The sequence below is a fragment of the Rhinoraja longicauda genome, chromosome 8 (genome assembly GCF_053455715.1).
Source record: "Rhinoraja longicauda isolate Sanriku21f chromosome 8, sRhiLon1.1, whole genome shotgun sequence".
Classification (NCBI taxonomy): Eukaryota; Metazoa; Chordata; class Chondrichthyes; order Rajiformes; family Arhynchobatidae; genus Rhinoraja; species Rhinoraja longicauda.
Window position 1 is genome coordinate 27,813,876 of NC_135960.1, and position 112,725 is coordinate 27,926,600.

General features: G+C 41.6%; 1 protein-coding gene across 1 annotated transcript; it reads left to right on the forward strand.

Moving 5' to 3' along the window:
* Nucleotides 1-1,739: 1,739 nt before the first annotated feature.
* On the forward strand, nt 1,740-105,921 carry LOC144596218 (extended synaptotagmin-3-like). Its single transcript, XM_078404429.1, has 23 exons — nt 1,740-2,166; nt 36,140-36,181; nt 43,762-43,896; nt 49,990-50,066; nt 56,454-56,523; nt 59,618-59,707; nt 61,762-61,817; nt 71,971-72,091; nt 73,341-73,517; nt 73,679-73,761; nt 78,735-78,783; nt 79,304-79,393; nt 81,078-81,158; nt 83,292-83,360; nt 84,270-84,344; nt 85,865-85,951; nt 90,425-90,574; nt 94,476-94,825; nt 95,984-96,082; nt 97,078-97,209; nt 100,932-101,037; nt 104,149-104,198; nt 104,957-105,921. Exons 1-23 carry the CDS (start codon nt 1,801-1,803, stop codon nt 105,003-105,005), a joined length of 2,604 nt encoding a protein of 867 aa, XP_078260555.1. The 5' UTR covers nt 1,740-1,800; the 3' UTR covers nt 105,006-105,921.
* Nucleotides 105,922-112,725: the final 6,804 nt, after the last annotated feature.

Genomic DNA, 112,725 nt, shown 5'->3' on the forward strand with positions numbered 1-112,725 from the left:
CTTCTAATTCCTTCATCCGAATCATTAATATATATGGTAAATAGTTGCGGCCCCATCACCGAGCCTTGCAGCACTCCACTCACCACAGCCTGCCATTCTGAAAAGGACCCGTTTACTCCTACTCTTTGCTTCCTGCCTGCCAACCAATTCTCTATCCATGTCAACACCCTACCCCCAATACCATGTGCTCTAAATTTGCTCACCAATCTCCCATGTGGGACCTTATCAAAGGCTTTCCGAAAGTCTAGATACACTGCATCCACTGGCTCCCCTTCATCCATTTTACTTGTCACATCCTCAAAAAATTCCAGAAGATCAGTCAAGCACGATTTCCCTTTCATAAATCCATGCTGACTTGGACTTATCCTTTTACTGCTATCCAAATGCACCGTTATTACCTCTTTAATAATTAACTCCAGCATCTTCCCCACCACCGATGTCAAGCTAACTGGTCTGTAATGCCCCGTTTTCTCTCTCGCTCCTTTCTTGAAAAGTGGGATAACATTAGCTATCCTCCAATCCACAGGAACTGATCCTGAATCTATTGAACATTGGAAAATGATCACCAATGCTTCCACTATTTCTAGAGCCACCTCCCTGAGTACCCTGGGATGCAAACCATCAGGCCCTGGGGATTTATCAACCTTCAGTCCCATCAGTCTACCCAATACTATTTCTCGCCTAATGCAAATTTCTTTCAGTTCCGCTATCCCCCTAGTTCCTCTGTCCTCCAGTACATCTGGGAGATTGTTTAGGCAACCTTATTTGTAGATACATACAATGGAATTGGAATAGGGCCAGAATACTCAGATTGCTATCCACCTGCTGCAAACCGCCAGCCCTCCATTAAATAATGCATTAAAAATCAGATATTGACAGCCAACTGCATTATTTCACTTTCCATGTTTCAAAGTGGAATATTAAACAATAAGTAGGAACCAAAACAATTATTCTCCTTAAACAGACCACAAGCATTTGAATCAGGATTAGTGCAAACGTCACAACCGAATTAAAAATGGCTGTTTAATTTCTGAACTAAATTCACCCTCACCTGCCAATTTGTAAACTTCGGTCTCACTTGCACTTGTTGTTGATCTGCTGAATCAGGGGACTGGTTTGCTTGTGCAAACGATCATTAGTAGCGAAGGCAGTGTAATAACTTGCTGCAAAGTGAAGGGCAATTTTAATGGCTTTTCGTTACATGCGATTGAGTGGGAATCAAAGATAAGGAAATAGACAGGAGCTTTGGGTTTTGCACAGACAATGTTCAATGGAGAAGTTACCGAACCAGTCATCAGGGACCGCCCCTTGTTAGCACAGCCGGAGGCGGAGATTTGCGCTTGGCTCGGCGATGAACGGGTGAAGGGAGACAAGAGAGTGTTTACAACGCGATTCCAACCAGGAATGTTTGGCGGAGCAGGAAGAAGCGGAGATTTGAGAGGAGAGGAGGCGAGGCGAGAAAGTCCTAAACGCCGAGGACCGGCTGGAAATGCGGAGGTGCTTATTGGCTAGGAGAAGTTTGATTTCAAGGAGTGGAAGGTGCGCCCGGGACTGTCTGCCTGCAAGTCGGGACTGTCCGCCTGCAAGCCGGGACTGCCCGCCTGCAAGCCGGGACTGCCCGCCTGCAAGCCGGGACTGCCCGTCTGCAAGCCGGGACTGCCAGCCTGCAAGCCGGGACTGCCAGCCTGCAAGCCGGGACTGCCCGTCTGCAAGCCGGGACTGCCCGTCTGCAAGCCGGGACTGCCAGCCTGCAAGCCGGGACTGCCAGCCTGCAAGCCGGCCAGGGCCAGGGGCAGGGGCATGAGAGGCGCCGCGGGACAGAGGGGGTCCCGGGCCCGGGCAGGTGCCTGGTCCCCGGAGCGGCGAGCTTCAGCCTCCTCAGAGCTGTTTGGTGACGGGACGGGGGACAACTCTGACAGCTCCCAGCTCCCGGGCTTCATGGACCTGCTGACTAACTTCGCCAAGGCGTTCATCTACCTTTTCCCCATCTACCTGACCGGCTACTTCGGACTGAGCCTGACCTGGATCGTGTTCGTGCTCTTCTTCTGGATTTGGTGGAAGAGGAACAGAGGCTGGAAATTTGCTCGTCTGCAAGCAGCGTTTCAGTTGCTGGACGACGAGAAATTCGTGATCACTAATGAGATCAAGCAAGATCTTCCTCCGTGGGTACGTATAATAAAAAATACATTGAAATTAGATACATTTAAAACGAGTTGGGGGCATATTTAATGAGCCTCTAATTGTCAGTTTTAGGAACCTACATTACCAATGGCCATTTTCCTGAGTATTGTCCACTTCGGGTTTGTTGTTTGCTCAGTAGTTAACAAACAACACAACACTCTTCGCCGTATCCGGGAATTCTCCAGCAAGTCATTTGAAACTTTTAAAGGATTGCGAAATAGACTCTGCCTCTATCTATTCAACTAGATTTAATTGATGCAATGACAGAGGTCGCTGCAACCACTCGGGTAGGTTAAGCAGTATTTGTGTGTGAGAGAGGAAAAAAAAAACACAGTCGACGTTTCAGGTGAATGTGCAAGGTCGGTTGTAAAGGCGAGGAGACGAGTGCGTTTGAAGTTTGGGGGACGAGGGTTGTAGGTGATGGGGAACGTTCCCACGTTGTCAATGTAACAAACACTTTAAAAAAACCCAACTGAACAGCAACTGGGGTGGGAGGGGAAGATAATTACCGAGAAAAAATGTCGCGTGTAAAATTGAGTCCCACGCAAAGGGCGCGATGCAGCCTTGATCTTGCATTTGGACATTGGGAAGATGGAAGAGGCTGAAAGTGGATTCGAATGGAAGTGGGGCAGAGACTTAATGACGGGAGACTGAAAGTTCGGCTTCGACCTTTCAGACTGCGCAGCAATATTCTGGTCACCAAAATCCAACAAGTATCATTTTTGAAATATTGATAACTCTAATTCTGGAGATGTGTTGAAACAGCATCTTATGGGAGATGCAGAACCAGATACCTCCAGTTTGACCAAGTGTCTCTTGATTTAACCCCTCTTGCTCAAACATTAAGCTGGCATGTAAATTAGAGACCTGTATGGCCGTTAATCTTATCCTTAATGTAACAGTAACTCGGAAGCAACCACAAGTTGAGGAATGGGAGCATGTCACTTTCAGAGAGTCGGAGGTAAATACCATGTTCCAGAAGTGTTCCTGTGGGAACTGTTTGCTGTCTAGCAGGTGCAAGCAAAAGCCTCGTAGAAAGGGATAGAGAGCAAAATCATTGGGATTTGATGACTGTAATTGTGGGCTGCATCAGTGAGGGGAAAGGAAGCTGAATACAGAGGTGTAGTCAACGACTTTGAGTGGTGTGGGCTGAATCACCTGCAGCTCAACACCGCCAAGACTAAGGAGTTAATGGTGGACTTTGGGAGGAGAGGAACACCCCTGTCTCCATCAATGATGTGGATGTGCAGTTTACCAAGGAGTACAAACACCTTGGTGTTTACCTGGACAGTAAATTGGACTGGTCCAGGTAGGTTGAGGCCCTGTACAAGAAGGGACAGAGCTGGCTGTACTTTTTGAGAAGGCTCTGCTCCTTCAACGTTTGCAGTAAGATGCTGCAGATGTTCTACAGTCAGTGGTAACCAATGCCATCTTCTTCGCTGTTGTGCGCTGGGGCAGCAGGACGAAGGCCACAGATGCCAATAGGATTAACAACTTCATCAGGAAGGCTGGCTCTATCCTGGGAGCGGAGTTGGATTCATGAGAGGTGGTCTTGGAGGGGAAGATGCTTCCCCCCTCCCCCCCCCCCCCCCCCCCCCCCAATCTTTGCACATCCCCAATCCTTTCCACTCACCACTTTAATTTCATGTTTCATGTCCCTTGTGTTTTATGACTGTTGGCAGAACTATTTCCCTCCTGGGATAAATAAAGTTCTATCGTATCAAATTAGGGGTGTAATTGGAGTCCTTGGCAGCATGAATCAAAGCCCCATGGATATATTGCATCCACAGGAATGGGGGTGGAGTTTGCGACCTGGTTGGTCCGGCAGGTGGGTGCTGCCTGACCTGCTGAGATACTCCAGTACTTTGTGTTTTGCTGCCATTTTGAATTACTTGCACACTCTAACCCCAGGGCCCTCTGCTCCCTTACGGCATCCTTTATTGCCTCTCGTCATTCTCTCTACCAACTTTATCTCACGAAAAAGACTTCCCATTCTATCAGCGTGTTTGTATCTTTTACAATACATCAATGTCATCTTTGCAGCTCATAATACTTTGTGTTATTTGCAAGCTTAGAAATTATGGTATGCACTTTCTGGGTCATTAATATAGATTTTTAAAATGGCAAAGGCCATAACATCTAAACCTGCAAACACCATAATCCAACTTCTGCCAATCCAAGAAACATCGTTTATCATTATGCCTGTTACTTAGCCATCTTTATATCCTTGCTATTAATAATCCATCTGCCATTTTATGCTAAAATAGATGGACACTGATGCCATCTCACTCTCACCACACTCTCATCAACTCCCAGATTCCACCCCTTACCCACACACACTGGGGGGCAATTTACAGTGGCTGATTAACCCACCGACCCCTTGCGTCTTTGCGATGTGGGAGGAAATCAATGAACCCAGGGGAAATACGTGGTAACAGTGATTGTGCAAACTCCACACAGACAGTACCCGAGTTCAGGATCGAAACTGAGCATCTGGCGCTGAAAGGCAGCGGCTCTACCTGCTGCGCCACAGGCAGATGCAATGTTGGGAAGGCAGAAAATGGTAGGAACATTCAGCATCTGTTGAAAGAAAACTAGTTAATATTTATATTCATGGAGTCGTACATCACGGAAACAGGTCCTTTGGCCCAACTTGCCCATCACCAACTCCGTGCCGAACAGCGATCACCCTGTACACTAGCACTATCCTACACACTAGGGACAATTTACAATTATACTCAAGCCAATGAACCTATAAACCTATATGTCTTTTGAGTGTGGGAGGAAACCAGAGCACCCGGTGAAAACCCATGCAGTCACAGGAAGCATATAAACTCTGAACTGATGGCACCCATCAGGATTGAACCCGGGTCTCTGCCGCTGTAAGACATCACCTCTAGCTCTGCGCCACCGTGGCGGCCCTTTTGTGATGTTTTGTGACTTCACACTGTCTTTGTCTTTTTTTGTAAAGCAGTATCTGCAGTTTCTTGTGTTCATAAACGCGTGGGCGTTGCGTTTAAACTGTAAGAAGCAGGAATTGATAACAGATGGAGAAATGTGTGCTGTTCTGGTCACCCTGCCACAGCAAGGATGTGACAGTGTTGGAGAGGGAGCAGAGGAGATCAAAGATGATGGTGTCATGGCTTGAGATTTCTATCTATGGGGAGAGCCTACACCTGTGTACCTGCCCCAACTCTCTCCTCAGGCAGCTCGTTCCATATTCCCACCAACCTCTGATTGAAAATGTGGCCCCTCAGGTTCCTATTCAGGCAGCATCTCGAGCTGAGACCCTTCTTCAGATTGAAGGTCAGTTTCAACCCGAAACCTCGCCCATTCATTCTCTCCAGAGATGCTATCTGTCTGGCTGAGTTACTCCAGCTTTTTGTGTCTATTTTGGGTGTAAACCAGCATCTTTCTTACACATTTTGTCTGCTCCTCGGGATTGTGTGCTCAGTCCATGACTGTGGCCAAGTACAGTGCAGCTTAATGTTCAGGTTTGCTGTTGATACAACTCTTGTTGGCCAAATCTACAAAGCTAGTGAGATGAAGTGCAGGAAAGAGATGGAGAATCTAGTGTCATGGTGTCAGAATAATGACCTAGCCCTTGAAGCCAGCAAGCCAAACAGGTTGATTATTGACCTGAGGAAGTGAGAAGTGTCCACATCAACAGAGCTGCTGTAGTTAACAACTTTAAGTTCCTTGGCATCCATATCATCGCTTCAGCATATCATCCTTGTCCTTTGACGGTGATGCAGTAAGCAAAAAAGTGTGTTAACGTATGTATGTACTTGGGCATCTTAGAGAGTTTTCTGACAGGAAGCATCTCGGCATGGCGTGTCAATTTCTCTACTCTTGACAGCCTGAACCTGCAGAGAGTGGTGAACACAACCCAGTCCATCACAGGCTCATCACTTCCTACCATCCGGTCCATCTTTATGGTGATTTGCATCAGGAAGGCGGCGATTATTGTCATGACTGCCTGCCACCCTTGCCATTCCCTTTCTCCCTCTCCTGCCTTCTGGGAGAAGATGCAAGATCTTGAAAGCTGCAATGTCCAGATTTAAAAACAGCTTCCACCCCAGTGCTATCAGACTCCTTAACCAATCGCCTTTTTCACACCCCCTTCGTGGAGGTGCTGCCATGTAATTTTACTCTTAACTCTACCTCATTCAGTTATTCTGTTGTTGCATAATGCAAAATATTTGCATAGTGCAAAAAATCTTTGCACTACGATCTTGCACCTTTCTGAAGAAGCGCCCCGATCTGAAACATTGCGTATCCATATCTTCCAGAGATGTTGCTTGACCTGCTGAGTTACTCCAGCACTGTTTTAATTTTGTAAACTAGCATCTTCAGTTGTTTATGTCTAACATTCTACTGTTTTCCACTTGTATTTATCATGATCAGAATCACCTTTATTGTTATCCAAAAAAAACCCGTCCTTTGGACGAGATTTCGTCACCCACAGTCCAACAATAGCAAGAGCAATAAAAAAAAGCAATTACACACACAACCACAAACCAACACAAAACAAAAAAAGAAACATCCATCACAGTGAGTCACCTCCTCACTGTGATGGAAGGCCAGAATGTCTTTCCTCTTCCCCTGCCGTCTTCTCCCGCAGTCAGGCTGTTGAAGTTGCCACGTTCCAGGCCGCGCCGGACGGTGAAAGGTCAGCAGCGGGTCGACCCAGATGGTAAGTCCGGTCCGCGGGCTCTGCGAACCAGAGCCCCAGTTGGTCCCAGCTGGAGACCGCCAGCTCAAAGTGTTTGGTCAATGGTAGGCCGCAGCGGGAACAGAGACACGGCCCAGAAAACAAAGGTCGGGTCTCCGATCGAAAGAGACAATTTTACAGTCCCCCCCCCCCCCCCCCCCCCCCCCATACACATAGTACACAACCACAAAAAACACTACATCACATCTAAACACTACAATTAAGACAAAAAACAACAACAAAAACCCACAAAGACAAACGGACCGCAGGTAAGCCGCAGCTGCTAGGGCAGCGCCGCCATTTTGAAGTCTGCATGCTTCAGTCTGCATTATTGTCTGCATGCTGTCAGTGTACTTCATGTGAACAAGGAATTTCAATGCACCTTGGTGTATATGACAATAATCTAATCTTTGTCTCCTAATTTGAAACACTGACATCTCCACGGGAATTGCTGTGGTCTCTGACCCTGTGCCGAGTTTGAGCTGGTGCTCCACCAAGAGGTGTTTGTTTTCCATTTTGCCTTCCTCCCCTGCCCCCTCCCCTCTTGCACCTTGCCCCTTTCCTCACCCTTGCACTGATTATCAGCCTCTGATCGCAAGATAAATTTCTGATTTCAAAACAATTGAGGGGATTACAAGGCTTGTGTAATGATTGGCAGGAAAATTATGGCTTCACAAGTTAACCAGTTGCTTTAAGATTTAATATATTCTGCATACCCTCTAAGTGCAAAGTGGGACTATGTGATGTCACTTCTATAATCTTTTCTGCCAGGAACAAATCTGACCATACAAAACTACTAAGATCGTTATCTTTGTTTTATTTATACATTCTTTTGTGCTGAAGTGAAACATTGATAAAATGATGAAAGTCAAATAAATAATCATTTCTAGTTAAAATCCAATGAAATCAGCAACTTTCTTGCATGATTGCAGTACAGGTAGTTCTGTTGTAACATGACTGTTGTATTCCTAAGAAACCTTGTGTTAAGAGAAAATTGCATTATTTAAAGGCAATTGTGTCAAAGGGGAATAGGAGGGTTAGGAGCTGGAGAATTTCAGGCTTGCCAACGCAAAGGATTTTCAATAGCCGCAAGTTTAGTTTTGTTAGTGTCGGGTAAAAATATAGGAATGTGATTGCACAATTGTCAATAGAAGTAATCCGTGTCATTTTCACTGGCCATATGTGGTGAACTTCCACTGCAGCAGCCATCCACTTGTGTCCTATGTGTAGGCGTGCCTTCCGGGCTCGGATTGGCCTCACCAGTCACTTCCGGACCCACAGTCACCAATCCTCCAACTGAAAGTGAAGTCATTTATTCATAAAATGCTGGAGTAACTCAGCAGGTCTGGCAGCATCTCAGGAGAGAAAGAATGAGTGACGTTTCAGGTCGAGACCCTTCTTCAGACTGATGTCAGGGGGCGGGACAAAGAAAGGATATAGGTGGAGACAGGAAAGTGAAGTCATGGTCATCTTCGAAGGACGAACAACAACATGTGGTGAACTGTAGTCTTCATAGACAATAGTGTCTGATTACTGCAGAAAGGTTACGTAGAAATAGTTTCTTATCCCAGGACTTTTTTTTTCCCAAGACAGCTTTTATTCTACTTGGCATTTTCCAAAGCAACTCTTAAGTGGTATCTAGTTCTCAAAACAAATTGAGTAATTGCTAATTTGGCCTGCACAATACAAATGGCGTTCCGTAATTGATCAATTGCATTGGGTCCAATTCATGTCAAAAAATGTGTTACGGCAGAAGTCAATGTTCATGCGAAATTTTCACTCGGGCAGCTTACAGCCCAGTGGTATGAACATTGACTTCTCTAACTTTAGATAGTTCCTCTGTCCCTCTCGTCCCCTCCCCTTCCCAGTTCTCCCACTGTCTTCCTGTCTCCACCTATATCCTTTCTTTGCCCCGCCCCCCTGACATCAGTCTGAAGAAGGGTCTCGACCCGAAACGTCACCCATTCCCTCTCTTCTAGATGCTGCCTGACCTGCTGAGTTACTCCAGCATTTTGTGATACCTTCGATTTGTACCAGCATCTGCAGTTATTTTCCTATGCCAGCATTTTGAGTCCTACTTGTATGTGTTTCATGGCAGTATAAAACGTAACCTGCAAGACTATAATCAATGGTATCTTAAAGGCATGGTCAGTTGTGAAACCAAGACTCAATGACAGATTAGTTTGTGCAATGTTGGAAGTGCATAATACATCTTCAACTATGGGAATGTGAGCAGGATATTGTCTGGATAAGATTCTACATTTGATCCATTTGTTATGCAATAATTTTCTAGCCATCTGGTGATTATGTATTTTTGGTATCCTGGATTTTGAAAGCATCCAGTTCCCAATTGTTAAGTCATAATACACACTTCAATATTGGCTGAGATTTCAGTAATGGTTTACGTTGAAATTTATAATGAAACTAGGGGAATCCAGACAAGGAAAGACTTCAAAATGTACCCAAGCCTCTGCATTACCACTTTGTTCAATCTTGTACTTTGAAATTCCTTTTGTTAATGGAGCAAACTGTCCCAGAGCACTTCATAATATGTGTTGGAATAACCCCAGCAGATATGAGCAAACTGTTGTCAAGGGTTTGTATGGGCATTTGAACCTATTGAGACAATGACAAGCAGTTTTGGAAGACTTTCCAGATCAGTGAAGGTTTGCAACATTCTGAAACAATGCCCAACAACCTCCTCTCTATCCCCGTGTTACTTTGTGATTCTTCTTCACTAGAGTTTCACTGGACATATATGAAAGAATGCATAAAGGAAATTGGTTCAAATTATATTAAAGTGTCTGCAGCAGCATTTGGCAAAGCTGTCCATATCCTTGCTGGTTTCCTCCTTGCACAGTGAATATGTCAACATGGTCAAATTGAGTGACATTTGTCCAAGGAACTGAGAGCAGAGCAAATATTAAAAAACCCCAAAGTATCTGGGTGAGATTTAGACAAATGATGCCCTTTCTCCCTGTACTGTATCCATAAGCTCCACGCACTCCCATCAGGAAAGTGGGCTTGAGACATCTCAACAATGTTTGCAAGCCTCTACAAACTTTGCATGCCGTCTTTCAAAATGTTTACCGTTTCCCTGGATGCAGTTGGGAGTGATAGAGAAGTTGTGAAGAATTCAATTCAAGAGCCAGTACCAAACAAAATTACATTAGCACATTATACTGGAAATAAATTATTTTTTATTGTTAACCATTTTTTGTATCTAATTCCTCTCACTCGAACTAATGCTTTCTTTTAAATCTAACTGGTTAGTTGATGTGAACTACTAAATCAAAGCATTTAATTGGTTAAACCAGTGGAATGCTTTTTGAGCTTTGATGGCCAGGATTAAATTCCAGCTTTAAAGTAAATTTCCAGTTGCATACACCAAACGTTTTCATTAACTGTCTTTAATTTATAGTAAAGCATTGTGATTTATTTATTGATCTGAGACACTACTTCACGATTACTTGATATTTTCTATTCACTTCCTTCTGAACTGAAATCTATTCTCTTCTATGCTTAACTTTGCTAGTGTGTACTTTAATGAAATTGGCAGATTAGTTATGATCTGGCTGAATGATGGGACAACCTGAAGGAATTGAATGGCCTAGTTATTGCTCTGTATGCAGTGCAGAAGTTGAATCAGCATTTGCATAATTAACCTTATGCTACACCAGCAACCTCCTCATTTCCCATGTAGAAACAAGAAACTGTAGATGCTGGTTAATACACATAATGTGCAGGTCAGGCAGCATCTCTGGAGAACATGGAGACATTTCGATTAAGACCCTTCTTTAGACTGATTCTAGCGTTGGAGCCAAAAGCTAGCAGAGGGGAGTGGCAGGACAAAGTGTTCTCCAAGCTATCAGCCTTTTCATCGACAAAAATAAATAATAGGAATGTGATCAACTAGCATGAAGATAACTTCAACTAAGCGGTCATTTAATTGTCTATGGTTGTTTAATTGATGTAATCCTATAGGTGTAGAATAAATATGTTCCATGTTATAGTGTAAATTTATTAAAAATCTGCAGGCATTCAACCTCTGGAGATTAATAAATATATTGTTTGCACTTTTTCCTTTTTAATAAAAGTATGATAGCCACGTGTGTGTGAAATAAACATGTAATTCAAACAGGCACAAGTAAAGCAAACAATTGCAGATATTGAATATCTGAAACCAGAAGCAAGAAACACATCAGCTTGCATGCAACCATTGAATAGATGAGATTGTCATTTCTTTCAAAGAACTTTCTTTACTATCATGATCAATTAATGTTATACATCCTAGTTTCTGCCAAACAGTTGTGTTGGCATCAAATATCAATTGAATGCTAGTATTGAATTGAATACATTTTATTGGCCAAGTATGCATACATACAAGGAATTTGCCTTGGTGCTTTGCTCGCAAGTAACAACATGATTTATAATCTATATACTAAAACTCGTTTGTTTGTTTATTTGTGAGTTTATTTGTGATCGAACTACAGCCAAAACGGTGCTCGATAGCGTGACAATTTTAGGCCCACCTTACTCACCGTTGTCGCTTTAATGGTAAAGCAAGTAGTTTTATTGAAATCGGTGTTATATTTTTTAAGTTATTCACATTTTAAAGTTTAAATCTATCTCGGAGGGAGGGAGGTTGGGGGGAGGAAGGTGGATAAGGGGGGTTGAGGGGGAAGTGGGGAGGGGGGGGAGGGGAGGGGGGGGAGGGGAGGGGGGGGGGGTAGGAGAGGGTGCTGCACCAATGCAGGAGAGGTTTGGGCCCAACGGGTCCACTTGGTCTAGTCAACAATTAAAAATAAAACATAATTTAAACATGTGAAGAATAACTTAAAATACTAGAGCAAAAGGAGGCTACAGACTATTGGCTGTTGAGTAGAGCTACTGCTTTACTCAGAGCTACTGAGTAGAGCTACTGCTTTACATTAAAAAAACTGTTTTTATGTCTGGCTGTGGCAGCTTTGAGTTAACAATTAACTGTCAATGGGCTGGATGAATGAAAAGTGGATTTCCAACAATAAATTGTGTTTACACTAAGGTAGCATTGCAATTGACGTTGATGCTTAAATAAATCTCAATAGGCTTTAATATTCAATGGATTTGGATTAACGCTTCTCTGCCAAAGCCAGCATTTAGTATGCATTTCAATTAACCTTGAAGGTGGTGTTGGTGAAGCTGCCATCTTGACGTGTTGAAAGCTATTTTGTAAATTGCTTCCAACAATAGGCAGGTAGGGATTTCCAGGATTCTGACTCGTGGTGTTGATGGACAAGTGATATTGGTCCAAGTTAGGATGATGTCATTTTTTCACGGTGCTCCCATGTCAATCTTGTCCTTCCAGTGGGGCAGGTTGTGAAACTGGGCAGTGCTTCTGAAGAACTCTCAGCAAGTTACTACTTGTAGCCATTGCATACCTCTAGCAAGATTTGCCAGTGTGAGTGAATGTTTAAGACGATGGTTTAACAAGTACAACTGATAAACATTATGTGATGTTGGCATGGTTTTGCTAGCATAGGGTCCAGTGCGGGTTCAAAGTGGTAAGTGGAGTGCTGTTCATGTTTTGTCCAAGGTGGTAAGTTGCTTGTGTTTTTTTGGATCTGCACCCATCCAGGCTTGATTCCAACATAATCATGACATGCAGTTGGTGGAAAAGTCACTCTCAGGATATGTGGTGAGGATGCCCAGTGTCTGACCCACTCTTCCAGCTACAGTATTTATCTGGCTAGTTAAGTTTCTCATCAGGATCAACAGCTCACTGGTGGCTCCCTATGGCATTACTGTGTGCAGTAGGATAGCCGAATGACCCTGCAGCAGGACGGCCAGTGTTAGGGAAAAGGGTTTGCTTTTGCTTTGCTTTTTCCTCTTCACTATCCTCTTTAGTCCCTAAACCTGTTCTTTCCCTTTTCTTTTCCTTTGCTCTTAACCACAACTATCAATTGCTGGTTACTCGGCCATGTTGGCAATCGTAGATGTGGCCTTTCCTCATCAGCGGGTCAGACCAGTGTGTAAGGCTGCTGATGATAAGTAACTTGGTGCTGTGCAAGCAGCAGCTGAAGAGAGGAGAATGGGGGTCATTCGCTAAACATCTGCAAAACAACGATCTTTCACTGACCCAACTCCCCACTTCACTATAAATGTACAACATCACCCTGGGAAATGTGAACCATTCCTCATATCTAGGGAACTGCGTCTCGGTCTACGCTGTTGAGTAACAGTAGTCATTTGGCCCCTCGTGCCTGCTCTGCAGTTCACCTTATTGAGGCTGATCTTCTTGCTCAACAACATTTTCCTGCCTATTCCCACATCCATTGAGTCCTCCAAGCTCTAGATATTTATCAATCTGTTTTGAAAGAATCAATGACATGTTCCCACAGGGGTAAGAATTTCAGTTTACCTCTGACTTCGAGTCCACGACTTTCTGACCAATAGACCACAACCAACAACCCCCACGATAATTCTCAACACCAGCGCTCTATGTGACTGTGTTCTTGGCTTCTTGCTATACTCCCTGTGACTCTGTAACAAAATTCTACTCTAACCCCATCTAGACGTTTGTAAAAGACACCACTGTAGTGCGTCAGATCATGAAAAATGATGAGATGGAGTAGGAGAGTTTAGTAATGCACATGGTGTCATGAAAATGACCTCGCCCTCAAAGTCAACAAAATAAAGAAGCTAGTTATTGATTTCAGGAAGTGAGGTGGAATACACGTTCCGATCAGCATCAATAATGCCAAATTCAAGATTGCCAAGAGCTTCAAGTTCGAAGGTGTGGATTCATCAACAATTTGGCCTGGACCAACCACGTTAAGCCTGGGGCCATGAAAGCCCACCAATGCCTCTACTTTCTTGGAAGACTAAGGAAGTTTGGCCTGTCTCCAATGACTGTTATGAACCTCTACAAGAACATGGTAGAAAACAACTAGCTTGGTTTGGCAACAGCTCTTGCCAAGACTGCAAGGAATTGCAGAGAATTGTGGATATAGCCCAGTGGATATATCTGGGTTGTGGATATAGCCCAGTACATCACATGGAGTCCAGGCCCTGATAACATCCCTGATAACATCCCTCCAGAGGTGTCGAAAAACTGTGAGCTCGACGACATCATGCTCAAGATCTGCAATACACATGGACCAGATGTCTGTTACACCTATCACGCTGGTGACACTAACCGGAATGGTCAACACCTAGCCAGCTTTCTCCAGGAGTATAGTCTCCCAGCTGTCAACACCATGTTCAAGATGTGATGAGGAAAGCTGTGGACACATCAGGACCGGTGCACAGAAGAAAAGCACCAGCTAGATTACATCATGGTGCGATGCAAATGGTGCAACAGTGTCATGGACGCTGAAGTGTGCAGCACTTTTGAGACCGTGAGCTCGGATCACCGAGTGGTAACAATGCGAGTGATGCTTAGCCTGAGGCAGCCTAAATCTACAGGCCCCAAGGAAAAAGTGAACTGCTGCCAGATGCTGGAGGAAGAGAAACAAGGAGAGGGGAGGGTCTGAGACGAGGGAAAATGCTGAGGCTCGTTGCGAACGATTCATAGAGGCCAAATCTGAAGCAATGAAGAGTCTACCCAAAGAGATGCGTGTGAAGAGAAGTCGCAACTCTAAGCACCTGGAAGTTGTTGCAGCACGGAAAGTAGTTGTTGAATGCGAAGAGGCCTATACTAGGAGCAGGAATGAGCAGCTCAAGGAGGACCTAAAGGCAGCCAAATCCCAACTCTTTGTGGTGTACGACAAACTGAAGGAGGAGGAGGAGGTTGCGAGAATGATAGAGGGATTAGAGGCTGCTAATGATGGCAAGCGGTATAGCGAGGCATGGAGGGTTTTGAATGAGATCAGTAGCAGGAGGAAGGTCAAGTTAACGGGAAATCTCCAGAGGACCGAATCCAGAGGAGGTTCACCCACTTGAAGAACCTACTTGGATCACCTCCAACTGTCACTAAGGAAGATGAGGAGATTGAAACTGTCCTCATGGATGTACAGATTCAAGACGGCTCCTTTACCTTGGAGGAGCTGTGAAAAGTGAAGACCTCGCTGAAGCAAACTACGAGTCCAGGCCCTGATAACATCCCTCCAGAGGTGTCGAAAAACTGTGAGCTCGACGACATCAGGCTCAAGATCTGCAATACAGCGCGAATGACAAGCCAACACAATGGCCACAAATCAACATCATCCCCATCCGCAAATCTGGGAGCCTGAACAAGACTGACAACTATCGTGGCATCAGCCTGATGTGTGTCTTGGCCAAGACCTACAACTGCTTCATTCTCAACCAGATTAGGGCTGCTATCGACCCGAAGCTACGTTACAATCAGAACGGCTTCAGGGAGAAGAGTAACACGGTCACATAGATCCTTGTCCTCCGAAGAATCATTGAGGTGAAGAATAACAACCTGCTGGCTGTCCCAACCTTCATTGATTTCAAGAAGGCATTTGACTCTATTCATCGATGCAAAATGATGAGGATTTTGAAAGTTTATGGTATCCCTCCTCGTCTCCTGGAGCCATTGAGGATATGCACTTGGGCACCATGGCCAAGGTTGTCACCCCGGATGGCGAGAGCAAAGTGTTCAAAATCCTCGCGGGGGTCCAACAGGGAGACATGCTGGCACCCTTTCTCTTTGTCATTGTCCTTGATTATGCAATGAGGCAGGCACTCAAGGAACACTAGGACCTTGGCTTCACAATCACCCCATGGCATTCGAGAACAATCGGGTCAGTCAACTTGTCAGACCTCAACTTCGCTGATGACATCATCCTGCTGTCAGACCAAATTGTGAGGCACAAGAGCTGCTTGGCAGGGTCGAGATGGAGTGCGAGAAAGTGGGCCTCCACCTCAATGCTAAGAAGACATTGAGGTGGATGTACAGATTCATGATGGCCCCTTTACCTTGGAGGAGCTGCGAAAAGTGAAGACCTCGCTAAAGTAAGGGAAGAGTCCAGGCGTACATGGCATTCAATGGTGGTGACCATGAACCTCTTAAGACCAGTGGCGGTGCATCTCTCAAGAAAGTGGAGGACTTCAAGTACCTGGGAGCGAGGATGCAGAGCTTGGAGAATGACATCAAGGTCCGGAAAGTGTTTGCATAGAATGCCCTCAATAACAAGAGGAAAATCTGGACGTCTCGGATGTCTAAGGGTCTCAAACTGAGATTCTTCCAGGCAACTGCAGAGACAGTATTATTGTACGGGTGTGAGGCATGGACTCTCACTCGAGCACTGTCCAAGTCCCTCGATGGTATCTGCACCCGAATGCTCAGAAAAGTTCAAAACGTCAGTTGGAGGGACCACATCACCAACGCCCATCTCTATGGGGAGATTCCACCTCTGACCGAGAAGATCTGGTCGAGAAGGATGAGACTCGCTGGTCATTCCCACCGCTATCCAGAAATATCAGTATACAAGGTTGTGCTGTGGGAACCCACCCATGGAAGACGGAACCCGGGAAGACCAAACAAGACGATGCTGAAGACCTTGATGGAAGACGCATATGTAGAGACAAAAGGAGCTTGCCAGTATATGGAGGACAGATGTGTGGTGCGTCCGTCACCGTGCCCGTCTGAAACCAGCACCACTGCGTCGCTAATGTTTTCAACGATTTAATGAATTAATGTAACTAGTAACGTGAATGAGTTACGCTTGGAGTTGGTTGTATGTGCCATCTTGAATCCCGTCATGGTCTTTTTTGTTTCTAAATGCAGAATTACTTCTTGGATTGAGCTAAATTTTAACATGATTATCTATAATCTATAATATTGATTTGCATGTCTAACTTGAAGTTGGAGAAGAATAAAAATGAAATTTCCAACCAAAAATGTGGAAAATGGTTTTTAACGAGTTGAAAAGGAGGGAAGAAATAATTCCTGACTTTTGTTAAACTGAGAGACTAAAGCAAGTGGAAAAAGTCATTGCTTCTGCATCTAAGTTCAAATAAAGTAATCCGGGATTGTCTCTAGAAAAGTTTTGTCCAGACCATATTAGAATTCTCTTCCAGATGTGCTTTGTAAAATGTTATGAAATTCCATTTTTTTGTGGTAACCGTTTTTTTTTGTTTTTTTTAATTGTCCTGTTGAAGTGTGCTGACTGTAAGATCACAATCTGAGAAGCCATGATAGCCAAGCCTTGTTTAGTGTTTGCATGAAATGCTTTTACTCGTTCCTTTATCTTGTATCAGCCAAGCTCTTGCAATTTTCAGATAATGATATCTCTTGTCAAAATGCTGAAGCAGCACAGTGGCGCATCATTAGAGTTGCTCCCTTACAGCACCAGAGTCCTAGGTTTCATGCTGTCTTTGGTTACTGTCCAGATGGAGTTTGTATGTTCTCCCTGTGATTGCGTGGGTTTTCTCTGGGTGCTCCGGTTACCTCACACTTTCCAAAGATGTGCAGATTTGTAGGTTAATTGGCTTCTGTAAATTGTCCCCAGTGTGTGCAGGATAGAACTAACGTTCAGGTGATCGTTGGTTGACGCAGATTTTGTGGGCCAAACGGCCTGTTTTCTCACTGTATCTCGCAACTAAACTACTTTTGCAACCATGGGGTTCTTCTCATAGATATGATTGTTGTAATGTTTATCATTTCTCCTTCTGCTTCCAATTTGTCTGTCAAGGGTTGTAAGTTGCTGTTTAAGATTGTTTCATCACAGCAGGAGACCAGTATGCCAGTAATTCATTATTTTTTTAAAAGTTCAACTCATCTAGCTTAGGAGCCTAGGGATATGTGTAGAGTCGAGTGTTTTATTGTCCGATGTCCCAGATAGTACAATGAAATTCTATGAAATTTAAAGTGTTTTAGTCACTTTTACTGATGAAGTTTGAAAAACAAAAGATACACTTTGCTAAGCATTTAAAACTGGTTATTCCAGCAAAACCTAAGTGGTGTTCCTGGTTGTGAGCTTTGAATTGTAGACCTTAAATTAGTAAGTTTTAATTAAAAAATGTAAAGTCGTTATCTCAATCCTTGCATTTGTAAACTGTTAGAAGTTTTCCAGCCAGAAAGGAGCCAATTAACCAGAGACTCAACAAACCCACATTTGTTAATTACTAAGTTTTAATCAAAACCTTGAACAAAATATCCATACTTACTACACTAAACTTTTTAATATATGACATCCATAAATAGGGACTAATTTTGAAAATAATTGCTGTTAAGGAAAAACGCTTCAATCTGCGATGTCAGTGGGGCTTGAGCACATAAATCTACATATTTGTATTTCTTGTCGACCTTAATCCTTTTGTGCTGGGCATTTGCTTATTGTGGCAATTGTAGAGCTGACAACATAAACATTCGGGTCTGAAGAAGGGTCTCGACCTGAAACGTCATCTATTCCTTTTATCCAGAGATGCTGTTTGACCCGCTGAGTTACTCCAGCTTTTTGTGTCTATCTTTGGTGTAAACTAGCACCCTGCAGTTCCTTCCTCCACATAAGCATTAGTACATGGTTAGGCATGCATGTTCAGTGTAGTAAAATATCAGAGTTATTTTGAATATTATATTTGTTATGTTATTCCAAGGTGAATACATTTGTAAGTAAATATTTGTGGTTGTATACTTTTTGGAAAGAGATAGCAATCATAATAAAACAGCAAAGTTTCATATAAATACTGCTGTGATTTGGCCACAGAATCCACACCTTGGTGACTTAAAAGATATTGCCTGTTTAATTTTCAAAGCCAATGGTTTTGAAGGAAATGTTCGGAGGGAATACATTTGTTCAATATGATGAATTGGAACATCTCTAGATACACGATATCTTTCCAAGGGATAGCAATGAATAGGCTACTTTTTTCCAGAAGAATTTTTTGATTGTGTAGTAACTGGAGGGCAGTTGCTTTTGGGGATATTCCTCGCTTTGCTTTTGTTGATAGTTGTTGATAAAACAACTTTAAAATTCTGAATGTTTTTGGATTGAATGCAGTTACTTTGGAGTGAAATTTGTAAATGTTATTCCTTTTTTAAAAGAATTTGAAAATTGTCAAATGACATTTTTTAGACAATGTAACCTTTAAATAGTAATTTAATTTAACGATCAGTGTGATTTGTTTATGTTTTAATAGGCTGCTTTCTATTGGTATCTGACAGTATCTGTCTGCTAAATAATCACTTCATTTATTGATCATTTGATTTTTATATTTGACTTGTATTTGCTTTCACCAAGTTTTGTTGAGGATTTCTACTTGCCTGTTATGTAAATTAATGTCTTATTGTTATGGACAGCTGAGTGCAGTTGCTATTAAACATCAAGTGAAATACAGCTTTGTTTCAAAACAGTAACTTTGACTGCAGTTATTGTTCCATATAGGTTGGTATTATTTCAATTTATCATTGCACTTGTGTTCAATAAGCACTTTCGGTATATTTCCTCCATACAGGGAAATATAGGTATTTGTAATGCCATTTTAGGAACTCGTCACCACTTGTCATAAAGATAAAGAAAGAATAAATAACTCGGCACTTGCAACATCATAAAATAGTTACACGTGAGGCTGGGTGATTGACCCCTTTGTTTCGTTATGCTTGCCACGAATCTTCCAGGGCAGCAAGTATTTTTTATGAGATGTATATGGTTAAGCAATGACAAAAATAGCAAACGTTGTAATGTTCAAAACTCAACATAAAATTGGTTATTTAATAATCATTCTTTTTTTGGGGGGATATGTTACCATGTTTGAAAATGATCCTTTCAAGCCATAAGCTCTCTGTCTCTGTCTCTGTCTCTGTCTCTGTCTCTGTCTCTGTCTCTGTCTCTGTCTCTGTCTCTGTCTCTGTCTCTGTCTCTGTCTCTGTCTCTGTCTCTGTCTCTGTCTCTGTCTCTGTCTCTGTCTCTGTCTCTGTCTCTGTCTCTGTCTCTGTCTCTGTCTCTGTCTCTGTCTCTGTCTCTGTCTCTGTCTCTGTCTCTGTCTCTGTCTCTGTCTCTGTCTCTGTCTCTGTCTCTGTCTCTGTCTCTGTCTCTGTCTCTGTCTCTGTCTCTGTCTCTGTCTCTGTCTCTGTCTCTGTCTCTGTCTCTGTCTCTGTCTCTGTCTCTGTCTCTGTCTCTGTCTCTGTCTCTGTCTCTGTCTCTGTCTCTGTCTCTGTCTCTGTCTCTGTCTCTGTCTCTGTCTCTGCCCATAGCGCCACAATTTTTCCTCACCATTATCCTCAGCATAATCTCTAATAACTATCATTCAAATTGAAGCTACATTTTTGAAGCTACAGACATTTTAAAGTTTAAAAATTCAATTTCTAACCCATTTCCTGAAACTCTTCAGCCTATGACGTCACAATGCTCCATGTTCAACTTCATTTGCTCCTCACTCGCCAAAACAAGATGGCCACTGGCAGCGCCGCCGCCCGCCCGGCCTCCGTCGGGACAAGTGGGGGTGGGGTAGGGGGGATGGAGTAGGTGGAGGAGGGGGGGATAAGGGGGATTGGGTGGGGGGGGGGGGGGGTTGAGGGTGCTACACCAATACAGGAGTGGCTTTGAGTCCAGGGCTCACTCAGTGACGACACCCTCTCCCCTTCCCTGTTCCTCCTCTACGAGGAATGGGCCCAATGGGTCCACTTGGTCTAGTAAACCAATAAATTCGGCAACACACAACTAAAAACTGAATGATATAGGTGTGTATTTCTGTTACACTCTCCATGGTTTCAGTTCTTTCACACATGTTCCTGGAAAACTTGGCAATTGTTTTAATTTTTGGCAACATGCAAGACAATCAAACATTATCCTGCAATATTCTATGTTCATTTATACATTCAAACCCAGATTAGTGTCAGTGCTGAAATTATGTTGATCAATATTGACCTCTCAAAGCAGCCCGCCAAAGATACGATGTCTACAGAAAGATAGAACCATAGAAAAATGGGGCAGGAGTAGGCCATTTGGCCCTTCGAGCCAGAACAGCCATTCAATATGATCATGGCTGATCATCTAATATCAGTAACCCAATCCTGCATTTTCCCCATACCCCTTGATTCCTTTAGCCCTAAGATCTTGATCTAACTCTCTTGAAAACGTCCAGTGAATTGGCCTCCAATGCCTTCTGTGGCAGTGAATTCCACAGATTCACAACTCTCTAGGTGAAGAGGTTTTTCCTCATCTCAGTCCTAAATGGCCTACCCCTTATTCTTAAACGGTGACCCCTGGTTCTGAACTCCCCCAACATTGGCAGAGACAGAGAGCTTATGGCTTGAAAGGATCATTTTCAAACATGGTAACATATGGTAACTTTAAGAATTGTATATGTTCCTTTAAGATCCCCACTCATCCTTTTAAATTCCAGTGAATGCAAGCCCAGTCGACCCATTCTTTCATCATATGTCAGTCCTGCCATCCCGGGAAGTAACCTGGTGTACCAATGCTGCACTCCATCAATAGCAATAATGTCCTTCCTCAAATTAGGAGACCAAAATTGCGCACAATACTCCAGGTGCAGTCTCACCAGGGCCCTGTACAACTGCAGTAGGACCTCTTTGCTCCTAAGCTCAAATCCTTTCGCAATGAAGGCCAACATGCCACTAGCTTTCTTCACTGCCTGCTGTACCTGCATGCTTACTTTCAGTGACTGATGTACAAGCACACCCAGGTCTTTTTGCACCTCCCCTTTTCCTAATCTGACACATTTCAGATAATAATCTGCCTTCCTGTTCTTGCCACCAAAGTGGATAACCTCACATTTATCCACTGCCATGGATGTGGATGGCTTATCTGCCATGCATCTTCCCACTCACCCAACCTATCCAAGCCATCCTGCAGACTCAAAGCATCCCCATCACAGCTCACACTGCCACCCAGCTTTGTGTCATCTGCAAACTTGGAGATGTCACATTTAATTCCTTGTCTAAATCGTTAATATATATTGTAAATAACTGGGGTCACCCCACTAGTCACTGCCTGCCTGCCATCCCACTAGTGACTGTCTGCTTTGCGTCACCACACGAGTCATTGCCTGCTATTCTGAAAAGGACCTGTTAATGCCTACTTTGGTTCCTGTCTGCCAACCAGTTCTCTATCTGTGTCAATACTCTACCCCCAATACCATGTGCTCTAATTTTGCACACTAATCTCTTGGGTGAGACCTTGTCAAAGGTTTTTTGAAAGTCCAGATACACTACATCCACTGGCTCTCCCTTATCCATTCTACTTGTTACATCCTCAAAAAAATTCCAGAAGATTAGTCAAGCATGATTTCCCCTTCATAAATCCATGCTGACTTTAACCGATCCTGTCACTGCTAACCAAATGTGCTGCTATAACGTCTTTAACAAATGACTCGAGCATCAACCCCACCACCCATGTAAGGCCAACTGGTCTATAATTCCCCGTTTCCTCGCTCCCTCCTTTCTTAAAAGGTAGGGTTAAACTGGCTACCCTCCAGTCCACAGGAATTGACTTTGGTTTGCCCAATCTATATGTAGTTTAAAGTTACCCATGATAACTGCTGTACCTTTGCCACATGCATCCCTAATTTCCTGCTTGATGCTAACCCCAACCTCCCCACTGCTGTTTGCTGGTCTGTATCGAACTCCAGCAAGTGTTTTCTGCCCATGGCTATTTCGCAGTTCTACCCATACCGATTCTACAGCATCCAAGCTAATGTCTCCTCTTGCTATTGCATTAATCTCCTCTTTAACCAGCAATGCCACCCCACCTCCTCTTCCTTTCTGTCTATCCTTCCTGAATATCAAATACCCCTGCATGTTTAGCTCCCAGCCTTGATCACCCTGGAGCCATGTCCCCGTAATTCCAACTATATCGTATTCCTTAACTACTAACTGCACATTCAATTCATCCACCTTATTACAAATGTTTCTTGCATTAAGGCACAACGCTTTCAGGTTTATTTTTATTATCTCCCTTTTGCTTCTGTGCTCCTTTTATGTCCTTCTGTCTCCTTGCATTGGTTCCCATCCCCCTGCCCAGTTTGTTTAGATGTGACCTTTCCTACAATCTCCTGTTAACTGCACGCATACGCCTCCATGTTGCTAACTCCACCCCCCCCCCACCCCCTCACTGTTTAGTTTAAACCCACCCGTGTAGCACTAGCAAACCTACCTGCCAGAATGTCGGTCCCCCTCCAATTAAGGTGCAAGCTGTCCCTTTTGTACAGGTCACCCCTGCCCCAGAAGACATCCCAGTGATCGGGAAATCTAAATCCCTGCCCCCTGCACCAACTCCTTTGCCACACATTCAGATCCCCTATCTCCCTGTTCCTACCCTCACCAGCACAAGGTACTGGTACTATGACATGGATCTTTGTTTTGGATGCCGGTTACTGACAGATGTCATTTCTAGAGGAATGTGGACTGCTCTGTGAGAGATGTTAATGGAGAGAGATTTGATTATAACACACAGGAGGGCACTGGATAAATGCTTAACACAAAAGAAATTACAGGACAGTGAGGGGAAGCTGGAGCAGTGGGATAAGCTGGATTGCTCTAACTTGGCCTAAATGCTTGTTCCTGTGCTGTAACTATTGTGACATATTGATAGTTTAGCATACCGTCAAGGTGTGGCACCATTAACGAAATAACATTGTAATCCCCATTTGACTCAATTATTTATCCAATTAAAGACATTCATTAAACACAACTCAACCAAAATCAGAGAGATGGAGGCAAAAGGAACTGCAGATGCTGGAATATCAAGTAACACAAAGTGCTGGAGTAACTTGGTGGGTCAGGCAGTATCTGTGGTGGAAATAAATGGAGAAATGACGATTCTGGTCGGGACTCTTCAATCTTGAAGCAGCTTGTAAATAAACTAGCAGTTCCTTTGTACCTTCTGTTATTGCAGCATTCCAGGCTCGTAGACCTAAGCAACACACAAAAATGTTACTTTATAGATAAATTACACAAATTCTGAAAGACATTAAACAAAGATTGTGCAAAATGCAATTAGCAAACAATTCCATTGTAGTGCATGAGGTTGTCTGTAAGATTACTTTGCTGAAGTAGGATTGAGCTATGCAGGTTGGTTTAAGAACCTGATGCAGGAAAGCAGCCGTTCCTGAAATTTGTGGTGTGAGATTTTGGGCTCCTGTACCTCCTGCCCATGGTAGCAGTGAGAAGAGGGTATGGCTTGAATAGTGGGGATCCTTGATGATAGATGCTGCTGCCTTGAGTTAGCAACTCGTACATGGTTTTGGTGGTGGGGAGGGCTGTGCCTGCGATGGATTGAGTTGAGTCCACCACTCTCAGTAGCCTCTTGTATTCGTATGCATTGGAGTTAGACACTAGACACTAGACAATAGGTGCAGGAGTAGGCCATTCGGCCCTTCGAGCCAGCACCACCATTCAATGTGATCATGGCTGATCATTCACAATCAGTACCCCGTTCCTGCCTTCTCCCCATACCCCCTGACTCTGCTATCTTTAAGAGCTCTATCTAGCTCTCTCTTGAAAGCATCCAGAGAATTTTCCTCCACTGCCTTCTGAGGCAAAGAATTCCACAGATTTTCAACTCTCTGACTGAAAAAGTTTTTCCTCATCTCCGTTCTAAATGGCCTACCCCTTATTCTTAAACTGTGCCACACCACGCCATGATACAACCAATCAGGATATTTTTTACTGAAGAAGGGTCTCGACCCGAAATGTCACCCATTCCCTCTCTCCTAGATGCTGCCTGACCTGCTGAGTTACTCCAGCATTTTGTGATGCATTCGAGGATATTTTTTACAGTGCATCTGCCTAAATTTGTTAGAGATAGACACAAAATGCTGGATATTTTCAGTCTGAAGAAGGGTCTCGACCCGAAATGTCACCCATTCCTTCTCTCCAGAGATGCTGTCTGTCCCGCTGAGTTACTAGCATTTTGTGTCTATCTTCTATTTAAGCCAGCATCTGCAGTTCCTTCATAGACAAATTTGTAAGAGTATTGGGTGACATGCCAAATCTTTTTGTTCTTCTTGGGAAATAGAAGCACTGGAGCATCTTTTTAAAATTGCGTCTATATGCCGGGCCCAGGAGAGATCATGTAACTCTTAAGTGTGTAGGATGGAACTGCAGATGCTGGGTTATACATAAGATAGACACAAACTGCTGGAGTAAATGAGTTACTCCAGCATTTTTGTGTCCATCCAAGATGTTAACGCCCAGGATTTTGATGCTACTAATTTTCGCTACCATCAACCTACCAATGGGAACTGACGCATGGTCTCCTGACTTCCCCTTTCTGAAGTCAGCAGTAAGTTTATTTTGCTCAAGTTGAGAAAAGCTGTTGTGGCACCACTCAAACAGGTGTTCTATCTCACACCCATAAACTGACTCGTCACCACTCGTAATTCCTTTCACAATAAGTCATGTTGTTGATGAAATTGTAGATGACATTGAAGCTGTGCCTAGCCGCACAGTCATGGATGTAAAGAGAGTAGAGCAGCAACTAACCACGTAGCCTTGAGGTACACCTGTGTTGATGGTCAGTCAGGAGAAGGTGTTACCGATCTGTACTGATTGAAGTCTGCGGATGAGAAAGTCAATGATCCTATTGCAAAAGGAAGCACAGAGGCCCAGGTCTTGGAGCTTGGTGATGATTTTGGAGAGGATGATTGTGTTGAATGCCAAGCTGTATGTGATGAACAGCATGTGTAACCAAATGGTACAGGTGTGCAACTAGAATATAGAGCCAGTGAGATAGTATCTGCTGTTGACATATTGTGGTGAGAGGCAAATGCAGTGGGTCTAAATCACTTCTGAGTCAGGAGTTACTGTAATTTGCACATATCCAACTTCTTAAGCACTTCATTACGGTGGATGTCATTGAGGCAGGCCGCCATGCTCCTCTTGGGCACCAGTAGGATAGATGCCATTTTAAAGCAGGTGGGAACCTCGGACTGCAGAATGGAGAGATTTAATACATTTTTTAATACTCCATCCTGTTAGTCTGCAAAGGTTCTTTAGCACTCTGCAGGTACGTCGGCTGCGCTAAACACTTTGCGTGGATTTGCCCTCTTGAAGGATGCTCTACAAAAGCCTCAGTGACTCCTATTATGGCTGTGGGAGCCCATGTAGGTGAGTAATTTTTTTCCCTTTCAAAGCGTGCATAAAGGCATTGAGCGCATCTGGAAATGATGCACCATTGCACTTGTGTTGCCTTGTTGAAGGTGATGTCGTGCAAGCCCTGCCACAGTGTCAAGAGTCTGCCTGTGCCTCAATCTTAGTCTGAATGTCGAGTGAAGAGAGTCGTGTTTTATTGTCATATGCCCCAGGTAGAACAATGAAATTCTTGCTGCAGCACAACAGAATATGTAAACATAATACACTGTAAACAATATGATAAACCAGAGAGAAACACAGTTCAGTGTTTACAATGGGTTTATCAGAACGTAACCCCATTGTAAGTTGAGGAGCACCTGTATACATATATACACACACACACACACACACACACACACACACACACACACACACACACACACACACACACACACACACACACACACACATATATGTATGTATATGTGTATACATATGTATGTATATGTGTATACATATGTATGTATATGTGTATACATATGTATGTATATGTGTATACATATATATATATATATATATATATATATACATATGTATGTGTGTGTATATATACACATACATACTCAAAAAACAAACAAATGGCAAACCGGGATGGGAAAAACACCATTTTTATTTCTTTAAACAATGTTAGAGAGTTCTAAATAAAGTTTAAAGTGTGGAACGCACAAACAAATTAGAAGTAAAAATGTCATGAAGTTTTACATATGCATTTCAAATCAATTAAAACATTAAGAGGACAGAATACTGCACCAATCTATATTGTTTTTGGCCAGACTGTGTGCAAAGTTTGAATTGTAGTTTAGAACATTGGCTTTGATCATTTACATGGATTTTTTGCAAACCAGGTGCTTTAAGTTCTTAAGTCATAGGAACAGAAGTAGGCCATTTGGACCATGTTGAGAATAGCTGGTAAATATTTTTAGTTTGCGTCAATTTAACTTTTGCTAATTTTTGCAAAGGCTGCAAAACAATACTGCCTGTGGGAAGCCAATTTGCTGAAAGCAACTAATCGTATTTTTTCCATTGTACATCTGGAAACTGACGTTGCTGTCAAAATATGGACTAATACTACGACTGAGGCAATACTAGCTTGCAGAATTTGTTATTTTTCAAATTGGAGGAAGATGTTTTAATTCGAAACACTCAGAGGCAAACTACTAGGACAGGTGGCAAGTGGTCTAGGTAGAGGAATATGAGGTACTGTTTCTATTCGCACAAAAAGAAAGGTGATCTCTGCAATAAAATGGGTCAATAGGTGGGGCACTAAGGAGTGCCGCAGGTAGTTATGTGAGAACACATTTCCATACCGCGAATCAGATATAATGCAATTGATGAATTAAAAAACACTATTTGCATCACAGGGCTGAATTGGTTATCGCACGAGTTTGATCCAGAACTAGACACCACTTAAAGAATATGGAAATTGCTGAGCAGAAAAATATTGTCTTGCATAAAATCTGTTCACATGTAACCTCCCACAGTAATTGGACACCAATGTTTCTTAAGAATTCATTCCATGCTAGTTTTATCACAGGTTGCCATCAAAATTGTCAAGCACTCAATTTTAGTGATATCTGTACAATGATGAGCATTTAAACTATGTAACATGCAGCTTTTAGTATTTGTAGCGTGCAGTAACAAAAAATAGACTTGTAGCTATCAAAAATACATTTATCTTTTAAAATCCTGCAGAGGAATAAAACTTTGTTCTTGCGAGTCTGAAATTCATCAGCCCCTAACGCTCTTGTTTTTCTCATGCGTTACATGCATTCTCATGCATTACAGCAAATCCACCTGTACTGTTTCTCCTGATTTAACCAAAATAACTTGCCATACTGGAGATAGACACACAGTCCCGGAGCAACTCAGCGGGTCAGGCAGCATTTCTGAAGAAAAGGAACAGGTGACATTTCAGGTCGGAACCCTTCAGTCTGGCAGTTGCCATATTGTGGATCTCCTTACCAGCACACAGTTGCTTCATGATTTTGTTGGAGAAATCACAAATTAAAAATTACATCACATCTTTATAATTTTATTTAAATAATTAATTATTAAATGTGATTGTTATCACACATGGAAAATTTGTTGTGGATCTTCCATATCACTTAATCTGTTGCAACATTCTTTTGTTCCCATGAGGACCAGTGGATACTCTTTCTCTTTTTAGAAAGTAAATTTCTTTACTAAAAGTGTTATTTGTTAATATTTAAAGTGAGGGGACTGATTTAATAGGAACCTGAGGGCAACTGTTTTATGTGAGTGATTGTAGGTATATGGAATGAAATGCCAGAGGAAGTGGTTAAGGCATTTGAGCACGTGCTTGGATAAGAAAGGTTAGAGGAATACGGGTCAAACGCAAGCAAATGGACTAACTTAAATGCGCATCTTGGTTAGCATGGATGAATTAGGCAGTCTCTTGCATTCTTGTGCATTGGAATTGCCATGCCAGGCGGGCCATGATGCAACCAGTCAGGATACTTTCTACAGTGTATCAGTAGAAGAACTGTTGCAGTATTTGGTCATGGGACTGGCCATCCAAGATATTAACACCCAGGAATTTTGAACTGCTAACTCTCTCCAGGGAGGAACCACCAATGAAATCTGACACCTGAGCTCTCAACCTTCCCTTTCAAAAATCAACAGTTAGTTGCTTCCTTTTGTTGTTGGTGATTGCGAGGTTATTGTTGTTGTGCCACCATTCATCCAGGTGTTCTATTTCTCTCCTGTAAGCTGACTCATCACCACTGGTGGTTGGCTAACCACAGTGGTGAGTTTTTATAGATGTTTTGGAGCTGTGTTTAGCCACCCAATTATGGGTGTAGGATGAGTAGATAAGCGGGAATAAGCAAACAGCCTCGAGGTTGATGGTAAGTGATGGTACCAATCTGCACTGAGGTCAGACAGTGAGGAAGTCGAGGATCTGAGGAACACTGGAGCAACTAGGCTTGTATACACTGGAATTTAGAAGGATGAGAGGAGATCTTATCGAAACATATAAGATTATTAAGGGGTTGGACACGTTAGAGGCAGGAAACATGTTCCCAATGTTGGGGGAGTCCAGAACAAGGGGCCACAGTTTAAGAATAAGGGGTAGGCCATTTAGAACGGAGATGAGGAAAAACCTTTTCAGTCAGAGAGTTGTGAATCTGTGGAATTCTCTGCCTCAGAAGGCAGTGGAGGCCAATTCCCTGAATGCATTCAAGAGAGAGCTAGATAGAGCTCTTAAGGATAGCGGAGTCAGGGGGTATGGGGAGAAGGCAGGAACGGGATACTGATTGAGAATGATCAGCCATGATCACATTGAATGGTGGTGCTGGCTCGAAGGGCTGAATGGCCTCCTACTGCATCTATTGTCTATTGATCTAGTTGCAATGGGAGGTAATGAGTTTGGAGCGGATGATAGCGATGTCACCGAGCTATAGTCGATAATAGCAGACTAATAAATATGTTCATATTATCCTTGTGGTCCAGGGCACAGTGGAGAGCAAATGAGACATTGTGGCAATAGGTAAACTGAAGCAGTTCCAGGCCATTTCTGAGGCAGGAGATTGATCCATGCCATAGCTAGCTTCTTGAAGCAGGTGAATAATACAAAAGGACAGCAGTTATTGAGGCCAGTTACCATGCCATTCTTGGGCACCAGTACTATAGATGCCTTTTTGAACTTCGGACCACGGCGCGCGGTGGTAGAGTTGCTGCCTTACGGAGCTTACAGCACCAGAGATCTGAGTTTGATCCTGGCTATGGGTGCTTGTTTGCGCTGGGTTTGTACATTCTCCCCGTGACTTGCATGGGTTTTCTCCGATTCCCACACTCCAAAGACATACAGGTTTGCAGGTTACTTGGCTTGGTATAAATGTAAAAATTGTCCCTGGTGTAGGATGGTGTTAATATGCAGGGATCGCTGGTCGGTGCGGACTCGGTGGGCTGACGGGCCTGTTTCCGTGCTGTATCTCTAAAACTAAAGACATGAAAGGTTGAAAGTGTCCTTGAATACCTCAGCCAGTTGGTCTGTACAAGTCTCTACCACTCAGCCACTTATACTGTCTGAGCTGTTCACTTTGTGTAGATTCGCCCTCTTGACGAATGCTCTGACGTCTGCCTCCGAGACTGACATCACAGGATCATGTAATTGTGTCATTATTCAGGGCGACCCACTCTTTACCGGGCATGTTCGAGCCGGGTGGGGCTGTGGTGTTCGGTGCGACAGTGAATTGAGGTCGCGATGTCAGTTCCCAGCTGGTTCTCCATGCTCCTAGTATGTTGAAACTGGAGCCACAGAGGGTCGCTGCATGACGGGAGAAAGGGTGACGGGATGACAGGTGTTGAGGTCCCAGTTGCTGTGAATCCTGGGCGAGTTGGTGCAAAGGACGTTTGGTGTTCGATGGGGCCTTGCACACCAGCCTATGAGTGAAGAACTCTCTGCGAAGCTTGGCGGGTGCGATACATGCGAGCACCGGCAGGAGATCCGTCGGAGTAGGGCGTAGGCAGCCAGTGATGATCCACATAGTGTCGTTGAGGGTGGCGTCTAGCTTGCTGATATGAGCGCTGCGGCATCATGTTGGGGCGGCGTACTCAGCGGCGCTGTACACGAGTGCAAGAGCACTGGTTCAAAGAGTAGATGTCCTGGCGCCCCATGTCGATCCGGCCAAGCATCGCAGGAGGTTGCCAAGTCTTTAGCACGGAGAGCTTGGATCTAGTTTTACTCGTGCATCCAAATATTTGTCTTGACCAATTTATGTTCTGTCAGTTTGAGGAAAGGTCCTGACCTGAAATGTCACCTTTCCATTCCTTCCGCAGATACTGTCCAATCTGTTGCATTTCTCCAACACTTTTTGTATTTTGCTCAAGATTTCAGCATCTGCAATTTCTTCTCTATAATATAACACTGTTATGAGTCGTATCGCTGAATATTTATTTCTGTATACTTATGTGCAAGCAGTGAGTATTTGTACCAACCTTTAATGTTTTTGGAGCCATTTTCATTGTATAGTTCTGATTGTGTTTTACCATTTGAATATGGCAGGTAACATTTTGGAAGTGTTTTCAAGGCATTTCAAAGAATATCAATATTTTAAGTTTCTCACTTAATATTTCTTGGAATTTTAATACCCAACCTGAAAGTCATTCTGCTGGTGTTCCAGTTAGACAATAACTGCATGTTTGTACCCCAAAGCCTTAAAATTGAGAAAGCAAGAGTAAGTATAGTAAACATGCCTCCGTGATAAACATTGAAGCAATTATTGTTTGTGTAACATGGAAAGGCCTACTTGATACAGAAAAAGATCATCCAGCACCAACCTCGCTAATCTGAAAATTGCATGCCCCATGCTTCCAGTCTGAAGTCTTTACTGTGCTCCTGTTATTGAATTTACTCGCATTCCTTGTTGAAAGTTTTAAAAAAGCACTGAATAGCTTGGCTTTTTATTCTTAATCCAATTTAATGAAAGCTTCCACATTCAAATTATAACAGTGCTTCTCACAAGAAATGTGTGGTTATTGTCTGGTAACTAATTGGTTTAACAAACTGCAATAATTAACTTTATTGGATAAATCTGAGCTTTTCTTACAGCTCAGTAGAGCTTTTTTTACAGCTCAGTAAACCATGTTCAATTGCCCAAGATGTAGAGAATTTTGACATTTTTGTTCCTTTGGGATTTCTTTTCTTAATTTCTCATTTGGAAACAGGTTTTTACTTAAAATAACTGCTTTTGTAGCACATCTACACCACTTGCCACTATCGTGTGACAAAACAGGGAAGAAGGAGGGAGATTTATTTGGCTTCGAATGAAAGCTAATCATTTGAGCTTAGAGTTAGTGAGAGAAGGCAGTGCTTATTTTGCTTGGGGTGAATGGGATTCTACAGTAAGTCATAACCATGGAAACAGGCCCTTCCTCGCCCATGCAAACCAAGATGCCCATCCAGGCTAGTCTCATTTTCGAGCATTTGGCCCCTATCACTGAACCTTTCGAATCCATGTACAATCCAAATGTCTTTTAAATGTTATTGTACCTGTATCAATCACTTTCTGTGCAGCTCATGCCATATACCCACCACCCTCAGTGTGAAAAAGTGTATCTTCAGTTCCAATTAAATCTTTCCCCCCTCCCCTTAAACCAATGCTGTCTAGTTTTCAATTCTCCAACCCTGGGAAAAGGACTATGTGCATTCACCCTATCTGTTTTTACTGATGATTTTATTCACCTCCAATGTCACTCTTCTGTTTCTTACATTCATGGAGTTGTACAGTCATACAGCATGGAACCTGGCCCTTCAGCCCAACCTGTCCATGTCAACCAAGATACCCCATCTAAGCTAGTATTATTTGCCCATATTTGGTCCATATCACTAAAGTTTTCCTATCCATGTACCTGTCCAGTGTCTTTTAAATGTTGTTGTTGTACCTGCCTCAACTACCTTCTCTGCCGGCTCATTGCATAAACCTACCACCTCTGTGTGAAAATGTGTGAAAAAGTTACCCCTTGGGGACCTATTAAATCTTTCCCCACTCGCCTTGGATTGCCTGGATTAGAGGGTTTCGGCTACAGGGAGAGGTTGCATAGACTTGGATTGTATTCTCTGGAATGTTGGAGGTTGAGGGGAGACTTGATAGAAGGGTATAAAATTATGAGGGGCATACATAGGATAGATAGTCAATGTCATTTTCCCAGGGTGAAAATGTCCAAGACTAGAGCATAGCTATAAGGTGAGTGGGGGAAAGTTTAATGGAGATGTGTGGAGAGGCAGACACAATAGTGGCATTTAAGAGCTTTCAGATAGGCACATGGAAGTGCAGAGAAGAGAAGGATATGGGTCATTGCAGATAGATAAGATCAGTTCAGCCAAGCATCATTTTTGACTCAAACATTGTGGGCTGAAGGGCCAGTTCCTGTGCTGCTCTGTTCTACGTTTAAACCTATATTCTCTGGTTATTGCTTCCCCTACCTTGGTAAAAGACTGTGCATTTACTCTATCAATTCCCCTCATGTTTTTATATACCTCTCCAAGAAATAAAGTCTCGGCCTGCTCAACCTTTCCCAATATCTGAGTCCCTAGAGTCCTGACAATATCCACAATTAATTTCTCTTTCCAGTTTAATGGCATCATATAATTTATTCTTTAAGAATGTCAGCACTACCTTTACTGATACCAAGTCTCTTTGAGAAGATGGGTAATTGTGATTGATCAGCTTCAATGCTACTACCATCGAAGATGCTGTTAAGGAATTCCATAGTCTTGATCGAGTCATGAATGAATGCAATGAACAAAACTAATCCTTGGAGTGTATTTTCATGTTTTTCAAATGATCTTGTAATTTAGTAAAGGAGATGTTCTGATCATGTATCTATCATTTAGTTAATTTTAACATTCTATAAATTTCTCTGTATCCTTCAGCACCATTATTGTAGCTTGTTAGATTCTTGTGTCCATTTGTTTTCAACCAATGTTTTTGAGAACAAAATGTCTCCAATTTTGATATTAACATATTTAGTTATAGGAAATATGTTTTATTCATACCATGTATAAACCAGTGGCTCAGAACAATATCTTCATTCACTGCTTCACTGCCATTGAAGGTGCATTTAAGGAATTCCAAGGTTTTGATCTAATGATGAAAGAATGCAATAAATTAATGCCTGGTCTGCATTTTTAAAAATTCCATGTATGCAAAAGACGTTGCAATTCACTAAGAGGAGGGCATTTTTGGCAATAGTTGTACACTTATTTATTTCCGAACAGTAGCAAACTTGTCGTGAAAAGTAGATGGGGACTAAGGCACCCAGCTGAAATTAAGAATTTTATATACTTTTTCTAATTGTGATACAAAAGTCCATTGCATTAAACCTTTAAATATGTAACTAATGCTCAAAAGCTCCAAAGATCAAAAATGGCAGTTGAATTCTTGTAGCCTTCTTAAATACTGGTGATAGAATCATAGTCATACAGCACTGAAGTAGCCCTTTGTCCCATTGAAGCTGCGCTGACCAAAAAACACCAATTTGCAGTCATCTTTCGACGCCTCCCACTTCCTCCAAATCAAAGTTGTAGCCATGGGCCCCAGCTATGACTGCCTCTTGGTAGGTAGGGTACATCGAATAATCCCTATTCCAGGCGTACACTATGCCTATCCCTGAACTCTGTCTCCGTTACATTGACGACTGCATCGGTGCTACTTCCTGCACCCAGGCAGAACTCGTAGACTTCATTAACTTCACTACCAATTTCAATCTTGCACTCAAATTCACTTGGATCATTCCGACACCTCCCTCCCCTTTCTTGATCTCACCCTCTCCATCACAGAAGATAGACTATCGACTGACGTCCATTACAAACCCACTGACTCCCACAGCTATCTAGACACTTCTTACCATCCTGCAGACTCTATCCCCCACTCCCAATTCTTCCATCTCCACTGCATTTGCGCCCAAGATGAGGTTCCGTACTAGGACATCCGAGATGTCCTCATTCTTTAGCGAATGGGGGTTTCAGCTCTTCTATCATTGATGAGGCTCTCACATGTGTTTCCTCGGTATCCCGCAGCACTGCTCTTGCTCCTCCACCCCCAGAGGTAACAGGGACAGAGTCCCCTGGATCTCACCTTTCACCCCATCAGCCGTCACATACAGCACATAATCCTCTGACATTTTCGTCGTCACCAACGGGATCCCACCACTAGCCACATCTTCTCATCTCCACCCCTTTCTGCTTTCCGCTCCATCCGCAATTCCCTGGTTTATTTATCCCTTCCTGCCCAAACCACCCCCTCCCCAGGTACTTTCCCCAGCAAGCACAGGAGCTGCAACACCTGTCTCTATGCCTCCCCCCTCGACTCCATCAGGGGACTCCCAACAGTCTTTTCAGGTGAGGCAAGAGGTTCACTTGCACCTCTTCCAACCTTATCTACCATATCCGGTGTTCTTAATGTGGACTAATATATCGGCGAGTCCAAGCGCAGACCATTTTGCTGAACACCTATGCTTAGTCCACCTTCGCCTATGCGATCTCCAAGTTGCTAAACATTTTAACTCCCCTTCCCACTCCCATACTGAATTTTCTGTCCAGGGCCTACTCCATTGACAGAGCAGCACCTCCTATTTTGCTGTGCACCATTGTGAACTACACTCTTCCTGAATTGTCGATGCAGGCTCTGCTTAGTTCTGCATCTTCTCGTACCTTTAGTTTCCCTCTCCCTGACTCTCAGTCTGATGAAGGGTCTCAAACCAAAAAGTCACCTATTCCCTTTTTCCAAAGACGCTGTCTGACCCGCTGAGTTGCTCCAGCATTTCGTGTCTATCGTCAGTAAAAACCAGTATCTACAGTTCCTTCCCACACTTATTCTCTGACATTCCTGTCAGCTTATTCATAGAGTTATACAGCATGGAAACAGGCCCATCGACCCAACTTGCCCACACCGGCCAACATGTCCCGGCTACACTAGTCCCACCTGCCTGCGTTTGGCCCATATCCCGCTAAACCTGTCCTATCCATGTACCTGTCCAACTGTTTCTTAAGCATTGTGATAGTCCCTCTCTCAACTACCTCCTCTGGCAGCTTGTTCCATATATCCACCACCCTTTGTGTGAGAATGTCACCCCTCAGATTCCTATTAAATATTTTTCCCTTCACCTTAAACCTATGTCCTCTGGTCCTCGATTCACCTACTCTGGGCAAGAGACTCTGTGCATCTACCTGAAAATCATTCTTCTCATGATTTTATACAACTCAATAAGGTCTTCTCCCAGATTCTACCATTCACCTAAACATTAGGCCCGTTAACCTATCTAACAAACATCTCTGGAAGAGGAATGAAATTAGAGTACCTAGAAGAACCCCACACGGTGATGGGAAAATGTGCAAACTCCACACAGACAGCATTGGGTGTCAGGATTAAAGCCAGCTGCTGGAACTGTAGGCAGCTGCTCTACTAGCTGTGCCTCCCACAGGTGGATGTAGCATGAGGAAACTATGAATGGTGATCAATTCTCTTGTGAGGAGTTAGTGTTCTATGTTTGCTCACATCTATAGACTTGTGAAGTAGCGTGCAAACTTCTGCAATTTTGAATTGTTTGCTTGGAGGTATTTGTACTCGTTCTGTCGTCTTGTGCACTGATAATGGGAATTGCTCTGGAAAAAAGGGAAAATTTGCAGTAATTCCAAATTGAGTTGTACAGTGCCCGCAAATATCATTATCTCTGAAATTATTATTTTCTTTTTTCAGGTTCATTTTCCAGATGTAGAAAGAGTCGAATGGTTGAACAAGGTAAGGTGAAAGCATATCTCCAAACTAAACCTAAAATATGAATCGGGGCTTTGTTTGAATATTAAGGCTTAAATGTCAGAAAATTATGTTGCAATACAGTGGACTTTGTTCTCAATATTTGTCTGATCCACAATGTGAAAGCTGCAGTAACATTTCACTCCTAAATTTGCCCTTCAATTTCAAAGCTTTCCTTTTGTGTTCAAGCATTTAAGGAAATAGTTTTTCATCACGGCAGACTGTGATCAGTCATTGTCTCATTCAATGTGGCCCTGGCTTCTGCCAAGGGCCACAGTGAGACCTCACTTGGTGCAAGGGGCCTACAGAGTGGAAACAGGCCCTTTGGCCCACTGAGTCCGCGCCAACCACTATCACCCCATACATTAACACTATACTACACACAAGGGACAATTTACAATTTTATCAAAGCCAATTAATCTACAAACCTGTATGGATTTTGAGTGTGGGAGGAAACCCCACACCGTCACAAGGAGAACATACAAACTCCATACAGGCAGCACCCATGGTCAGGATTGAACCCGGGTCTCTGGCGCTGTGAGACAGCAGCACTACTGAAAGGAAGCATGCAGGTACAGCAGGCAGTGAAGAAAGCAAATGGAATGTTGGCCTTCATAACAAGAGGAGTTGAGTATAGGAGCAAAGATGTCCTTCTACAGTTGTACCGGGCCCTGGTGAGACCGTACCTGGAGTACTGTGTGCAGTTTTGGTCTCCAAATTTGAGGAAGGATATTCTTGCTATTGAGGGCGTGCAGCGTAGGTTCACTAGGTTAATTCCCGGAATGGCGGGACTGTCGTATGTTGAAAGGCTGGAGCAATTAGGCTTATATACACTGGAATTTAGAAGGATGAGGGGGGATCTTATTGAAACATATAAGATAATTAGGGGATTGGACACATTAGAGGCAGGAAACATGTTCCCAATGTTGGGGGAGTCCAGAACAAGAGGCCACAGTTTAAGAATAAGGGGTAGGCCGTTTAGAACGGAGATGAGGAAAAACTTTTTCAGTCAGAGAGTGGTGAAGGTGTGGAATTCTCTGCCTCAGAAGGCAGTGGAGGCCAGTTCGTTGGATGCTTTCAAGAGAGAGCTGGATAGAGCTCTTAAGGATAGTGGAGTGAGGAGGTATGGGGAGAAGGCAGGAACGGGGTACTGATTGAGAGTGATCAGCCATGATCGCATTGAATGGCGGTGCTGGCTCGAAGGGCTGAATGGCCTACTCCTGCACCTATTGTCTATTGTCTATTGTCTACTGCTATGCCACTATGCTGCCCTCATGACCCATTTTTCTACCCTTATTTCTGTCCTGGCTCTAGCCATCACTTCAACCGTTTTAGTTGTATGTTTCTGAATGTTTGATTTTTTCAAAATTACTTTGGGCTAATTTTTCCAAGAAGAAAAATAACATTTTATATACAAAATTTAATTTATAAAACAAGAAGATATTTTTATTGGGAATTTCCCCAAGAGCAAAGATTTTATTCCACTTCCAGTTTTTTAATCTCCTCTGCTGCCTCTGGACCCACAATGTAGAAGCTGTAGACTTCCAACAGATAAGGGTGGTGATGCCTCATGGGGAAAGCAATAGGGTGGTTTGTGAGCAGGGAATTGGCTGAGGAACTTGATGACCAGGCAGCAACTGTGGAGAGAAACAGACAATGTTTCCGTTGGTGGCAATTCTTCAAACTGATGGAGTAGAGAGGAGGTAGCTGGTAAATAAACATGAGTAGGGGGGGGGGGGGGCAGTGGAGCAACAATTGGCAAGGGATGGGTGGATCCAGGTTATGATGGGGTGATTGGCAGATTAGTCGGGAGTGGTGGGGACAAGTGTAACCCAGGCTTTAGTTGGAGAAGACACAAAGATGAAAATGGTGGAATCTAAAGAAGGAAGCTGGTGAGTGAAATGTAGAACTGGGCGGGGAGAGAAAATGGGGAACCCAGGCTAAGGAGAAGTCGCATCCCATGATAAGACTTCCCTAAACCCTAATAGAGCTCGAATTAGGTCTAAATGTGGGTGGCTGGTGTTGGAAATGCAAATAAGTTGACCTGCCCAACATAGAGTGTAATGTAAAGGATTTGGCAGAGACTGTATTGGTACTTTTCCAGTGCCCCGAGATATCTGTTGTAGGTCATTTGTGTCTTGGAAGTATTTAGGGCACGGATCACTGCTATCTGGTAGACCATGAGTTTTGTGCCAGTTCTGAGAACCTAAATATTCAAATATCCTTCTCAATCAGCCAAAGATGTGTTGGCACCTTAAGGCAGTGATGAATTTCATCATCAATATATGGCCTCTGCCAAGAAATGGCTCTGCACTTATGGAGAGGGAGGTTTCAGCATAAGCCTTTACAGTTGGAGATCCATGTGGTGCTGCAGGGTCAGATTGGTAGAGAACTTTTTTGTTTCAAGGATATTGAGTGAAAGGCTCACATATATTTGTGTGAACAAATTGACAAATGAATGTAAACATGAATGTCATCTGCATGCATCGATTAACTACTGAGGTTCCAGTAACATTGAAAATGGAGTGTACTGGCTATATTTTGAACAGTTGACCATCATTTTTGAAGATTAACTCCACACCCACAGAAAGTTTGCAGGAAGTGAGATACAATGTTGAGAACAAGTCATCCACCTGCTGATCACCCTTCATTGCCAGGGGTTAGATCATGGTTAGAAGAGGGAAAACATGTTTCCATGTGCATGCAAGAACACGCGTATGCAAGCTTTTAAACCAACTTAATGGAATTAAATCAAAAGCTTCACTCATCTTTCTGCTAATACCTAATTTCTCCCATTTGTCTGATTGGCTTTCTATTCTAGTCAGTTAATCTGCTGCAGGTTTAGCGACTGAATTTTGAAGCATAGGTACTGGGGAATGTGCGAAGGTTCACCTGCTCTATTAGATTCCCTCATTGGGAATTGGCACTTTGTAGATGTATTCATGGTGAGAAATTTGTGGATCTCAACATGGTGTTTACACCATTATATAATTAACGAAATTGCTCTGTCATTTTTTAAGATGCTTGGGACTATCCCCCAATCTAATGAATTGAAAAATTACATTTATGCAACCTTGTGTTGATTATTCATCTTCTCACATGCTGATGAGTCCATGGTTGTGCTTGTGCTCGTGTCTATTTCAAGAGAATAGCAAACTGAACTTAGGAATGAGAAAAAAATGGAAGGAATTTATCCATGTTTTCTATAAAATAGAATCCCCATCCCAAGAATCTGAATTACTAAATTAATTTTCAGTGAAGCGGTAAATCTGTTTAGATTTTTATTTATTATACCTTTATTATGGGTATGGGAATATTCCTTTCAAGGTAAAAAGGCAATCTCATTTGCCATAGGTTAGTCTGAATTTAAAGGGAAATTTAGCAGATTGAAAACATCAAGACATGATAAAAATCGGAAGACGGAAAATTTGAATTAACTTGAATATCATTTGAAATTCAAAGGCCAACTGTTGCCAGTATTCAAACTGCACCGTACATTGAGTCATTTCCAGAATCTGGCTGCAGTGTCAACACATTTCCATTCTCACAAGGGAAAACTTTCTATGATGCTTTGATCATAGAAACATAGAAAAATGGGTGCAGGAGGAGGACATTCGTCTATTGAGCCAGCACCACCATTCAATATGATCATGGCTGACCATCTAAAATCAGTACCCCGTTCCTGCTTTTTCCCCCATTACCCTTGATTCCTTTAGCCCTAAGAGCTAAATCTAACTCTCTCTTGAAAACATCCAGTGAATTGGCCTCCACTGCCTTCTGTGGCACAGAATTCCACAGATTCACAACTCTCTAGGTGCAGAAGTTTTTCCTCATCTCAATGGCCTACTTAAACTGTGACCCCTGGTTTTGGACTTCCCCAACATCAGGGACATTTTTCCTGCATTTAGTCTGTCCAATCCTTTAAGAATTTTATATGTTTCTATAAGATCCCCTCTCATCCTTCTAAATTCCATGAATATAATTCCTGTCAACCCATTCTTTCATCATATGTCAGTCCCGCTATCCCGGGAATTAACCTGGTGAACCTACGCTGCACTCTCTCAATAGCAATAATGTCCTTCCTCAAATTAGGAGACCAAAATTGCACGCACTACTCCATGTGCAGTCTCACCAGGGCCCAGTACAACTGCAGTCGGACCTCCTTGCTCCTAAACTCAAATCCTCTTGCAATGAAGGCCAACATGCCATTAGTGTTCTTCACTGCCTGCTGTACTTGCATGCTTACTTTCAGTGACCAACGTACAAGCACACCCAGGTCTCTTTGCACCTCCCCTTTTCCTAATCTGACACCATTCAGATAATCTGCCTTCCTGTTCTTGCCACCAAAGTGGATAACCTCACATTTATCCACATTATACTGCATCTGCCCACTCACCCAGCCTACCCAAGTCACCCTGCAGCCACATAGCATCCTCCTTACAGCTCTCACTGCCACCCAGCTTTGTGTCATCCACAAACTTGGTGATGCGACATTTAATTCCTTTGTCTAAATCATTAATATATATTGTAAACAACTGGGGTCTCAGCACCGAGCCCTGCGGCACTCCACTATAGTATAACACTCCACTAGTCACTGCCTGCCATTCTGAAAATGACCCATTAATTCCTACTCTTTGCTTCCTGTCTGCCAACCAGTTCTCTATCCGTGTCAATACTCTACCCCCAATACCAAGTGCTCTAATTTTGCACACTAATCTCTTGGGTGGGACCTTGCCAAAGGCTTTTTGAAAGTCCAGATACACCACATCCACTGGCTCTCCCTTATCCATTCTACTTGTTACATCCTCAAAAAATTCCAGAAGATTAGTCAAGCATGAATTCCCCTTCATAAATCCATGCTGACTTTGACCAATCCTGTCACTGTTTTCCAAATGCGCTGCTATAATTTCTTTAATAATCGACTCCAGCATCTTCCCCACTACCGATTTAAGGCTAACGGGTCTATAATTCCCCGTTTTCTCTCTCCCTCCTTTCTTAAAAAGTGGAGTTACATTGGCTAACCACCAATCCATCGGAACTGATCCAGAATCGAGAGAACATTGGAAAATGATCTTTGTAGTTGTACTACAAAGATCAAAGCTATTAATATATATTTAATAGCCACGATTTATATTTAAAATCCATGATTTCTAGGGCCACATCCTTGAGTACTCTGGGATGCAGACCATCAAGTCCTGGGGATTTATCTGCCTTCAGTCCCAACAGTTTACCTAACACCATTCCCTGACTAATATGGATTTCCTTCAGTTCCTACCACTAGATCCTTGGTCCCCGGTATTGACATAGCAATGAATGATGAGTGCACTACAGTGTCAGAAGCCCTTCTCATAATGCAAGCAGATCACAACTCTCTCTCTCCAGTGCAACCCTGAACACTTGAAAGCCTTGTCATATTTTTGTTTTTTACTTTTTGTACCAATGAATAAACAACATATGCCTTGTGAGTTCTGGAGCTAGATATCTCCTGTTGTTTTGCATTCTTCCACCTTTTGTTGCTAAATGGATTCAATAAATTAAATCTTTCTTGTAACTAAGTCAGGCTAATAAGAATAAGAATTTAATTTGCCAAATGATAAGTTTGATGTTGGGTAAAAAAATATATGTACATTATAATTTGTGCCAGAAACATTGGTGTAACATTATTTTTGCTTTTTTTTGTGGGAGCACCATGTTAACAGTAGGATCCAGGCCAACTTCTATCACTTGACTGAGCAATATCTCCATTGCTTTCATGATGCCTACGACTTGATTCAGTTAAGGGTATTGCGGGGATCTTGGCCTACTTTGATCTGCAAGTGTCAATTGTTGGGTAATTCTTGGGACAATGCAATGTTGACTCCCTGTGTGCTGACTGAAAGGATACAAGTTGGACAAAATGTTTATCTAAATCCTTGGCATGCTCTGCAATAAAACTTCCCACAACCTCCTGTTGTCTAGCATTCCCTCCACCCAGCTCATCTCCAAAATGATGTTCCTGGAAAGCATGCAAACATTTTTTTTTCCTTCCACTAAATTTGGTTATACGTATTTCCAATACCAATCTCCTGGTTTCCAATACCACTTCCATTTTCTCCACGCCGCCAATTTCTCAATGAAGCTGTGAATGAACTGTGGTAGGCATAAAAACAGAAAACGCTAGAAACACCCAACAGAACAGGCAGCATCTGCATGAACTGTGTTGGACTTTTGGGTTGAAGAACCAAGTCGGGTCAGTAGATGTATAATGTAAGGTGACAACATTCCTGCTCCATCAGTACGGGATCGTATTAAATTAGTTCACATCGCTTTGGGATGCTCAAAAAGGTTCAAAATGACAGGGTGTCCATGCACATTTTTAGCTGGAAGGATAGTGACTGCCAAATTGGATGAGGTCAGACAAAAGACATTCTTCCATTTGTCTGAAGCTACGTTTTGCATATCCGCTTGTAATGGCCTTGGGCTGTGAGAAAACCCACTGCAACTCTATAGATAGACACAAAATGCTGGAGTAACTCAGCGGGTCAGGCAGCATCTCTGGAGAAAAGGAAGTGGTGATGTTTTAGGTTGAGACCCTCCTTCAGACAAAGAAATGTCCCGACCCAAAACGTCACCTATTCCTTTTCTCCAGAGATGCTGCCTGACCCACTGAGTTACTCCAGCATTTTGTGCCTATTCTCTGTGTAAACCAACATCTGCAGTAACATTCTGTACCACTTCAGTTCTGGTTTGCACAGTGGCAGACCGCTCCATTGCAATCATATGCTGAAAGACCAAGCTTGCTGGCCCAATGTTAAAAGATCCTGTAGCTGTCACTCCAGCTGGGATATCTACTGGAAGCTTCTCCTTGCCACACGCATTTCTTGTTAATACCCAGGGCCCAATACCTGGACTGTTTTTACCTCTTTATTCCGGTGCCAGCAATGTTAAAGTTAAACACTCACCCATTCAAGGTGTGATGAAAAATCAATCTGTCTCACTCATTGATGTATCCCTTGAGTTGTAGACCATTGAGAAAGAAGCTCCTGCAGCCATTTTGTGGTAAGTGTTGAAAATTTGTTTTCCATGCAAATAAGGATATAAAAATACCACTTTACTGGTTTTGTTTGGATAGGTTCATCCAAACACTCCTTGTTTTAATGTTAGAAATCTTCAATGGATTAAACCAGAATGTTCAGATTTTCATCTTATGTAGACCACATCAGTGTGTGTATGTAAAAAAAAAAAGACACAAAGTGCTGAAGTAACTTGGTGGGTCAGACAGCATCCCTGGAGAACGTGGATGGGTGATGTTTCAGGTCAAGCCCCTTCTTTAGAATCTCGGCTGGAGTGAGAGCCACAGGTTCTTTTACTGTGGGATCAGCAAGCCTGATTTTTACAATGGAGCAACCTGACACTGCAAACCAGGGTTGAAGTGGGTACTTCTCACAGCCCAAGGCTATTACAAGTGGATATGCAAAGCCCAGCTTTAGAACCAGCGAAGGATGTTCATTTGTTTGATTTCATCAAATTTGGCAGTTATTCTGTATATGTGTCCTCTGACCTTTTTTTAAATTTTTCTGAACTAGATTTTAAAACAAGCATGGCCATATTTTGGGATGTACCTGGAAAGAATATTTAAAGATGTCATTGAGCCTTCAATATGTGGATCAAATGTTTGCTTGAAAACCTTTACGTTTGCAAAACTTAATTTTGGTGAAAAGGTAAGGATGTTGTTACTTACTCTTTACTATTGATTTGATTTGCTTCAATGTGATTGATCATAAAATGAAACATTTTCAGATTTTCTTTGAGTAGCCATATTTACAGTGACTTGACCAAGTTTGCAATTTAATTTGCTTTACCAGATTGATGAGATGTAGATGTGGAAAATCTTAAAATGTCTTGATATTCTCTGATCATCAATTACTAGACCAGGATTTGTACATTTTTAAAACATATTTACATCCAAATTATTTTCTTGTAATTTTCCTTAAATAAAATAGCAGATCCCATGACATTGGTGGGGCTATTCCAGATTATACAATAATATAACTATATGAAGCTGGAATAAATTTGTAAATTCTCTCTCTTTATTATGTACTTAATGTTGACCCTCTAATCGTCCTTGTAAAGAAATGTCAATTCAGCATTTTCCGACAATCAAGAATCTTCTCGCTTTTCTGAACTCCAGCAGATCGAGCCTACCCATTCCAAAACAATTGCCCATTCCAAATATATTCTAATAAACTGCTAAACCCTCCTTAAATATAGAAACCAATGCTGTACACAGTGCTATTCAGATGTGCTCTTACCAATGCCTTCTATTTTTGAATCTCTTAACTTCTGTCTTCATTCCTTCCAGCAATAAATAAGACCATTTTACCTTGCATGCACAAATCATGGTTTAGACTAGAGATCTGGACCAAATGCAGGCAAATGAGGCTAGTGTAGATGGGGCATCTTGATCTGTGTGAGCAAGTTAGGCCAAAGATCCTGTTTCTATGCTATGTGACTCTATGAACACCAAGGTTCATCTTCATCTCAGAAGTTTACAGTCTCTAAACATGTAAATGATCTACATTTTTATTTATGCCATAATGGACAATTTTACAATTTTACACATATTTCATTTGTCACATCTTTACCCACTTGATTAACCAAAATACATTCCTTTTGGGGGGCTCTTATTTCTTCTTTAACTTTATTTCCTTATCTTTGTACTATTGGAATATTTGCTGATCATACCTTACTCAAAGTCATTTAAATAATTTGTAACAAGTTTGGCATTTTTACCACTCCCTGGGAACACTCATCTATATCTTGCTTAACAGTCAAGGACATTTTATACCCGTACCGTTTCTGTTAGTTAGCCAGTCAACCTTTCCAGCCAATATATTACTTCCTACGTGATATTATTCTCCTCCATCTGTGTGAGATCTCATCAATTAGCTTTGGAAATCTGAGTTGGATACAACTGTCAGTTTTCTTTTCGCCATAGCATTACTTTAAAGAATTCTAATAATTTGGTAAAACGTGATTTTTCCTTTAACAAAATCATGTTGACTTTGCTTGATCGCCTCAATTCTTCCAAGTGTCCTCTCATACACATCTTTAATAATAGCCTCTACATTTTTCCAATGACAGATGCTAAGTTCACTGAAATATGTATGGATGTTGGGAGATCCATGTGTGTGAATGATTAGTCTTCAACCATCTAATCCATTCTTTGTTTTACTACTTTTTAATCCATGCTTCTAATTAATGTTGCCACACTGTGACCTATCTAGCAAATGGCAATAAACCTTTGCCATCAATGGCTCAGACTGTTTAAAATGAGTATTAATTCAATTTCCTCTTCTTGGTCTTTTAGTCATCCTTTATTGAATCTTTAAACTGATATATAGGTAGTTGCCTCACTGAAGCTTCTGCAAGTGAGAACAGAACAATTTGGCAAATTGATGAATGTATCATTTGAAGAACATTGGGTCTGCTTTGATGATTTACTTTGCGTCTGTATTTTCATTATACTTTTAATTTAACTGGGGAGACTAAGTGGCTTCAAAATTAAAAATGAGCTTTGAAAATGTCATGCCCTTTGTGATAGTTAATATTTTGAACCCTTTTGATCGTCCAAGGCACCCATTTCTGATTTGAAGGCCAAAATGTAAATAAAATGTGATAGCTATTGTGGTAAATAGGCCAAGTGTTATCAAATTGAAGAAGTGCAGAATTAACAAAACAATAGATTAATAATGATCAAAGATACCAAATGCTACTGACTATTGCAAAGAAGACACTATTTTGCCTTCTGCTTAAGGATGAAACAAACCATTGATCCAACAGCAATCCACTTGGAGGATAGGATGCTCTCCCTTCCACTTCCTTATGTATTTGCTTCCAAAACAAGTTAAAGTTTTTCATCTTCTTTGCTCTGTACAGAAATCCAGTACAAGTTTTACATTGCTGTTTGTTTGCATAGGTTTTTAAAAAGCTCCTTGATAATCAAACTTAATATTATTGTTTAAAATTTTCCGCCAAACTAACTGTTTTAATGTTAAGCTGTATTATATACATTCATGTAAACATCTTCCATGTAAGTTTGAATGTTTGAATTTCTTCTAAGATGTTTGTGCGGACTACTTGTAACTCCTAATATGGAGGATGAGCTTTTTGTTACAACAGTTGAACCTCTGTCCCCCTGACCAGAATAGGCCACTGTTCCCAAGCTCTAGCTAACAAGATTTTGCTAAAATGAGATTAGAAATTCTTATGATATGCTTTCTATTTTTATGTTAATTATTGGAATAGGAGCACAATGTTTGCTAAAACATGGTCTTTTACATGTTTGCTAAATTTAATGACTTTTTCTTGGCGAAGTTGTTGCCCACTCTGGTACAGTGGCATAGTAAAGTTACTGTGAAGGAACTGCAGATGCTGGTTTAAATCGAAGATAGACACAAAAAGGTGGAGTAACTCAACGGGACAGGCAGCATCTCTGGAGAGAAGTGATGTTTCAGGTCGAGACCCTTCTTCAGACGTTGTCTGGACTGGTTACTGGACTGGTATTCAGAAGTGTGGAGCATTGATATGGAGGTATCACAAAATGCTGGAGTAACTCAGCAGGTCAGGTAGCATCTAGGAGAGAGGTGACGTTTCGGGTCGAGACCCTTCTTCAGTCTGCTTAGTCTTTTTCTTCTATTTTATGTTTGGAATTACTTCTGTTGTGGAACAATTCGTCAGTCCTAATTTGAGAGGGTGTTGCAGTTGAATGTTGCGGCTGCACTTTGCTGCTGCTCGGCTTCACCCATCTTCGCCCAACAGCGCGTCTATGGCTCCCTCCTGGCACTCCGAGTGTCCTGACACCTCTCCTGTTCCTGCGCTCCTTGCTCCTCCAAGCTTGGTGTCCCTGCTCTGCGCCTCGTTTCCTGCCATTCTTCAGCCCCTTGCTGCTCCTGCTGGCCCTCCAGCCCTTCTCCCCGCTCGCCCTCTCCGTCAGCCGGGCTCCATTTCCACTAGACCGGCGCTCAACACCTCATGGCTGGGGCCGCCGAGCAGAGCCGTGACTTGGTCCTCCGGCTCCCAGCGCCCAGCCCATCTCTCGCTGCTGCTCAGCCTCCGCTGCCGATCGGCCTTTCCCCGGTCCTCTTCCTCCTCCTCTTCGGGCTCGACACTCCGCTCCTCCTCCTCTTCCACCGCCTCCTCCAAGGCCGTCGAGCATGGCCTGGGCCCTTCGCCCTCAGGCGGGTCGTCGACCTCCAGCGCTCGCTGCTTCTGTCCCTACAGACCTCCAAGCTCCTCGGCTCGGGTTCTTCCCGCTGCTCCTCTCCCAGCTGACTCAATCCCATCCTTTCCTCCTCCTCCTCCTCTTCTTCTCCCCCTGCCGGCCTGTCGGCACCCCCCTGCTTCTCGGCCGTGCTCTCCTGCCACCCTTCCCGGCTGCGTTTTTCCCTTCTCCCGCCGGCTGGCCGTCGTCTTCCCAGCTGCTTCTTGCGTCCGCGGGCTTTGCAGCCCTTCCCCCGGTTCCTCTTCCACCGCCGGATCCTCCAGCTTCTTCCCCATTTTTTACAGTACAAAAATTGACCATTATGGCAGTTATTTCAAGGTAAGAATGTACGTGTTGCTAGTGTCTGCCGGAAGCTTCCATGTCCTCCGGATAGCTTGAACGACTCCGTGCATCACGCCCTTTGACCTTACGACCTTGCGTGCAATCCCTCTTTAGGAAGGAACTGCAGATGCTGGTTTAAATCGAAGATAGACACAAAATGCTGTGAGTAACTCAACGAGTCAGGCAGCATCTCTGGAGAGAAGGAATGGGTGACGTTTTGGGTTGAAGAAGAGTCTCGACCCAATGTTAGTCTGACAACTTAGCTTGGGCAGTACATTTGGGTATCCCACTTCTCTGTGACCCATCCTTCCAATTTTCCATTTTCCTATCCATACCCTGGATTATTAGCATCTGCTTAACATTTAGTTGGACTGTGGCGGCTCAAACATCAACTGCATTTGCATGCATTTTCACAATCTTTGTACCCGAAATAAAATTTAAATGGTTGTTCATGCAAGATCTTTCCTATTTAATGTTGTTTATTAAAATGATTTGCTGCTGGCTGTATGTGTATTCTTGATTGCTTCCATTCTTAACACAGAAATGCATGCATTTAAATGTTGTAAAATAGGTTTGTGTAATCTATTTTTTATTATGAGGAACACTGTGATGAATTGCAAGTTATTCTGTAATAATTCTTGATATGCTTAATTGCCTTTATGTGACTTATTTTTAGTCAAAATTGTCAATAACTGAGATATTTCATTTTTATAAAAATTGAACCATAAAGGTATCCAACAATAATAGACTGCATAATGATGCTCAATCTAGCTTCAAATACTTTAAAAAGCATTAGAACAGTGAAATTTACACTGTGGTCAAGACAGTGTAAGAAAATAACTGTAGATGCTGGTACACATTGAAGATATTTATTCACAAAATGCTGGAGTAACTCAGCAGGTCAGGCAGCATCTCAGGAGAGAAGGAATGGGTGACATTTCGGGTCGTGACCCTTCATACTGTGGTCAAGACATATCATAGTAGGATCCATTTAAGGTGTTGCTCCCCCTCCTGGTAAGAAGCCACATTGCAACTAAACATTGTCATTTTAGCTTGTTTATTGCTTTTGCTTTATTCACTGTTGTATTTTAACTTTAGGGTACCTAAATACAATGCAAAAGTAGCTCAAGGGATTTTATTGTTCCATTCTCAAAATATATTCCTCAGTAAATTTGTTTCAATGAATTAGATTTATTTGATAAATTGCAAATTGAAAATACTCTTGGAGGGTTAAGTGAGCAGCTCCTGTCCTCAACACAATTATTTTTACAATTGTGCTGTTACTGATTTATCTGTTTTAAATTCCTTTTTGACTTCTAAGTATTGGAATGTGAAGATGTAAACTTGCTGTTGTAGTCTATTTTCAGCTTTGGCAATATCTCGCCTTAATAGTTCCAAAGCACATGTACCCAGAAGATGTTTGTTGATCAAGATTGTTCAATAGCGCTTGGGTTTATAGGGACAGTAGAGAATTGTACTTAATGTATACTTATAATTTTTTTAAAGACATCAGTCAGTGGCTTGTTATTTGGCTCCTCTTAAAATTGTGTTCCAATGAATGAGCTAAAGGTTTTCTTCACAGATGAACAATTCTGAGAAAAGCATAGAACAATGACTTGCTCTAAAACACAAAAATGAAGATTGAGCCTTGCTTCAAAGCAGATGAGACCAAGATGTCCCAACTAGTGATCGATGTAGAGGGAATCTGATAGTAGCCTGTCTTCACCTCAGTGTTTTGGACGTGCAGCTCTGATGAATGGTCATTGAAGCATTAACTCTGTTTCTCTGTTTCTCCATGGAATGCAGCCTGACCTATTGAGTTTTTCCAGCACTCCTTTCTTGAACCCCCCCCCCCACAAAAGAGCCATAACCCCCCCCCCCCCCCCCTATTTTTTGGCTTTTGTTTCTGATAGACACAAACACCCACAGTGCAAGCAGCCATTACATCAAGGCCCATAACTCCACAAAAGTGCATAAATTTTACTCTATGAAGCAAATTTTAAACTTTTACCATGAATATATCAAAACTTAACTTCTCCGTGTTTTCCAAAAATGTTAAAAGGACTTAAATAAAAAACACAGGGTTACTTGTGCTTCCAATGAACCAAAGTGCAGATTGGTGTTTCAAGCTTATTTTTAAAGAAGTGTCTTGTAGCAATGAACTTTGTATGTGGAACAGTTATTAATAAATGTCCCTTTCTATTTCCAGTCACCTAAAATCACTGGTGTTAAGGTGTACACTGAGGAGGTGGACAGACGGCAGGTGATCATTGATTTGCAAATTAGGTAACTTCTATTTTATTAAAGATTGCATTTAATAATCTGTTGCATTGTTTATTTAGTAAAGATCCATGTATATCAAATTTCTTTACCCTTTTATGATCATAATTATATTTCCAATCTATTGTTCATGATGGTAAACCTATGTCAACAATCACTATTGTTTCAGAATAAGGGGAAGGCCATTTAGAACGGAGATGAGGAAAAACCTTTTCAGTCAGAGTTGTAAATCTGTGGAATTCTTTGCCTCAGAAGGCAGTGTAGGCCAATTCTCTGAATGCTTTCAAGAGAGAGCTAGCTAGAGCTCTTAAGGATAGCAGAGTCAGGGGGTATGGAGAGAAGTCAGGAACGGGGTACTGATGACTTGGCCCTACTGCACTCGGACAAGAGCTGGTCAAATGTTGAGGATGTGCTCTTGGCGGATATGGAACTTGTCGCGGGCTACCTTAAGACCTGGAGACTAAAGCTGAATATGGCAAAAACCACCACAATGGCCTTTCACCTGAACAGCAAGGACGTTCAACGCCAGCTAACCGTCACCCTCAATGGGTCACCCCTACCCTACAACCCATTTCCTACATACCTCTGGGTGAAACTAGATCGGCAGCTGACCTACAAGCAACACCTTGAAGCTCTCCGTGCTAAAGTCTCGGCACGGAACAACCTCCTGCGATGCTTGGCCGGATCGTCATGGGGCGCCAAGACATCTACTCTCCGAACCAGTGCTCTTGCACTCGTGTTCAGCGCCGCTGAGTACGCCGCCCCAGCATGGTGCCACAGCGCTCATACCAACAAGCTAGACGCCACCCTCAACGACACCATGTGGATCATCACTGGCTGCCTATACCCTATTCCGACGTATCTCCTGCCAGTGATCGCAGGTATCGCACCCGCCAAGCTTCGCAGAGAGATCTCACTCATAGGCTGGTGTGCAAGGCCCCATCGGACGCCAAACATCCTTTGCAGCACCTCATCCAGGATTCACAGCAACTGGGACCTCAACACCTGTCATCTCGTCACCCTTTCTCCCGTCATGCAGCGACCCTCTGTGACTCCGGTTTCAAAATACTAGGAGCATGGAGAACCAGCTGGGAACAGACATCGCGACCTCCTCAATTCACTGTCGCACCGAACACCACAGCCCCACCCGGCTCGGACATGCCCTGCAAAGAGTGGGTCGCCCTGAACCGGCTCCACACAGCGGTCGGCCGGTTCAATGCCAACATGCATCATTGGGGGGTTGCGTCCATCAGCAGCCTGCGTGTGTGGAGCAGACCAGCAAACAGCGCAGCACGTCATTTTCAACTGCACTGTCCTCCGTCCCCTTGGTGGAGGGGTAGACCTCACGGCCCTTGACAACAGCACATTGCACTGGCTACAGCGCCTGGAGGGCGTTACATAATTTCTGCTGCCTCAAACGCAAGAAGAAGAAGAATCACATTGAATGGTGGTGCTGGCTCGAAGGGCCGAATGGCCTTCTGCACCTATTGTCTATTGCCTATTGTTACCCTCTTGGGAAAATTGCAGACCTAGGGATTATACAGCTGAAATGAAAACCCCATCGAATGGACGTGAATTGATGCTAATCTAATTTATACATAGGTTTTGTTTAAATGTCTCAACCTAATATCTGTAGGCAATCATTTGGGTTTTCTTTCTGTTAAGCAAAACTGAACTTGCAGGATAACTTTGAAAGCTGATATGTAAGTTTCAACATAATTTATGAATGAACATGTATCAACCTTGTAGAAAAGTGGATATTTTCAAAATTTTGAGTTCTAATTTTTTTGTGCAGTAGTGGAATTAATATCATCATGACTTGCACGGAGATTATTTTTGGAGATGAATACAATTTCCATTTCCACCCGACAGTAGATAACGTACCACTGAAAATGTATTTGTTTGTTTGTATTTAGACTGGTTTTCTGGTAACTTTTTAACTCTTTTTCCAGCTAAAAATATATATACATATTGCTAGAAACTTTAAAGCTCCTATTTCATTAATAAAATAATAATGTCTTTAGGATTCTTGGAACAGGTCCATTTGCTTCTGACTATCTTTCCACAATAAAAGCTGAGGGAAGTATACAAGTACATTAAAACGCAGATTACAGGAGAAATTGCTATGAGCTGAGCGTCACAACTACAATATAGGCCAGGAAAACCAGAGGAAAAGCTGTGGCAAATTGTAAACTATGATTAATCATCAGCAGCAAATAGTGATAGAACCAGTTCGTTCACATTTCTCCACCTGTGTGGAATACATAGGAAATTCATAATGTAATAAAGTAGTCAAATAAGTGGTTCAAATAGTGTGCACGCCTTGCTGACGACATACAGAAAATCAATTATGAAGGATACATGTGTTCAGCTACATACACATCTAAGTACTGCACTGAATTTTTAGAAAGGATTTTTGGTTAAATTACATTGAATCAGATGTTTGTTTTGTGTACATTTCTGCCCAAACCCTAGTTTCATATACAAGGTTAGTTTTAAGTTCTGAGAGGGGATTAAGAGGCTGTTCCATGAAATATAATGAAGAGGAATAAGTCGGTGGAAAAATGCACTGGATGAAGGAAAAATGCTAATTAGGGTGGCACAGTGGGAAGGCAGTAGAGCTGCCGCCTGACAGCACATGGGACCAAGATTTGATCATGACTATGGGTGCTGTCGATAGGGAGTTTATAAATTCTCCCTGTGACGTGTGGGTTTTCTCCAGATGCTCTGGTTTCCCCCCACATTCCAAAGACATGCAGGTTTGTAGATTAATTGGCTTCTGCAAATTGTCTCTAGTGTGTAGGATAAAACTAGTGATTGTTGATCGGCGTAGACTCGGTGGGCCGAAAGGCCTATTTCCACCCTGTATGCCTACACTAAACTTAACATTACAGTATGACACTCTCAACAAGGTGCTTTGGGTTCACAGAGCTGTACTTGTTTCACAGATTGTAACTGGATATTCAGGGACATTAGTTGTTATTATTAGTTTTATGGCTTCTCAGAAGCTTTGTTTCTAAATCAGTTAGGTGAATCAATGGAGCATTTTTGTTTAAATTTTAGCTGTCTTCATATTATGGCACTTTATGATTGCCTGTAAGCCATGATTTTAACTAATTGGTCCATAACAGACCCAGTCGCAGTGCAGATGATGTCATGTGAGACTACACATCTCCACAGTTCTTGAGTTGATCTTTCTTGCCATCTTGCTGCTTTTCACCTCCCACTGGCGTGAAAGCTAATCAAAGACAAATAGGAAACTGTCAAGCCTAAATAAGCGAGTTTGGTATCTCGACCGCACATGCGCAGTTCACTTGTGCTAAACATTCTCGCCGGCTGAGCTGCTGCGTGTATACCTGCGTTGTAGATTTTATTGCTTTATGCTTCGGTGAGTGAGCGAGATCGTGATGATTCTCTTTTGCACCGTAACCTGTACCGGAGCTGCTCCTCACTCAGTACTATGTTGCACTTCCCAAACCATGTTATTCTTGGTTTTCTCAATTGTTCTTGGATTGTCGGCGATACAAAAAAGAAAACCAAACGTTTGAGTGAATGAATTGCTTTGTGCGGGTGGAGGCTACAGTCCGGAATGTCAATGGAATACCACTGTAAACTTGAAGCTGCTGTTCGTGCAGCGATTAGACAACTGCAGAGGTCAGCATGACAGGAAGTGTCTCGACCTCAAACGTCAGCCATTCCTTCTCCCCAGAGACGCTGCCTGTCCCGGTGAGTTACTCCAGCATTTTGTGTTTACTGGAGTGATGTTTTTCTGGGTGATATTATAGAGAGGGTTTGATCAGACAAACCGCTCCGCTGAATGCTGACCTCTGCAGCTGTCTAATTGCTGCACGAACAGCAGCTTCAAGTTTACAGTGGTCATCCATTGACATTCCGGACTGTAGCCACCGCCCGCACAAAGCAGCAATTCATTGTTGGGGGAGTCCAGAACAAGCGGCCACAGTTTAAGAATAAGGGGTAGGCCATTTAGAACTGAGATGAGGAAAAACTCTTTCAGTCAGAGAGTTGTGAATCTGTGGAATTCTCTGCCTCGGAAGGCAGTGGAGGCCAATTCTCTGAATGCATTCAAGAGATAGCTAGATAGAGCTCTTAAGGACAGCGGAGTCAGGGGGTATGGGGAGAGGGCAGGAACAGGGTACTGATTGAGAATGATCAGCCATGATCACATTGAATGGCGATGCTGGCTCGATGGGCCGAATGGCCTCCTCCTGCACCTATTGTCATTCATTCAAACGGTTGTTTTTCTTTTGCATCACCGACAGTCCAAGAACGATTGAGAAAACCAAGAATAACTCATGGTTTGGGAAGTGCGACATCTTCCCACTTGATCAGCTCTGGTACAGGTTACAATGCAAAAGAGAATCATCACGATCTCGCTCACTCACCGAAGCATAAAGCAATAAAACCTACAAAATCATTGTAGTTTTGGACAAATTAACCATAAATACATCTAATTAATTGTTTTGAAAGCAGTATTTTCTTACCTCAAAGAAGCAAAACTGAAAAGTACGGATGAAATGCAGGTCTGTATACATGCAGCAGCTCAGCCAGCGAGAATGTTTAGCACAAGTGACCCGCGCATGCGCTGTCGGATACCAAACTCGCTTATTACCTCCATGCTAGAAGCAATCTCGCCCTATTCAGTTATCAAACTGCAATACACAGGCAACACTTGCACATTCTGAGACTTAGCTCTACATCATCATCAAAACATTTACAGAAGCACGAGAGAAGGGGTCTTGCACTTAATGGCCACAAAATGAAGATCCTCTGAGGAGAATAACCTCCATAACGCCATCCTCCTGCGATGATGACCGGTGATAATACTGTGCACAATGAGGACTGGTTCCAATAGCCAGCCTCTTTGGGAGCCATCATTCAATGGTGACAGACATAAGTGATTTATTATTTTCCATTGCTGCTTTTTGGCTGGCTGATGAAAAGAGTATTTGAAGATCAAGACCTCAAACTGCACAGTCGTCGAGGCAGCAGTAATTGTCCTGTAGGTTTCAGACAGGCAGGGTGCAGAATCTTAACATATGAGAATGATATTACTCCAGATCTACTGGCAAGTAAGAGTGTTGTCAGTCCTTCCTGAGGCCAATGTATCCAGCTTTGAGGCTTTAGTTGACTTAATTGTCTCTGACAGGCAGGCGATGACAATCGCATACCTGATACCAGACTCCTGAACTAAACGCTCGACTCTGAGCTCTGTCACAGAAGAAAATCAAGTGGGCAGAGGAAAAGATGCAAGCTTGTTCTCAAAGACATCTTAAAAAGTAAAGCATCCTCACAGACTGAAAGGAATCACTGTCCCATCAACACTAAAATAGAGGAGGAGCATTTGGCATGCTCCCATTAATCAGCACACAAGCCTCGTATAAATGACAGAAAGACTATATTGATATCCAAACTGCGTCCATCTTTCCCGTCAGGCAACTTCTGCTATGACTAAGGCCAGGTTTATCACATCAACCACCTTGGATCCCAATGAACTGCAGTGGAAGCATGTTAGTGTTAGCATTAAGAGACTGTCTAAAAGGAAATCCCATTTGTTTACATTTATATTGAATATAATTGTTTTAATAATAGGCGTATGTTCAAGTGTCTATATGATTTAAATTCAATGCCAAAGTCTTTACCACCGACCAATGAATAATAAGATCAGGAATAAATTCCGAAGGCTTTCATTCTTAACACAACAAAATATAAACTGATAATTTATCTTTGGAATGCAATATGCTTACTCTGGTTACTAGTTAATATCTTTCACTTGTGCTTTCCCAACCATTGGTTTCTCTATGAACATCAGTCAAGATCATAGTTTAGTTCAGAGATACAGCGCAAAAACAAGCCCTTCAGCCTACTGAGTCCGTGCTGCCCAGCGATCCCATCCCGCCAGCACTATCTTGCACTCTAGGGACAATTTACAATGTTACTAAAGCGAATTAGCCTACAAACCTGTATGCCTTTGGAATGTGGGAGGAAACGGGTGCACCCAGAGAAAACCCACAATTTCATGGGGAGAGCGTACAAACTTCATGCTGACAGCACCTATAGACAGGATCGGACCCGGGTCCTTGGTGCTATAAGGCAGCAACTCTACCACTGCACCACCCTGCCACCTCTCATATAGCCCCAATTATTTTTGTAAATGGAAATGAATAGAAATTGCAGCTTGTAAAACAGTTTTGTAGAAATGTGTAGGAACTGCGATTTTCTTGGGAAATCATATTAAGGACTTTGTAAATCTCGGCATTATTATCTGCAAATTACAAAAGTAAATTGGTTTCACTAGTTTGAGGCAATGTTATATGCTTCTCGGCATTGATTTGACAAACGTGCAGTTCATTTGAACTATTGTTTCTGTTCTAGCTACATCAGTGACTGTGAAATCAATGTAGAGGTGAAGAAAGTGTGTAAAGCTGGCTTAAAGGGAATTCGGGTAGGTGAGAAATGTTAAAATCTGGTTCCAGGTATAAATTATGCTATAAATTATGCTATAATTTATGTATGTGTCTAAAATTTCCTTTAGAGTTCCTTTATCTGTATCTCCACCCCACCTCTCATTCCATATAGGATTTAATCAATCTATTTTACTCTTCAAATGGTTGCTAGGTATAATGTATTGAAGAAGGTTCCTCATTATCCATAGCTTGAAACTTTGGAAAGATAGATTTTCATTCTTTCCCTGTCAAGTATAGATTGATAGCCAGTATAATGAGAAGGAGAATAACACAAGACACAAGAAAATAGGAGCAGGAGTAGGCCAACCGGCCCCTCGAGCCCGCTCCGCCATTCAATACGATCATGGCTGATCCTACCCCAACCCCCTTCCCACTATCGCCCTTCTTCCCACCCAAAAGAGGCGAAAAACTGGATAAAAACCCAGGCCAATTTGGGAAAAAATCCGGGAAATTCCTCTCCGACGCCAAGCTAGGCGATCGAAACTTGGCCAGGAGATTACTCAGGTCTTACTATACTAACCATAGCTCATGTCCACTTCCCTGCCTGCTCCCCGTAACCCCTAATTCCCTTGTCTATTAAAAAATAATCTATTTCTGTTTTAAATTTATTTAACATTCCCGCATCCACAGCTCCCTGAGGCAGCGAATTCCACAGACTAACCACCCTCTGAGTGAAAAAAATTCTCCTCAACTCAGTTTTAAAAAGAGCCCCCTCTTATTCTAAGACTATGCCCCCCTAGTTCTGGTCTCCCCGATCATCGGAAACATCATTAGAGCATCCACCCAATCAAGGCCCCTCACGATCATATACGTTTCAATAAGATCGCCTCTCATTCTTCTGAACTCCAATGAGAAAAGTCCCAACCTACTTAACCTTTCCTCATATGTCAACCCCCTCATCCCTGGAATTAACCGTGTAAATCTTCTCTGCACTGCCTCCAGAGCAAGTACATCCTTACTTAAATATGGACACCAAAACTGCACACACTATTCCAAATGCGGTCTTACCAATACTGTATACAGCTGCAGCAACACCTCCCTACTTTTATACTCTATCCCCCTGGCAATAAAGGCTAAGACTCCATTGGCCTTCCTAATCACTTGCTGCACGTGCATACTAACTTTTTGTGATTCCTGTACTAGTACCCCCAGGTCCCTTTGTGTTGTATTACCACGCAGCTCCTCCCCATTTAGAAAATAACTTTCTTTATGATTTTTTTTTCCAAAATGCATAACTTCACATTTATCAGTATTAAAGTTAATCTGCCAAGTTGCTGCCCACTCTCCTAGCTTATCTATATCCTTTTGCAGGCTTTTTCTATCCTGCTCACTCCCTGCTTTACCTCCCATTTTTGTGTCATCTGCGAACTTGGATATATTACACTTGGTCCCATCCTCTAAGTCATTTATATAAATTGTAAACAGCTGGGGTCCCAGCACAGACCCCTGCGGAACCCCACTAGTCACCGATTGCCATCCCCGAGTATGATCCATTTATCCCAACTCTCTGCTTTCTGTTTATAAGCCAATCTTCTACCCATGCTAATATATTACCCCCAATCCCATGATTTTTTATCTTAAGTAATAGTCTTTTATGTGGCAACTTATCAAAAGCCTTTTGGAAGTCCAAGTATACCACATCCACCGGTTCCCCTTTATCCACCCGAGATGTTACTTCCTCAAAGAATTCAAGCAAGTTAGTCAAACATGACTTCCCCTTCGTAAAACCATGCTGACTCTGTCCAATTAAGTTATGTTTATCCAAATACCCCGTCAGTATTTCTTTAATAATGGTCTCCAACATTTTACCCACCACAGATGTTAGACTAACCAAAACTGCCACTGCTAGGGGGGCTATAATTACCAGCCTTCTGTCTACTTCCCTTTTAAAATATAGGTGTTACATTAGCCATTTTCCAATCCACCGGGACCCTTCCTGACTCCAGGGAGCTTTGGAAAATTATCACCAATGCATCCACGATCCCCACTGCTATTTCTCTCAAGACCCTAGGATGTAATCCATCAGGCCCAGGGGATTTATCCGCCTTAAGCCCCATTAATTTACCTAATACCATCTCCTTAGTGATCTTAATAGTGCTTAACTCCTCCATTCCTATAGCCCCCTGTTTATCCAGCGTTGGAATATTTTTAATGTCTTCTATAGTAAAGACTGATACAAAATATTCATTTAATGCTTTTGCCATTTCCATGTTCCCCACCAACAAATTCCCCATCTTATCCTCCAATGGACCAACATTTACCTTAGCCACCCTTTTTCTTTTTATATAACTATAAAAACTCTTGCTATCAGTTTTTATATTTTTCGCTAATTTACTTACCAGACCAGACCATTGGTGGTTGGTAGACTAAGGAGGGGATGAAGGATGATGGGCAGATTGGGCCAGGTAGGGGAGGGGGAGGAAGTGGGAGTTGGGAGATGGAGGCAGGTAGGTGAATGTGGCTGGAGAACATTAGAAACCACAGAAGGGGAGTATTCAGAGAGGGTCTTGCAAAATTTCTGTTGAAGAGAGTTGGAAAGCCTCTTCAAAGAGTGGCGATTTACTAACAAGTGGAACTCTATATAGTTCCTTTCAAAATCTGGGTCACTGTTTCCACTCTGCCAAGCACTCTGCCAAGCATTGTGCCAAGAGATGAGAGGCAGCCAACGTGTCTCTACTTCTGCTGTCTGTCATTTCACGTATTGCTGTATTTTTATAATTTGCAGTATCTTGTTTGTTTTGCAAAAGATTATTACTGTGGTATATATTTAAAAATTACTACTTAAATGTCATCACATTATGATTTTTCGAGAACAGAAGTTAGCTGCCTCTCTGTATAAACACATTTATTATACCTTAATGCCCAATTACTCCATCTGTATAATCTTGAGAGAGATTTGAACAAGCAGAGTAGCAAATTACAATTTGTATTACATGCAGTGAAGTTTATCGAATGCAGTGCTCAACTTCTATCATCATTAATTGCTTTGTTTAGCATGCATTATATCACCAATTAGTAAGTAATGTTTCTTAAAGCTGTATTTGTAAATGCATGTGTTTGTTTGTTTTACAGCTACACGGCACACTCCGAGTGATCCTGGAGCCCCTCTCCAGTCAAATGCCCCTGGTTGAAGCCGTGACTTTGTTCTTCCTTCGCCGACCAGTATGATGCCTTTCCTATTCATTTGGTTTCATTTTATTAATATTCTACCACAAGTCAAGTTTTCATAAGGAATTAATTGTGATTTCAGAAGTGATTATCACTTACTTCATCCCAAAATGAAGTTGAAGAGACCCCTTTGATCTTTCCCCAAAATTGGCATTTGTTTATTACTGTCATGTTCACTGAGATACAATGAAAACATTTTGTTTTGCATGCTATACAGTTAAGACACACACACATGAATGCAAAGAAACCATGAAGAATATAATGTTACAGCTCAAAAGATGAGGTACTTGATAGAAAGCCTTATTTATCAAATGCATTATTATATTCCAATATGAAGTGATATTATCTAATCAGAAGGTTGTTTATAATAGTTTATTGTTCATTTGCTATATCTAAAATGACATATCGGGTTATGCCCTTTTGTATGTGGTTTCATGTGTAGTCTTCCGCAGACTGGACAGCATGCCACAAACAAAAGATTTTCACTGTACCTTGGTACACATGACAATAATAAACTACGCTAAAGTAAAAAAGTGTGCTTTCTATCTGTGTCATTTTGATTGTCCATGTGGACTACATCTGATGAGATCCACCATCAGTCATGAACCATGAGTGCACTTGTAAAATGTTACAAAATAAATTCTGCCTTAGCCTTGCCACATCTCGGAATTACAGGGTGTTGCACTGTATGTCCTGACCTTCATTAGAAAATTTCCCAATTTTTGAAAATATGTTTGTCAGGTGTGATAACATTGCTTCCAGCTAAAATGTATTATTTATTCTTTCCCTATCGTGAGCGCTGTGAGGCGAGCAGAGCTCCACCTTTCTTTTAAAAGAAAACAGAAGTGGCTTGATTGTAAACTTGGTTATTCTGTTTTGAGTCATTTCTCATCGGCTCTTAAGTTGCGTGGCAATATACCTTTTATGTGCATTTTATGTGTATTTGCTCTAAAACTTCTTTTTTTAAAGCACTAAAGTCACTGCACAGATGCAGGCTATTGTGGCTGAATATGTATTTTAATTATTTATTAGCCTAGATTTTGTGGCCATAGGAAAACGACAGCATTTGCTTTTGCAAAGAAAAGAACTCTGAAAGAACTCAACATGTCGTGCAGCATCTGTGGAGATCTCTCAGGTCAAGTCCCTACATTGGAACTGAGAGCGAAGAGTAAAGATTACGAGTATACAGTAGCACAGTGGTCAGGGAAAAGGGGGGGCGGGAGGGATAGAGGCTGATGGGTGGAACCAGATGGGATTAAGGGCAATTAGAACCAGGTGTGGGAGGGAGAAAAGAAAAAGGCTGTTGGGTGAAAGGTGGAACTGGATGAGGCACGGAGGGTAAAGGGTATGGCAGATGTGCACAAAGAAAGGAGAAAACAAACTGATAGGTGAATGTATGTGGGAGGGGAACATTTGCCGGTGTGGGTTAAGTAAAATTGGAGATTTCAGGGTTTATACCATTTGGCTGCAAACTACCCAAGTGGAATATGAGATGTTGTTCTTCCACTTCGTGTTTAGCCTCCATTGCAATGCAGAAAGCTGAGGACATACAGTCAGTGCGAATGTGGGTGTGTGAAGGAGAGTTTAAATGAAATGCAACCAGAAGCTCAAGTTGGCCATTGTGGACAGAGTGCAGCTGCTCTACAAATATCGGCAAGTCTACACTTGGTTTTACCAGTAAAGAGAAGGCCACCATACATAGCCTAGGCAACCACTTTGTGCAACAGCTGCATTCTGTTTTTATCTGCTAATATTTTTCTGTTTGCGGATTAAAAGAGAAATTTAAGAAATAACAACTAACTTGAAATGGGAGTGAGGGGAAATCTGATGAATAACTGAAAAATTAACCTGATTTTATGACAGGGTGAGAAGTGATGTCCTGATTCAGTTAAAAATATCTTTCTATCAACTTGTCATTTATGGCAGCGATAAGGTATTTCTCGTATATGGCCAATATAACTTTAAAAAGATCCCAGCAGACAAAAATGATGTGAGAATACAATTTGGATATAATATGTTGCAGAAACAAATGTTCTATTTCACATCAGGTGCTGGAAATCAACTGGACAGGACTAACCAATTTACTGGATATTCCTGGACTCAAGTAAGTACAATTGCACTTGTAATTTTGAGAGAGAGAATTGATTTTGACATGGGCTTTACCATGAATTGAAAGATCAATGTCTCGTTGGGTAACTCTGCATATAGTTCTCTTTATATACACAAGCCTGCAGTCTGATATGTACAACCATATTTGTAGATCATGCATTATTCTTGCATTGCGCAAAAGTTCATTGTTAAACAAGATTCATGGTGTGAATGTCCTGTTACAAGATTCCTCTTGGTAACACAGAGAACAGTACAGCAAATGAACATGCTCTTCGACCCACCATGTCTGCGCTGACTATGATGTCAATCTAATTATTGCCATCTGCCCACACTGATCTATATTCCTCCATTCTCTGTCGAAATATAACCTGAATGTTTCTATCTAATTTTTAAAAATACACTTGACTCGCAGATCTTCTTTAAACTTTCCCACTTTAACTTTAAACCTATAACCTTCAGAAAAATACTCAGGTTGTCTACCTTATCTATGCCTTCTATAATAATATACGCTTTAATCATCCCTCCATGTTTGAGAGAGCAATCCAAGTTTATTCAATTTCTTTATATAGCTAGAGATACAATTAGGGTGGCACGGTGGCGCAGCGGTAGAGTTGCTGCCTTACAGCACAGGAGACCTGACACTGGATGCTTGTCTGTACGGGATTTGTTCATTCTCCCCATGACTTGCGTGTCTTTTCTCCAGGATCTTTGGTTTCCTTCCACACTCCAAAGATATACAGATTTGTAGGATAATTGACTTAGTATAATTGTAAATTGTCCCTGGTGTGTGTAGGATAGTGTAGGTGCGCGGGGATCATTGGTATGTGCGGACTCGATGGGCCGAGTGGTTTATCTAAACTAAACTAAACAAGGAACTACAGATTTTGGAATTCTGACTGAAACACAAAATACTAGAGTAGCTCAATGGGTCAGGCTTCTGTGGAAAGAATGGAAAGGCAATGTTTTGGATCTGGATTTTTCCTCGGACTGATTGTAAAAGGGGGAAAAGCTGGAAGAGAGGTGTGGACGGAACAAAGCCTGGCAAGTGACAGGTGGATCCAGGTGGGAGGAGTTTGAATGGAGTGATAGGTGGATACAGCAGAGAGGGGTTTGATTGGAGTGATGGGTGGATACAGGTGATGGCATTTGATTGGATCGATAGGTGGATACAGGTGAGGAGAGTTTGATTGGAGTGATAGGTGAATATAGCTGAGCCCCCCAACCTCACCTGTAATCTCTTATCACTTGCTTGTCTTTGTCCTTCCCGCACCTCTCTTTTTCAGCCTTCTCTCGCAATCACGATCTCTCTGAAGAAGAGTCCTGACTTGCATTGTCACCTGTCCATTCCCTCTGTAGATGCTGCCTGACCTGCTGAGTTGGTCTGGCACTGTGTTTGACACAGCCAATATATTCTAATCTGGGCAACACCCTGGTGAAACCTTTCTGCATTTATCCCAGAGCTTCCTATAGTGCAATGACCGAACTGCACATAATGCTCCAAATCTCGACCTAGCCAAAGTTTTAGACAGCTGCAACATGAGATACCAACTTTTATCCTGTGCTTCATTGGATGAAAACAAATACAATGTCCTATCCACCCTATTTACTTGTGGTGCCACTTTTAGGCGCTATGGACTTGCACTCCCTGATCACTCTATGCATTAATACTCCTAATGGTTCTGCCTTTTGAACTTCCATCTTTCATTTAATTTATCAAAATGCATCAGGTTAAACTTTCGATTTCCCATTTCCATGGAGATACGATACTGAAAAAAACCGCATCTCCGTCGAGGTAAGAAATTAGAAAAAGTTTCCCCCAACCCCACCCCCCATCCCTCCACATAAAACAAGCTAAAGAACACTAAAAACGTACATTTAACACATACTATTAAAACACAAAGAAGGAAAGGCGGAGAGACTGCTATTATGCAGTCCATTTAGAATGAAAGATCAATGGAAACATAAATGTCAACTTTGCTTTTTAAAACCTTTGCAGATTACTACCATAAATTGCATATTTTTGTAGTTTTGCTAAATAATCAAATCTCAGGTTTTTAAAAAATAATGTTTTAATTCTTAGCTGTATTGAGCAGCAAATCATAATTCATGAAGTCTACTTCAGTTGGAATTCAGTTGTTGACAGATTTATTGTTTCGCAAAGGGGAAAACTAATCTTTCATGATGGTCACAAGAAATAATGGGAACAACAGATGATATTTTGACGATGATAGTTAAAACCTCAGTTACTTATTTGTGACATTTCAACATTTAATACTGGCATTTTGTGCCAAATTTACGTTCTTTAGAAGTTTTTGCAGACTTTAGAAAATTGTTTATAATTTAGCTACACATGATCTGCAAATGAAACACTCCATGAGGTAAGTGTTTCAGTGAACTATTTAATCACTGAAAGGCATTGTCAGCAGGACTTGCTGTCTATTATCCGCTTGTTGAAATGAGCCAAGTGTAGCTTTTTCCTTGCCTTGCAAGAATTGAATCTTTTGTTAAAGGTTTTTGGATAAGAAATATTTATTTTAAATTTATGCAATGTTTCTGAGTGTACGTTGTCCTACCTCTGATTACAGAGAGAACTACATAGGGAAGGTTGTCTATGGGACCACATGATTAATTGATATTCTGGTAAAATTGCATGATTTTGGGTCTTGAGAAGATTACAAAATTATCAGTTTATGGAATTATTCCTACTTTTGAGAAATTGGTGAAAAATAGTCTATCTTACATGGTACCTGACTTTTTTTACCCATTGCTTCCTCACCCCTGCATTCCCTCTCTCTCCATCCCTCCCCACTCAAGTCACCTCACCTAGCAAACAGCTAACAATGGCCTATTCCTTTATCATCGTTACTTTTTTTGCATTTCTTTCATTCATTTGTTCTATATCTCTCGATTCCCTTTCCCCTGAATCTCAGTCGGAAGTCTCCACTCGAAACGCCACCTGTTCCTTTTCTCCAGAGAAGCTGTCTGACCTGCTGAGTTACTCTGGCTTTTTGTGTCTACCTTCCTACCTGCCTTTAACCTGGGTTGTATATTTCACATACAAATCAAATAAGGTTTTGATTTTTAATCAATGGTGCCCTAATTATGACTGTGGAAAAGTGCAGAGCCTTTTTTGTGGGGGCTATAAACATCAGGATCGCTGGAAGAGTAAGGCCAAGCTGAAATTGCTTCCTTTTAGTAAGTGGCGATCAATCCACTCAAATTACTGATAAATGCTATCTCTACGAGAAGGAAGGAAAATATTAATATCTTGATTTTAATGTTTGTGAGTAACATGGGTATGCAGATTCAAATATCAAGATTTTGCAGATGGAACATTTTAGATATGGAATAAATGGCAAACGAATTAAAGGTATGTTGCAGGAAGGCAGAGGGTGATAAAGTGCAAATGATATATATTAGTAGGAATAGTCAGAAGCAATGGACTGAATGGTGTTGTTCTAAAGTGGGTACAGGATCCAAAAGATCTGGGTGTATAGGTGCATCGGTTTTTCACGATAGCAATGGCCCTATAAAATGCAATAAAACATATTGGATCTAGTGCTTCATAAATGGAGGCAAAGAATGGAAAAGAAAGGTATATTGAACTTTTATAACATTTTTGGTTCGGCCTCAACTTTGTTTTCCCTGGAAAGAGAGTCAAATCAAATTTATTTGTCACATACACATACACGATGTGCAGTGAAATGAAAATGGCAATGCCTGCGGATTGTGCACAAAAAAGAATTACAGTTACAGCATATAAATAAAGTTAATAAGTTACTATAGTGTAGACAAAAATTTAGTCTCTGGGGTTATAAAAGTTGCCAGTCCTGATGGCCTGTGGGAAGAAACTCCGTCTCATCCTCTCCGTTTTTACAGCGTGACAGCGGAGGCGTTTGCCTGACCTTAGCATCTGGAACAGTCCGTTACTGGGGTGGCAGGGGTCCCTCATGATCTTGCTTGCTCTGGATCTGCACTTCCTGATGTATAGGTCCTGCAGGGGGACGAGTGTAGTTCCCATGGTGCGTTCTGTCGAACGCACTACTCTCTGCAGGGCCATCCTGTCCTGGGCAGAGCTGTTCCCAAACCAGACTGTAATGTTGCCGGACAGGATGCTCTCTACAGCCCCAGAGTAGAAGCAATGAAGGATCCTCAGAGACACTCTGAATTTCCTCAGTTGTCTAAGGTGGTAAAGGCGCTGCTTTGCCTTACCCACCAGTGCGGCAATGTGCGTTGCCCACGTCAGATCCTCTGTGATGCGGATTCCCAGGTATTTAAAGCTGGTCACCCTATCCACAGTAGACCCGTTTATTTCCAGTGGCGTGTACGTCCTTGGATGTTTAGCCCTTCTGAAGTCCACAATCAGCTCCTTCGTTTTAGTGACATTCAAGAGGAGGCTATTGTCCTGACACCAGAGTGCCAGATCAGCCACCTCCTCCCGGTAGGCCTTCTCATCGTTGTTGGAGATCCGGCCCACCACCACAGTGTCATCAGCAAACTTGATGATGGAGTTTGAGCTGAACCTGGCCCCACAGTCGTGTGTACAGGGAGTACAGTAGGGGGCTAAGGACGCAACCCTGGGGGGATCCTATGTTTAGGGCGAGGGAGCTAGACGTGTGTTCCCCCATCCTGACCACTTGGGGCCTGGCGGTAAGAAAGTCCAGGACCCAGGCACACAGAGGGGTGCTAAGCCCCAGTTCCAGCAGCTTCTCAACCAGTCTGCTGGGGACTATTGTGTTGAATGCTGAACTAAAGTCAATGAACAGCATCCTCACATAGCCCCCCTGGTTGTCCAGATGAGAGAGAGCGGTGTGCAGAACCTGGGAGACCGCATCATCCGTGGACCTGTTCGGACGGTATGCGAACTGTAGTGGGTCCATGTTGCGAGGAAGGAGGGCGCAGATGTGCTTCTTGACTAGCCTCTCAAAGCATTTCATGACAACCGAGGTGAGGGCCACCGGTCGGTAGTCATTTAAACACGCTGGAGAGGCATTCTTTGGCACCGGTACAATTATGGATCTTTTGAAGCATGCAGGGACCACGGACTTGGCCAAGGAGAAGTTGAATATTATGGTGAGCACTGGAGCAAGCTGAATAGCACAAGACTTTAGCACTCGCCCAGATATACCATCTGGGCCTCCAGCTTTCCTCGTGTTCACGCGCGTCAGAGCCCACCTCACCTCATGCTCAGACACCGAGAATGTGTGCACATCCCCGGCGGTGGATCCCCCTCCAGCCTCGCTAGCCAGCGCCCCTTCGTTGCTGTCTTTAGACGGCGAGCTGGTGGTGTTACCCGTCTCAAACCGTGCATAGAAAGAGTTCACATTTTTGTATCGAATGGCTGTTATCTGGAACTCACTGCCAGAAGAAGGGGTGGATTAAGATATATTTGCTACATTTAAGAGGAATTTAGACAAACACAATTAGGCATGGCCGAGTTATGGACCAAATGTGGGTAAATGGGATTATTGTAGAACAGCAAAAAGGTTGAAATGGATGTGGTGGATCATCAAAGCCACACTTTTGGAAAAATGCTCAATAATGATAGTTGCTACACTGTGATGCTTTGTTCCTTTCCTGTTATTCCATTGTGTTTACTTTAATTTGTTTACCATGAAGTAAACATGTCAAACTGGTTGTCAAAAAATACAGTCAAGTACTCTGAGTGCCTTGAATTGGAAACTCAAATGTTACAGAAAAAAATAAGGCTGACTGGTAATGCACTCATTAATTTTCTGAGCTTTTGAGTAATATTCTACAGGGATTCTATTGTTTACAACATTATTTTATGAAATGCAATTTATAATGAGACAATTTGGAGAACACACAATTTTTCAGCACTGCTCAAAATGCTAGTATCCATTGTATTCAAATTCTTATAATTTTGTGACTGGTGCTCTGCTGAGTTAAATTAATTTAAATTCATTAGCAGTGCATGATTCAGCAGCGCATGATTCAGCAGCAGTAATCTGTATCAAATTACAAAAACTCAAAACATTACATCCTAGATTTTCAAGTTAAATACAACACTCAAGACTATGGGGAAAAATTATGATCATAATAAATATTATACATTCAGTTACCTTAAAAAAAATCTTTTAACAAGGACTTTATTTGTGTGACTACACCAGGGGATCAGGCAGCATTCAATGGGTCAGGCAGCATTTGTGGAGGGAATGGACAGGCAACATTTAGGATTGGGACCCTTCAGACTGATTAGAGTGGGGGAGGGGGGGGACAAAGCTGAAAGAAAACAAGATGCGGGTGCGACAAAACCTGGCAAGTGATAGGTGGATAGAGGTGGGGAGGGAGGTAGTTGACACTTGGATGGAAGTGAAAAGGAGGCAAAGGGTTGTCAGATGAGGAAAGGACAGGAGTGTGAAGTGAAAAGTAGACCGGAGGGATATGGGTGGGAGGGAGGGAGGGGGAAAGATGGCGATTAAAGGAAAATTTGGGAAGGATGAAAAGGGAGGGGAAAAGGGAAAGGTGATTGGAGATGAAATGTGAAACTTGTGCATGTTGGCTGAGGAAGGGGAGGGGGGGGGGGGATGGGAAAAGTAGGAAGGTTTTTACTTGAGAATTTAATGTTTTCCAACTGTTGGGTTGTTCAGAAGTGTAAATAGAAAGGAACAGAGGATACCATCACCATGGGAGCAAATGGAATTAGTGAAGAGGGGCAAAATGTTTGGTATGGACATGATGCTTTTTGTTTCTCATCATGGACATGATGCTTTTCTTCCTCTTTGTGCTACACAATTCTATGATTCACTAATCTTTGGATGTTCACTTTCTTTACTCAAGGAATATGGATCCTTTCTATTCACCTTGAAAGGGCGCTCAATATTTTTATATACTTTGTTCTCTGGGCCATTCACCATCTCCTGTATATCTGAGAAGCACGCACTCCACTTCTATATTTCACTTCATCATGCGTCCACTCTGCTTTCATCTCCATGAGTTTGCCGTTACATCACGGAATTAAATTTGATCGATCTCTTCCAGCTAATTACTCCTCTCCAGTGAAAATGAACATCTTAATTTTACATTTTACATTTCTTTACCATGATGTTTGTTCCATCAGCATGAAATGGAGGTAACACTGAACATAAGAAATGAGTCTTGGCCAACTCCTATAAAAGTCCAAGTATAAAACTTTGACATCTGCTGCATTCTCTTTATTTATATTTTTTGTCAATTTTTTTAAATGTTAATGGGTCAAACACAGTATGCTAACTCCAAATCTACAATGTCTGATTAATTGAAAGTATTCCATAAATTCATTGACAAAATTTAGCAATTATTACACTACTATTAAAAGTCTACCTGGCCGTTGTTTACTTGGTTTTAGAAAATTAATGCATTTTCAAATCTTTAGTCTGATCTCGATTCAGGCCATCAGACAGATACTCTTTTTGTTCAGTTTCTTGTACTTGGGTTTTTGAACTGCAAGACAGCACAAGCTGATGAAATAAAACCTCTCATTTATAAACAAAATGCTGAACAGAATTGAGTGTGATTCGTGGAGATAGAAACAGTTAATTTTCACGTTTGAGAAAGTTAGAAAATGCTGGAAATACACAGCAGGTCAGCTCTGGGAAAAGAAATAGTCTTAACATTTCAGGTAGAAAACCCTTTGTCAAAACTGGGAAAGGGCCAATAAAAAGTTTATTAAACTGAATGGCAGGTGAGGTGGCAGGAGATGTCTCTGACAATGTAAAACCTGAAGCATTAACTTGGTTTCTCCTCCCACAGATAAGACCTGATTTGCTGGGTATTTTCACCATTCTGTTTTAGTTTAGGTTTCCAGCATCTGTAGTTTTTTAAATTTTCATTTAATTTTCCAGTCAGTGTTGGGGCTTATGATTGACTTCTAGTTTTCAATGAACTTTTGAATATTGCAGTGAATGCCCTTCATATTTTATTGTAAATTTCCTCTAATTATTTTTTTTGTTTGAATTCCTAAAATGAGCTTGAATCCACCTCAGTCTAATGTGATGAAAACTTATCCTCTGTTTGTATGAAGATCTTTAAAATAACTTGACATAATTACACAACTGCATGGAAATTGCCCATTGTGGTAACAACTGATGGGATCACTGGCAAGACTAATGCTTTAGCTAGCTTAGGAAAATGGATTATTTACATTGGTGTAATAGGAAATGTACTGAAGTTGGAGCCATTGCAGTGCACCAAATTGATGCAAAGGTGGTGACGACTGGACTGATGAAGGCTGGTAAATGCTGCCACCACCTGACCCAAATGAGAAATGTGTATTCACCATTATGATACTATTAATTAATTCAAGGCTCTTATCTACTGTATTTATAAAACTTTCTGGGATTGCAAGTACACTGGAATCAGTCGGTTAAGCAGCTAGTCCATTAATTTCAATGGAGAGGAAAAGCTGTAAGGGACTCCAATTAAATTTTGGCTACCTTTTTTCTAATTGTTTTGTCCATTTTCAATAACATTTGAATGTTTCCATTGTTTCAGTGCAGGGGTTATTCAGAAGCTCTACAGGCTTTGCTTGTTTGACAACAGATTAAATGTGAAGGAGTTTGCTAGCCTTTGGTTTGAGGAGCATCTTGTTCCAAACCACTATCATAATAGGGTTAGGCTTTTTTCCACAATTATTACTTTCAAAATAAAGAGGCAGCATAATTTTTCTACTGGTTGGATAGTTGTCTCAGCTCCAGAGGCCAGTTTTGATTTTGACCACTGGTGCTGTCTTGTGAAAAGTATAACATTCTCTCTGACCACATGGGTTTTCTCAGGGCTCGTGTTACCTTCCCACATCCTACAGATGTGCTGGGTGTCGGGTTAATTGGTGACTGCAAATTGCCCCTAGTGTAGGTAGTAGGCATGAGAATCAGTGGTGTGTTGATAGGTATTTGTGAAAGATTAGGATGCAATGAAATAGGTGGAGGAATGGGATTGTTCAAAAAGATGGCGTTAACCTGATGGGCTGCATGGCCTCCTATATCGTAAGTAAATTTGACACCAGGTGGCATTGTGCAGCAAATTAACATGCTATTCTAAAGAAGGCAACTGATTTCTCTTAAATTTATATAAATATGGTTATTATCAGCTTCTGAATTCATGCCAACTGCAAATTAGCCATTGCATTTATTTTCCCATAACAGTAATTACATCTCGAAGAAAAAAAATATTGGTCATAAAAATGCTTTGGAATGCCTTGAAATAATGAAATGAACTCCATAATAACAAATTTGTATATCTTGAATCTGATGAGGGCACATCAGTAATCCAGTTTTGTCAAAAGTAGTATTGGAAAGCAGGCATGATAATGCAAGAGACTGATTATCTTATAGCAAATGCATATTTTAGATTTGCTTGCATTTCAAACTGAGAAAATGTTTCTTTTTATTATTTTTAATATCAATGAAATTTTGAAATGGTTTCTAAGGAAATAAGACCACGTATGTTTTCCTGTCTACACAGTGTTCTGTTCTGGTACAAGTCAGTCGACAGCCAATTCAATTGACTAATTTCATTGATAGGCTGAAAATTCTTTAAAATTAAATAGACCCATGAGATAGCTTTTGTTGTGGTTATTCCTATTTAATGGAATTGAAAATGTATCCAATTGCTTCTTAAGATTCATCTCTAGCATCACCTGGTGCCCCCTGCTGTTGCTTATGTTTAAAAAATGCTTCTGTTTACTTCAGAATTTGACTGACTGCTGCATTACCTAGTTCCCCGTCTCCTGATAAGCAAACAGCCTGTTGTGAACAGGTTTCACTCTGGCAAGTTACAAACTGTGCAATGATTAGTGTTGTTCCAGACAACTGCAGGCATGTTATACAGGCATCTCTGTATGATATTCCTCAGGCCATGTACAAACAGTTGCTTCATTTATTCTAAAAGTAAGGGAAACAATTTCTGCAAATACATAACTGAAATAAAGCAGAAATTGTTGGAAATGGGTGTTAATTGGCTTTGGTAAAGATTGTAAATTGGCCCAAGTGTGTAAGATACTGCTAGTGTATGGAGACCGCTGGTCAGCACAGACTTGGTGGGCCATTTAAGCATAACATTTTAAGCATACTTAGATACAAGTAGAGTATTTTGTCGGCCATGAGCCTAGCTGTTATGCCGTTTCTGATGGCTGTTATTCTTCCTTTCAGTGGGTTGTCAGACGCAAAGATTCTCGACACTATTGCTTCATATATGGTGTTGCCTAATAGGTATACATGCCCATTGATTGATCAAGTCAATGTTTCTCGGCTAAGATTTCCTTTACCACATGTAAGTACTTAACGTTGACAAGTGCACTTTATGAATAGAGTTTGCCTGTCTACCTTGACTAAGTATATATTTCAAGGATTTTAAACTCATTCATTCACGGCATCAGATATAGTTTTGTTTTTACTGGGTCTGATGACATTGGCAAGCATACAATCACCCAATTCTCGTATTAAAAACTGAATGCTTTTGCAAGCGCATCTGCTTATGGCTACAAATTATATTCTGTGACTAATGCAACTACTGGTCAATAAGCTAAAAATATCTTTGCTGCATTTTCCAACATCTCATAGTAGTTTTGATTTAGAAATTTTTCAGTTGTTTCATAACTGGAAATAATGAGTCAACTTCTTGGGTCACCTGTGATTTATTTGTAAGTTGAATACAGGTACATTGATGTTTCTCAAAGAGTGAAGAAACTAGCAACAGTGCAAGAATTTGCAAAATATTTTCTCTTAACTGAATTGTACAAAAATATATTCTAATCAGATTCATTTGTAATATTTCAAGCACTCCAGAATTTGAATGGGATACAAATAGTTACAAAAGTCCTCGACTTCAAAATCGTTATTAAAAAAGTAACTTTGAAATACGGCGAAACTCCATTAGTCCGCACCTTTGTGACTTTGGCATATTTTTCTGAACTACTGGATATTACTTTGATATACCAACACAGTTTTATTTCACTTTTTAAATTACTGACAATAGTTTGATAACTTTTTCAGTAAACCAGGTGAGTTTAAAAGGATGCAAGGGGAACTGGGCCCCAGTAAGTTTAAAAGGAATATGGGAATGGGGCCCCAGTGAGTTTAAGATAAGCAAGGGATTGGAGACTGACTTTAAAAGGAGATTGAGAAACAGGTGGTGAGCCAGCTGCCAAACTGACTCAATGCCAGAACAATCGGATAACAGATTATTGAAGTTTTACTGTATTATTTAAGTCCTGTCGCTTGAGTTTTAATTTGAAACGAAGTCTTATGTTGTTGCTTCTGAACAATTCTTTGACAGTGGGAACAAACGTTAAAATTACAACGAGGATTCTAGAATAACACTAACATAAATACAAAGTGAATTTTTGCTTTGCTTTTCAAAATAGGGAGAATTATTGATGCTTAAAGCACTGAGTCTATTTGCCAAGGTATCAGGGATGACAGAAATTGGATTTGAATGCTTTGTCTAATAATTTTGACACGGAGAAAAATTATTCTTATTTGTCTGACAAGACGTTGGAAGTTTCCTTATTGTTTTACAGGGTGTTGTGAGAATACATCTTAATAAAGCTGCTAATTTAATAAGGAAAGACACATATCTAATGGGTATGGTGCAAGGAAAGTCTGACCCATATGCTGTTGCTCGAGTTGGCACACAGACATTTCGCAGCAAAACTATCAAAGGAAATTTAAATCCCGAATGGTATGAAATGTATGAGGTAGGTTTTTTCATCAAAACATTTACAACTGCCCTTCATTTATCATTCCCCCTTCCCAGCAAGCTATAACATAATGTTTTTCATTTTTATTTTAAATTCTAAACACAGACATTTCTTAAGCAGGAGGGATGGTCTCTAATTCTTTTACTTTTTATCTTTAGGCTGTAGTTCATGAGGCTCTTGGTCAAGATTTGGAAATGGAACTTTTTGATGAGGACCCAGATAAAGATGATTTTCTAGGAAGGTCAGGTGTAATGTCAATGTTCACAATAACACTATTATTTTCTGCATCTCCTGACAGTGGTGAATTAATAATTTGCCGAGGCATTCTAATGCATGGCCTTTGTGGAAAATTTCCCTGGAGCCCTGCCAAGGAATCCAATGTTGTCTCACCAAAGCTCTTCTCTCCATCACCCCAACAGTCACCTTTCCGAGAATCTTGAAGGATACTGCAACATTTCTTTATCCGTCTACTTTTCATGTATGAACCTTGAAAGTGAATATCCATACATTATTTGGGTGGGAGGGAAATTTTACTCAAGTTTTCTTTCAGTAATTTTATTAAACATAGAAAATAGTTGTAGAAGGAGGCCAATCGGCCCTTCGAGCCAGCACCGCCATTCATTGTGATCATGGCTAATCGTCCCCAATCAATACCCCATGCCTGCTTTCTCCCATATCCCTTGATTCCACTAGCCCCCAGAGCTCTATCTAACTCTCTCTTAAATCTATCCAGTGATTTGGCTTCCACTGCCCTCTGTGGCAGAGAATTCCACAAATTCACAACTCTCTGGGTGAAAAACTTTTTTCTCACCTCAGTTTTAAATGGTCTCCCCTTTATTCTGAGTCTGTGACCCCTGGTTCTGGACTCGCCCAACATTGGGAACATTTTCCCTGCATCTAGCTTGTCCAGTCCTTTTATAATATTATATGTTTATAAGAACCCCTCTCATCCTTCTAAACTTCAGTGAATACAAGCCTAGTCTTTTCAATCTTTCCTCATACGTCAGTCCCGCCATCCCAGGGATCAATCTCGTGAACCTACGCTGCACTGCCTCAATTACAAGGATATCCGTCCTCAAATCAGGCGACCAAAACTGTACACAATACTCCAGATGTGGTCTTACCAGGGCCCTATACAAATGCAGAAGAACCTCCTTACCTCTATACTGCAATCCTCTTGTTATGAAGGCCAACATTCTATTAGCTTTCTTCACTGCCTGCTGCACCTGCACACTAACTTTCAGTGACTGGTGTACAAGGACACCCAGATCTCGCTGCACCTACCCCTTACCTAACTCCATTGAGATAATAATCTGCCTCCTTGTTTCTGCCGCCAAAGTGGATAACCTCACATTTACCTATATTATACTGCATCTGCCACGCATCTGCCCACTCACTCAACCTGTCCAGGTCACCCTGCAACCTCCTAACATCCTCTTCACAGTTTACAGTGCCACCCAGCTTTGTGTCATCCGCAAACTTGCTAGTGTTGCTTCTAATCCCTTCTTCCAAATCATTAATATATATGGTAAACAATTGCGGCCCCAACACCGAGCCTTGCGGCACTCCACTCGCCACTGCCTCCAATTCTGAAAAGGACCCGTTTACTCCTCTTCTTTGCTTCCTGTCTGCCAACCAATTTTCTATCCATGTCAACATACTACCCCCAGTACCATGTGCTCTAATTTTAGTCACCAATCTCCCATGCGGGACCTTATCAAAGGCTTTCTGAAAATCTAGATACACTACATCCACTGGCTCCCTTTCATCCATTTCACTTGTCACGTCCTCAAAAAAAATCCAGAAGATTAGTCAAGCATGATTTCCCTTTCATAAATCCATGCTGACTTGGATTTATCGTTTTACTGCTATCCAAATGCACCGCTATTACGTCTTTAATAATTGACTTTTCAATTATCATCTTTCCCACCACCGAAGTCAGGCTAACTGGTCTATAATTCCCCGTTTTCTCTCTCGCTCCTTTCTTGAAAAGTGGGATAACATTAGTTATCCTCCAATCCACAGGAACTGATCCCGAATCTATTGAACATTGGAAAATGATCACCAATGCGTCCACTATTTCTCGAGCCACCTCCCCGAGGACCTTGGGATGCAGACCATCAGGCTCAGAGGATTTATCATCCTTCAGTCCCATTAGTCTACCCAATACTATTTCTCACCTAATGAAAATTTCTTTCAGTTCCTGTACCCTCCTAGATCCTCTGTCCTCCAGTACATCTGGGAGATTGTTTGTGTCTTCCTTAGTGAAGACAGATCCGAAGTACCTGTTCAACTCTTCTGCCATTTCCTTGTTACCCATAATAATTTCACCTGTGTCTGCCTTCAAGGGACCCACAATTGACTTTGCTACTCTTTTTCTCTTAAAATATCTAAAGAAGCTTTTATTGTCCTTCTTTATATTCTTGGCCAGCTTCCCCTCGTACTTCATCTTTTCAGCCTGTATTGCCCGTTTTGTTACCTTCTGTTGTCCTATGAAAGTTTCCCAATCCTCTGGCTTCCGGCTACTCTTTGCTGTGTTATACATCTTTTCTTTTAGTTTTATTCCATCCCTAACTTCCCTTGTCAGCCACGGTTGCCTCCTACTCCCCTTAGAATCTTTCTTCCTTTTTGGAATGAAATGATCCTGCGTCTTCCGGATTATGGTCAGAAATTCCTGCCATTGCTGTTCCACTGTCAATCCTGCTCGGGTCCCTTTCCAGTCTACCTTGGCCAGCTCCTCTCTCATGCCTTCATAGTCCCCTTTGTTCAACTGCAACACTGACACTTCTGATTTAACCTTCTCCTTCTCAAATTGCAGATTAAAACTAATCCTATTATGATCACTACCTCCTTTACCTCGAGTTCTCTTATCAAATCTGCTTCATTGGACAACACTAAATCCAGAATTGCCTTTTTTCTGATAGGCTCCATTACAAGCTGCTCTAAGAATCCATCTCGGAGGCACTCTACAAACTCTCTTTCTTGTGGTCCAGAACCAACCTGATTTTCCCAGTCTACCTGCATATTGAAATCGCCCATCACCACAGTGGCATTACCTTTCTTACATGCCAGTTTTAACTCCTGCTGCATCTTACACCCTACATCTGGGCTATTTGGGGGTCTGTAGATAACACCAATTAGTGTCTTGTTTCCTTTACAATTCCTCAACTCAATCCACAGTGACTCTACCTCGTCAGTCCCTTTGTCTTACCTCGCAAGGGACTGAATTGCATCCCTCACCAGCAGAGCTACCCCACCGCCTCTGCCCACCTGCCTGTCCTTTCTATAGGATGTAATATTAAGTTCCCAGGCCCGATCCTCCTGCAGCCACGTCTCTGTAATCCCCACTGTCATATCTACCAACCTCTAACTGAGTCTCAAGCTCATCTACTTTACTTCTTATACTTTGCGCATTCATATACAATACTTTTAATTCCTTACTCATCTCACCCTTCACATCGACCCCTATTACACGGCCATACTCTCCTATCCCTTTGTGAGGTTTCTTTCCTGTTAATTCTGGGGTCATTAACCATCCCTTTAACTTCATCCTTGACTATCCCATTTGACACCCCCCACCCCCCCCCCCCCCCCTTATTTAGTTTAAAACCACCCGTGTAGCAGTGGCAAACCTACCCGCACCTGTTAAGGTGCAATCCGTCCCTTTTGTACAATTCCCCCATACCCCAAAACAGATCCCACTGATCTAAGAATCTAAATCCCTGCCCCCTGCACCATTTCCTCAGCCACACATTCAGGTCCTGTATCTCCCTGTTCCTGCTCTAGCCAGCACGAGGAACTGGAAGCAAACCGGAGATAATCACCCTGGAAGTCCTGCTTTTCAGCATTTTTCTGAGCTCTCTAAAGTCACGCTGCAGAATATTCATCCCCTTCTTTCCAACATCGTTTGTGCCAACATGCACTACCACTTCCAGCTGTTCACCTTCGCCCTTGAGGATTTCCTGCACTCTGTCCGTGACATCCTGGATCCTGGCACCAGGGAGGCAGCACACCATCCTCGAATCCCACCTGTTGCCGCAGAAACCCCTGTCTGTACCTCTCACAATGGAGTCTCCTACTACCACGGCATTGCCTGACGTCGGCCTCTTTGGTTTTGGCTCAACAGCACTTTTTGCTTCGCAAGCCAATCTGCCGCTCAGTGTGGTAACATCTTCTTCCCCGACAGCTTCCAAGTGGGTGAACCTGTTCTCCAGTGGCACAACACCCAGGGACCTTTGCACTCCATGTTTCCTTCCCTTTCTCACCGTCACCCACCTTCTCTCTTCCAGTACCTTTGGTGTAACAATCTCACTGTAGGACTTGTCGAGGAATGACTCAGTTTCGTGGACGAACCTGAGGTCATCCACGTGCTTCTCCAGTTCCCCAACACGGTCCTTCAGGAGCTGTACCTGGATACACTTCTCACACTTGTAGCAGCCAGAGGCACCAGCAGTGTCCCTGACCTCCCACATCATGCAAGCATCACATTGAATCAACTTGCTTGGCATTTCCTTCTTTCGTCTCATCCTCTCCGGCGTTTGGTGTGGTGTCCTCCCTCAGCCTCCTCGCCAAAGACTCGCACTTCCCTCAACAGGGCCACATCCCTTGAGCAAGCCTTTCTTATACCAGATGCTAAATTGACTAATTGTCCAAGTTACCAATCTTCCAATCTAATCGGTCAGCCAATACCCACACTCACTCCTGACCTTCCTTTCTCTGATGAGCTTGAAGGTATGTGCTTTGCCTGACCTGCACTCAAAGACTGCTAACCTGCTGTTTGCCCTCTTTTTAAACCTGCACTCAAGACTCACCAAGTCCAGCCAAAGGTCGTTCTCGCTGCTGCTTTGCCCGACCTGCACTCGAAGACTGCTAATGTGCCGTTTTGCACCCTTTTTTACCTGCTCTACCTGTGACTCACCAAGTCCAGCCAACGGTCGTTCTCGCTGCTGCTTTGCCCGACCTGCACTCAGAGCTTCTGACATCTATCCACACGAAGTGCACATGGATGGATTTATAATGAATAATTAGAAAGATCTGTTATAGGATATTTGAGTAGCATTCAAACTGATGCATATATCCACACATTATGAGAACTTATTAGTGCACTCTTAAAAATGCTTTGGGCTATTGTTATTACAACAATTAAAGCATGAACATGTCAATTAGTATATGTATTTTGTGGTATAGTAATTTATTTTATATTCTGATTTACAGCCTTGTTATAGATCTTGGTGAAGTCATGAAAGACAGAATTGTGGAAGAGGTAAGGACTCCAGTAACTGCAATATTAATGTTTCAGTTTGGATTGGGAACAAATAGCAACTGATCGATGCATAACTGATGGATGCCCTTTCATCAGGTTCTATTATTTGGATTTTGAAAGCAATTCCCACAAAGTCATGCAAAAATGACATATATTCATAAATAGATCTGTATAACGATTCACTTTCTTTTGAGAACCAATTGTGCTATCTTTTATGTTTTGTTAGAGCTAGAAATCTTATTTTTTGGCCAAACAATGGTAAATTATTAATTTTGCATCTGAAAAAAGAGTAGAAATAAGAATTTTTTAATTCATGTATTTAAAGTGCACTTTTGTTTCCCCCAAATAAATGATGTATGGCTGTGCTTTGATATTTTCCTTGCAAGTTATTTTTCCAATGGATGCAGCTAGTAGATATCTTCAATAGAGATTCAGTGTGAGCAATATCTTGCTTTTAACAAGATTGTTTATTACTGTCACTGCCTTAAACTCATATACATTTTCCTTGTCTTTTGACCAGTGGTTTCCTCTGAGTGATGTTGAGCATGGAAAGGTTCATCTAAAAATTGAATGGCTGTCCTTGCACACTGACTTAGAAAATGAATCTGTGGTATGTTTTAATGGCATGGAGCTACATTTTTATAATACTTTTCCTGTCACACTTCCTTGGTATATCTCTTGGTTTCTAATACTCCATGCCCTACAATTTGTAAGTAACGATACTATGGAGACCCACTAATTTTTCTTACAAAAGTATTTAAGATACCATTGCTTTTGGGCACACAGAATAACTCTCCCCAAGGTCAAAAGATCTCTGATCTCTATATAAGGAAAACATTGTTCATGAATACTGAACTCGTATTTAAAACGTAACATTTGAAATACTGAATCAAAATGGAATAATGTCAATGTACATGTTTCCAATCATGCGTATTAATAGAATATGATTAGCAGGCAGAGGATTGCGGTGGAAGGACAATATTCAGTTTAGAGGTCTGCGACCAGTGGACTTCTGCAAGGATCTGTGTTGGGACCTCTGCTCGTGATATATATAAATGACTTGGATGTAAACATAGATGGGTTGTTTAATAAATTTGCAGATGACACCAAGATTGCTGGGGTCATGGATCACCGTGAACAGTATTGATGTACAGAAGGATTTGGGGGTTCAAGTCCATAACTCTTTGAAAATGGCAACACAAGTAGATGGAGTGGTAAAGAAGGCATGTGGTATGCTTGCCTTCATTGGTCAGGGCAAAGAGTATTAAAACCAGGAATTCATGCTGCAACTTTATAGGACTTTGGTTAAGCCACATTTGGGGTATTACGTGCAGTGCTGGTCCACCATTACTGGAAGGATGCAGAGGCTTTGACTAGCGGGCAGAGGTTTACCAGAATGATGCCTGGATTAGGGGGCATTAGATGAAGGAAGATGTTGAACAGACTTGGATTGATTTCTGTGGAATGCTAGAGGTTGTGGGGAGACCTGATAGGAGTACATAAAATTATGAGAGCCATGGATAGGGTAGATAAGCAGAACCTTTTCCCCAGGATAGAAATATCAAATACTACAGGGCATAGTTTTAAGGTGAGAGGGGAAAGTTTAAAGGAGATGGGCAGAGCAAAATTCTATTTTAAGAGGTTGGTAAGTTCCTAGAATGCACTGCGGGGGTTAGTGGTGGGGGCAGATACAATAGTGACATTTAAGAGACTTCTCGGCACATGAATATGCAGGGATGGAGGGATTTGGGTTGTGTCTAGGCAGCTAAAAGTTGGTCATAGCATCATGTTTGACACAAACATTGTGGGCTGAAGGGCAGTTGCTGTGCTGTGCTGTGCTGTGCTGTTCTATAGACAATAGACAATAGGTGCAGGAGTAGGCCATTCAGCCCTTCGAGCCAGCACCGCCATTCAATGCGATCATGGCTGATCACTCTCAATCAGTACCCTGTTCCTGCCTTCTCCCCATACCCCCTCACTCCGCTATCCTTAAGAGCTCTATCCAGCTCTCTCTTGAAAGCATCCAACGAACTGGCCTCCACTGCCTTCTGAGGCAGAGAATTCCACACCTTCACCACTCTCTGACTGAAAAAGTTCTTCCTCATCTCCGTTCTAAATGGCCTACCCCTTATTCTTAAACTGTGGCCCCTTGTTCTGGACTCCCCCAACATTGGGAACATGTTTCCTGCCTCTAATGTGTCCAATCCCCTAATTATCTTATATGTCTCAATAAGATCCCCCCTCATCCTTCTATGTTCATGTCAAATAGAAAATTCTTATCTTGTCATCAATAGGAAAATGCTCTGAAGCAGACTATACCTGGCAAATCGAACGCAGTACTGGTTGTTTATCTGGATAGTGCATATCATCTGCCTGTAAGTAAATCTGTATACACTTGCAAATATACAGTATCTAAATATACACTACATATTACAGAAGAATATTTTTATAAAATATTTATTTGATGCACACTATTATTGTTTGCAAATTATCCTGGGGCAAGTTGAGGGAACAATACTCCGTAAATTTTGTGTTGTTGCAGTTTTTACTTAATATTGTTCTGGCCCTTCCTGTGACTTTCATTTGAACCTATATCATGAAATAGTCACTATTAAATTAAATTTTAATATTGTTAAAAGAAATCCATCAACCTCTTTTTGCTCAGAAAATAAGCAACTGTGGTTCTGATAGATTTAGTTAATTTTGACATTTATTTGAAAATGGTAAATCTGTATATGTTTTTTTTATCTGACATTTCTCAGCTGTGTCCCTATTTGTAATGGATATGGTTATAAGGGACTTCCCTAGCATAATAATTGCCACACACAAGAGCCATGGCCAAGGGTTTCCCCATTAATCATCTGAGAAGGCACCATTACATGTCATCAGTATGCTCCATGTGAGATGAGATGGGGGTGAGTGTGGCCACAGCCACCCCACCCCAGTGCACTGGTGATCAGCATGCAGTAGATCCCATGAGCGGACATCAAGTGGACAATCAGGCCTCTTCTGATTTGGTTCTCAAGCAATAATTGAATTGGAAGTGCACAGCTTCGTCAAGCTCCTGGTGGTCCACAAGTTTACAAAAAAAAATTTTTTAATCTGAAACAAATTATGAAATTGCTGCATCTAAATCTGATCCAATATTTTAAAAAATAAGCATGAAAGGCATGAAAGAGGGGACCAATAATATGTGGACAATTCCTTTTAAATGATACCCAATTAATAAAAGGAATTCTTGAAAACAGAGATAGATATGCAGTAAAAGTACACCCAATAAATATGAATTAAGATGTGAAGATAAAATATATCAATGTGTTATGTCTTTGTGGAAGAAGAATGGGCAAGGGAATTTATTAAATTGGACCATTATTTATTAATAAAAGCATTTACAGTACAGAACTTTATTGTCATTCGGAGAAATACCGAACGAAATTACAGCAGTCACAGAACACAACAAAAAAGAAAAGAACACAGGACACACGACCCCAACACAAACATCCATCACAGTGACTCCAAACACCCCCTCACTGTGATGGAAGGCAACAAAACTTCCACTCTCTTCCCCCACGCCCACGGACAGGCAGCTCGACCCCTACCGAGGCGACCGACACGCACAGCCCCCGCAAGGGGATGGAAGGCCCCGCGGCCGAGCCGCACCGGGCACTGAAACGTCCCGCGGCCGAGCTGCGCCGGCGATGTTAAGTCCAGCGGCCGAGCCACGCCGGGCAATGGAAGGCCCCGTGGCCGCGCCGGGCGCTGAACCGTTCCACGGCCGAGCCGCGCCGGGCGATGGAAGGCCCCGCGGCCGAGCCGCACCGAGCGCTGAAACGTCCCGCGGCCGTACCGGGCGATGGAAGGCCCCGGAAAGGATTTCTTTCATCCTTGACTCCAATAACACTATCTGCATCCTCTTTTTTTTTCCTCGATGGTCTCTTGAACTATTGATATTTGTCCAGAAATTGCTTTTATTGAGGCTTGAATAAATTAAAGGACTTTCCTTTAGGAAGGAGATGAGGAGGAATTTCTTTAGTCAGAGGATGGTGAATTTTTGGAATTATTTACTACAGAAGGCTGCGGGGGACGTCAATGGATATTTTTAAGGCAGAGATAGATTCTTCATTAGTACCGGTGTCAAGGGATATAGGGAGAAAGCAGGAGAATGGGTTAGGAGGGAGAGATAGATCAACCATTAGGCCGAATGGCCTAATTCTGCTCCTATCACTTTTGACCCCATGACTTGAACTTTGCATGTTTGTCCATTTAAGCAATGTTAAAGATTAATATTTTTCACCTCGTTTGCTACATTTGGTACCTCTATATGTTCATCTCTCCACAGCTTTTGTATTATTGATAACTTCAATCTCTTGTTTACTTTGGAGCACAGAACTCTGTCACTAGAGATGAGTCTCTGGGTTTTCACAGCTCTGTGAATAGAATATATTCCAGCTGAAATTTGGTTTTATTTTCTAACGTATGTTGAATAATGAAATTTGTTTTTGTTCAAGAGAAATCAGTTTGAATATACGAACAATGAATACACCATAAAGAAAAAGAGTAAACCAAAATACATCAAGGTAATTTTGTTGTGTTAGTTCACAGTTTGATTGTCATATGCACCATGAATGGGACAATGCAATTCTTATTTGCCATAGCTTTTAAGTGGACGTTATTACATTAAATGTTAGAAATCATTATTTCAAGTTCAAAACTTGATGTTCAATACCGAGAATGATTATAAAATCACAATCCAACACTACTACACTGGTGCCAACACACTATCCACATTAGATCTTTGCTGACTCATGGCAGGAGTGTCACTAATATCTCAGGGATACACTCAAGAAACCTACTTCATATTTTCCTCTGTTCTGCCATCACATGGTCCTGTAAAACTGCATGTTTACTGAAAGCACCAATCCATGTAATTGCTTTGCTCTTGTCCCTAACTTCCCTCCATGTAACTGGATCTGATCAGTAGGCCCCGGATCCGTCATGCTCCTGATGGAGTATCCTATGGAAGGGATCTCTGACGTTTCTCATGAAGAGTGTTATCCACCTTTTTCCCTGCTATACCACTGCCGATTTTCTTATACGGCACCTGCACCTTTAATGCTAAGGCTGCCATTTTGTTTTAAAGAGCTTCTGCTGTGAAGATTAGTTTGTTCCTCAGCAAACCACGATTCAGCTGTATATCATTGACAACTTGTCAAGTGCAAATAGTACTTTAAATAAGAGAAAAAGACCCTTGCTGGAAACCTTGGTCCAGCTTGTAAGGCCAATCCTCTAGCAACACTGGTTAGGCCAATAATACGCACTTTGAGGTTACAGCAAACAGATTGCAGAAGTCTGATAATGCCTTTAGATACCGTAATTATTATGTTCTATTCTGATATGCAGGCGGATATCTTAAGTTATTAGACATTAATCATCCAAATCTGTTGGCATGGTTTTGCTGAGGATTATGCAATTTTTTCCATTCATAGTCAATAAAGAAATCAAACCTGGAACCTAGCTGTTCTGTTCAGCTTGTGGTTGAAAATATCATGCAAGAAAGTAAGGTATGTGATATCCATTTTCAGAACTGTTCATTTGTGTAAAAAGTCATAAAGATAAAATAAATTAATTGAGTTGAATCTCTCAGAAATCTTTGCAGCAGAATTATTTTTATAAGGAGCACAGTAGTTCAGCAGATAGTGCTGCTGCCTCACAGCGCGAAGGAACCAGGTTCAATTCACATTCAACACCATCCAGCCTGGGGGGCAAGCTGGAGCGCACAGGAGTGGATCACCACCTCACATCCTGGATTCTGGACTACCTCACCAACCGACCACAGTATGTGAGGACAAAGGACCTGGTCTTGGACAGGGTGGTCTGCAGCACTGGGGTTCCGCAGGGAACAGTGCTAGCGCCATTCTTGTTCACCCTGTACACTGCGGACTTCAGGCACAGCTCTGCAGACTCCTATCTACAGAAGTTCTCTGACGAATCTGCCATCGTCGGCCTCATCACGGGCGAAGAGGACAGGGCGAACAGAGAGCTGATCAAGGAGTTTGTGGACTGGTGCCAGCGGAACTGCCTCCGGATCAACGCGGGGAAAACCAGGGAGATGGTGGTAGATTTCCGCAGGCGCAGCCAGGTCCCCCCGACACCAGTGATCATCCAGGGAATGGACATCAAGAGGGTGGATCCTTATAAGTACCTGGGTGTCTACCTCAACAATAAACTGGACTGGACTGAAAACACTGATGCACCATACAGAAAGGGCCAGAACAGACTTTATCTGCTAAGGAGACTCGGGTCCTTTAGAGTGCAGGGGGCACCCCACCCCATGCAGGACACTGTCACTGCACTGAGTAGCTCCTTCAGTGACAGACTCCTTCACCCCAAGTGCATGAAGGAGAGATATAGGAGGTCCTTCCTTCCCGCTGCTGTGAGACTGCACAACCCGCACTGCTCCCAGCAGACTAGTCAACAATAACAGCTAAGAACACACAGAAAACTGATGACAATTTATGTATCTTTTATTTATAATGAATGATCTCTTGCTATCCACTTTGCTGCTGTAACACTGTAAATTTGCCCGGTGTGGGATGAATAAAGGAATATATTATTATTATTATTATTAATCCTAAACATAGTACATATAACAGGAATGGGCCCTTCGACCCACAATGTTTGTGCTGAACATGATGCCAAGGTGAACTGAGCTCATCTGCCTGCAAGTAATCCATATCCCTCCATTCCCTGCAAATCCATGTGCCTATCTAAATTCTTCCTAAACGCCACTATCATATCTGCCTCCATCTCCACCCTTGACAAGTGCTTTTTTGAATTTGCTATGTCGGGTAATTTATGTACTTATTAAGCTATCAAAACTTGATCCTTTCAAAGATTGTGCAAGACATATAAGCTGTGTAACTTTAACCCCAATTAATGACATTCATTAGAAAGGAGTCCTTTCCTTGTCACTGGAATGTTCTTGCCACTGTTTAGCAATTTAAGTAAATCAAGTAACTGTTTTTTGAAATGTTAATTATTGAGTGTGGGTGTGAATTAACACACAATTCTGAATTTGCAGATTTGCTACAATACAAGTGCACCAGTCTGGGAACAAGCATTTACATTCTTCATCAAAAATGTGCATTCTGAGGAGATAAACATAGAGGTAATACATGATTTCCTACATAAAGCTGCCACTTGTAATTGGTGTGGAACAAGAAAATAACCATTCTATTCAGGCTCATTGTCAGAACCAAAATGTGTGGTGTGAAGGAAATTTCAGAAGATTCTGAGATATATTTGGATTGCAGGCCCTGCCATGATTGCTGGGACACATGCTTTTTGTTTGTCATATTGGATTGTACTTCTTATTTGTCGGCAGTCTCTTAGAATTGAGGCCAACTTGGTTCCACTTCACTTCTGTGGCTTGTGCGATGGCTAGTGAAATAAATGTGGGATTGCCAGATGTTAGCAGTGGTATTGAAAGGCAGTGATTGGCAGGTTGGGTGGGTAAATGGTAGGGAGGTGTTGGGGTTCTGCCCTTTATGCTGGCCTGCTGTAAGCTCCCAGAGTTTCACATGCTTCTCTGAGAGGTCGAGGGCCAATGATACCCTGATCGTCAATGAAAATGTTGCATCTTTTCAATGAGGTTTTGAATCCGCTATAGATTTACGTATCTCTTCTTGTGACTGAGTTCAGAATAGAATTGTTTTGGGATTCTACCCTTGGTCATTGCAAATGGCATGGCCAGCTGAGCATCATTCAGGCCTGGGAGAGGATACTGATGTTGGTCTACTTGTGCCGCCAGTGGATTTTGCAGTGACAGCATGGATGGCATTTTCCCACTGCTTTGAGGTTGTCCAAGTCTCATAAACAATCTGAAAGGCACAGGCCACTGCCAGCTGGTAGATAGCAGGTTTTGTGTTGGGGTTTAGGCCTTGATTCCCAAACACTTTTCCTCAGATGGTGGAAGACTGTCTGGAGCAACTGAAGGAACTGGTGAATTTCATCATCAATGTCTGCCTTTAAGAGATGATTTCTAAGATTTGGGTATTAGTCTCCTTTTTGTAGGAACTTTTTAAGGATATTTATTGTCAGAGAATGGCGTATAACCTGAGCGGGTTGGTAGAGGGCCCTTGTTTAGTGAACGTTGAATTTAACATCCATCCTCTCTTCAGTGATTAAATTGATGAGGACTTGGCAATTGGTCTATGATCGGTGAAATCGCAGTGGTGGTTTTTTTAAGTAGAGGTCAAAGACGTTGAAGATTTTGTAATGGAGACAGTACCTCAAACGTCTGTTCTCACCACTGCTGGCCAGGAGCCTGGGTACTGAGAACCTGTCAATGTTGTTGGCACTTTCTCTGCCATTAATCACCTCACACCTCAATATGGAGAGGCTTCCTGTGAGCGCTGATGTTAGCTGAATTGAGGTAAGCAAATATATCAAAGTGGCTGGTGTGTGAGTGCAGCCATTACTATTAGCAGCAACTGGATCCTGGCCTCACTGATCTTGGATGTGATAAGAAATGCTACATTCCCTCTCATCTGAGGCAAAACAGTTCTCACCAGCCTGGAGACTTCTATGCAGTAACAAATTCAAATGGTGGTCATTGGTTATTGATGTTGTTACATAGAGAGATAGCTGGCTGCACAGCTCTCCACAAAAGGAGGTTTTAATTCCATCCAAGAGGAGGTGCTGAGAGAGACCTTGAGACTTGATCAGTCTGTCAATGCGTGGAGCAACTGTGCCACTCACAGCATGCAACTCTGAGCCATGCCAATCGCCCTGATCCACTCAACTTGTGCCCTCACAGGCAGTCTCTCTACATTGTACTGTGCGATTTCATTGCTGGATTTGTGCCAAGTCACTGGCAGGGCAGCATTGGGAAGACTAGATGTTTGCACAAGCTCCCATTACACATATCTCAGTAATGCTGTATTAGTCCCTTTTAGCACACAGTCTATCAGTGTGCTTATTCCTGGGAACACATCCTGTGCACTCGACAAGGTACAAGTATAATATTTAACTGAGGACCGCTACAACCAACCAATGCCCTATATTCAGAGACCTTTCCTGCAACACGCTGAAGTAATACTTGAGACCTAATATCTGAAGAGGCAGAGGTATAGACAATAGGTGCAGGAGTAGGCCATTCGGCCCTTCGAGCCAGCACCACCATTCAATGTGATCATGGCTGATCATTCTCAATCAGTACCCTGTTCCTCCCTTCTCCCCATACCACCTGACTCCGCTATCTTTAAGAGCTCTATCTAGCTCTCTCTTGAAAGCATTCAGAGAATTGGCCTCCACTGCCTTTTGAGGCAGAGAATTCCACAGATTTACTGACTGAAAAAGTTTTCCTCATCTCTGTTCTAAACGGCCTCCCCCTTATTCTTAAACTGTGGCCCCTGGTTCTGGACTCCCCCAACATTGGGAACATGTTTCCTGCCTCTAACATGTCCAACCTCTTAATAATCTTATACGTTTCGATAAGATCTCCTCTCATCCTTCAAAATTCCAGTGTATACAAGCCTAGTCGCTCCAGTCTTTCAACATATGACAGTCCCGCCATTCCGGGAATTAACCTAGTAAACCATCGCTGCATGCCCTCAATAGCAAAAATATCCTTCCTCAAATTTGGAGACCAAAACTGCACACAGTACTCCAGGTGCGGTCTCACTAGGGCCCTGTACAACTGCAGAAGGACCTCTTTGCTCCTATACTCAAATCCTCTTGTTATGAAGGCCAACATTCCATTGGCTTTCTTCACTGCCTGCTGTACCTGCATGCTTCCTTTCAGTGACTGATGCACTAGGACACCCAGATCTCGTTGTACGTCCCCTTTTCCTAACTTGACACCATTCAGACAACACTCTGCCTTCCTATTCTTACCACCAAAGTGGATAACCTCACACTTATCCACATGAAACTGCATCTGCCATGCATCCGCCCACTCACACAACCTGTCCAAGTCACCCTGCAACCTCATGGCATCTTCCTCACAGTTCACACTACCACCCAGCTTTGTATCATCTGCAAATTTGCTAATGTTACTTTTAATCCCTTCATCCGTCATTAATGTATATTGTAAATAGCTGCGGTCCCAGTACCGAGCCTTGCGGTACCCCACCAGTCAATGCCTGCCATTCTGAAAGGGACCCATTTATCCTCACTCTTTACTTTCTGTCTGCCAAACAATTTTCTATCCATGTCAGTACCTCACCCCCAATACCATGTGCTCTAATTTTGCCCACTAATCTCCTATGTGGGACCTTGTCGAAGGCTTTCTGAAAGTCAAGATACAGTGCATCCACTGGCTCTCCTCTGTCCATTTTCCTAGTTACATCCTCAAAAAATTCCAGAAGATTAGTCAAGCATGATTTCCCCTTCGTAAATCCATGCTGACTCGGAATGATCCTGTTACTGCTATCCAAATGCTCCGCAATCTCGTCTTTTATCATTGACTCCAGCATCTTCCCCACCACTGATGTCAGACTAACTGGTCTATAATTTCCTGTTTTCTCTCTCCCTCCTTTCTTAAAAAGTAGGATAACATTAGCTACCCTCCAATCCACAGGAACTGATCCTGAATCTATAGAACATTGGAAAATGATCATCAATGTGTCCATGATTTCTAAAGCCACCTCCTTAAGTACCCTGGGATGCAGACCATCAGGCCCTGGGGATTTATCAGCATTCAGTCCCATCAGTCTACCCAACACCATTTCCTGCCTAATGTGAATTTCCTTCCACCTATGAACTAGGTCTCGACATAAAGTGGTCTAGGCCCAATTTCTAGATCATACATCATGACTTGGCTGATTTCTCTGCGTTTGCTTGGAATATTACTGTATCTAATGGGCCAAATCAGTTCAGCCTCTTTCAAATGGAAGTGACGGATTTTTGTCAGGTGGTAGCAGGAAATATAAATAACAAGCAACAGAGCAATTTATAGATGTTCGTCAGCAAACAGTCAGGATGTTTATGCTTAGAAACGTTTGTATGAAACACAGTAATTGCTTGTTTAAATATTTAAATATTCATTGTTTATTAATATGAAGGATTTTGCAAAAATATCATTTATTCTAGCCAGTCTTGCACTTGCACAGTTTATGCAAAATTTATCTTTCAACACATCACATTCAGTTAAGTCTTTTTAGAATATATTTAATTTAATCCTCCTGCATTGACTTGTTTATGAATATCCTGTATTTGCAGCCTCAAGATGTGCTCTGGAGTCGCATTCTACCCCTTATCTAAAATGGCTTTCTATAATTTTAATTTTTTTATTGCTTTTTCTAAATAATTGACATGTCTTTGTTCCAGAAGATTAGCAATTTCCAAATTATTAGAACAGCTCTGAACACCAGTACCCATTTGGTAGTATTGCATTTGATAACATTCAGTTTTCTATTCCTTCCGAATTAAAAATTATTTCTCCAGGTGTATTTTAAGGGAGTGATTTCATAAGCGTGAACTATATAAAAACAAAAGCCCAATATTTTCAGAAATTGGAGGGTATTGGCTACTTCTAGATAGGTACATACCAAATTTTGTACATTTGGTATAGATGTATTAACTGTTCAGCTGTATATTGTATGCTTTATAAACTACTTATGCAAATTATTTTGAACAGATCAAAGACAAAGACCGGGAATGTGCCCTTGGGGTCTTGACTGTCCCTTTCTGCCATTTGTTGAAAGCTTCTGAAATGACCCTGGACCAAAGGTTCCCACTAGATCATTCAGGACCCAACAGCCTAATAAAATTGAAGCTGGTTCTTCGGGTAAGTCAAATGTACCAATGAAACCAATATTATTTGAAGGCATTCTGCTTTTATGGTTGTATGTTTTTGCGAACGTGGATATCATAATGTATGTAATTACCTTATCCGAACTGGCATATGTGCTTCTTCAGCACTATGGCAGCTGCACTTTGAAATACTTTACTAATGCTTAGTAAAATAAACAATGGGAAGACTAGCCGACAAATACGAATCCTTTATTAAAATTCTCAATTCTCTAATGGTAATAGAATCATAGAGATGCAGCATTAAAACAGGCAACTTCGAGTTTGCATAGACTGATCAAACAGCCAATTTTCATTAAACCTATCCTAACCCATTTTATTCTACCCATATTCCCATCAATAGCCAACCCCCACCTCACCAGATTTTAGAACTATTTTGCACGAAACCCAAAGGGAGAACTCGGGCACAATCGGGACTGAACCCAGCTTGGTGGATATATAGCAGGTTTAACTTAAATTAATTTTAATGTTAAATGATTAACATACAAGCTTTGTGAAACTATAAATCTGCATCTCACATAAACAGGCTTTAGAACTATAAGAAAATAACTGCAGATGCTGGTACAAATCGATTTATTCACAAAATGCTGGAGTAACTCAGCAGGTCAGGCAGCATCTCGGGAGAGAAGGAATGGGTGACGTTTCGGGTCGAACCCTTCTTCAGACTGATGTCAGGGGGGCGGGACAAAGGAAGGATTTAGGTGGAGACAGGAAGATAGAGGGAGATCTGGGAAGGAGGAGGGGAAGGGAGGGACAGAGGAACTATCTAAAGTTGGAGAAGTCGATGTTCATACCACTGGGCTGCAAACTGCCCAGGCGAAATATGAGGTGCTGTTCCTCCAATTTCCGGTGGGCCTCACTATGGCACTGGAGGAGGCCCATGACAGAAAGGTCAGACTGGGAATGGGAGGGGCAGTTGAAGTGCTCGGCCACCGGGAGATCAGTTTGGTTAATGCGGACCGAGCACAGGTATTCAGCGAAGCGATCTCCGAGCCTGCGCTTGGTTTCGCCGATGTAAATAAGTTGACATCTAGAGCAGCGGATGCAATAGATGAGGTTGGAGGAGGTGCAGGTGAACCTTTGTCTCACCTGGAAAGACTGTTTGGGTCCTTGGATGGAGTTGAGGGGGGAGGTAAAGGGTCAGGTGTTGCATCTCGTGCGGTTGCAGGGGAAAGTGACCGGGGTTGGGGTGGTTTGGGTAGGAAGGGACGAGTGGACCAGGGAGTTACGGAGGGAACGGTCTCTGCGGAACGCAGAGAGGGGATGGGAAGATATGACCAGTGGTGGGGTCCCGTTGTAGGTGACAGAAATGTAATTCTCCATCCTCCTTCTGATGTCCTCCGCTTCATTTACTATTCCAATGATACCCACTATAATTTTCAGAAACAGCACCTCATCTTTCATACAATATTGGTTTCCACAATTTTTGTTGATTCTGCTACTTCTCTTTTGAAGTCCATCTTTAGCTTTGTTTCCCATTTTCATTATTTTATAACTTTTAATTGACTGCCTCTCACTAGACAAAACCCTTTATTTTTTCCCCGTCCCCCCCCCCCTTCTGTTTCTCTACTTCTTGAAATGTGCTTAATCTCCAGCTTAATTTTTCAAAATTTCATTTATTTCAGCATCCTCTGTTTGCCTGGAGCAAATTGCTTTGGATTTGTGATGCTGAATATTTAAAACAATCCAATGAATTGTTGTTGCTAATACTGTAAATTACTTTTGCCATGTTGATGTGAATTGTTCCATAATACTGAAAAGATTGAATGTTATAGACCAGTTAGTCTGACATCAGTGGTGGGGAAGATGTTGGAGTCAATTATAAAAGACGAAATTGCTGAGCATTTGGATAGAAGTAACACGATCATTCCGAGTCAGCATGGATTTACGAAGGGGAAATCATGCTTGACAAATCTACTGGAATTTTTTGAGGAGGTAACTAGGAAAATTGACAGGGGAGAGTCAGTGGATGTGGTGTACCTCGACTTTCAGAAAGCCTTCGACAAGGTCCCACATAGGAGATTAGTGGGCAAAATTAGAGCACATGGTATTGGGGGTAGGGTACTGACATGTATAGAAAATTGGTTGACGGACAGAAAGCAAAGAGTGGGGATAAATGGGTCCCTTTCGGAATGGCAGGCAGTGACCAGTGGGGTACCGCAAGGTTCGGTGCTGGGACCCCAGCTATTTACGATATACATTAATGACTTGGATGAAGGGATTAAAAGTACCATTAGCAAATTTGCAGATGATACTAAGCTGGGGGGTAGTGTGAATTGTGAGGAAGATGCAATAAGGCTGCAGGGTGACTTGGACAGGTTGTGTTAGTGGGCGGATACATGGCAGATGCAGTTTAATGTAGATAAGTGTGAGGTTATTCACTTCTGGAAGTAAGAATAGAAAGGCAGATTATTATCTGAATGGTGTCAAGTTAGGAAGAGGGGATGTTCAACGAGATCTGGGTGTCCTTGTGCATCAGTCACTGAAAGGAAGCATGCAGGTACAGCAGGCAGTGAAGAAAGCCAATGGAATGTTGGCCTTCGTAACAAGAGGAGTTGAGTATAGGAGCAAAGAGGTCCTTCTACAGTTGTACCGGGCCCTGGTGAGACCGCACCTGGAGTACTGTGTGCAGTTTTGGTCTCCAAATTTGAGGAAGGATATTCTTGCTATTGAGGGCGTGCAGCGTAGGTTCACTAGGTTGATTCCCGGAATGGCGGGACTGTCGTATGTTGAAAGGCTGGAGCAATTAGGCTTGTATACACTGGAATTTAGAAGGATGAGGAGAGATCTTATTGAAACGTATAAGATAATTAGGGGATTGGACACATTAGAGGCAGGAAACATGTTCCCAATGTTGGGGGAGTCCAGAACAAGGGGCCACAGTTTAAGAATAAGGGGTAGGCCATTTAGAACGGAGATGAGGAAGAACTTTTTCAGTCAGAGAGTGGTGAAGGTGTGGAATTCTCAGCCTCAGAAGGCAGTGGAGGCCAGTTCGTTGGATGCTTTCAAGAGAGAGCTGGATAGAGCTCTTAAGGATAGCGGAGTGAGGGGGTATAGGGAGAAGGCAGGAACGGGATACTGATTGAGAGTGATCAGCCATGATCGCATTGAATGGCGGTGCTGGCTCGAAGGGCTGAATGGCCTACTCCTGCACCTATTGTCTAACCGGATTTACAATTATTTACAATTATGAATATGAAATGCATTATTGTTTTTGTTAAAAATGTGATTTTCTTGGTGCTCCTCTGGCAGTATTTCGCTTCCTACAACATAGAGAGGTTATTTTAGCTCATTGTGTAATCACATTGACCATTAATGTTCCCTGTAACCTATTCTTCCTACTTTCCCATTAACCTGTCCCAGATTCTACCAGCTGCCCAAACTAGGCACAATTTTCAGTGGCTTATTAATTTACCAACATTTGGAATTTTTTTGGATTGTGGGAGCACTATAGGGAACCTGCACAGAGAGAGAGAATGTGTAAACTCCACTTGGAGCACAGGGTTCAGGATTGAGCATGGGAATAGCTTCAGTTATCTTCCTTTGTAAAACACAGTCATCAGGAATAATGAGTTAGCATATGCACAAACCTTGCCTGACAATTTCTCCATTGCTTTGTTTAAAGATGGATTTAAGTGAACTGTTTTATGGTGCCAACTAGATAAAATTGGATAATACCATGGACTGGAGCATAATCCATGTGCTTGCCTCATTCGTGTCATGTCCTACCACATGGTAGATTTATCTCAAAACTGCTGGAGTGGTCAATCATATGTGGAAAATAAGTATTAAATTGTTCAGAATATTAGTGCTGTAAATACCAAAATATATGACTGGGAGTTATTTGTTGAAGTTTGTTCTATTTGAAATACACACAGGTGCTAACTAATGAGGAACCCGATGCTGACAGTGTCTACGCAGGCCTGAATGCCCTTAAAAAAGGTCCCATTTCAGTGAAGAAGAGGAAAACTGGAAACAAACCCAACACTCCTCCTTCAACACCAATATTACCAAATGTTTCAAAGATGTTTGAAGATAGCATAGCATGTGACCAAATGGAAAAAATAGAAGATAATAAACAATCTAAGAATACAGATGAAATTATACCAAAGCTGCAAACGGCCCCAACACAAGTCAGTGCCTCAGAGCCCACAAGTGAGAAATCTAGTACTGTTAAATCTGCCAGTTCCATTGTTAATCTTCAAGATGGTGATCGGCATCTGCAAAAGTAAGGCTTTTAGTATATATTATAGTTTTTCAATATACTGAATCAAAATTCATTTCGCTATAAACATTTAATTAGTAATACAAATCTAGAACAGGCTAAACTGAAATTGTTACTGCAACACAGATTAACTTTTAACTGCAAGAGCCATAAAACAATTCAGAGAGTGGATTATGGTCACAACAGGCTAAAATATGTTACTGTGATCACCGCTGATTATAACAAGAGTTATAAGCTCGAAGAGTTGTTTTTGTGTGTTATCTCTCAGTTACAACATACTCTTCTCATTAGATGGTCCCTCAGCATCGAAAATAACTTGCTTCCTGTCATATTTTATGGGTTTCAAGGTGTTTGATCATGTCAATATGAAATCGCAGCGCTTCCACAGATGGGATGGGTGATGGCTGGGAAGGTGGGTGGGTAGGCAGCTTTAATGACAAGCTCCATCCATCGTTAACACTTCCGGGGGTTCCTGATACATGGATTCATTTCTCAATGCCATTCTATAGGTTCTTCCTCCATTTTGAACAAATGTCGGCCAGAGATCCCCAGGAGTCAGTATGCTGGTACATTTCTTTGAGCTTTTGACCGTACCCTTAATTCTGTTTCTTCTTAATATTCTCTTTCAATGAAAAAAGCTCAAATTAGTGTTTCATTCAGAAATCTGGTATTGCGTAGGCAGTTAAGATCGCAATGTTTACCAAAAGAATGATAGATTTTAAAATGTCAGGCAATCTAAATAAACCCTATATAACCATTTTCTGTGAGTGAAGGAAATTCTACCTGACCTTGGAGATTGCCAGAATTGGGGACATAATTTACTCTCTGATGTTATCCTGGAATAATAGTCTGTCAATTATGCACAGACAATAAGCTCTCTTTTTGAGTTTATAAATATTCTAAATATCAATTTTGATTGCAATATTTTGGGTTTTTTAACTTAAAATTTGAGTGTAATTTGGAGAATACAAGGCAAAGAATAAATCTGAACTCAACAAGTTGTTCCTTTAGTAAACTTAATTAAATTGAAAGTTTGTTATTAAAAAAATTAATATTGCTTGCAAATATGAAGTATAGTGTTACCAGTTGTGATATCATTTCTAGACTCCAATTTCCATTTGTAGAGATAAGGTAAATAAGGAAATGTTTAATTTCTTCCAGTGGCATAGGCCTGATTGAAGAATCTCTAGGCAAAATCCACCTGACTGTGCGTTATTCCACTCCACGTCATTCTCTGATTGTAATTGTTCATTGTTGCAGGTAATTTTCCTTATGGGCGATAACTTTATTTGTAAAACTTGTTGCATATCAATGGTAAACTTGCATGTCGTAAATGGGAATTAAGTCAGAGATAACAAATGAATGAATATTCTTTGTTTAAGGAAGATTTTTTTTGTGAGAGCTAAGATTTAAGAAAGTCTCCTTACAATTTTGAACAAATATTCAAATTTGTTGTTTAAATAACCCATGCCAAATCTCATATTAGGTAGAATTTGTCACAATGCAAACCTTTCCCACATAAAATATGAGTGTATCGAAGATCCAAGATCCACCCAGTATCTTTTCAACCCCCTAAAGATATTGTTCTCACCTCGTGCTTATTTTTGTTTACGCAAGACCTGTTTATTTTGAATATTTGATCTGTCCTGCCAGTTTCTTGGCACTCCTGTGGCCCCAGTGCTGCCTTCAGATCAAATGGTACTAAGGATTTAGGAACAATTTAACCCAGTATACACTTGTTTGTTATTTTACAGGGAGACTTTCCGCACAGTAAATAGGAAAGATTGCAGCATATAATTTTCTCTGCAATAGAACCTGAGGAACTAGGAGATAGAGTACCAGCATTATTGAAGGAATAAATACTATCCATTCAGGGTGCTAAAGGGATCCAGAAACTGTTTCTTCCAGTTTAATATTCAGTACAAAAGGGAAGAGATTTTAACTCAAAAAGCACTGTTTTTGCAAAGATTGAAAGGAATCTAAAACTATCTTAGTGCATGATGAGATTGGCAAGATTTTTATAGCATGGATCAGATGTGTTATCATTTAATAGAATTTTAGAATGGGGTCAAGTGATTGAATGGCCTGCTTTTCCTATTTTCACTTTATGTTGTGTATAGTGCAAGTAAAGTTTTCTAATATGCAAGTTCGTCCAGCATATTATAGGCTAATACATGTTCTGAGTATGAAATAGCCATTGCTATTTCTAAAGGTATCCCAGAATATTTCATATAATATGAACTTCTTTGACACAGAAGCCTAATACCCTGTTCAACTGATGGATCAGATCCATATGTCCGAATTTATCTTCTTCCCGACAAAAGCTGGTCAGGCCGGAGAAGAACACAAGTGAAGAAGAAGACTGTAGATCCACAATACGACGAAAAGTAAGTGTGTTAAATAATATGCTGGCATAAATATATCTTGTTCCCAGTTTCAAAACTTTGGAAATTAGTGTGGCCTGCTGTTGGAGCTTAAATGGGCTGATACTAAATCCACATTAGGCAGGAAATGGTTTTGGGTAGACTGATGGGACTGAAGGCTGATAAATCCCCAGGGCCTGATGGTCTGCATCCCAGGGATGCAGTAACAGGATCATTCCGAGTCAGCATGGATTTACGAAGGGGAAATCATGCTTGACAAATCTACTGGAATTTTTTGAGGATGTAACTAGGAAAATTGACAGGGGAGAGTCAGTGGGTGTGGTGTACCTCGACTTTCAGACAGCCTTCGACAAGGTCCCACATAGGAGATTAGTGGGAAAAATTAGAGCACATGGTATTGGGGGTAGGGTACTGACATGGATAGAAAATTGGTTGACAGACAGAAAGCAAAGAGTGGGGATAAATGGGTCCCTTTCGGAATGGCAGGCAGTGACCAGTGGGGTACCGCAAGGTTCGGTGCTGGGACCCCAGCTATTTACGATATACATTAATGACTTAGATGAAGGGATTAAAAGTACCATTAGCAAATTTGCAGATGATACTAAGCTGGGGGGTAGTGTGAATTGTGAGGAAGATGCAATAAGGCTGCAGGGTGACTTGGACAGGTTGTGTGAGTGGGCGGATACATGGCAGATGCAGTTTAATGTAGATAAGTGTGAGGTTATTCACTTTGGAAGTAAGAATAGAAAGGCAGATTATTATCTGAATGGTGTCAAGTTAGGAAGAGGGGATGTTCAACGAGATCTGGGTGTCCTAGTGCATCAGTCACTGAAAGGAAGCATGCAGGTACAGCAGGCAGTGAAGAAAGCAAATGGAATGTTGGCCTTCGTAACAAGAGGAGTTGAGTATAGGAGCAAAGAGGTCCTTCTACAGTTGTACCGGGCCCTGGTGAGACCGCACCTGGAGTACTGTGTGCAGTTTTGGTCTCCAAATTTGAGGAAGGATATTCTTGCTATTGAGGGCGTGCAGCGTAGGTTCACTAGGTTAATTCCCGGAATGGCGGGACTGTCGTATGTCGAAAGGCTGGAGCAATTAGGCTTGTATACACTGGAATTTAGAAGGATGAGGGGGGATCTTATTGAAACATATAAGATAATTAGGGGATTGGACACATTAGAGGCAGGAAACATATTCCCAATGTTGGGGGAGTCCAGAACAAGAGCCACAGTTTAAGAATAAGGAGTAGGCCATTTAGAACGGAGATGAGTAAGAACTTTTTCAGTCAGAGAGTGGTGAAGGTGTGGAATTCTCTGCCTCAGAAGGCAGTGGAGGCCAGTTCGTTGGATGCTTTCAAGAGAGAGCTGGATAGAGCTCTTAAGGATAGCGGAGTGAGGGGGTATGGGGAGAAGGCAGGAACGGGGTACTGATTGAGAGTGATCAGCCATGATTGCATTGAATGGCGGTGCTGGCTCGAAGGGCTGAATGGCCTACTCCTGCACCTATTGTCTATTGTCTATTATCTATTGTCTACTTCATTCTTGTTGATTGACAACCAGCTTTATTTGTTGTCAGTCTGTCCTCTCACCTTGTGTGTTTGTACGTACCTGAAATGCAGCCAAAATGGTACACGATAGCGCAACAATTTTAGGCCCACCTTACTCACCATTGGCCTGCGGTTCAAATGGTTGTTATATTTTAAAAGTTATTCACTTTTTAAACTTTAAAAATCACTTTTTAAACTTTAATAAATCCCTTTTCCACTTGCCCTGCTTGTCAGCCGCGTCTGCTCAGTCGGGGCCCGTTGATCTAATACAGATGCTCCTCGACTTCCGATATCTTGACTTTGCGATAGTGCAAACGGCCGGGGGGGGGTTGAGAGAGGATGGGAGGGGATGAGGGGGGATGGAGTGAGTGAGGGGGGATAAGGGGGGATGGAAAGCTGGGGCTGGAAAGGATGCAGAGAAGATTTATGAGGATATTGCCAGGACTTTATGGTCTAATCTATAGAGAGAGTTTGAGTTGGGCTAAAATTTTATTCGTTAGAATGCAGGAGGATGAGGGGTGATCTTGTAAAGATGAAAAAGATCATGAGACGAATAGATCAGGAAATACACAGTATTTTACCCAGAGTAGGGGAATTGAGAACCAGAGGACATAGGTTAAAGGTGAGGGGTGAAAGATTTAATAGGAACCTGAGGGATAACTTTTTATACACAAAGGGTGATGGGTATATGGAATGAGCTGCCAGAGGAGGCAGATACTATCATAACGTTAAAGAGACATTAGAACAGGTACATGGACAGGATAGATTTAGATGGAAATGGGCCCAGTGCAGGCACATGGGACTAGTGTAGATGGAACATGTTGTTGGCATGGGAAAGTTGGGCCGAAGGGCCTGTTTCCACACTCTATGACTCTAAAAGTGAAATAGCAAGAGTTCAATGCCCACATGTTCCCATTATAATGAACAGCAAGGCCAGCAGGAGTAGGAAATGTTAGATCACAAGAGATATTGAGGTTCTGTTCAGAAAGTAAGCATGGGTCAGGTACTGGCAGCTGATATCAAGTGAATTCCTGGAGTATATGGAATGCAATATACTTAAGGAAGAAATAGGGAGAGCTAAAAGGGACACGAGATAGCTTTGGCAGAGAAGATTAAGGAGAATCCAGAGATTTTATAAACATATTCCTAGAAAAAGTGGAACTCGGGAGACTAAAGTGGACATCTGTGTTTGGAGCTTCATGAGATATGCATCACAATTAACCATTGATGAGTTGCTGGTAGACTGGAGGTAAAAGCACTACAGTTGCGGTAAAAGCACTACAGTGTGCTTTTATTTAAGAAAGGTGGCATGAAAAAATGTGGAAATGATAGATCAGTAAGCCTGACATCTGTGGTAGGTAAGGTACTGAATGGGATTCAAAGGAATAAAATTATAATATACATTTGGAAAGATGGTTGTGTTTCAGTATAGAAGTTGGGATGCTATATTGTATACGGGAGTATTGTGTTCAGTTTTGGTCACAGAGCTAAAGGAAAGATGCTGTTAAGCTTGAAAGAGAGCAGAAAAAAAATGTTGCCAGGAATCAAGGAACTGTTGTAGCACAAGGCACGGCAGTCTAGAACTTTATTCCTTGGAGTGTAGGAAACACTGCTGATCTGACAGAATTTTATAATTCATGAGGGGAATAGATAGGATGAGCACAATTTTTTTTTCCTGGGGGGCGGGGGGGAAATCAAGAATTTAGGACATAGTTTTAAGCTGAGAGGGGGAAAATGTAATAGGACCCTGAAGGGCAACTTTTCATACAGAGGATGATGGGTATATGGAATGCCATCAGAGGAAGTTGTTGAGACTGGAACAATAACAACATTTAAGTACCATTTTGACATGTGTACGGTTAGAAAAGATTTGGAAGAATCTTGGTCAAATGGGACGAGCATAGATGGGAAGCTTGATTGACATAAATAAGTTGAACCAAAGTGCTGAATGACTAATAACTAAAAGTTAATCAATTAATATTTAACATTAAAAATGTGGTATGCAAAGCTGCATCAATTAAATTTTGGAAAGATGGTAATATAGGTATTAGTCCTTTTCACCCATCCTGTTCAAACCCACATATCATTTGTTGCAAGCACCAAAAGTATGATACTCTTAGGTTACATTGATCAGCAAACTTAACAAAATATCAGCATTAAAATATAATTTTGCCCCTTTCAGATTTGAATTCTCAGTTTCATTGGAAGATATTCCTAAACGAAAATTAGATATTGCCGTAAAAAACAACCGGTCATTCCGATCCCATGAGAGGAAAGAACTTGGAAAGGTGAGGTGACTTCTATTTACTAAGTATTTGGAAAATAAAATTTGAATCCTTTCAGCTGAATTTCAGAACACAGCATGAAATTTTCACTACAAGAAGCATATTAATTGTTACACACATGGTTTATGAACAGTAAATCAAACAAATTGATGAGTGAAACTGGAATAATTGCATTTATTATGTGATTTTGTAAAATCTGATGACATGTTACAAGATGATGCCATCTCCCAGAAATATTAGCAATCACTCTGAGGATAAAATAAAGCTCTAAACCACATTGAGTGGTGTGGAGGAACACGTGGATCTTGGAGTGTATGTTCATAAAGGGAAGATAGTTTAAAAAAGAAACAGACAAGATGCTTTTCTTTCTTAGCCAAGCAATAGTACTCACTCATGATCACTGGAAGAAACCAGGTTGTCAAGTACAAGTTGCTGAACCTGGTGAAGGTAAGGCCCACAGCCCACTATTGCACTGCAGCAATCACCCGACCTTTTCTGCTTCTGGAGGGAGTTTTCAGAATTCAATATAAATCCCTAGAGAAAGGGGAAAATTATGTAGCCAACGTAGCCCTCGTGGCTACCTTTGTGTGTGGCTGCAATGAAATGAGTGTAGATCATGTTGCAGTTGTATAAGACGTTGGTGAGACTGCATTTACAATATTGTGTTCAGTTCTAGGCACCATGTTATAGGAAAGATATTATCAAGCATGAAAGGGTTCAGAAAAGATTTACGAGGATGTTGCCAGGACTAGAGGGTGTGAGCTATAGGGAGAGGTTGAGTTGGCTGGGACTCTATTCCATGGAGCACAGGAGCATGAGGGGGGGGGGGTCTTATAGAGGTGTACAAAATCATGAGAGGAATAGATCGGGTAGATGCACAGAGTCTCTTGTGCAATATAGGGGAATCGATCAAGGTGAAGGGCAAAAGATTTAACAGGAATCCGAGGGGTAATTTTTTCACACAAAAAGTGGTGGGTGTACGGGACAAGCTGCCAGAGGAGGTAGTTAAGGCTGGGACTATCCCATCGTTTAAGAAACAGTTGGACAGGTACATGGATAGAACAGGTTTGGATGGATATGGACCAAGCGCAGGAAGGTGGCACTAATGTAGCTGGGACATGTTGGCCTGTGTGGGAAAGTTGGGCCAAAGAGCCTGTTTCCACACTGTATCACTCTATGACGCTACGTTGGGGAATAGAAATACCCTGCCATGCTGAGATTCCATCTGTTCACAGCATTGCAAAGGATGAGTCTGGCCATTTCATCCTGGAATGTTCCTTCTAGTTGTACCATTCCACGCTATCTGTATCTCATTGAAAACTTAATTGTATTATGCAAATAAGTGAAAATTTTGTTTGGCATTTTCCTATGCAAGGCACGTGATCAAGGAACTCAGCGGGTGTAGCAGCATCGGTGGAGGGAAATGGGCAGACTATATTTCTGAAGAAAGACCGACAGTCTAAAGAATGATCCCAATCCAAAACATCATCAGTCCATTCCCTCCACAGATGCTGTCCTGATCTCACCATCTCCATCACAGGAGACAGACTAGTGACCAACCTCTACTACAAATCTACTGACTCCCACAGCTATCTTGACTACACTTCTTCCCACCCTGTCTCCTGTAAAAACTCTATCCCCTACTCCCAATTCCTCCGGCTACGCTGCATCTGTGCCCAGGATGATGTGTTTCATACTAAGGCATCAGAGATGTCCTCATTCTTTGGGAAACGAGGCTTCCCCTCTTCCATTATAGATGAAGCTCTCACTGGGCCCTCCTCTATATCCCGCAGCTCCGCTCTTCCTCCCCCTCTCCCCATTCGAAACAAGGATAGAGTCCCCCTTGTTCTCACCTTCCACCCCATCAGCCAGCGTATACAACAAATTATTCTCCAACCATTTCCGTCACCTCCAACGGGATCCCACTACTGGCCACATCTTCCCATCTCCTCCCCTTTCTGCTTTCCGCAGAGACCGTTCCCTCCGCAACTCCCTGGTCCACTCTTCCCTTCCCACCCAAACCACCCCCTCCCCAGGTACTTTCCCCTGCAACTGCAGGAGATGCAACACCTGTCCCTTTACCTCCCCCCTCGACTCCATCCAAGGACCCAAACAGTCTTTCCAGGTGAGGCAGAGGTTCACTTGCACCTCCTCCAGCCTCATCTGTTGTATCCGCTGTTCCAGATGTCAACTTCTCTACATCGGCGAGACCAAACGTAGGCTCGGCAATCGTTTCGCTCAACACCTTTGCTCAGTCAGCCTTGACCAACCTGATCTCCTGGTGGCTCAGCACTTCAACTCCCCCTCCCACTCCCAGTCAGACCTTTCTGTCATGGACCTCCTCCATTGTCATAGTGAGGCCCACCGCAAATTGGAGGAACAGCATCTCCTATTTCGCTTGCACCCCAGCAGTATGAACATTGACTTCTCCAACTTCAGATAGCTCTTCTGTCCCTCTCTTTCACCTCCCCTTCCCAGTTCTCCCACTGTCTTCCTGTCTCCTACTACATCCTATCTTTGTCCCACCCCCACCCCTGACATCAGTCTGAAGAAGGGTCTCGACCCAAAACGTCACCCATTCCTTCTCTCCTGAGATACTGCTTGACCCGCTGAGTTACTTCAGCATTTTGTGATAACTTTGACTTATCTATGTTATTGTCCATTATTTTGTGTAATTATCACAAAGAAGCATTCACATAAACTGAAAATATGATACAAGACAAAAAGCATTGTGTTTTAATAATGCAGTTTATAACATCCAGACACTCAAAGGTTCTTTAGAACAAACTGGTTATGTTTATAGTGCTGGCATACAATACAATTTATGCACCATCAAATACCACAACAAAAGTAGTGATGAATGGCCAACAAATCAGTTTGTGTTGTCAATCGAGGGATAAATTAAGTTACTAACTGCATGAACCTCTTTGAACCATAGTTGAATGGTGGAGTAGACTCGATAGGCTGAATGGCCTAATTCTGCTCCTATGACTTATGGGCTTATGTGACGAATTAGGAAAGTCCTCAGTGTTTTGAACTCAAAATAAATAATCATATGAATGCATTTTGAGTTACTCCACAATTCTACATGAACCATTTTTTTCTTTATTTAAGGTATTGATAGACATTCCAAAGGATAATTTAACCCCAGGTATTACAGAATGGTAAGGCATATACTTTGATTTTAAATATTAAGTTATGACTTAAGTCTTGAGTAGATGCATGTACTGAATATACTTAAAAGCAATAATTTTATAATAGTTTAATCAAACTGAATACAATTTCCAGGTTCCTCACAAATAGTCCTAGAACGAACATGGTAGCAGAGCAAGTGATCTTTTGCCAAGCAGACCTATGTCGATGATATACATTTTTTTCATTTCAGATATTCGAATATTAAAACTATTGTAGATTAATTTCTCAGATATAAAACTGTCCGTTTAATATAAGTTCATTATTTAAACTAAGGCAGGGAAGTGATGAGTGTGTTCTGGATTTAAAGTTTTATGAGAAACAAACACTTCATATCATCAATGTGATCGGACTGAAGTATACTTTGTTTACCATGTCATTATTCGCCACAGTAGCATTAGGTTCATAAAGGGACTAGAACAGTCCATCAAGGAATTAATATTTTCATTTATTAATTTTCTAAAAATTAGCCTCATGAGATCATTTAAAATAAACCTTTAACTGTTTCTGGAGGGGGTAGTGATCGAACATTGAAGACCAAAAATATTGCAAGCTTGTATTAGTTAAAACATGTGACTGAATTTCAGGCAGGTGTGGAGAGAAAATTAAAATGCACACTTATAAAATGTTTTAAATATATAATCCTATGGAAGAATGTATATTTTTTAAACAAATAGTAAGCATATTTCCATTAATGTGTAATAATGACATTTACCTTCTATGTTCACAGGTATAAATTAACTGACGATGGATTGCCAAGCAAAGAAAGAAGTGTTTGATGTACAATTAACCTAAAGACTCATTTGATTTTCTACATAGAGTGAAGGAGGATCTTGAATATGTTTCTGTTTAATTGCTTGGTAAGCTGGCTGTCAAATGTGTTCTATTAATTTCCTTTTGAACTGGATGTAGCAAAAGGGAAGCTTGTATATTGAAATAGGATTTGACATGGAACATGGTTTCTTTAATGATATTTCTAAGGCTTCTCTTAAACATTTTGTTCTCCCATTGGTTTGTGAACATAAAATTTAATTATTGATGTTAGCTTGATTTGTATAATATGGACTCACAAGTGGGCAGTTTAAATGCCTGCTTTTTAATGTGCATTTTCTCTACGTTGTATTAAACCAAAAGTTAAATAGAATGTGCTTTTATGCAATTATCTTTTGGGGTGAAATACCAGTTTTATATCAGTCCCTTAAATCCATTTTGCTCATTTGTTGCACGTTAACAGGAATAAATATGTAGATAATAATTTCAAACAGCTGGCAACAATGTCAATTAAAAATAGATTTCTGTGTCTTGCTGTTTTATCTATTGTCCACAATTGTAAATACCATGTGATGCTGGTTATTTCCCAAGCAGAAAAGGCTCAGGGCATGGCTACTGGAATATGAATTGCTATTTATTAGCTGCTGTAAATAAATTGATCTAATTTCAAACAACTAGTTGGTTATGTTGTTAAATGTTAAAATTGCATAAAATAAGCTGTATTGAAACTTGATGTCTATTAATAACTAATCTTAATTACTAAATATCAAAAAATGTACAGAGTTCATCACAATTTCATGTTGCTACGCAGTCCAGTAAGATTTTTCATAATTAACAGTTTAACATCGTGCATTAATTTTAACCTCAGTGGATGAGATTTGCTGAGACATTAACATTTAAAATTGCAAGCTATAAATAAATGTAGGGAATTAGTTCTTTCACTTGACATGATGCTTTTTGAATTATTCATGGAATGAATATTTTCAATTTTAAGATTTGCCTCTTGTTAAACCTTTAACTATTGTGGGGTATCATCGAAAACCAAGTATTCTGCAAGCTTGTATTAGTTAAAACAAGTTTAATGAAAACATTCAAAAATAGAAATTCCTACAGATTATAAATAGGATTGTAAAAATAAACAGAAATTCTTAAATTTAGATTTATTTTCTAGCTTGTAGCTTTATAGCATGGACTGCTGGTAATACATGATCTATACTGTCTACCTCTGTAATAAAGAAAAATACACAATTAGAATGATTGTACTTAATTGCCCTATATAAGTATTTATTTTAATTATTCCTAAATGCAAGACATTAGGTAGCTGCAATTAAACTCTAATAATCCACAGATTTGAGGGATGCTAAAGAGGATTTTCCAGACTTTGGATGTTACTCTTAATGTCCTAATACACCATTATTTTTACACTGTTGCACAGTAGTATAATAAATTGAGTGAACCTAATGCAAACAGAAAATATACAAGCATTTTGGGGACAAACCTACCCAAGTTCACATTCTGAATTAATGTACGAGCAGATACTGGATTATCAGGATTTCAATTGGATGCCAGATTATCCATTATACTTATTTGGATTAGAATCCCTTACTCTAGGATCAAATTAATTATTAAGATTTAAACTAATTCTTACCCAATATCTGTAGCAAATCCTGAAAAAGTGTGTAGAATGCTGGAAAGAATTCTGCATGTTCTTCCACTATATTGATTATACTAAAATGTTAAAAAAGGCATTTTTTTACAAAGTAAAATACACACCACAAACAGATGCAAGAGCAAAGATGGTTGAGTAAAAATTGCTTTCCTTTTAACTTTGGCAATCTCACACCCTACAGATTATGTGCATAGATGGCATTTTTTCACTGGAAGACAACGATCTAACAAGTACCATTTTAGGATCTTCTAGACGGACATGGACACGTTGGGTCCAAACCTCTCCTGCGGGCCCTGCGCCGGCCAGGGAGTCTCCCCCGGGGCCGAAGAAAGGGGAGAGAGAGCCACTCACCCGGCCCGCCAGAGCGAGCCGTGGACCAGTTGGGTGCAAACCTCTCCTGCAGCGGCAGCTCGACGGCAACGGCCATCTTCTTTAACCCTCTGCCGCCGTGCTGCACCACGGGGGCACACCGGGACGGGGCGGGAAGCGCATTTATTAGTTTATTAAGTTAATTGCTTTTAAAATGTAAGAAGACTTGATCAATCGAGACCGCAGGCGAATGGTGAGTAAGGTGGGCCTAAAACTGTTGTGCTATCGTGTACTGTTTTGGCTGTATTTCGGGAACGGATATATCCACAAAACCACAAATGTACAGGGAGAGTTTGTTTTATATATATATATATATATATATATTGTTTGAAACTAGTAGGAAGTAGAGTTTAGCAACCTCTACAAATTATATAAAGCCTTCCATTGATGATATTCAAGCTACCATAGGTAAAATACTAATTGGTTTTGATTGTGTCTTACTACTGCGATTTACATCTGAGCCAGAAATCAAGTTCTAGCGTTGAATACACTAACAGATGAATCGAACAGACTAGATCAAGTGTGCCATTTCGCCATCTTTCCTTTACAATTAGACTTGAGACTCTTTAATACCTCCAACTCATTTTGCAATGATTCCACGGTAATAATACAAAGGCCTGTATCCTGGCCAGCATAATAGTACAAACTAAAATAACACAAAGGCCTGTATCCTAGCCAGCAGCTGTCCCTCAATACACAGACGAGATTATCAGGATGGTCACATTTCATTGCTGTTTGCAAAACGTTGCTGCCATGTTTTTGCACTAAAGAATCAAATGTTAAGAGGTTTCTTGTAGGCAACATTATTGCCAAGTATTTCTTCAGTTTCTCAATTTGCTCAACTGCATGGAGATAATTTTTTAGCCCCATGCATGAATTAATAAGTGCACTCAATGGAAACAGTTTCCACATTTTTACCAAAATGTTGGGTCCAGAAATAAAGCTCAAACTAAATATAATTAAAAAAAGGACATTCAGCCCAATTTGTTTATGTTAATTATATGTTCTACACAACTTAATTCCTGCACACCTTTATTCCTGTATTTATTCACAAAATGCTGGAGTAACTCAGCAGGTCAGGCAGCATCTCAGGAGAGAAGGAATGGGTGACGTTTCGGGTCGAGACCCTTCTTCAGACTGATGTCAGGGGGGCGGGACAAAGGAAGGATATAGGTGGAGACAGGAAGATAGAGGGAGATCTGGGAAGGAGGAGGGGAAGAGAGGGACAGAGGAACTATCTAAAGTTGGAGAAGTCGATGTTCATACCACTGGGCTGCCCAGTGGTATGAACATCTACTTCTCCAACTTTAGATAGTTCCTCTGTCCCTCTCCACCTATATCCTTCCTTTGTCCCACCCCCCTGACATCAGTCTGAAGAAGGGTCTCGACCCGAAACGTCACCCATTCCTTCTCTCCTGAGATTTTGCCTGACCTGCTGAGTTACTCCAGCATTTTGTGAATAAATACCTTCGATTTGTACCAGCATCTGCAGTTATTTTCTTATACTATTTATTCCTGTATGGTTACATAACTTTCCCTAAAAAGTATCAATGCTTTCAGCTAAACTATTTCACATGAGAATTAATTAAATAATACATTTAGCACATAGAACAAAAAAATAAACTTAATTTTCATTATATTACAAGATCCGTGCTTCAATAGGGTTGACATTATTACATAAATATGTATTCTATAACAAAAAATCTACAATGCCAGATGCCTACAATGTCTACTTTGAGGAATATATCTGGCTGCCTTATACTTGGAGATTAAGTATGGACTGTTGCTGGTTTTTGACAAACTAACCAATAACAAAAATATTTACCTGTCTATGTCGTCAGTGCCCAGGAGTTGGTGCACTTGGCTACAGGTTTCAGTGGTAATAGAGCTGCAAAGTTTGCCAACTGTATTCACTACCATATTAACGGAAGTAGATTCATCTGAAAATAAATAAAACCATTAATCTTTCAAAGCTTTATCTAATTTGATTTATTGATCCATGATTTAACTTTATTTGAGAGCCAAAAAAATAATTAATTTTGCTACAAAATTAATAAGCTAAAAATTGTATTAAATATTTACCAAATCCCAAAATTTCTCTAAGATTTCTCATGGCATTGTTCAGTTCACCAAGTTTAGAGTATACCTCGTTCATTCGTGGATAGACACCACTTAGAGAACTCACATCAAAAAGTTTCTGGAAGTGAGACACGATAGCCTCCAGAGAGATAGGTGAAGCACTTTTACATCCCTAGAAAGATGAAGAATTAGTTTCTTCTTCTGCCTTGACCACTTCAAATGCAAGTTAATAAATTAATCACTGACCTTCGGACACGAACAGGTAAGTACAACCTGGATGTGCACAACTTAGCAGTAGTGCCCAAATGTGCTGATGTTTATGCATTTGAATGGGAATTTATCACAAAGAGGAAAAGGTAAGTTATGTAACATTCTTAATATTTTTGAAGCTTTCTTTTAAATGAATTTTAAATTTTAAATATCTGAATATCAAATAATTAGGTTCCAGTACAAAGCATACAAACTTTAACAGGGAGGAAAGTTCTAGCTCAAGTCTGTCAATTATTGTAATATTTCCAGATGCAGAGGCTCGACAATATGACAGTTGTAGCCTCAACATTATCTCACCAGCTGGCTCAGCATGATTGGACCCACCCATCTATACAGAGTTGTTGGCTGTAGAGTGAGCATTGAGGAGAACCCATGTTTAGAATATAATTCAGCCTAATCATCTCTTACTACTTGGAAAATAAAAAAAACTAAATTTGCTTTGACACCAGTTAAATACCAGTGATCTAATCAAGAGAAGAATCTATATATTGAGCCATGGTATCATTGTCAATAATATAGGATTTCTACTAAACACTCGTCAACTACCCTCAATTTTACAACAGCTAAAATTAACCTGAACTTAGATAAGGAAAAATTACATAAGTATACCTTCCAAGATTTTCCAAAATTGCATCTACTGTAAACATTGTCATTAAAAATGATTATAATCTGAATCACATTTATTCCTATTCATTTTTGATAAAAGATTGGTGCAACCTGTAAAAAGTCACCACATAATGTGCTCACAACATTGTACAGAGTTTCATAACTAGCAACCAAATTTGAGTATTTCAAAGATATAAGTACTTTCAATCAACAGCACCATCATGAACCCAGTTTAAAGATCTACATTAATAAAATTCCTGCTCCATACATGTAATCAGTCAATTTTAACAACCCCCGCCCCCTCCTCCAGATGTTGTATTTTGTTCAATGTGGAAGTAGAGACAAATTCTTGTTGAAACCACCTAATAAGAGAGAGTGGTAAAAGTCTGAATTTGCTGAACAATTTTATAAAACCAAGGATATTTTATTTGCGATTTACCTTCTGTAAAATGGGATGAGTTGCTGCGAATTTGTAACCCTCACTGAGTAGTGGTAGAAGATCGTTTACAAAAACAATTCTCATTTCTTTGCAGATATTCTGTGAGGTTAACAACAATGGGGGGAAAAAACAAAATTTGAAAAGAATACCATTTGAAGGAATTTTTTGGCACACCACAAGCTATAATTTATATGGTTGTAATTTTACCTTCAAACTAATCTGAATTTTTTAAAATTATAAATGTCCCTGAAGTGAAAAGCAAGCCCAAGAATTAATCATTGTTCAAGGAAACTATTTCACTAGATATCAAGAGATCCATATTCATAGAAGCAAGATCGATCTATCTCTCCATCTCTGTCCATGTGCTTGTGCACACCATAACCTTGGTGCTTCGCACAGCAAAACGGTACACCGTAGCGCCACACTTTTTGCACCACGTTACTCACCATTATCCTGGGCATATTATGTAACAACTCTCATTCAAATTGAAGCTATATTTTTAAAGCTAGACATTTTAAAGCTTAAAAATTCACTTTCTAACCCATTTCCTGAAACTCCTCAGCGTCTGACGTCACAATGCTCCACATTCGACTTCATTTGCTCCTCACTCGCCAAAACAAGATGGCCACCGCCCGCCCGCGCTCAGTCGTTCCCTCTCCCCTCTCCTCTCCTCCCTCCCCTCGCATTTCCTCTCGCCTGGCCCCGGCAGAGACACGCACGTCGGCAGTCAGCGTTGAACGCACGGGCACTGATAAGTGCCTTTCGCATCCAACGGCTCCACGGAGGGGAGTGGCGGCCGACTGGGTAGAGGGGAGGGTGGGGGTAGGGGGAGAGTGGGGGTGGGGGTCGGGGAGAGTGGGAGTGGGGGAGAGTGGGCAATGGGGGAGGGGGCAGTGGGGGTGGAGGGGGCAGTGGGGGTGGAGGGAACAGTGGGAGTGGGGGGCAGGTGGGGTGGGGGGGAAGGGGACAGTGGGGGCAGGAGAGAGGGGGGGGTTGGGTGGAGGGTGGGGTGGGTGGAGAGTGGGGTGGGAGGGGGAATGGGGGTGGAGGTAGGGCTGGGGGAGTGGGGGCAGGGGAGGGACAAGTGGGGGTGGGGTAAGGGGGATGGAGTGGGTCAGTGGGGGGAGGAGGGGGATTGAGTGGGGGGGAGGAGGGGGGGATAAGGGGGATTGAGTGGGGGGGGGGGTTGAGGTTGCTACACCAATACAGGAGAGTCTTTGAGTCCAGGGCTCACTCAGTGACGACACTCTCTCCCCTTCCCTGTTCCCCCTCTAGAAGGAACGGGTCCACTTGGTCTAGTAGTTACTAAAATAACTGGTATTCCAGCTGCTACTTTTTGAAACTACATCATATCATCATATCATATCATATATATACAGCCGGATACATAAATGCACAGTTCAAGTAAAATGAAATATTTAATGTGCCATACATTCAGTCATGTATGAATATATAGATACGGAAATACTGTTTTTAATACACTGCAAATATATGTGAGAGAATGAAATCAATTTAAATTGATATTATTGTTAAACTCAAGGCAACAGATGGCAAAATTTTATTTTTTCCCAATGTACAGTATCAGTTACAGTATGTAACAGATGCAGTGCAAAGTTTCCTAACAATGACTGAATCCCAACATCCAATTCTTTCCCTTCACCCGATCCCAACCTCCCTCTGATATTTGCCATTTATTTTCAAAATCAAACTCAGTCTTTTACAATTTTCTAAAATTAGATTAATGACTACTCAAACCTGGCTACTGAATTTCCTTAAAAGCTCTTCCAAACCTATGACCTCCTACAGAATGCAAGTGCATCCTATCAAATCTTTCCTCCAAGTTGTATATAAAATTGATTTTTGCATTTGTCGTCTCAACATCCTGAAATCTTCCCCCTACTCCTTCGTTCATCCTGAGTAACTGTGCAGGTTCAAGGCTGAGCCACTAATTACCTTTACCACAACAGTATGTATGACTTTGCCTCTGTCACCCACATCCAGAAAATATTTTCCAAAGATTTCTCCAATCATATTTTGCAATCTTTTCTCCTGAGAACAAATGTTTTGCTTACATTCTTCTATTTTAAGAATATTATATCACCTGTGAATAAATGTGCAATGTTATTAGCACTACACTCTATGTTTGGTGAATAAATAGAAATATGGAGTCACAGAATATACAATAGAATAAATAATTCTACACATTTGTGAGGTAATTCTAAGCAGTAAGGTACCAGCTGATTGGTTTGAAGGAATCTTGCTCTATATCCAATGATTTTTAAAGCCAAGTTGAAAT

Coding starts and splice junctions, on each gene's coding strand:
- LOC144596218 (XM_078404429.1), top strand. CDS start 1,801: ATGAGAGGCGCCGCGGGACAGAGGGGGTCCCGGGCCCGGGCAGGTGCC. Junction 2,167..36,139: donor AGCAAGATCTTCCTCCGTGG/GTACGTATAATA, acceptor TTCTTTTTTCAG/GTTCATTTTCCAGATGTAGA. Junction 83,361..84,269: donor GTAAACCAAAATACATCAAG/GTAATTTTGTTG, acceptor TTCCATTCATAG/TCAATAAAGAAATCAAACCT.